The sequence below is a fragment of the Eublepharis macularius genome, chromosome 18 (assembly GCF_028583425.1).
Source record: "Eublepharis macularius isolate TG4126 chromosome 18, MPM_Emac_v1.0, whole genome shotgun sequence".
Taxonomy (NCBI): domain Eukaryota; kingdom Metazoa; phylum Chordata; class Lepidosauria; order Squamata; family Eublepharidae; genus Eublepharis; species Eublepharis macularius.
The window spans coordinates 1,590,311-1,707,214 of NC_072807.1; the positions used below are offsets into that span (position 1 = coordinate 1,590,311).

General features: G+C 49.7%; 2 protein-coding genes and 1 long non-coding RNA gene across 4 annotated transcripts; 1 reads left to right on the top strand and 2 right to left on the bottom strand.

Moving 5' to 3' along the window:
- Positions 1-17,346: 17,346 nt before the first annotated feature.
- SCNN1A (sodium channel epithelial 1 subunit alpha) lies at positions 17,347-82,935 on the top strand. The gene is made up of 13 exons (XM_055002974.1): positions 17,347-17,500; positions 27,946-28,354; positions 59,847-60,102; positions 61,864-62,051; positions 68,425-68,525; positions 70,256-70,419; positions 72,412-72,510; positions 72,625-72,742; positions 72,901-72,979; positions 73,467-73,524; positions 78,043-78,098; positions 80,319-80,394; positions 82,403-82,935. The coding sequence occupies exons 2-13, from the start codon at positions 27,960-27,962 to the stop codon at positions 82,712-82,714; spliced, it is 1,902 nt and encodes a 633-aa protein (XP_054858949.1). The 5' UTR covers positions 17,347-17,500; positions 27,946-27,959; the 3' UTR covers positions 82,715-82,935.
- Positions 56,155-57,254, bottom strand: LOC129345743 (uncharacterized). Its single transcript, XR_008598604.1, has 3 exons — positions 56,994-57,254; positions 56,622-56,673; positions 56,155-56,262 (listed from the first exon to the last, which is right to left on the bottom strand). It is a non-coding gene; the product is annotated as an uncharacterized LOC129345743 (long non-coding RNA).
- Positions 82,936-90,122: 7,187 nt separating the features above from the next.
- LOC129345465 (vesicle-associated membrane protein 1-like) lies at positions 90,123-93,619 on the bottom strand. Of its 2 annotated transcripts, XM_055002636.1 has the most exons (5): positions 93,514-93,619; positions 91,780-91,909; positions 91,299-91,457; positions 90,686-90,737; positions 90,123-90,349 (listed from the first exon to the last, which is right to left on the bottom strand). In XM_055002636.1, coding segments are annotated over exons 1-5 (360 nt in total). In that variant the 5' UTR covers positions 93,516-93,619; the 3' UTR covers positions 90,123-90,332. The 2 variants fall into 2 exon arrangements, with proteins under 2 accessions (XP_054858611.1, XP_054858610.1); XM_055002635.1 differs by having other exon boundaries at positions 90,123-90,737.
- Between the last annotated feature and the right edge of the window lie 23,285 nt (positions 93,620-116,904).

A 116,904-nucleotide genomic window follows, 5' to 3' on the forward strand; every position in this document is an offset into this window, starting at 1 on the left:
CTGCTGGGCCAGTCCCTCTAGAGCCACCTTTTCCCGCCTCGTATTGCTGGTGCGCGTGCCAGAGGGCAGCGGCATTCCACAGCCTGCCTCTCTTTGAACTCATGCTGAGAGGCACATGGGGCCAGATGTCTCTGTGGTAGAAAGGACGCCCCCTTGGCTTGTTCTTCCCTATGGTACACCTCCCAGAGCTCAGTTTCAGTTTCCTGCCCCTGACTCTCTGAGCCTGGGACCCACCGTCCTGGACTTAAAACCACTGAGGTCATCATTCTGGCTCCTCCTCCTCCTGTCATGTAACTTTTATGCCACATGACTTCCTGTCATGTGCCTGCAGCTAAGTGGCTGCCCTGTTTGGGGAAGACTGAAGACCACGGAGCTACATTTTTAGCTGCAGTCAGCCAAACATCTCCCAGAACTGACAAGCCAGGCATGTAGCCAGTGACCTCACTCAGACTGCTGTTTGTCCCCCAGCGTTTGGGGCTTCCTTCCCCCTCTGGTCCAGCTTCTCCCACTGCCCCCCTTCTCCATTTTAGCACTGATCAGCACTACTGATTTTGTTGTGGGCTGGTTTGACTAACTCTTTTAGACTGTAGATCCAGAGGAATTAGCTGTGTTAGTCTGCAGTAGCAAAAGAGAAAAGAGTCCAGTAGCACCTTTAAGACTAACCAACTTTACTGTAGCATAAGCAGGCCTGGCGCGCCCATTGAGGCCAGGTAGGCGGTGGCCTCGGGTGCAAGGGCACTGGAGAAGCACCGGAGGGGGTGTCGGGGGCGGAGGCGTGCACAGCGGAGCTGGTGTGACTGGGCTGCAGCTGCTGCTGCAGCCAGCCAGCCCCGTGCCTCCGCCGCCACCACACGCCCCAGCTGGGCGCAGAAGCCGCGAGCTGCTGTTGGGGCGGTGTGCGGAGCACAGAGCAGCCTCCATGCGCCGTCCCAGCAGCAGCTCGCGGCTTCTGCGCCAGGCTGGGGCATGTGGCGGCAGCGGCGGCACGGGGCTGGCTGGCTGCAGCAGCAGCTGCAGCCAGCCACGCCAGCTCTGCTGCGCACTCCTCTGCCCCCACACACCCCAGCCGGGCGCAGAAGCCGTCAGGCTGCTGCTGGGGCGGCGTGCGGAGCACAGAGCAGCTTCCGAGCGCTGCCCCAGCTATCCTGCACTGCGTGATGACGTCGTCGCACGATGACATCATCACGCAGTCTGTGGCGTCACGAGCATCATGAGGGGCCACAGGCGCCAGAAGCTCTGGCGCCGGCCCTGAGCATAAGCTTTCGAGATCCACAGCTCTCTTCGTCAGATGCATCTGGAGGCTGTGCTCTGCATGAAGGGGGTTCATTTTTCTAATTTGGGTTCTTATTTGTTCCTGTTGCCTTTAAGTACTTCTTACTTATTTAGATGTCTCTTTCATTTTATTTTGTCTTTTCATTTCATTTTTACCGCTTCTGAGTGGGGAATATTATTGGCAGAGACCCTGTGCCTTTCCTCACTCCTTATTAGGTATAACTAGGGGCGGGGGGGGGGAGAGATGTTTTAAGCAGCACTGTTCTTTCTTTCTTTCTCTCTCTAATTTTCAGAGGACCTAGAGAATTAATTAATTTACACTTTGACAACTTTTCTTTGTTTTCTCCCCTGTTATTCCCAGTCATGGGAGTGCTGGGCGGGGTGAGGCTGCAGCTGCATGTACGTTTGATTTTAATTCCTTTAGTTTAATTTCTTTAGTTTAGTTGTTGTAGATTTTCCAGGCTCAGTGACAATGTCACTGAGAGATCTCTGTCTTTTGGAGCTACACCTCTGAAGATGCCAGCCACAGCTGCTGGCGAAATGTCAGGAACTACAATGCCAAGACCACGGCAATACAGCCCGGAAAACCCACAACAACCATCGTTCTCTGGCTGTGAAAGCCTTCGACGATATATCCTTTAGTTTACTTAAGTTCTGTTCATATTAGTGCAGGCTGTTATTAGTTGGTGTTTTATTGTATTAGACTGTTATTAAGTTTATTTAGTATTTTATTACTCCTAGTAGCTTGAAGTTTGTTATCAGTCTGCCACTTAGCTGGAGGGCAGTTGACCTTGACTTCTCCGTGTAACTCCTTATCCCCCCCCCCAAAGATGTTGAGCTTTGCTGGGTTATTATCTGGGTTGGGGGGGGGTTGCTCTTTTTACTATGCTTTGTCAAAATGAGTAAAAAACGGGCATGACAGACTGAAGAAGGATCTTTTATAAAAGCTAAGCAAAGTAGATTCAATAATTTTTTAACAAGTAAACTGCCTTTTGTGCCCCTAAAAATCAGTTTGAGGTCTTAGAGAATGATTCAGACACAAATGAGGGATTTACAGCCCCATCCAGGGGGGGGGGGGCTGAAAGCACTCGGGAAGCCAACTGAGAGTCACCCCGGTGTATCCTGGACTTATACAGGCACAACACACACACCCCTGATAGTGCCTGGCTGCGGTGCCGCTTCAGCACGGCCCCCTGCCCATGGCCAGGCATAAGGGCATATAAGCCCCTGTACTGGCGCCCAAGGGGACAGGTCAGGAGGTGGGGTGCAAGTTAGTTGGTTCTCTAAGTCGTTTTGGGCGCAGGCACCCTGCATTCTCCTCACATCTTTGCATTGCTGTGATGTGTTTCAATAGAGCTGCTGCATGTCGATGGCCATTTGTTGTTCCCAACACATCCCGTGGACATTCCCGCCTCTCCTGCGCTTCCAGTGGGCGGCCCCATGGTTTGTTTCAGAATCTGCCCTCATTCACCTCTAAGGAGCTGCCTCTCCGAAACTTGGGGGGGGGGGCTGATCCTGAGTGGCAGGGGCTATGGGTGCGACACTTGCTGGGTCCTGCCACCTTCCTGGTCTTACTTTTCAAGGAGGGGGGGCACGTTTCTCAGAACGGTGGGGGTGGCAGAGTTTGCAAGTGAGTGGAGCTCCAGCTGCCAGCTTGGCCCCTGTCAGAAACGGGGGTTCAGCGAGCGGGTGGGTAGGTGCCCTGTCTGCCCCTTCAGTATCTCCCCTCATGGGGCAGGGCTCCTGTCAGGGCAGGGCATCTCCCTACCCTGGGCATTCGCTCTCTGCAGGGCAGGGGAGTGGCACTGGAAGCCGGCAACAGGGAAAACGTGGCCCGGCCTGTGGACTGGCTACGCCTTTCCCTGCCACTCATGGTGCTGTCAACTGCATCCACTCTGCAGTTGGTGGATTCTGCCAGCGTTGCCTGGGCAACTATGGACCATTGTTTCCTGGCCGCACCATCCCAGGCTTGGCCAGCCAGTGCAGTTGTCCCATGACAGCCTTTTGGGAGTGAACGAGTGGCGCCGCAATTACGCCTGTGCACAGCCGCTGGTGCTGAGATGGGCCTCAGAATTGGGCCGTTAGTATAAATAAAGGTCTAGAAGATGGACCTTCACTATTAAGTGTAGGTATGGAATCCCAAATTAAAAAGAAAACAGATGAACTTGACATGTTAGCTTCTCAGATTATCCTTATTGCCAACACTTTAAAACATATATAGAAAATCAGAATTTATAACTAGCTGTCTATTGAACATAAAGAATGTTCCATAAAGAATTGGGGTGATCCATTTCATAATGTGGGGAAATGCCCACATTATGACTCTGAGGCAGTGAAAGGAAAACGTCCTGTAAGAGTAAGGGCCAAGCAAGACGTGACAAATTACACTTGAATGGCAAGTGAACAGACTCACATGGATTCCTTCCTGTTCACTTGCGCTCCACTTGAGTAATTCATCACTTCTAGCTTGGCCCTAAGCTCTTGCCTGGTAATAGTTTCTCCATGTCTGCTCTTGAGGGAAAGAAGGCAGGTGGGTAAAATTGGTAGGGGGGAAAGAAATGGCTTGTGTCATCTCTATTTGTTCTGTATGCCCTCCCCCCACATAGATCTGAGATACATAGAAAGAATTCAGGGCCCAATCAACTGAGAACGCTATATTTTGACATTTTTTTGCCTAAAGTCCTGAGTAGACTATGATGTTTTTAATATAGGGCATCTTAGAAAATTTGGAATTCCTCTGACAAGAACCTTTGAGAATTGAATAAGAAAGCTCTTGATTAAATCAAACTACATCAACCACCCTTACAGAAGTGGACAAGGATGGTAGAGCCCCTATTAACTGATTTAGAAATTCCTTTAGATCAGAAGATAGATTATATCCATAATTTAAACCACTCCCCCCTGCAGCAGATAAATAAAACATTGAGAGGCATTTAAAATGAAATAGAGAAGGATGTAAAAAAAATTAAACCTCTTGATCGAAGCCTTCAGCCATCTTTTGATGGAGGTACATATTGAACAAAGATTAGGAAAACTACATCAGACTCTTGTAGGAATTAAGAAAGGTGAAAATAAGATTATTATTAACGGAGAATATAAAAACAGCATCAATCAGTTTATACATACAGCCCAAATAATTAGGTCAAAGGAAAATAATGGCCCTGGTTTTGAGAAAGCGGGCGATCTAAATTTATCTTTGGGAAACCAGCATGGAAAATCCAGAATGGTCTCTAACGTTTGTGTTTTTCTTGATCAGAACATTGTCTCCTTAGATGTGGCTAATAATGTATGAGTTAGAAACCAATCTAAATCCAACTGAATCTGTGCTCATGGAATATCGCAGGGTGGATTACGAAGAACAATTCCCTTGTCCATAAATATGGGCGACCCAGGAGATCTTTCTCCCAGGTTATGTCTCTCTTTGCATACGGGCAAAAAAGAATGACCGAAAAGGAACAGCTAGTGCTGGCTCGGCATGTCTGGTTGCCCCCTCGCCAACAGTAACCGTATCAACCATTAAAACCCCGTTCCTTTCTAGCTATGGCAGTGAAAATTCAGGTGGCAAAGAATAATTTTATAATAATTATAGTTTTATTTCCCCATCCCTAAGTGTAATACAACTTAACCAAAACTGGAATGCAATGGAAAATTACATCGAAAACATCTGCAATATTTTCCTAAGTGTAATTTAATCATCTTTGGTGACTTTAATGCAAGATTGGGTAATATTACCCAAAAACATTTGATAGACGTTAATAGCGGGGGGGGGGGACTGATTAGAGAAATAATATGGCCATGGAAAGATTCACAAAAGAAAAGAAAACAAAGTTTGCAGGGAAGAGGTTGTTAAAATTAGGGTTGAGAAATAAACAAATGAAGGATCATAAACAGCCAGCTATTATTGACAATTTCAGAGATTTTACATATATAAATTCAAGAGGGTCTAGCATTATTGATTATATACTGACTAATGAAAACGCATCACAATTAGTGAGAGCTTTCTCCCTGGGTGATTTTATGGGAAGTGACCATCTTCCTGTTTTGCTGGAAATCCAGTTCTTAGATCCGTGTATTCTTTCTAAATCATTTCATGATCTTTTAATATAGGGAGATGTTAAAATAAACGTGAAATCTTGGATAGAAGCTCTGGAAACAGCGGAAAGTGAGCTCTCCTCCTCCAAGCTCAAACAGAGCCCCTGAGACCTGTTGAGAGAGCATAACTGCAATTTTAAGCAAATATTACCTTTCTTCTGCCAGGGGTCCTGGTTTCTCTGGGCTGGCCACTTTAGACCAAATCCACAGAGGACAGCCATTCACAAATACCAAGCTTGCATCGTCTGTAAAAATATCATAAGGCAGGAGCGGACAGTAGGCTCTTTGTGATCTACTGGGTGGGGGTCACAGCCCAGTTGCTGGAGAGCCGTCTCTGGATTTCTGGTTGCTTGCAAAGAACGTTGCTCTGACCCCGCACGGTTTAAGTCCTTTAACAAGAACTCATACAGCACAGATCAGTCCTGCTGTAACTATTCTGGAACTGAAGAAAGCAGCTGGGAGGTTTTCATCTGGGAGGTTCCAGGAATTTGCTTGTTCGACACAAGATTTTGCATAGGAATCTACAATAGACTCTGTTTGTGTTTATGCCCGATTGTTGGATGTACAATTGTGAAGGTGTTCCCTGTACAGTTTGTTATGGATATGGAATGAGATAGTGTGAATGAAACTGATATATGTATGAATTACCACTATTTATAGCACTTGCACTTTGAATACAATTTTGTAAATTCTTTGATTAGTTTTGTGTGTGCTTCCCGTGGGCTTGTTCCCTCTCTGTCCACTTGTAACTATTCTGGAAGCAGCTGGGAAAAGATGCTGGCTTCCAGGTAGTTTTACACGCTGCCTCTTTTGACCCAGATTGTAAAGGAATCCTTACTTACAGCTGGAGCCAGTAAACAAGACATGGTTCAATCAGAAGCAAGATACATCTTTATTGGTCCAGATTTATTGGTAGACAAGCGGTAAATTCATGATGGATGTTGCATCCTTGCTTGAGGGGTTAAGATGCCGAACAAAGGGAGGAAGAGGACCATCAACTTTTAACACCTTCACAGGAAGCCTACAATAAACTTCTATATTGGAGGGGGGGACTACAATTCCCATGAGTACCAATTGTTAAAGGGACAGCACGTAGTTCTGACTTCCCAGATACTGAGGCTTTCTAAGCTGCGGTTACAGTACAGTAACTGTTCAGAGAACCTGAGGACACGCTCTTGCTTTATCAATTTAAACAATTGAATTGTCATTGAAAACAGCAACAGGGCAGCTCGCACAAGACTCCAGTCAGCCCACCCTGTTCTAAGTATTATTTTACTTTAATCTGCTGTGTGGATCACCCTCTGGCAAGGGCCAAAATGTATGTGAGGCTGAGAGATTTCAATAGATGTTCCAAGTATGTTTAAAGGCAACAGCAGCCATACCAGGCCCCAACTTAGACTGGGACAGCAGCGCAGAAGACTGAGAATCCGCCCCTACACAGGTTTGCCAGGTGGGAATTTGTATGTACATACCAGTCCATACAACATGTGTTGGGGCAATACACAGGCACCATGTATGTTGCAGGTCTGTTTGCCCCATGGGACCATCTCCAGTTGGGAAAATAGCCCCGGGGGGGGTTAGCCCCCTCCACTTGTGCCATGAGTCATATCCAAAATGGAGCCCTGCGCACCTGTTATTTAGGGAGGGAGAGAGAAGATACTGGGAAGCTCTACACCTGGAACTCCAGGCATCATGCGCCGTTTTAATCTTTCTTTCTTTCTTTCTTTCTTTCTTTCTTTCTTTCTTTCTTTCTTTCTTTCTTTCTTTCTTTCTTTCTTTCTTTCTTTCTTTCTTTCTTTCTTTCTTTCTTTCTTTCTTTCTTTCTTTCTTTCTTTCTTTCTTTCTTTCTTTCTTTCTTAGCAGGGATATTGTTTACTTGCCTGTCTTCTCCCTCTCCCCAGTGTCGGAACACAATGTTCTTTCAGTCGTTTCATTTATAGCCTGAAGCAGAAAGTGTAATCCCGTCTCCTTGCCCTTTCAGGTAGCGGTGAAGGACAGAGAGGGGGCAATCAAGCCGAGCCAGACGCGCCTGGCGCATGGCCCCCAACTGCTTTACTGGCCTTGCTGCTCTGCCTTTAGCTAGATCCTAGCATACAAAAATTAAGCAGGCAATGCTTTGCCCTTTACTTTCTCTTCCTCCTAGGAAAAGTGTTGCCCACTACATACTGGGTGTCCGGCTGATCCAAAAGGCAGTAAAGCAGATAGCAGCCCCATCACCAGCAGGAAGCCTGTAGATCTCCATTCTCAAAGGAAGACCGGTAGTGTTTTTTTTATTGCCCCTCTATGAATCATGAGTTAAACAGCCACTAGGAATGCAGTTTTATTTATGCGCAATGACTTTTAAAGTATGTATTTGTTTGCTTGTTTGTTTCTTTACCTCATTTATACCCTGCCTTTCTTCCAAATCAGGACCTAAACTGAATGACATCATTCTCCTCTCCTCCATTTTATCTTCACAGCAGCCCTGTGAGGTAGGTTAGGCTGAGAGTGTGAATGGCCTTTACCTGGCACCTCAAAGGTAGAAGCACAGTGGCCCTCTGGTGTGAGCATTCCCAAGTTTTTCCAGCCTTCTCAAATGAAGTGTGACTCCAGTAATTTGCTCGTGAAGTTATAATGGAGATTCCTGACAACATTGTTTTCACCCCATTGTCTCCCATTCTTTCCTCATTATGATCCCGTTTTGTTTTTCCCTAGGAGCTGACCTCCCTCCCTCCCTTCCTTCCGAATAGATGCACAATCTCTGTGCTGTACGGTTGGTTTTTGCACAACTATTTCATCATGTTCTCAAGATGTTTGTTTTAATGGGGATGGTTCCAATTGTCAACTTTCAGCTGCTTGTGACAGTCACCTCCCCCCACCCCAGTTTGAATCTTTAAAAAAAATCTTTAAACTATTGTCAATAAGCACCATTTATGTTTCTACCATTAGGTGATATTCCTTGTATAATGATGTAACCACATTAATCAGCTGAAATGCGGGGGGTGGGGGTGGATTACAGCGTTATACTTCCTGCAATGTAAGTAAACAGAAGAAGCAGATTCATGTGTCAGGGCTTGCCGCGGCTGCCGCTGGGCGTGGCACTGGGCAGTCTGCTCCTGACGTCACAGGGGGGCCAGGGACTCTGCAGGACCCTGCTCTTTGGAAGGAGGGGCGGTATACCTCACCCAGACTCCCTCTCAGTCCACTCGCTGGCCTGCTCAACCTGGCCTGCTTACCCTCTGCGTCCTCCTTCATCTCCTCCTTCCAGAACTCTCCTCCAAGCCTCCACCCTTGCATTCTACTGCTCTCACTCCACATCATCACTCCTCACTCACACCCACCACCCCAGAGCTCTTCCCAGCCACCCTTTATATGGTTTCCTCTCTCTGCCCCGCCCTCCTTGTTCCTTCTCCTGACCGGGCCCAGCTGTGCGTCCCTCCAGGTGTTTCCCTCCAACCACTAATCCCTCCTGGGCTCCTTTGCTTTGCTGGTAGGGTGGGGTTGAGTGCAAGCCATCCCCAGCTGAGGGCTCCTTGGCCTTGCTCACGAGGAGCTGCCCCAGCCAGCCTCTGTGCTATTGGGCTTGCCTGGCCTTGCTCATGAGGTGCTGCCTTAGCCAGCTTCTGCGCTGCCAGCTCAGCAATGCTGGGCGGGGCTACCCATCTCCTCCCCCAGAATGCCTGTGGCAGCCCCCCCTGGAGAGGCTTGGCTTCTAGCAACTCCTGAGCCAGGCTGCTGTCTTCTAGCCATGGTGTGGCTCTGGGCTGTAGAGGCTGCTTCCTCTCCCTGCCAGGTAAGGGCTCTGCTTGGGTTGCTGCTGCTGCTGCTGCTGGTCCCACATTCCCCCTGCTGTGGCCCTTTCCCTCTGGCCTGCTTAGCCCCCTTTCTTCCCCCTGGAAGGTGGGACTGGCTGGTCTCTCCTTGCCCCCTCCACCCCTCTGAGGTTCTGGCCTTTTACCCCTTCCCCCTGGAGTAGGTAGGTTCTGGCCCTGGTTGCCGGCTTGGGGGGTGGGGTTGCTGCCACCCTTTTGTCCCCTGCTGTTCCCTCTTGTCAAGTCTGGGGGCTGGGGCTCAGACCCCGGACACACACCCCCTCTTAGCCTGGACGTTGGCTCGGAGGGGCCCGGCTCGAAGAGGCGGGACATGAAATCCGCATCCAGGTGGTTGGCCCCCCGGCGGTACACTACGGAGAATTGGAATGGCAGAAGGGAAAGGTACCACCGCAGGATGCGGGGGTTGTGCTCCTTCATCCTGTGCATCCACTGGAGTGGCGCATGATCCGTCATTAGCGTGAACGGGTTGTTGGCTAGGTAATACCGTAGTGCTCCTATGGCCCATTTGATGGCGAGGGCTTCCCGTTCTACGGTGGCATACTTCTGCTCCGCGGGCTGGAGCTTGCGGCTTATGAACAGGATGGGTACCTTTATTCCTTCTTGCTCCTGCATTAGGACTGCCCCAAGGCCTGAGGCCGACGCATCGGTTGCCAATATGAAAGGCCGCTCAAAGTCCGGGTTCCACAGCTTTGTTGTGTCGGACAGGGCGGTGCGCAGGTCAGTGAAGGCAGCCACCTGTTCCGGGGTCCAGCTGAGACGATTGGGGCTGCCCTTCTTCAGACAGTCAGTCTGGGGGGCTGAGCGGGCCGCAAAATGTGGGATGAAGCGCCCATAATACCCCATGAGCCCCAGAAACCGCCTGAGCTGCCGCTTGGTTTGTGGTTGGGGCACGTCTGCGATGGAGGCCACCTTTTCAGGTGGTGGCCGGACCTGCCCTCCCCCTATCACAAAGCCCAGGTACCTGAGTTCCTGGAACCCCAAGTGGCTTTTCTTGGGATTGGCCTTCAGACCCGCTTTCTGTAGTGCCTTGAGGACCCTTTCCAGGTGCCGTAGGTGGGTGGGCCAGTCAGGGCTGAAGATGACGATGTCATCGATATAGGCCATCGCGAAGTCCCGACAGTCCCCCAGGACTTGGTCCACCAACCGCTGGAAGGTAGCTGCCGCCCCGTGGAGGCCGAAGGGCATGCGGCGGAACTGGAAGAGGCCCCGGGGGGTGGCAAAGGCGGTTTTCTCCCTATCCTCAGGGTGCACTGGTACCTGCCAATACCCCTTCGTCAGGTCGAGGGCCGACAGGTACCGGGCTGGCCCCAGCTGCCCGACCAGGACGTCCGCCCTGGGCATGGGGTAGGCATCGAACTTGGCCACTTTGTTCAGTTCCCGGTAGTCGATGCAGAAGCGGGTCGTCCCATCCGGCTTCGGCACCAACACTATAGGGCTGCGCCACTCACTCTGGGAGGGTTCAATGACCCCCATGCGCAGCATCTCCTCCGTCTCCTGGTTCACTGCCTCCCACTGCTTCCGGGGAATGGGGCGCCAGGTCGACCGGGCAGACTGCCCCGGCTGGGTTGGGATGGCATGGTGCACTAATTTTGTAACCCCGGGGCGTCTTGAAAAGACCCCGGGCACTCGCTTCCACAGGTCCTGCAGCTGGGCCTTTTGGGCAGGGTCGAGCTGAGGGTCCACCTGTGGTTCCTCGAACTCTGGGGTCTCGGCAGTCCATGGCAGCTCACTGTCAGGAAGCTCCAGGGGGTCCTCAGCCAGCCGGCACTCCTGGCTGTCCCGCTCATACCACCTCTTCAGCAGGTTCACGTGGAGCGTCTTCCTCTGACGTCGACGAGGCCCACAGTGGACCTCATAGGTTGTGGGCCCTAATACTTTTGTCACCACATAGGGGCCTCGCCAGGGGTCCCCCTCCTCCCTGGGGAAAACTGTGCGGTGGACGAGGACCTTCTCCCCTAGCTGGAAGGTTCTCAGTCGCATACCCCGGTCGTACGCAGCCTTCTGTTGTGTCTGGGCGTGGGCCAGCTGTCGGCCTGCTTCCGCTTGAAACTGCTGCACCCGCTCGCGGAGTTGGCTCACATACTCCTGGACTGGAGGAGCTGGGGGGCTGGCTTGGGGACCCCATTGCTCCACCAGGCGGGAGAGCATTCCCCGTGGCTTCCGCCCGTACAGCAGTTCAAATGGGCTAAAGCCAGTGGAGGCCTGGGGGGTCTCTCGGAGGGCAAACATCAGGGGATCGATATACAGGTCCCACTGGTGAGGTTTGTCATGCGTCATCTTTTTCAGGGCCTCCTTAACCGTCTGATTCAGGCGCTCTGCCAATCCATCTGTTTGGGGGTGGTAGGCAGAGGTGAACACCTGCCGGATCCCCAAGTTCTGACAGAGCTGACGCATGGCCTTTGCTCGGAAGGGCCCTCCCCGGTCCGTCAAGATTTCGCTGGGCAGCCCCACCATCGCGAACAGCTTGGACAGCGCCCGGACCACCCCCGGGGTCTGCATAGTTTTTAAAGGAATGACCTCTGGGAAACGTGTGGCATAGTCCACGATCACCAGGGCAAAACGGTATCCCCGGGGTGTGCGTGGCAGTGGGCCGATGAAGTCCATCGCTATCCGCTGGAAGGGCACCCCCATCACTGGCAGCGGGGAAAGAGGGGCCTTTGGCGGGCGTCTCGCTGCCACCCTCTGGCGGGTGGGGCAGGAGCGGCAGTGTGCCTTCACGTCTGCGTTCACTGAGGGCCAGAAGAAACGCTCGAGGATCTTCCTCAGGGTCTTGTGGTGCCCCAGATGCCCGGCCCATGCATGCTCATGGGCCGTGCGGAGGACTTCGGCCCGGTAGGCTGCTGGCACCAATAGCTGGCGGACCTCCCCCTGGCCATTTGGGGCGCGAGCTATGCGAACCCAAACCCCTCCTTGCTTCTCGATGCGAGGGAGCCGTTGGGCCCTCCGCTCATCCCGCACCTGCTCCTCCTCCCGAGCTGCTGTCTCTCGTAAGTGCTGCAAGGACTCATCTGCCCCTTGGGCATCGCGGAATGGGCGGTCTGCCGGGGGTCCAGCTGGGTCTTCAGCCCGTGGTTCTGCCCCTGGTCTGACAGAGGGACCCTCGTCTGGGTCGGCGGCCTCCTCCACTTGCAGAACTGGGGCGACTCGTGGGCCTGCCAACCCCCCTGCTGCCTCTCTGAGCAGCCTGTAGAACTCCGGGGCATCTCTTCCCAGCAGCATTGGGTGGGGTAAGTGGGCTACCTTGACGACCTCTATGCGACGGATCACCCCCAGGTATTCCACCATCACCCAGACCGCAGGATACGGCAGGGTGCGGCCCATCACATCCGTCACCGGGATCCAGCGGTGCACTGGGGTGGCAGCTGGGACGAGTTGGATGTGGATCGCCGAGACTGCACTCCCTGAGTCCAACAGGGCCTGCAGGCTCTGCCGGCCTATCCTCACGGTGGCGCACAGACTCTGTACCCTCTTGCCAGCTGGCGGGTTAATTTCCCAAGCCAACGCACATACCACGGGCGAGGAGGCTGTGGGGGCGCAGGCTTGCATCCGCTGTTCTATGGCTTGCATTAGCTCTGCCTGAGCTGTTTGGAAGGCCGCCTCCAGCTTCCCCCGTATCCTGTCCAAGCGTTCCTCCAGCCACAGTCTGAGGTCTGCTGGGGCTGTGGCGTCGGGATACATCCCTTCGACTGGCGCCTGCGTCGGAACGACTTTCCCCGTACGGGCCACCAACTTGTCAGGGCTTGCCGCGGCTGCCGCTGGGCGTGGCACTGGGCAGTCTGCTCCTGACGTCACAGGGGGGCCAGGGACTCTGCAGGACCCTGCTCTGTGGAAGGAGGGGCGGTATACCTCACCCAGACTCCCTCTCAGTCCACTCGCTGGCCTGCTCAACCTGGCCTGCTTACCCTCTGCGTCCTCCTTCATCTCCTCCTTCCAGAACTCTCCTCCAAGCCTCCACCCTTGCATTCTACTGCTCTCACTCCACATCATCACTCCTCACTCACACCCACCACCCCAGAGCTCTTCCCAGCCACCCTTTATATGGTTTCCTCTCTCTGCCCCGCCCTCCTTCTAGGCTTGTTCCTTCTCCTGACCGGGCCCAGCTGTGCGTCCCTCCAGGTGTTTCCCTCCAACCACTAATCCCTCCTGGGCTCCTTTGCTTTGCTGGTAGGGTGGGGTTGAGTGCAAGCCATCCCCAGCTGAGGGCTCCTTGGCCTTGCTCACGAGGAGCTGCCCCAGCCAGCCTCTGTGCTATTGGGCTTGCCTGGCCTTGCTCATGAGGTGCTGCCTTAGCCAGCTTCTGCGCTGCCAGCTCAGCAATGCTGGGCGGGGCTACCCATCTCCTCCCCCAGAATGCCTGTGGCAGCCCCCCCTGGAGAGGCTTGGCTTCTAGCAACTCCTGAGCCAGGCTGCTGTCTTCTAGCCATGGTGTGGCTCTGGGCTGTAGAGGCTGCTTCCTCTCCCTGCCAGGTAAGGGCTCTGCTTGGGTTGCTGCTGCTGCTGCTGCTGGTCCCACATTCCCCCTGCTGTGGCCCTTTCCCTCTGGCCTGCTTAGCCCCCTTTCTTCCCCCTGGAAGGTGGGACTGGCTGGTCTCTCCTTGCCCCCTCCACCCCTCTGAGGTTCTGGCCTTTTACCCCTTCCCCCTGGAGTAGGTAGGTTCTGGCCCTGGTTGCCGGCTTGGGGGGTGGGGTTGCTGCCACCCTTTTGTCCCCTGCTGTTCCCTCTTGTCAAGTCTGGGGGCTGGGGCTCAGACCCCGGACATCATGATCATAACGGAACAGAACTTCTTGTATCAATGGGAAAATTATGTTGTTTTAGTAGGAATCTTTGCTGTTGGATTCAAATGTTAACATTTAAATTTCATCCTATTCTGTAATCAGCTGTGGGCTGATTGATTTAGTAGTTCGATTGTAATCTGCCTCGAGTCCCAGCGAAAAAGATGAACTATAAATGAAAATAAATCCAGGAGATAAATTATTTCAAAACCAATGTATAGATCCTGTATTGTAATTCCATGTGCTGCTAATTCCAGAATGACCTGATTGCAAAGAACAGCCCCAACGTGGAATGGACCCCAGACCCAATGAGGACCTCCAGTGAGGACATAGGGTTGCCAGGTACCCCAGGGTTGAAAGATGACAATGGGGGGGGGTCCTGAGGGGGGTACTCTGCACATACGCATGACTCAGCAGTTTCAGAAGAATTTAGTATTTGGGGCCGATTTTTACTGAATCGGCCCCTGGTGCTACCTGTCACTTCCACATCACACTGGGAATGACATCGTTCCCATTGTGACACCAGAGCATCTGGGCACTCTGGAGTTTCCAGTCTCATTCCCACGCCCGCCCTCCCCCCACCCCCCACTGGCCAACCCTACTGGCCAGGTGAGAGGGGGCAGGGGCAGAGGCTGTGAGCAGGGGACCCTCTGCTCTCCTGGGGGCTGGCAACCATAGATGGGAATGAATGAGGAGGTTTGTACAGCAGCAGGAGTCCTCAGGTATCTAAATTGCTACACTGTTATGGGGTAATTAGTTCAGTGCCCACTGTCAAAGTGTAAGCAATGTCAACGTTTAGAATTTAGGGCCCAAGGAGCAAAAGCTCACCCAGCATGGGCAGTTCGTAAAGGTGCTCCAGTTATTACCAACAGCCAGGGCCCTGCCTGTGGGGAAAAATGCATATTAGAATATCTCCTTTAGGAGATACTAGAAAGGAAAGGTTTGTCCATTTGAGTAGTTAAAATATTGTGTAAAACTCTTTCCCATGAGTGAGTCTGGCCTGGAGGAGAGAGAAGGTCTCTAGACTTCAGTTGAGGGAACTGCTAATTTCTTTGCAGAGAAACAAAGCATCAGCGCCTCTGCAGGAGCGGCGGCAGGAGGATGAGCCATTGAAGAGCGTATGGAGGGGAAGCAGCCCGGCAGATCTGGACCTGCTGTATTCTTTGCTGGGCACCACTTGTTAGGATCTGCCTTTGCCGTTCAGATTGGATCATGCCTCTACAAATGTTGCTACGTTCATAGCAGTTACGATTCATTTGTGCAAGTGTTTGTAAAGTTGTTGGGTTTATGATAAATCTATGTTACCTTGAAAACTATAATACCTTGAACGTTTCCTCTTTTTTGAAGCCATTTCATAATAACGTGACAAGCCACACGGGTGCTGTCATTTCTTGACTCGAATCACCCCCAACTCTTCTAGTGGGAAAGATAATGTTTGCATTAGATTGGCCTTGCCTTATCATTTCACACAAGACCCATTTAAGCCTTGAGACTTCTCTTTGAGCAGTCAGCAGAACTTAACAGAGCTGAGAGCCAAAAGTGAAGATTTCCTAGCTTCATTCATTTGAGGAGGACACATTACTTCGGCATCCTTCCATTGTCCCTGTTCATCCGTATGGCTCCTGGAAATGGAGCTGAAGGCCAGCGTCCTCGCACCTGGTTTGTAGACTGATGATCAAATGGTCATGAGCTAAATATGGGCTAGCAGGCACAGGAGTGCAGCCTACTTCAAAAGCAGAGAGAAGTGTAGTTCATCTCTTCTCCCTCCTCAATGTGTTGGAAGCTCCAAACACCCCAAAATTCACTAAGCACCAATAGAATCCACGCCAACAGCTTTCTCTGCTTTAAAACGGCTTCAAGTTGTTGTGCTTCGGTAGGGCTGCCTACCTCCAGGTGGGGCCTGGAGATCTCCTGGAATTGCAACGGCTAAGTTGTCGTTACAGCAGAGATCAGTTCCCCTGGGGAAAATGGCTGCTTTAGAAGGTGGGCTCTGTGGCATTGTACCCTGCTGAGACGCCTTCTGTCCCCAGACCTCGCTGTCCCCGGGCTCCACACACACACCCCCAGCTCTCCAGAAACGTCCCATGGTGGAGTCGGCAACCCTAACAGTTAGTTCCCTGCTACAGCCTCCGAACTTCTCCACACGTCTAGCTTTAAAAAAAGTGGAGAGCGAGCAAAAACAAAAGACATAGGAATGGCCTTAAAAAGAAAAAACGTGGTGCCATCACTTTGGGCCACGTCAGATTCCCAGCTGGGTGTCACGGTCCTGCCTCCAGTCTCTGGGCTGAATATCCTATTGGCTTTGCAACCATCAACAGAGGGAGGAGGGGGTCCCTTGTACCACCGAAGAGGCTATGCCAAGGATCATGATGAGACCCATGTGGGCACGAGACCCACATGGGATGGTGGCTACAGTGAGGAGGGCAATTGCCAACCTCCTGGGGGGGGGGCTGGGGGTCCCCTGGAATTGCAACTGACCTCCATGCTATAGAAATCAGAACTCCCGGAGAAAACAGCTCCTGTGGGGTGTGGACTGTTCGGCATTCTCCTCTGCGGAGGTTCCTTCCATCCCTGAATGCCACCTTCCCAAGGCTCCATCCCCAAATCTCCAGGAATTTTGCAACCTGGAGCTGGCAACCCTAGAATTGAAAGACATCTATGAAAAAAAAATTACAGGGATCCCATGTTTAAAATTTTAGGTCTAATTGAAAGTGTGGAGGAGGCACCATTTTGACCTTTTGCTTTGTTTGGTGCTGAAGAGCCACACGCAGCATTGACTGAGGCCGTTTAGGTGAAAAGCGGGTGGGGGTGAGCAACCTTGGCTGAGCAGCAGAAGTGGGGGGGGGACATTGGCTCAAAGAACAGCACAGGTTTCAGGGGCATCACTGGGCCCCGGTCGCTCAGCTGACGCCGTTCGAACTAGAGGCAGCCTGGGCTCGAGCCACACTTACTCCTCGAAGCCCAGATTAATTTTGCAGGCATTCTGTGGTCACCCAGTTTATTAACACAGGTTTTTAAATATCTGGTTGGTGTGGAAAAAGAGGGAGCAGCAACTCTTTCCAGTGCTACCACATGAAACTCTGCACAACATTGAAAAGGAGGGCTCTTCTTTCCCATTTCTCATACATACATCCCTTTCCAAACTGCAGGGCCGAGATGAAGCTTAGTCCTCTCTATTGCCCCCCCCTTCTTCTCCTTCTCCTCCCAGTTTTTTTCTCCTCAATTAGTGTCCAGTGATTTGAGTCTTGCTGCTGCTGCTGCCGCTAAAGAGAGCCTTCCCTTTCATCCCAGCCTCTCGCATGGGCGGGGAGTGGCAGGCAGGGCCAGAGCAAGACAAGTTGCTAGATTGATCTGGAAAGGAACCAGTTTAATCCTCACACTCAGGGAAAGGGAGCCAGCTGCCAGCAAGGCAGAGAGCCTTCTGAGATCAGGTCAAAGCAGAGGAGCTGCGATCTGCAGGGCAGATCCCCTGGGGCTGGGGGACAGCCAGGGACCCTCCTGAGCGCGAAGGCAGCAGGGGCACAGACTCACTGGAGGGCAAGATGTACAAGGTTGGTCCCTGCTGGTTCTCATTCCAATTTAAATTACCATCTGTGGTTGAGTGTGGGGATGTGGCAACTGTGCCACGGGGACAGAGGATGGGAGACATGTGAGTGGACCTGTAGGTGCAGGAAGCTCAGGTAGGAGGGCAGGCAGTGGGCTGGAACACATTTGAACGGGGTTCCAAGTCTATAGCTGTTTTGTTGTTTTACAAGCGCTGCTCCGGTCCCTTTGAAATCAGCCAGCATCTTCCACTAAGCCTAGGAGGGGGACGGGCTGTCTTGAGCAAGGCATTTGAGTCCTCCTGGCATCCTGTATCGTGATGCTGAAGCCACAGACTAACCACCTGCAGCCATCCCTCTCCTTCCAAGACTCCTGTTGAAGAAATAGCGCCATGTAGCTTACTGTAGCACAGAATGTCTTGCTGCCTCCAGCCCCCCCCCCCATATCACATTGTTTGCCCGGCCACTCCTGTTGTGGCTTGTGCTGTAACTTGTGCCTCCTGGAAGTTTTTGCCTCTAATAGAGATCACTGGCTTTTAAATATACATAAATATCTTGCCAGGTTTTGCTGCTGTGACACCGTCGGTCAGTCCAATGGTTTTGTATGAGGAAAACAGATTTGATTGGTGCCGATGTCATAGATTTCTTCTTAGAGCAAAGGGGGCTTTGCTCTAGTCCAGGTGCTCCTGGACCACAATCCTGCTACTCTGTCGCAGACCAACTACCCACCTAAATGATTCTTAGAGCTAAGTGACACGTCGCCCGAGGTGGACTAGTCCCTGGACTTCCCAGAGAGTTTCCTGGTGGGCTGCTGTCTGTACAGCACCGCTGGTGTCCCGGGGCAGGCTGAGCCAAGCCCCATTGGAGCGGGCAGCACCACAGGCAGTACTCAGCCCAGATCCAGCCAATGGGATCGACGACGAGCACGAGCGTGCTTATGACCTTCTACTGCAGCGCAGAACGGGGCAAATCCACCCTCACTGCGGATGCTTCTGGCTGAGTCAGAGCCAGGCAGTCTTGCTCTCAGTGAAAGCCTGGCTGCAATGGCCGGGGGGGGGGCAACCTGAGGCGCTGAATAGACGGGGAAGGTCCATGGCTCAGTGGCAGGGCATCTGCTCGGCATGCAGAAGGTCCTGGGTTCAAACCCTGGCCTCTCAAGTTAAAAAGACGAGGTAGGAGATTATGTGGAAGACTCTACTGAGACCCTGGAGAGCTGCTGCCAGCCCGAGAAGACAAGACTGACCGTGATGGACCAAAGGTCTGATTCAGTGGAAGGCAGCTCCATGGGAAGCCCGTCGCTCTTCCCTCACGCCAGTTCTCTCCCTTCTCAGGACTGCCAGCTCCGGCTTGAGAAGTTCCTGGGGATTTGAGGAGGAGGTGGTTGAGGGGGCAGCGTTTGGGGAGGGCGCTCAGCGGGACGTGGTGCCAAAGAGTCCACCTTCAAAGCTGCCGTTTCCTCCAGAGTCTGAAGATCACTTGTAATTCCAGGATATCTCCATGCCCCTGGATGCTGGCCGGGGTAGTGGAAGAAAAGCTGTGCTAGGGTGACAGGGAGGACCCAGGAACTGTAAACAGGACTGGGCAAAAGAAGGGAGCACTGGGGCAGGAGGGCCGGGGAACTGTTGGTTTATTTGCAACACAATCCAACCTTTTCAAGTCCCATTCGGTTCAAAGACAGGGTTAGCCACATGTTTAAATTTCTCGTTTTGAAAGTACCTAGATCTGGCTGGATTGCACCCTTTTCGTTCCTTCCCCACCCCCCACCCCCATCACATTCCTAAAGAGTCTAAAAGTGAACCTAGAGTTGCAGACTTTCAGGTGACACCGAGCGATCTTCTGGAATTACAGCAGATCACCAGTCTACAGAGATCACCTCACCTGGAGGAAATGTGGACTCTGAAGCACTCTGAGGCCCCTCCCTTTCCAGGCTCCCCCTTCCCATTTCCAGGAACCTCCCAGCCCAGAGTCAAGAACTCTGTGTGAAGTACAAGTTTTGAATAAACGAATAACTGAATCAGTTTACAGTCATCTCTGCAGGTTGCTGGATCAGGCCATATATTTTCTGGATGCTTTGAAGGGTGATGTTGCTGGGCAGCCTGTGGGCTTCTAGCCACGGAATTTGCCATGCTTGTATTGTCGAAGGCTTTCACGGCCGGAGAACGATGGTTGTTGTGGGTTTTCCGGGCTGTATTGCCGTGGTCTTGGCATTGTAGTTCCTGACGTTTCGCCAGCAGCTGTGGCTGGCATCTTCAGAGGTGTAGCACCAAAAGACAGAGATCTCTCAGTGTCACAGTGTGGAAAAGATGTAGGTCATTTATATCTACTCAGGAGGGGTGGGGTTGAGCTGAGTCATCCTGTAAGAGTTTCCCAGGGTGTGGAATGCTAATGGCGGGAGGCTTCACTGTATCCTGAGGAGGTTCTTTTGCATATGGATTGGTACTTGATGTGCTAATCTTCTCTGTAGGGCTATTGTCGGGGATAGAATGTTTTGTTTGCCATGCTTGTTCAAAGGGCCCGGTGTCCGGAGGTAGGTTTAGGTTGCCGCAGCACAGTCAGCTTTGCTCTTTCTGATTCAAACGGGACTGTGCTGCCGTTGCACTAGAGCAGTCATCCCGGCTGGATTATCTTGTTCACACAGGAAAATCCAGTTCCAAATGACAGGTGACTCTAAAGGCCCAAACATTTCTGGTCCTTATACTTCGTTAGGCAACGGTTAAGTATATTTCCAGATAATCTGAAGTGGCACTCTTTTTCTTGTAACACTTCATGGCAATTGCCTGGTATCTGCATTCAAAGTGGATGAGGGATAGTTTGGCCTTTTTTTATTTTAGTATTTTTTTTTATTTGCTGCCTTTTTTCCAAGTAAATATTTACCATAATCACTAGAACAAAAATAATTTGAAATATTTACCACAAAAATCACCAGGTCTACTAAAACAACAGACAGCACCCCTCAATCCATCAGTTTAGTGTAAAGGCCTTCCAGAACAGACATTCTGTCAACTTAGTCTGGGGTCTGTAGGGATGGTGTCAATATCACCTCCAGGGGCAGCAGGTTCCGAAGTTTAGGGGCAGCTCCCAGCCAGGGGTCCCGATTAGAAGTTCAGGGGAGGTTTGTCCCTGCAGGAAGGGCCCCATCTCTGGATCTCAGATTGATCAGGTGGCAGCAGTCCTGCAGGCACTTTGGGAATAAGCCATTCAGGGCTCTCTAAGAGAAAACCAGCACTCGAACTGAGCCCAGAAACAAATTTCAAGCCAAGGCATCTGGTACAGAACTGGCAAGACGGACACCTTGCAGAGCTCACCTGTTAATGTCCTTGTTGCCTTGTTTTATAGCAACCAAAGTTTCTGAACTGTCTTTGGGGCAGTCCCACATGAAGCATGTTACAGTAATCTATCTTGGATGTTACCAAAGCCTGTGTAACAGTGGTAGGGCTGCCAAATTCCTGGTGGGGGCTGAAGTTCTGCTGGAACTTCTGCAGTCACACAGCAGTTGTGGGGAATGGCTGTTAAAAAATAAAGGAGATCCTAAATGGCCTCAGAATGCCACCGCAGGGGAAGGAAGAGCTCCTGCCTCCCCCGCCCCCCTCCAAGTCATTTCCCCATGTCAAAATAGAGGGAAATAGGGGTTGTTCCCTATTTTTACTGCTCGATGTGCACAGAATACCCCACGTGGAACAGCTTAAACAGAGACCCTCCACCTGCTCGCCATTTTGGAAAACAGCTTCAGTGGGGAGGCGGGAGCCCTTCCTCCTCCACCCGGCCCCTCCAGTGGCATTCTGAGACCATCTGCACTCTCCTTTATTCTTTAATAGCCATTCCCAAGGCTGCTGTGTGGCTGCAGGAACCCAAGTTGGGTCTGGGGAACCCTCGCTGAGCTTCAGTGCTATCAACTGGAGTCTCCTCCTAGACTGTGAAGCAAAGTTGGGCTGGAGGGGTGCGTCTCACAGTGTTGCACTGTTCTTGATTCTTCCTTAAAGGTTGCTTCCAGAAGGTGTTATGGGGGAGTTTCTGCTGTACCTCCTGGACACTGGCTGGAACCCAGACCCAACTCTTTAACGCCTGCCTGTCTTGTTTGACCCCGTATTTCAGGGGTAGCATCCACTGGCTGTCAACCAGTGAAAATCATCTAATAGGGCAAAAGTGGTGGTTCTGTATCATAATCAGGATGGAAACCAGGTGGGAAAGGATCTAGATAACCAGTGTCATTCAAGAATACCTCGAGTTGTTTTGTCACGAGTCTCTTTCAAGGACCTTTCCCCAGATATGGCTTGATGCCAGCTTTTAACTGCTCAGGTCCATGGCATTCAAAAATGGCTTATTTAAAAAGGGACTGGCAACGGCCTCCTTTAAAGCCAGCAGCAGCACAACTAAAGCTAAAGTGCCGTCAGATCGCAACCAGTTCCACCTAATGGCGTTTTCAAGGCAAAGCGATGAGCAGAGATGGCTGTCTTCCGCTGAACGGCAACTCCAGTCTTGCTTAGTGGCCTCCCATCCAATACTGACATTATTTAGCTTCCGAGCTCTGACAAGGTCGGACTAATCTCAGCTGCTGCAAAGTACATGTACATGTTTTAAAGCACATTTTAGAAAGCATATGGATACTATTGTGCTATTTAAGCATCTTCTGTCATTATCTTCTGTAACACAGGGTAGCCACTTAATCAGACCACCTCTGGCTGCCTTCATTAGCCATGAAAGGCACAGCTCTAAAGAGGAGGTAGTTGGCTTCACTTCCCCAGGTATCTTGTCCACATGCTCAAGACCATATAAATCAGAATGTATCCATACCAACATGATAAATGGATGCTTGAGGTCCATTCAGTATGGCAGCAATTAATTTGGTGTCCACGTCAAAACCGATGCAAGTTTTTTTATCTGCAAAGTGGGAAGCAAACCCGGCTCTCCAGATTAGGATCCAGAGGGTTACTAATTCTTTCACATGCCCGCCACCCACATCAGCAGGAAATTCCCTAGGGCTGTGATCCAGATTTCTGGGGATGAGCGTGGACCAGTTCTGGATTACTAATCAAACAAAAAAAGATGCATAGACAACAAAGGCCTTTATTTGACAAATACATTGCAGCACACATCATTTGTTTAGTGTTTCGTTCTCATGTTCCTGTAATTATCTTGGGTTTGTGTTTCTTGCTTGCGTTGTTCTCAGATCATGGTTGTGGCTATGCAGCAGTTAGTAGGGAAATGCTAGGAAAAAGTACCAGATGGTGTTAATGCAGCGTATGATTTGGTGAACTACGTATGAAGGTTTGTTGTTGTTATTCACTAGGAGAAGAAAGAGAAGAATATTCAAAAACATGTTCAGCCTGTCCATACTTTGAATAATATAAATGCAAAAGACACATTTCTGCCCCCAAGAAGCTTCAAATTTACATTTCAATAGTGGACAAAATGCACCAACTATAAACACAAAATACAGCACAACAAATACAAAAAGAACATAGCAGCCTACCATTGTGGCCTTGTGAACCACTATGACGTACGAAGCAAGAACCCTGTGACAGACATGCTCTAGAGATCACCTGCCAAAAAGGGTTTGGATCCTTTCCCCACACACCCAGAGTCTGCAAACAGCTTCTCGTTTGACAGGGTACTTTCAGAAGGACGTATTACCCATAGAGTTGCCATATGCCTGCTGGCAGCAGCAGATCCTGAGAGCCAAGCTACAGGTGACGAATGACACTTGCCTGGCAAGTGAACAGAACTCATTCCTCCCTGTCGATCAAGCGGCGTGCAAGTGAATGGCAAGTGAACAGGGAGAAATACACGCGAGTCTGTTCACTTGCCAGGCAAGTGTCATTCGTCACTTGTAGCTTGGCTCTGAGCTTCCCCAGGCTCTGCCCTCCCTTCGGCACTGTCCCCAATACTCACTTGGACAGTGTTACATGTGTGTATGTTGTACCAGAACTGTCCCTGGGTTTGTTATTGTTTGTGCCTGCTAGTTTTGAAAAAAAAGAGAAAGATGGCAAGGGGCAACGAAATATCTGCTGGTGGGTATAGCTATAGAAGAAAAATGCACTGAGCCCCTGGGAGGAAGGAACAGATTCAGCGCCAGGGACAGAGAGTGAGATGAACGGAGGGCTGAGTAAGACCCTGGAAGGGGCAGGAAGATGGGCGCGTGGAAGGGAACGAGAGGCTGCCCACACTGCCAAAAGCAGAGACGATATTTTCAGAAGGAGCAGCCCACACACAAGCAAGGGCCCAATTGCAAGTATGGAGCTTGAGATCCTCCCATCAAAGTCATAAGGAAGGAGAAACAGGAGGAGAGGGGGAAACCTGAAGCCAGAAAAAGCGTGGAGATAAGGAATCAAAAGTATGCGGGGGATAACCAACCAGCTCTGCCACTTCTCAGGCCTTGGGCATTCATTTGGAAAAGTCAGCAGGAAACATGTGACATTTCCATCCAGGAGTCTGTGAGAACACACACACACCCCGCCACCCAACGGATTTATTCTATACACTTCTATTGGCTAATGGCTTTAGATCGGGCTGCTATCATGGTTCTCCCTCAAAGAATTTGGGGAGCTGTAGTTTAGTGAGAGTGCAGAGAAAGCTCAACTCACCCAGTGTTTAGGAGGGCTTTTATGTTAGCGAGGTTCAATCTCTTTCCCTCAGCAGTGGTCACAGGCAGATACGGGGGTATCCCGTATAGGGATAGGCTGTGTGACTGTACTCTGAGGGAACCCGATTCAATCTCACATATTCTTTTTCGCTGCCCCAAATACTCTGTTATGCGTAGTTTATTGATTCATCCCCTTTTTCCTGTGCAGAGGGATTTTTTGGGCAAGGATCTAAAATTTCTCTTAGCAGACAAGAGTCCAGCAATAACTCTATCCGTTGCTGAATTCCTGGCTTATGTGTGGAAGTCGAGGGTAATATTTCATAAAGCCTCCTACGACTGTGCTGTATCTCGAGATAATTTTGCTGTCTGGGGACACGATTGTGCTGCCCTATGAACTTATTCTACAACATTTCTTTTGTTCCATCTGTATTATTTATGCCAATAAAGGTTGTTGCTGTTGCTGTGGGTTGCTCAACTCACACAACTCCGTTTCACCAGTTTAAGTTTGTGGTTTAGATATCATTAGAGAGAGAGAGAGAGAGAGAGAGAGAGATGAAACATGGGTCTGAGTCTCGTGTCGGACAACAGGGTTGGCTGCAGATCCCTGATTTGAAAAAGTCTAGTTCCCTACAGAAGCACAGTTTCATACAGGCTCTCCTCTGTAGTCAGTCTGTCCGTCCCTCCCTTCCTCCCTCCCTCCCTCCCTCCCTCCACTCTCTCATTCTTCAGACACTCTTCTTGATGCCTTCTTTTGAATGACTGGTCTCTTCTCATTCTACAGCAACTTTTTCATTGACCTGATTATGCTAGAGATCTGGGGAAATCAAACGAAAAGTATCAGCCTGGAAATGGCTAGATATTCTGTTTCCCTTCTAGAACCTGCTTTCTGCTGCTGACTTAAGACTGCCAACTTCCCAGGTGGGGCCTAGAGATCTCCTGGAATTACAGCTGATCTCCAGACTATGGAGAGCAGTTCCCCCAGAGAAAATGGCTGCTTTGGAAGGTGGACTATGCCTCACTGGGGTCTCTCCCCTCCTCAAATCCCACCCCCACACCTAAATCTCTCAACTGAGAACCTATGTTGATTTTGCTTGATCAACCATTGGGATTTTTCTTGTCTGCCGGTACAAAAAAATCTAACCATCTACACCAGTGTCCCTCCAACAGGGTGATCCAAGACATTTTGATATCCAAGAAGAGCATGCCAGAAAAAACATCTGCACACACTCATATGGGCCAAGAAGTTCTCCTGCTCCTGCTTGTGTGGAGGGGCTACAGGTTCCCACGGGGTTGTGTTAATTACCCTTAGCAACACTCCTAATTTATGATGGCTGCTGTTAACAATCACACTTACCGCTTATGACTGTGGTGATCAGATGTGAGTCAGTCACTGGTTCTGTTTGGTTCATCACAAAACAACTTCAACACCTGCTGAATAGGACTGCATCAGGGATTTTACAATATTGTGCAAGCACAAAAACACTGTAAACTGAAACAGATTGTAGCCCATTAACATTGCTTAGAACGAGTTACAGGAACCTTGAATGGTAGGATTTTTGTTTATGACTGATTTCTATGATATTTCTAGATATTTCAATCTAAATATCAATTAAAAAACTGCCTTTGAGCAGAGCAGCAGTGCAGCAATGAAAGAGGGGAGTAGAACACCATTGGGCTGTGTGAGAACACACATGCACAAAAAGCCAACCATGTTGTTTTGTTAGGAAGGAATTTGAAGCAACTTCTCAAACAGCCAGAAACGGGTTTACAAGGGGGGGGAGTCAATTGAAAAATCAACAAACAGAATGTCACCTGAACTGATGGATGTTCAAACAGGGATATTACCCTGCCTTGTGTGTTTGTGTTATATGCCGTCAAGTCCAATGGCGACCCTATAAATGAAAGACCTCCAAGACGTCCTGTCATTAATAGACCTGCTCAGATCCTGCAAATTGGAGGATGTGGCTTCTTTTATTGAGTCAAGCCATCTCATTTTGGGCCTTCCTCTTTTCCTACTGTTTCTAGCATTATTGACTTTTCCAGGGAATCTTCTTTTTTTGTGCCTTAGAAAGATATAATTCTATTTTAACAAGCCAGATTCTGAACTTTTTCTGAAGAAGACTGTGAATCCTGATGAAAATTATTGTCAGGTGAGCACAACTTTCTAAGCCGTTGCAACCCTAAATGCCCATCAAGAGGATGCTCCTGGGAATTGGGAACTCCCAGGAAGTGCGGAGGGGAGAGCTGGAGGCCCTCGGTAGGAAAGGGGGATCTGTGTATGTCGCTTCCCTTGTCTCCAGGGTCTCCAACCTATTCGCTGCATCTGAAACAAATCTGCTCCCCAGAATTCTTCTCTGTCAGTTATGACGTCCAGCAACCACTAGATATTCTCCAAATATTTCCCAAATATTCAACAAATATTTGATATCTGCATTTGCCCTCTGATGATATTTGAAACCAGGTTTCAAATATTTATATCCTGATTTGGTATTTAAAAGCTGGTAGTTAGTGCCTGAGGGATGTGGAATGGTATGGCGTAGCCTGATTTTGTCAGATCTCGGAAGCTAAGCAGAGTTGGTACTTGGACAGGAGACCACCAAGGAAGACTCTGCCAAGGAAGGCAACGGTAAGCGACCCCTCCTCCTCGATTGCCTTGCAAGCCCCTTGCTGGGGTCACCATAGGTTGATATTTCATGCTGCATAGCTGATATACAGCTGTTTTCCTGTCAAAAGTATTTGATAATGGGCATGTGTTGTACAATTTTTAAGCACTATAGAAATAAATGAATGAATTTGATATACGACATGCAGCAGTATTTAGTTTGCAACAGTATTTGATCAATGTTAGAATTCCTCTGCCAACACAGAATTCTCTTTAGTGTTTCAAGGTATTTGACAGTTTACTATATCGTTTTTACTGCCTGCCTAAACTACAACTGAGTTGTTACCATACCATTACAGGGAATAAATCCCATAGAACTCAGTGCAATTTATTTCTGTGTAATCGTATTATATGGGATTGATGATGAAGAAGACTGCCTTCTGGTTGGTCCTTTTTTTTTTTTACTAACCTTGGGCCTCATCTGTTTCCAGGAGCAATTTGACATGTTAGAGGTCTTACCTCTAAACAGCTTGTGGCCAGGGTACCTGACAGACCGTTTCCTCCCAGTTGAGCTCTACCTCCTAAACCCAGCTGTCTGTGCCCTCTTCTTCAGAGATCAGGTGGTGACTAGAGACAGGGCATTTTCAGTGGTGGCACCTTGCCTTTGGAATGCCATCTCCCTTGAGGCTCCCCAGGCACCTATCATAATGTGTTTTAGTTGTCAGGCCATTTCCTTTTACTCAGGCTTTTAATGAAGGGTTTTTTTAAAAAAAATCTTTTATGATCTGCTTTTGGTCTGTTTTAAGGATATTTTAGGCTGTTTTTATGTCTTGTTTTATAATTGATGATAAATTGATGATTTGTTTAAATTGCTGTTTATTCGTAGTGAGCAGGAGCCTCAAGAGGCAGCATAAACATTTCCCAAATGAGGTGCGTGAGCCTAAGGAGCCGCCTTCTCAGCCCAGTGGACCAGCAAGGCCCCCGTGTGGCCTGACCAGACTGCCAGTGGCTCTCCAGGGTCTCAGGCAGAAGTCTTTCCTAACACCCTCCGCCCGGTTGTTTTAGCTGGAGATGCCGGGGATTGAACCTGGGGCCTTCTGCATACGCAGCAGACATTCTCCCACTGAGTCATGGCACTCCAATTTCAAATAGTGAGGTACTATGTCACGCTTGACATGGAAATTCACTTTTTGAATGGAATTTCACACCAAGAACCTGTATGATGGCATTGGAAACATTTGTGAACTTCACATTTGTGAATATTCATTTCAGCTCTAACTGCAACTATGAAGTCTGAAAAACAGCCCGAAGGCAAGGGGATGGAGCAGTCCAAGCAGGAGACAAAGGAGCCAAAAGTATCAGAGGAAGCAGAGATGGAAGAAGAGGGAGTGGATCACAGTGAAGGTCTCGTTGAATTCTTTCATTCCTACCAGGAGCTCTTCCAGTTCTTCTGCAACAACACAACCATCCATGGGGCCATCCGGCTGGTTTGCTCTAAGAGGAACAAGATGAAGACTGCCTTCTGGTCAGTCCTCTTCTTCCTCACCTTCGGCCTCATGTACTGGCAGTTTGGAATTATCTATGGCGATTACTTCAGCTTTCCAGTTAACCTGAATTTGAACCTCAACTCTGATAGACTTACCTTTCCAGCTGTCACACTGTGTACCCTCAACCCCTACCGGTAAGTCCAGAGACGTGGTGTACCGCAGGGGTGATTTAAGTCTTGCTTGGTCTTCATTTTTTTTTACAACAATCCATGTCGTTTGCTGATGTGTTGTCCATTTACCAAACCCAGGTACATAAAACAGAGTTTCTTTTAAAAGTGACGGGACAACAGTTAGTGAGAGGAGTTCCTGAGTCTGGATCCTTGCTCGAGAACGTAATAAATTGCTTGTGCAGACCAATCTCCACCTCGTTCAGCAGTCTGCAAGAACCCCAATACTGGGGCGTTTATCACTGCTTGACCTTAAAGCGTTTGTAGGTGAAGTAGTCAATTACCCGACGAGAGGCTCAGCCTTTATAAACCACAGTTTATATCTTCTTGGTTTTGGCTGTCAACCACACTGGTTAACAAAGCAGTAAGAGGACACAAGGCTGTTTTAGATCACTTTAGATACTATTAAGCATTGAGATTTCAGCTCATAGAAACTTCTTTCTATGAGAGGCAGTTTGGTGCAGTGGTTAAGAGTGCGGGTGTGTAGAATTATAAGCATTTATAAATGGATAGTAGTTTAGATAGTAGTTAGGAATAATGTTAAGATATAAGTTATTACCTGTCTTAGAGACACCAAATTATAGTACTTTACTTATAATCCATGAAGATATATTTGTATATAAAAATATTTTTGAGTTAGCAATATCTAAGTTACTCTAAATGTATGTAGTGGAAAACTTATTTTGTACCACTGGCTATTTTTCTTGACTTTGTAACTGTTTATAAAACATATTTAAATTTTAAAAAATTGGGGGGGGGAGAAAGGTGGGATACAGAGATTGTACATAAACACCAAAGAAACCCACCAAGAAAAGAAGCGAAGTGGCGAGCAGCCTCAACACCGAGGGAAGCTCAGAGGGATCGAGCGAAGACCCATCAGAAGAGAAGGAGCGCCCTATCCAGCCGGTGGGAAATGTCACCAACCTGCCGTAAAGAGGTCCCATTGGCAGGTCCACAAGGGACTAACACCTGAAGAGGTGAAACCTAAAGGGACCCTACTTTAAATACCAATGACTTTAGTAAATCCCAAAAGGGTTTTACTGAGTGCGGGCGTTGCTAGACTCGGGATGCACTTGGGATTTAATTACCCCCACATTAGTCACAAGGCTGGGGTTGGAAGTGTGCAAATGGGACCACCCCATAGTATTTGAACAGATGAAAGGGGCCCTCACTACTTATGCAATGGAATCGGTCCCCCTGGGGATGGGGAACCATTGGGAAACCAGGACTTAGCATAGCCACTAACTTCCCTTTAGTGTTGGGATCATGATGGCTCTGGGACCACGACCCATATGTGAGGTGGAAAACAGGTGTACTACAGTTTAATATAGAAAATTGCCCTGACTGTGTGTGAAGAGCAGAGTGGGGCGAGAAGGCACCCCCCCTTTGAGGTGGTTCTGCTTACAAAAGAGGAATTAGAGCAGATCCCACCCGAATGTCAGGACTTAAGTCAGGTGTTTGATTTAAAGGAAGCAGAAAAACTTTTTTCCCCCATCCCCAGGCCTATGGACTGTGCCATTGAACTGATCCCCGGACAAAAGCTGCTAAAAGGGAAATTGTATTCCATGAACTGGGGGGAGAGGGAGGAACTGAGACAGTTCATTGACAAAAACCTGGTGCGAGGATTCATCAGACCCACCAGCTCCCCCCACGCCGCACCAGTGTTGTTTCGCAAGAAGAAAGATGGGGGTTTAAGACTGTGCGCTGGCTATCGAGGCATTAACAGAGTGTCAATGTCAAACACCTATCCCCTCCCTCTCATCAGAGACTTATTGAGCGTGGTGGCTCAGGGGAAGACCTTTTCAAAATTGGACTTGAAAAATGCTTACTTCTGGGTATGAATAAGGGAGGGGGATGAATGGAAGACAGCATTTAACACCCCTTTGGGACAATTTGAGTACACTGTGATGCCTTTCAGATTACAAGGGGCCCCTGGGGTGTTTATGAATTTAATCAACAAAACCTGTACAAAGGTATGGTCATTTATTTGGATGACATTTTAATTTATTTAAAAGTTGATGAGTCACATGTTCAGTTGGTCCAGCAGGTACTCGAAGCCCTGCACAATAACCATCTGCCCATAAAACTGTCCAAATGTGAATTCCACAGGAGGAGCTGGATTTTCTGGGCTATAGAGTGTTGGGGCAGGGACTAAAAATGGACCCTGAGAGAATACAAGCAATTGTGGGGTGGGAACCCCCCACAACCCGGAGGCCCCTCACTGATCTCCTAAAAACCACAGGAAAGGGAGCGCAAGGAACTAAACCAAGTGCAAAATTAGCCTGGTCTCAAGAATGCCAAGAGGCATTTGAGCAATTAAAAGAACTGTTCACCTCAGAGCCAGTGCTACAGCACCCAGAGGGGAACCGAAAGTTTATTGTACAGGTGGATGCTAGTGACGTTGCGATGGGAGGGGTCCTGTTGCTGATGATGAGGGGGAAATGCACCCTTGCACATATGTGTCCAAAACATTCTCTGAAACTGAACGCCACTGGGCGATCTGGGATAAAGAACCCAGCGCGATTAAGTTGTCACTGTCTACCTGGAGACACATTTGAATTGGGCGTGGAACTGTTTTTCATCTATTCTGCTTTTCGCTGCTAACAAGGAGAACAAAAAGACAAAAGAAGATACAATATTGTTTACATACCCATGGAGAAAGACTCTATTTTGGGACTCTGTTCTTTCCTGGTTTGGTCATTCATACATATGTAGAATTGTTGATTTGCACTGTTGTATAATTGTCACAAACTAGTAGCACATTGCACTTTGAAAATACTTTTTGATAATTTGTAAGAGTGTGCCTTTTTTTCTCCCGGGAGTTCTACTCTATTTGCACTACAGAGCTGTTACGGGAGAAGCCATTGCACTCATCCCTACCTGGAGACACTGGCTAGCGGGGTCAAAGTACCTTTTGAAGTATGGACAGATCATAAAAACCTGGAAGCATTAAAAATGCCGTGCAAGCTCGTCACTAAACATATGTGGGTGAAGTTTTTTTCCAAATTCAATTTCACACCGAAGCACCTCCCCAGCAAATCGAACTTCCTGGCAGATGCTTTATCATGCATTCCCCAACTCGAAAGCTAAAGGGAGGAAGTAATAAACACTATGTTTTCGCAAACCCAGTTGGGAGGGGCTGTAATCACCAGAAGCCAATCACAGCAAATGAAACAAGATACCATTCCCACAGGCTGGGAGGAGAGAGTCTCCAAGGATACCGAAAGGGAGGGGGACGCTCTGCCCAAGGATGTATTGCAAAGAGGCAAATCGGGAATCTGGTACAAACAGGGAAGATTGTACATTCCATCCACTTTAAGGGGGGAAGTGTTAAAGCAATGTCACGACTCCAAACTAGCCGGGCATTTTGGATATTTGAAAACACTGCATCTAGTACAAAGACAATTTTGGTGGCCTGGCATGAGAAAAGACATTTCCCAATACGTTTCTGCATGCCAAGTATGCCTAATAGGAAAGACTAGAGGAGGCAAGCCACCTGGACTGCTACGGCCCCTAAAGACCCCCTCTCGACCATGGGCAGTGGTCTTCATGGATTTTATCACTGACGTCCCCCCCCCTCGAAGGAAAAAACAATAATTTTGGTGGTGATGGATTTATTTTCGAAACAAGCTCATTTCATCCTTTGTTCTAAACTCCCCACCGCAAAGAGACTGGCCAATCTATTCATGCAGCATGTAGTAAGGCTGCACTCATTTCCTGATAAGGTAATTTCAGATCGCAGAGTACTTCTGGCGGAAGTTATTGAAAGTAGTGGGGATTGAACAGGGGCTCAGCTCTGTTCATCATCCCGAGACCGATGGTCAAACCAAAAGGGTTAATCAAGTACTGGAAGAGTTCTTAAGATGTTATATCAATTACCAACAGGATAATTGGACCGAATTCTTAGTTTTTGACGAATATTGTTATAACTACATGGTCCATGCATCCACCGGTGCCTCCCCATTCATGGTGGCTCAAGGATATGAAGGCACAGTGATGCCCTTCACCCAGATGCCAGTAAATAACCAAACAGGTGATTTGAGGGAGTGGTGGTCTAAACTGACAAAACAATGGGACATAATTAAAAAGACTCTTGAAAAAGCCAAAGAGGATAACAAAAAATATGCTGATAGAAAGAGATCAACCCCTTGGGAATTACAAATGGGAGACTATGTATACATCTCTACTAAGCACTTAAGGGGAGAGCAGCCAAGCAAGAAAGTAGACTGGAAATTCTTGGGTCTCTTTCGAGTTGCAAGGATTATAAATGAACAGTGGAGGTAAAACTACCCACGAACTTAAAGAATATCCATCCGGTTTTCCATTTCAGCCTCCTGAAAAAAGCTCACCCTCCTGACAAATGGCATCCAGACCGCGGGATTCCCCCCCTACCCCTACTCGTGGATGGACAGCAACAATATGAAGTCAAAGAAATCCTGGACTCAAAACTGGAACGAGGAGTGTTGTCTTAATTAATATGTTGGATGGATTTTGATGAGGGACAGAGGGAGTGGGTAAAAGCCTCTGAAGTCAACGCCCCAGTTGACATCAGGGACTCTAATCTAGAGAGCTGGGTTTGATTCCCCACTCCTCCACTTGAAACCAGCTGTGCCCTTGGGCTAGTCACAGTTCTCTGGAGCTCTCTCAGCCGCACCCACCTCACAGGGTGATTGTTGTGGGGATGATAATAGCATACCTTGTAAACCGCTCTGAGTGAGCATTAAGTTGTCCTGAAGGGCGGTATATAAATCATAATCATGATCATGATCATGATCATTTATTGAGAACTGGTAGCAGACAACAGACACTCAACATGTGCCAAAATATATACACACAAACCACGCCCCCATGTCAACCAACAACCAATAGACACCTGAAGATAGAATCCTTAGTTTGCATTAACTATATACAAAATAACTTATTTACAGAGCTGTGATTGGACTTTATTGTACAGTGTGGATTGGATGCAGCCAGCAGGAAAACAGCCAATAGCAATGAGGCCGTCAGGAGCCTAGGCTTAGACAGAAGCTAGGCCAATACATAACACACACACACCCCTAAGCTTGGGACACCCCACTCCAATAATAATATCCAAGGTAAGTTGGGGGATGGCGCATCCTCTGGGACCTGCGCAACTCCCTTGAATTCACAGGCCCACTGACTGGAGTCTTCGTGTTCATGGCGGGCTCTGTCCCCTCAGCAGAGGAGGCACCGTCACTTTTGGCAGCTTCTTCCCTGCTCAATGGTGACAGCTGGCCCTCGGTCAGATAGTCCCCGTGGTTCTCAAGTGCCACGGCTGGCTCAGTCATTGTATCAGTGGTACAAGGGGGGAAATCACTGTTCGACCCCTGCTTTCACTCCAGCCACTGCTGTCATAGCTGGTCAATATGCCTCCTGAAGATACTGCCAGCAGCATTGGCCACTTTGTATAACACCAGTCCGGTGGCCTTGATCTTGGATTCCAGGAACCAGACCGGCCTGTCCCCATAGTTCTTGGCGTAGATGAGGTCCTGGCTGGAAATTTCTGGGCGACTCCGATACTTCCGGTCCCTTCTGGGCATCCTGAGCAAAATCGGGGTGCAGCCAATCAAGCAGAGTTGTTAGTTGGCTAACCGTCAAAAGTTCCACAGGGCTGCGGCTTGTAGTGGCATGCAGAGTTATGTGCTGCCAAAGCAAGAGCTCGATTAGCCGCAAGTTCAAGTCCCCATGACTCAATTTGTGCAGTGAGTCCTTCATGAATCTCACCATCCATTCCACTTGTCTATTAGTAGATGGGTGGAATGGAGCTCATGTGACGTGGCAGATGGCTTTGTCATCAAGGAACCTCCGGAACTCTTGCGATGTGAACTGGGTGCCATTGTCGGATACGATGGTGTCTGGTATCCAGTGGGTTGCAAATAGGACGACGACTGTGGATGTCATGGCCAACACCAGAATGACTTCCAGCCATTTAGAAAACGAGTCCACTACGATCAGGAAGGTGAACCTCTGAAAAGGCCCAGCAAAGCCTATATGGAGCTGCAACTACGGTGTGCATGTTGTCTCCTAGAAATGCACGGTTGCCTGTGGTGTGTTGGGGCAAGACTCCTGGCAGGGCTGGCAAGTCCAGACTCATCTTTCAATTGCTAAATCCATCCCTGGCCACCACTCATAGCTGCAGTCCAGGGCCTTCATCTTCACAATCCCAGGGTACCCTACATGAAGTGCCTCAAGCACCCACTGCCATAGCCTGGGTGGAACAACGACTCTGCTCCCCCAGAGAAGGCATCCGTTGTGAACTGAAAGTTCCTTGGCGGAATGGGAGGCAATGTCCAGCTCCAGAAGGGCTGCTGAGACAACTCTTCCAGTTGCATGACCCCGTATGCAGGAGAGGGGTCGGGGGCAGGGCCTGGTAGCGTCAGGTGGCTGAGGGTGTCAGCATACCCAATGGCTTTGCCTGGCCTGTAGAAAAGCTGGTAGCTGTAGGCCGACAGAAACACTGACCAGTGTAGCATCTGGGGGGACATGACTTGTGGGGTCTGCCGGACTGAAGTAGCCTAGAAAAGACTTACAGTCAGTTGTGATTTCGAAGTGACGCCTGTAAACATAATCATGAAATTTCTTAACCCCTGCAACCAGGGCAAGATCTTCCTTGTTGATTTGCATGTAGTTCCTTTCTGCTTGCGACAATGTCCATGAAAAGTACACAATAGGGGCCTCCCGCCTGTCTGGCATCCAGTGGCTCAGGACCGCGCCAGCTCCATAAGGCGAGGCGTCACAGGGGAGGATAAGCGGCTTGCGTTCATCCAAGTGTGTCAATACTGTGTTGGATGACAGGAGCTCCTTAACAGCGGTGAACACGAGAGAGTGCTTCTGGCCCGAGGTCCAAGGAGCGTTCTTCTCCAGCAACCGATGTAGGGGCTCTGCTAGTGATGCCTTGTGTGGCAGGAATGCATGATAAAAGTTCAGGAGCCCTAAGAATGCTTGTAGCTCCTTTTTTGAGTGAGGTGTCAGTGCAGTGGTTATAACTCGCACCTTGCTATCTGTTAGGTGGATGCCGTCGGCATTGATTAGGAACCCCAGGAACTCCACTCATGGAACACCGAACTAGCACTTCTCTTTCTTTACTTTCAGCCCAGCATCCTGGAGACGGAGGAGGACTTCTCAAAGGCAGCTGGCGAGCTCGATGGAGGATGTTCCTATGATCAGGACATCATCAAAGTAGGGGGTGATTCCTGGGATTCCCCTTAGCAGTCCCTCCATAAGTCCCTGGAAAATACTGGGGGCCACACTGACCCTGAACTGTAGCCACTTAACTTTGAACACTCCACAGTGGGTCATGATGGTCTGCACTTCTGTGGTGGCATCATCCACAGGGAACTGCTGGTAGGCTTGTGCCAGGTCAATCTTGGCGAAGGTCTTTCCTCCTGCTACAGATGCCAGGAGGTGGCTGACTACCGGCACTGGGTATGTGTGCTGTTGTAGAGCGTTGTTTATTGTACACTTGTAGTCTGCACAAATACGAATGGCCCCATTGGCCTTGATGGGCGTGATGATTGGTCTTCCAACAGGTGTGCGATACAGACTCGAGGACTCCCTGGGCAATCAGGCACTCTAGCTCCTTGTCAATGTGTGGTTTGAGTGTGAATGGAACTCAATGCGCCTTCAGACGGGTTGGCAGCACTGTTGGATTGAGGTTGAAGGAGACTGGTGGCCCTGTGTAGCACCCTAACGAGCCATCGAACATGGTAGGAAACTGCACATACTGCTTCAATGTCAGATTGGTTGACTTGTCAGACTCCGGTGATGTGGATGCCCAATGCCTCAAACCAATCAAGTCCCAGTAAACTAGTGAGGCGCCCCTTGACTATGACAGACGGAGGGGGCCATGACAGTCTGTAGCTGACCACAACTCGACCAACTCCTGCCACTGGAACCCGACGACCCTGGGAGTCCATCAGGATTAAATTGCGTGACTCAAGCTGTCACTTCTTCCCCTTGGGGCACACTTGGTTGAAGATGTCCATGGAGACTATGGAGAGCGCTGACCCAGAGTGGACTTCCATCTCATACAGCGTCCGTTCAATGCTCACTGTGATGCAGATCTTTTCTTTGGTGCTCGTTCTGGTGTTCAGGACGATGGTTCTGCCAGAACACTTGGTCATGGAGTGACATTCTTCAGGCCAGGGAAAACCCTTCCCTGCCGGCCATTGTTGGCATGGAGTGAGGTGCGGAGACTGCAGTGGACAGCCTCCCTTCTTGGTAGCTCTGCAGACCCATGTGATGTGACCCTTCTTTCTGCATGCCCAGCACTCAGTGTCACAGAATCTGCAAGTTCTTCTTTCGTGGTTTCCCCCCCCCCCAGCTGGCACATAGAGATCCACTATATAGAGGCTGTTTGGAACGCTTGGCCTGCACTGCTTGAGTTCGGTGAACCTCACCATCTTCTTCAGAGTTGCTCTCAAGGCTGTCATGGTGGACTAGTTCGGCATTCTTGGGTAGTGCTGGACTGGGCGACTGTCACACTTCTTTGGTGGACTGGTCAGCTGCTTCTGCTGCGATGGCCTCCTCATAAGCCATTTTGAAATTGAGGTTCTTCTTCATGAAGAGTCATCTCTGCAGTTTTTTGTCCCATAGTCCACACATTAGCCTGTCAGAGGGCTTCTTCTAGGTCGTCGAATTCACAGAGCTGTGCTAACTTCCGCAATGCCATGATGAATGTGGCGATTGTCTCTCCCGGCACCTGGTCATGCTTTTAGAAGGCATAGCAGCATGCGATTTTTGATGGCTGCAGCGAGAAATGGTTTTTCAGCTTCACCTTGATGGTTGTGAGTGACACTTCTTCCAGTACTTCTGGTGCCACGAGAGTGCGGGCAATTTCAAATGTTGAGCAGCCACAGGCACTGAAGAAGACAGCTTTCTCCTGCTCAGCGCCAGTGAGATAATGATAATGTTAATGACGAGATGGACAAATTGACAAGGAAAATGAGAGAACAAGATTCAGAAGAATTTGTTATGGACTGGGGGAAATTTATAAGTTATTTGGAAAAGAAATGGGAAAAGAAATGGGAAAGTAAGGGGGAAAGTGTGGTCATTGGACAACTATTAAAGGGGGAGGTAGAATGTCTTTACCGATGGAAATAATATATGGAAAGTTAAAATAAGTTAATAGTGTGAACTAATATTCTTTTTTTTTAGACAATGTGTTGGATAGAATAATAGATACAATTAGATAATGGGTTGGAAAGCTGTTGGAAGTCTAACAAGAAAAGGGGGAGGGAGTGGGTGGGGGAAACAGGAATAGGTGGGGTAATAGAATGTATATTAATTAATTTGTATGTTAACTCACCCAATAAAAATTATTTTTTTAAAAAATGATAATGTTAATGATAATGGCAACATTTGATTTAATGCCCTTCAGGACAACTTAATGCCTACTCAGAGCGGTTTACAAAGTATGTCATTATTATCCCCACAACAAAACACCCTGTGAGGTGGGTGAGGCTGAGAGAGCTCCAGAGAGCCGTGACTAGCCCAAGGTCACCCAGCAGGCTTCAAGGGGAGGAGAGGGAATCAAACCCGGCTCTCCAGATTAGAATCCCACGCTCTTAACCACTACACCAAACTGTAGTGGTGTAACCACTATACCAAACTGGCTCCAGTTTGGAGCCAAACTGGTCTCATTTGCCTTAAGGTGAAATTGGAACTGTGAGATGTATGAGCCCCAGTCCTCAGTGGCAGCATCAAATGTCTTGAACTGGCCCTTGGCAACCATACCGAATGGTGCTCTAGAGTGAGGAGGGAATGAGTGCCGGTCTGGCTGAGGCAAAAATTCCTCACCGGCAAGTGATTCAGCTTGAGTGTTGTGGGGCTGCCTACCCACCTTATATCCCATCCTCATCGTCAATATTAAGTATTGAGATTTCAGCTCATAGAAACATCTTTATTGAGAACCGGAAGCAGACAGACAACAGACACTCAACAGGAGCCAAAATATATACACACAAACCATGCCCCCATGTCAACCAACAACCAATAGGCACCTGAAGATAGAATCCTTAGTTTGCATTAACTATATACAAAATAACTTATTTACAGAGCTGTGATTGGACTTTATTGTACAGTTTGGATTGAATGAAGCCAGCGAAAACAGCCAATAGCAATGAGGCCGTCAGGAGCCTAGGCTTAGATAGAAGCTGGGCCAATACATAACACCCCTCCCTCCTAGCTGGGGACACCCCACTCCAATAATAATATCCAAGGTAAGTCGGGGGATGACGCATCCTCTGGGACCTGCGCAACTCCCTTGAATTCACAGGCCCACTGACTGGAGTCTTCGTGTTCATGGCGGGCTCTGTCCCCTCAGCAGAGGAGGCCCCGTCACTTTTGGCAGCTTCTTCCCTGCTCAATGGTGACAGCTGGCCCTCGGTCAGAGAGTCCCCATGGTTCTCAAGTGCCACGGCTGGCTCAGTCATTGTATCAGTGGTACAAGGGGGGAAATCACTGTTCGACCCCTGCTTTCACTCCAGCCACTGCTGTCATAGCTGGTCAATATGCCTCCTGAAGATACTGCCAGCAGCATTGGCCACTTTGTATAACACCAGTCCGGTGGCCTTGATCACAGATTCCAGGAACCAGACCGGCCTGTCCCCATAGTTCTTGGCGTAGATGAGGTCCTGGCTGGAAATTTCTGGGCAACTCCGATACTTCCGGTCCCTTCTGGGCATCCTGAGCAAAATCGGGGTGCAGCCAATCAAGCAGAGTTGTTAGTTGGCAACGCATCAAAAGTTCCACAGGGCTGTGGCTTGTAGTGGCATGCAGAGTTATGTGCTGCTAAAGCAAGAGCTCGATTAGCCACAAGTTCAAGTCCCCATGACTCAACTTGTGCAGTGAGTCCTTCATGAATCTCACCATCCATTCCACTTGTCTATTAGTAGATGGGTGGAATGGAGCTCATGTGACGTGGCAGATGGCTTTGTCGTCAAGGAACCTCCGGAACTCTTGCGATGTGAACTGGGTGCCATTGTCGGATACGATGGTGTCTGGTATCCTGTGGGTTGCAAATAGGACGACAACTGTGGATGTCATGGCCAACACCAGAATGACTTCCAGCCATTTAGAAAACGAGTCCACTACGATCAGGAAGGTGAACCACTGAAAAGGCCCAGCAAAGCCTATATGGAGCTGCAACCACGGTGTGCGCGTTGTCTCCTAGAAATGCACGGTTGCCTGTGGTGTGTCGGGGCAAGACTCCTGGCAGGGCTGGAGTGGTGGTGCGCTACCATGGACTGGGTTCACAATGCGGTGATGAGGGGGAAAGCGGTCGGGAGGGTGAGTCTTGGGAGCGAGGCTGGGGCTGGCAGGGGGTGACTGTGTGGCCAGCTCGCAGGGCATGTCAAAACCTCCGCCTTTCTCTGAGTGGGCAGCCATGGAGCATGCTGCACCCCACAAGGGGATGCCCACACCGGGGGGCAGCCCATGCAGTGGGGATCCCTGAAGTGGCCCCTCCCTTCTCCTCCCTGTCCCTTCCCCACATCCACACATGGCTCCCCTGGGAAGACCCCACCTGAACCTGGCAACCCCTTGGGCTCCACCGGACCGCCACTCACTGACTGGTCCATGCTGCCTCCACAGCCATGCCTGCTTCACAGCCGACCATAGGATTGCGCAGTCAGCTACCTAGTGTGGGTCACAGCCGTAGGTATTTTAAGGCAGTGTATAAATTCTTTTTTTATATAATTTTTTTAAATATAAATAGAACAGAAAAAAAGAAAATAGAAATGATAGCACAATTATAATTACATCAAAAGAAATGAAAGAGTAAACATATAATATAATAAATAATATAAATCCAGAGGATCTGGCCTCTTATAGACCCATAAGCTTGATAAACCAAGATTATAAAAGTTTTGCAAAGATATTAGCTAATAGATTGGAAAAATACCTCCTGAGATTAGTGGGAGAGGACCAATATGGATTTGTAAAAGGAAGATATAATGGTCACCCCATAAGAAATGTGATCAATGCCTTATACCATGCAAATAATAAGAGAAAGATTGCACTACTGAAATTAGATGTTTATAAGGCATTTGATTCATTAAATCATGGATATCTTTTTCAGGTATTAAACAAAATTGGGTTTGAAGGACCTTTTATGATCACATTAAAAGAAATTTACACAGAAGGGAAAGCTCTGATTAAAATTAACGACGGACATCCCAGGGAAATATTAATTCAAAGAGGAGTAAAACAGGGATGCCCACTATCTCCAATGTTGTTTGTATTAGCTATGGAAACTTTGGCAGACAGGATATGAAGAGTGTTAGAATCAAAGGCTATAAAGTAGGAAAGGAAGAAATTAATTAATTTAATTTAATTTAATTTATTATATTTATATTCCGCCCTCCCTGCTTTCGCAGGCTCAGGGCGGATAACAAATACAAACATGTTTAAAAACATTTAAAAACATTAAATAATACATTTAAAAACATTTAAAAACATTAAATATAACAATTCATGCTGCCCAGTGGTTCATACATGCCTCTGTGTTTGCATAGGGGTGATGGTTTAACCCCCCCCTTCACGGGGGGGGGGCGGGCACTGCCCGGTGTTAGCCATATGCCTGGCGGAATAGCTCTGTCTTACAGGCCCGGCGAAATGCAAGCAAATCTTGCCGGGCCCTTGTCTCGCAAGACAGAGCATTCCACCAGGTCGGGGCCAGGACTGAAAAGGCCCTGGCCCTGGTCGACGCCAGGCGGGCCTCCCTAGGGCCAGGGACACTTAAAAGATGTTTTCCGCCAGAGCGGAGAGTCCTCCGGGGCTCATATGGTGAGAGACGGTCCCTCAGATACGTCGGTCCCAGTCCGCGTAGGGCTTTGTAGGTTAACACCAAAACCTTGAACCTGATTCTGTACTCCACTGGCAGCCAATGCAGCTGGCGTAGCACCGGTGTAATATGCTCCCACACCGGTGCTCCAGCAATGACCCGCGCTGCTGCATTCTGTACCAGCTGTAACCGCCGGATCAGGCCCATGGGAAGCCCAGCGTAGAGCGCGTTACAGTAATCCAACCTAGAGGTGACCATTGCTTGGACCACTGTAGTCATGTCACGGGGAGACAAATAAGGGGCAAGCTGCCTGGCCTGCCGAAGATAATAAAAGGAAGACCTGGCAACTGCAGTGATCTGGTCCTCCATCTTCAAGGAGGAATCCAGAATCACCCCCAGGCTCCTAACCCTCGGGGCCAGTGTAAGTGCTGCCCCATCAAGTGTAGGAAGCCGGGGTCCCAAAGCCATCTCCCCACGACCCACATACAGGACCTCCGTCTTCGTGGGATTCAATTTCAGCCGACTTTGTCTCAACCAACCAGCCACAGCCTCAAAAGCACGCTCCAGGGCATCAGGGGCTGATCCAGGCTGCCCGTCCAACAACAGATAAAGCTGGGTGTCATCCGCGTATTGGTGACACCCAAGCCCGAAACTCCGCACCAGCTGGGCGAGGGGGCGCATATAGATATTAAATAATAATGGAGAGAGTATCGCTCCCTGTGGCACACCACAAACCAGTGGCCTACGAGATGACACCCTCACCCCGAGCGCCACCCTCTCCCCGAGCGCCATTAAACTAAATTTATTTGCTGATGATGTACTATTAGTATTAGAAAACCCTTTGGAAGCATTGAGAGAGCTTATGATAATTTTAGAAGACTTTAAATCATATTCAGGATTAGGAGTAAATATTAAAAAGTCTGAAGTAATGCTTAGCAGGATCGACCAAAAGGAACAAAAGGAAATAGGTAAATTAACAGGTATGAAATTAGGAGCAAAAAGGTTGAAATATTTGGGAGTGATAATTACAAAAAATATTAAAAATATGGTAGGGGTAAATTTCAAATTAACATGGAAAAAATAGTAAAAAGATTAAAACAATGGGAGAAAAAACATTTAAGTATATTGGGGAAGATAAGGGCAGTTAAAATGTTTATAATACCCCAGATGTTATATTTATTTCAGGTACTCCCGGAAGAGATATCTAGGAAGCAATTAACTATGTGGGGCCAAACCATTAAAAAGTGGGTATTTGGTGGTAAGGAAGCCAGACTACCAAGAAAAGCGATTTACTCACCAAAGGAAGATCTAGGGTGGGGCATCCCACAATTGGAAAGATATTATGAAGCTTTCCAATTAAGGATGATATTGGAAATTGATGGTAAAATTTTGGATAAATGGGTGAGATGGGAAGATAATGTAAACAAAGGAGTAGGTAAGTTTGGAATATTTACAACAAAGGTGAAAAAAGAAATAGAGAATTCATTAGGCCCACGACAGACAACATTAAAAATTTGGAATAAGAAAAAAGCTACCTTGTTGCAAGTACCTTCAAAATGGAATCCTATTGAATCCTTAAATGAAGCATTTAAAAATTTGGGAACGGATTTTTGGGAGGAATTAAAGCATGTTACCAGAACTGCTTTTTATAATGGGGAAATTAGCTTAGCAGTCTGTAACTAAAATTAGCGCGGATCTAACCAATGTTTACGGAGGTCCCGATTCCAGACACTCTAGTGACAAAGAGGCAGACTACAAATAGGTTCAACAAACACGTGTATTTACTAATAGTGTGGCGTAAGCCTGAACTTGCACATACACACAAGAGAGCATACAAGGACTAGGAAATACAGAGTAAGAAATATAGAGACGGTAGCATCTGCAGGTACCCAACGATGATAAGGGAAATACTCACAATCCTGAAGTGGAGCAGAGACACAACAGCGAGGTGGTCCAATGCCAGCAATGGATCCACGGAAAGACAGCAAGGGGGTCTGGATAGGGATGGCCTGAGCACCATGCGGTCTGAGAGACCAGCTTAAATACCCCAAAACGTACCCTGGGGCTGGTGCTGTACTTGGTGGTTCTCACAGATTAAGACAAAGGCTCTAATGGGTTACTGAATGGCTTAGATGGGCCACTTTAGGAATCTGATTGTGGTAAGTGACACCTCAGGAAGAGGGGACAAAAGAGGGAGGGGGAGATCCGAGTGGGCTGAATGGATGTTCCAGTGGACAGGGCTTGTCCTGATGTCATCAGCTCTGGAATGCGGAGGTTTCTTTGAGATGAATTCTCTAAGTGCTTGGGATGGTCGGCACTTAGCTTCTTCTCCGGGGCGGCTCCTAAGATATGCAGAGCGGGGCGAGGTACTCTCGCTGCGGACGTGGTGTACCCGCTTTGCCGAAATGGCTTCTCAAAGCAGTCTTTTCCTCTTGGTCTTCTGGCTGCCTAAGAACATGGTTGCCGGCTGGGCATGGCGGAGGCTGGTTTGCAGGTTGCCCGGTAGCGAGGGCAAGCTCGGGGACCGGCCCGCGGGAGGCTCCAGGCGGGAACTGACCAGGGAGCGCCTAGCCAGGCTCGCTGGAGGTTTCCACAGCAGGCACCTGGCTGCTAGCAGCGGCTTGGGCCCAGATGAGGCAGGCTTCCATGGAGGCAGGGGAAACAGCACGTAAAACACAGTCCAAAGCAGGGAACAGGCACGGTCCGTGGCAGATGGCAATGCAGGCACGGGGCACACTTGTAATAAAGTCCAAACACACACACTGGGAGGTCCAGATATAGGTCTAGGCAGGGCTGCCCAGGAAAAGAGTCCTTTGTGTAGTTAACCAAACATGGATTCAGGGAACTACACAGTCTATTGCAGCAGCAAGGTAATCAACAAGCAGACAGGAAACTGACACATGTACCAGAACACACACGTGCAGGGCAATCTTTGTGTAGCAGTAAAACAGCAATGCAGGAAACTTTAACACCGTCCATGGCAGGCCTTAAAGCAGGAGAGGGGGCCTACTTGGCAACAAGCAGAAGGGTTTATACAGAATGAAAGATTTTTATGATTCACAAGGAAATTTTATTCCAATGCAAGAAGTATTGGAGAGAGTGGGAAACCAACCTTGGTTAAAGATTATGGGTCTATATAATTTTATGAAACACAGGAGATACAGCAATATAGTAAATATTGAGGACAACCCATTTGAAAAATTATATAGTGTAAAGGATGTCAATAAGAAGGGTATAGCAAGGAAATTATATAATTTAATGAATAAGGATAGAGAATATATGACCAGGTTGATAAAATCTAAATGGGAGAAAGAGCTAAAATTAACAGATCAGAAGATAGATAAATTAATGAAAGATATAATGGTAATAAAAAAGGAAAAAATTAAAGAACTAGAAATGAAAGTAATATTGAAATGGTATAGGACTCCCTCCCAATTATCCTATATGATCAAGGGAATGAAATCGGATTGTTGGCATTATAATAGAATAAAAGGCTATTATGCTCATTTTTGGTAGGAATGCTCTAAAGTAACAGTCTTCTGGCAAATGATATTGGGAAAGGTGAAGGAGCTTTGCGATGTTGAGATAAATTTAAATGGGGAGATCCTATTTATGGGCATCTGGGGGAATAATTTTTTTTTTAATAATCATTAGGTGAGAATATTAATACATACAACTTTCAAATAACATCTCAATATCATTTCCCCCCACCCTTTCCCTCCCCCCTTTTTCAGGACTTCCAACAGCTTTCCAACCCTATATCTTAATCTATTCCTAATCTATCCCCTTTTTCTATAACTCATATCATATTTACATTCTGCTTTGTTAAGCTAAGCTCTATCTGTTAGCTTCATATCTATTATTATTAACTTAAAATCTGTTATCTATTACTATCTGTTAACTTCAGATATATTTAAATTTAAGCTAACAATTAAATAAAATATCTACTTTATTAATTTTACCAATATCTATTAACTCCAAATCCACTTAAATTTAAGATAACAATTGGCTAATACTTCGCCCCATATGGTAAAGATTCCATCTCTTCCAATAAAAAAAAACCCATTCTAATAATTTTCGAATTGCCATAGTTCCCCTTTCACGTCCCACTTCTTTTCTAAATATGTTTTCAGTCTTCCCCAATCAGTAAAGAATTCTGCCAGGTTCTGATCTCTCAGCTTTCTTGTCATTTTGTCCATTTCCGCCATGTACAGCAATTTATACATCCAGTCTTCAATAGTTGGTATTTCTTGCGCCTTCCATTTCTGCGCATATAAAAGTCTTGCTGCCGTCGTCATGTAGAATAGTAATGTTCTGTATTGCATAAGAACATCTTCCATATTAAATTCAGTAGCAATAGCTCTGGGTTCTTCTTTATTTGGGTCTGCAAAATCTCATTTATTACTTCTAAAATCTCTCCCCAGTACTGTCTAGCTACTTCACACGTCCACCACATATGATACAATGATCCTTCATGCTTTTTACATTTCCAGCATTTATCTGACATATTTGCTTTTCCAAGCGCAATTTTCTTAGGCGTTAAATACCATCTATAAATCATCTTATAGACATTCTCTTTAATACTGGTACAAGTTGAAATCTTCAATGTAGTTTTCCATAAATGTTCCCATGACTCCATTGTTATTTCTTTATGACAGTTAATTGCCCACTTCACCATCTGTACTTTGACTGTCTCATCCTCTGTATACCACTTCAAAAGTATTTTATAAATTTTAGATATCTTCTTTTTACTTTCTTGTAGTATAGTCTCTTCCAACTCTGAGTTTTTCCATTTGATTCCTCCTTTTGAACAATCCGAGTTGTAAAGGTCTCTAATCTGTCTATATTGGAACCATCCATAACAGGAGGATAACTCTTCCTCCGTTTTGATTCTTATCATTTTTTGTTCCATAATCAATATCTCTTTATATGGTAAACATTGTTCTTCATTATAGATAGCTCTCGGATCGATCACTTCAAATGGTACCACCCAAGAGGGGATACCTTCACCCAGATATATTTTTTTTATTTTTTCCAGACTGTGAAGAGGCTCCTTCTAATATAATGGTGCAAAAACATAGAGTCAGCTTTTATTTTATCCTGCCACAAATAGGCATGCCATCCAAACAACTTCTTATAACCTTCCAATGTTAAGAGTTTGCGGTCTTTCAGTGACATCCACTCTTTTAGCCAAACCAAACATATTGCTTCATGATATAATCTAATATTCGGCAACTGCAGTCCACCTCTTTCTTTGGCGTCACACAGGACTTTCATTTTTACTCGAGGTTTCTTGCTTGCCCACACACAGTCAGAGATCTTCCTCTGCCATTTTTCAAATTGTTTGGTATCTCTAATAATTGGAATTGTTTGTAATAGGAACATAATCCATGGTAACACATTCATCTTAACTGCCGCTATTCTTCCCAGCCATGGCAGATTTAATTTATTCCATTTAATCAAGTCTCTATCAATCTGTTGCCATAGATTTTCATAGTTGTTCTTAAATAAATCAATATTTTTCGCAGTTATCTCAATTCCAAGATATTTAACTTTATGTGTTACTTCAAAATCAATAAGTTCCATTAACTCTTGTTGCTTTTGTTTGGTCATATTCTTGCATAGTATCTTTGATTTCTTCTTATTAACATAAAATCCAGCCAGATCTCCGAACTCTTTTATCTTATCAAGCAACTTCAGCATGTTTTGTATTGGATCTTCCACTATAACCATCACATCATCCACAAAAGCTCTAACCTTGTAGGTAAATTCTTTAATCTTTATGCCTCTTATAGTATCATCTTCTCGTATTTGAATCAGTAACAGTTCCAAAATCAAAATGAACAACAATGGAGATAATGGGCACCCCTGTCTTGTACCCTTTCTTATTTCCAATTTTTTTGTTAAATCGTCATTTACTACAATTGCCGCACAATTGCCGCACAATTGTATATTGCTTTTACTGCTTGAATAAAACCTTTTCCCATTTGCAGCCTCTCCATTGTGGCAAACATAAAATTCCAGTTCAAATTATCAAAAGCTTTTTCTGCATCCACAAAGAAGAAACCAACTTCCATTTCACAATGTTTATTGTAATATTCTATAGCATTTACTACAGTTCTCAAATTGTCTCTAATTTGCCTGTTTGGAAGGAACCCTGCCTGCTCTTCTGCAATAAACTCGACTAACCAGTCCTTTAATCTCTCCGCCAAAACTTTTGCAAAAATTTTGTAATCATTATTTAACAATGAAATAGGATGATAGTTCTTGACATTGCTTAAATCTTGATTTTCTTTTGGTATCAATGATATGTTGGCCTCATTCCAAGACTGTGGTATCTTTTGTCCTTTTAAAATTTCATTCATTACCACTTTCAAGAAAGGTACCAGTTCATTTTCCAATAATTTATAGAACCTAGCCGTAATTCCATCTGGGCCTGGTGCCTTCCCTAACTTAGTCGTCCGAATAGCCTCTTTTATTTCCATCTCTGTTATTTCTGCATTCAGCTTTTCCTTCCATTTTCCTGATAATGTTGGTAAATTGATCTTGTTCAGATATTGATCAATAGTGTCCAGATTCACTTCTTTTCTTTGATACAGTTTTGCATAATACTTAAAAAAAGCTCTACTAATAGCCAATTGATCTGTTAACATCTTGCCATCTTCTTGAATCTTGGTTATTGCTTTTTTCTCCCTTTTCTTTTTCAGCTGCCACGCTAAATATTTCCCAGGTTTATTCGCACCTTCAAATGACTTTTGATTCAATTTTTTCAGTTCCCACTCTGATTCTTTATTATTCATTACTCTCAGCTGTTCTTGCAAAATTTTTATTTCTTGATACATCTTCTTCTTCCCTGGTCTTTTCTTTAATTGTAACTCCTTGGCCTTTATCTTTTCCATAATTTCTTGCCTTTTTTCTTCTTTTCTCCTCTTGTCTCTTACATTTAAATCCATTAAAGTTCCTCTGATCACTGCTTTGTAGGTGTCCCAAACTTTATCAATTGAAACATCTTTATTTAGATTATATTGTATAAAGAATTTGGTCTCTCTTTGTAGTAGCACTATATTATCTTCTAGTTGCAGCAAATCTTCATTTATCCTCCATCCTCGTCTTTTGGTGCCTTTCCCAAATTTCCACATTACTGGATTATGATCTGAGCCTACTTTAGGCATTATTTCCACATCTTTGGTCCATACTGCCAAATCTTTGGAGGCCCAGATCATATCAATTCTTGATAATGTCGAGTGTCTCGCAGAATAGAACGTGTATTGTTTTGTTTTAGAATTACTTCTTCTCCATACATCTTCCAGATTTTCCTGATCTTTAATTTCAAAAAAGGATTTTGGCAAAAGTCCTCTTTTTTTGTGAGCACCCTTCGTTTTTTTATCATCATCCAAATTTGTTACTCCATTAAAGTCACCTGCCAGAATTATTTGAGCATATGTTAGTCCATCCAGTTGGTTTTGTAAATCTTTTAAAAAGTTCTCTTTAGCACCATTAGGTGCATAAATCCCAATCAAAAGTATTTTCTTTGTATTCCAAATTATTTCCACTGCTATATATCTGGCTTCCGCATCATTTAAAATCATTTTCAGTTGCAGCTCCTCTTTAATATATAAAACAACTCCTCTTTTTTTCTGATTTGACGCAGCTGCAAATTCTTTCCCCAGTTTAGCAAATTTTAAATATTTCACATCTTGTTTCCTAATATGTGTCTCCTGCAGACAAATTATATTACAATGTTATTTAGATAGCCAGTGGAAAGTGGTTTTACATTTAGAAGGTGAGTTTAGTCCATTTACATTCCAAGATATGATTTTACACCCCATAGTCAAATTTTAGATCTTTTGGGTAAGTCTTTTTCATAATCTTTTATGAACATTTCCATCTCATGTCCAGATCTGAGTGTTCTTTTAATCTCACGAAATTCAAAGCTCAATCCTTCTGGTATTTCCCATCTATATCTAATGTTCAATTCTTTCAACATTTGTACTAGTTCTCTGTATTTCTTCCTCTCCAACAAAACCCCCCTAGGCAGTTCCTTTATTATTCTCACTCTTTCCCCATCAATTTCCAGAGGGTTTTGAAATTGCTTACTCACAATCTCTTCTCTTACTCAAATGTTTACATTCCACCACGGCCATTCTTCCTTTCAAACCCTTGGTTTTTATCTTGTGTGATACAGCCAAGTTGTCAGTTTCATCTACTGTTTTAACTTTCTGCTGTGTCGATTGTAATTCTTCCTTGACCTCATCAATATTTTTAACCAGCTCCACCATCTCTGATTTAAAAGTCTCTTTGAGCTCCTTACAGCGCAATCCTATGGCCGGCCCCAACGCCGACGCGGCTGCACTGGTGGTGTGGCGGCGGCGCCGGGCCGGATCCTGTGCCAGCAAAGTGTGGCCGCAGCGGCGCCTGCAGCGGCGCAGAGATGCAATTTTGGACAACCAGAAAGTGTTGTGGGCGGGTCTGATCCACGGCCGCCGCCAGGCGCAGCCAAAGGGCGCTGTTCCTGACAAGCGTCAGGGGGAGGGGCCAGGAAAGGCGCAGCCTATGGGCAGCACGCGATCCCGGCCAGGCCCCAGAGCAGCAGGCAAACCGCGCCCATGCTGGCAGACTGCCTCGGCTCGTGTGTCGGGCGGGGCTCGCAGTCGGGAAGGAGAGGGGTGGGCGTAGTCTGAGAAGCCTTTCCCCCGTTTGCCCAATGTAGCACCAAGTCCCTGGCGGCCGCGTCCAGAGAGGTTGGCATGGGACTGGCAGGCGCCCTGCCATGAGGAATCCAGGGCAGCAGCCAGTCTCTGGCAGCAGGGGACAGCCCCCCAGTGGCGCCGAAGGGGAGGGCTGGCCTGAGGCCGCCACCAAGAGGCAGACACAGCGGGCCTGCCCCCTCGTCCCCATCCCAAGGCAAAGAACACAGACACCCATTGCACAGAAATCAGCCTTTATTATTATATCATCCCACCTCCCCCAGCAGACGTGAGGAAGGGGAGGCGTGTAGGAGAGCCGTCTGTGCAGCAAAACACCCCACCCCACCCCCAAGGCGGCAGCGGCGGTCACCGGCGAGGCCGGCGGCCGGACCCCCTTGGCCGTCCACGGGCCCGGCCTCTCGCACGCAACTGGGCCCGAGGGAGGGGTGCCTCTGGGGCGGGTGGAGCTGCTGCAGCGGGTGGGGCCGGAGGATCGAGGATGGCGACGAGCCGCCCGAGCAGGGCTTCGGCACGGACTTGAGAGGCACGGACCCCTTCCCCCACTTCCAGTACCGCAGCCATGAACTCCCGGCCGCGGTTGTTCGCCTCCTCCCATGCAGCGTGCACCTCTAGCCGCTCCCTCTCGATCGCCGCCCACATTGCGGCTAGTGTCGGGGGAAGCCGCTGGGCAGGGCGGGGGCCGCGAGCCCGTGCGCCTGGAAGGATCCCCTCCATGGGCCCCTCCCCCTCAGAGGCGGAGCCAGGTCCTTCCCGCACACGGCCCATGGCACCCGGGGGCGGGGGGGCTGGAGGGGATGGTGCTGCAGGCTGGGACAGCTCCTCGAGCGGCTCTGTCGATGAGGTGTCCTGAACCGGCGGAGTCCCAGGGCCACCTTCACCCTCCACCGACACAGGGAAGCCGAGCGACTGCAGGAGAGCCGCTCCGGCAGCAGAGGTCCTCCGGGAGGGTGGCAGCTCGCGCAGCTGGGCAATCACCTCCCCGCCTATCTCCAGGCGCATGGTCCCTGCTGGAGCGAGACATGGGTGGGAAGAGGCCCCAGGGAGGGAAGAGCAGCGGCCCAACATGGGCTGCCACAGGCCACCGAGCCGGGCCAAGCACACCCATTCCAACTGCGGCCGCAACCCCTCGTCTTGAGACCGGTCGGCGCCATGAGTGGCCTTGGATGTGTGGCCGAGGCCGGCGGCCGAGCCGGTCCCTGGCCCCACCAGCAGCAGGGCCACAGATACATACCGTGCTCCGGATCCATGCCCCCCGACGGGCCCGGTTGAGGCTCCTCGTCGCTGGCAGCAGGGGCTTGCTGTGGCGGTGGAAGGGCTGCCTGTTCCTGGGCCCCGCTCTCTGCCAGGGGGGGCACAGACTCCGCTGCCTCTGCCTCCGCCTGGCTTGGGTCTGGACCCTCAGGGGCCGTGCCTACTCACGGGAGAGGCCCTGTCACACATGTGCCACGATCCATACGTCCCCCCCCTCGCCTCCCTGAATCCACAAATACTAACCGGGCAGGACCTCAACGCCCAGGCCGCCCACCACCGCCTCCGGGATGACCGCTCGCATGACCGCCTCTGGGCCTGGGAGCCCCTCGTCAAGGGCCCGCTCATAAGGAACCCCCTGAGACATGAGGAGGCGCACTCGTTTGCGCGCGGGCCCGAAAGAATCATTCCAGCGCTTCATTGCCGAGTGAGCAGTGCGGGGCGCGTTGCCCACAGCCGAGACCCTGTCAGCTGCCATCTGCCAGAATGCCCGTCGTCGAGACCGGGACGAGGCGCCCCTGTGCGTGCTCAGGGCGACCTCCGCATTCTCCACCACGAGCCCAAAAAGCAGCACTCTCTCGGCCTCTGTCCAGTTTGCCTGGCGCTGGCTTCCGCCGCCACTAGTGCTCTCAGCAGACATGGGGGTAGTGCCCGCTGGAATGTCCGGTCCCCGAGATAAGTGGTGGGAACCAGCCACCTAGTCATGTGCTCACCCATCCCCTCGGCAAGATGGAGGAGGGCACAGGGGGTGCAGGACCGGGAAGGGTGGCTGGGACGGCCCATGCAGCGGACAGAGGACCTGCTCCTGAGCACCACTTGCAACGGGCCGCTGAGACCGGTAGGCCTGCTGCTGTGCGTGGGGGGGGGGGGGTTCAGGGTGCTGAAACTCAACCTGCGTTCCTTCCAGGCAGGACCTTGATCATCCCCGCCTGGTGCCCGCCACTGCCGCCGCGGCTCCCAGCCATCCGGACCAGCCACCTCCTGCCAGCCGTGTTTGTCCGAGCGGCCCTCAGGCGGCGCCGCCTCAGACGCCGCCGCCGGTTCCAGGCCAGGGTGCCATCCCTGCTCCTGGGCGACATGACTTGCCTGGACCGCTTCCGCCTGGACAGGGCAGCCATACAGGCTCTGTGCGAGGAGCTCGCGCCCGCCCTTCAGGGGCAAGCTGCGGCTCCCCGGGGCATCCCCGTCCTCCAGAGGGTCCTGCTGTCCCTCCGCTACCTTGCGACCGGCTCCTTCCAGGGAGTCATGGCTGAGGCCTTGGAGGTCTCCCAGTCATCCGCCAGCCGCTGCCTGCATGCCTTCCTGGACGCCCTAGTTGGTCGGATCCGCGAGCACATCCACTTTCCCACCTCGGAGGCAGAGTTGGCACCCATCCGGGCTGGCTTCTCCTCCTTTGCAGGCTTCCCCAATGTGATTGGAGCAGTCGACTGCACGCATGTGGCCATATGCGCTCCCAGAGAGGAGCCGCAGGTCTACAGGAATCGGCACCGGTTCTACAGTATCAATGTCCAGGCAGCCTGTGACCACCAGGGGATCTTCACGGACCTCGTTGCCAAGTTCCCGGGAAGCGTCCACGACGCACAGATCTTCACCACCTCCGGCCTGAACAGGCTCCTGTCATCATGGCCTGAGGGGAGAGGCTGGCTCCTAGGTCAGGAGTTGGTGGGGGAGCTGTGAGGGGACGGGGATGGGAAGGGAGATCCTAACTCCGCCTCCCCTTGCAGGTGACCGTGGCTATCCATTGCTGCCTTACCTCCTGACGCCATACCCTGCGGATGAGCCCGCCGACAGAGCCAACTACAACCAGGCCCACCGGCGCACGAGGATGGTGATCGAACGTGCTTTCGGTCAGCTGAAAATGCGCTTCAGATGCCTCCATCACACGGGCGGCCGCCTGGCCATGCAGCCGTTCACCGTCGCCAAGCTCGTGGCTGCCTGTGTCATGCTGCACAATATTGCCGTGCGCCAGCAGCTCCCCTTGCCAGCCACAGAGGGCCCAGGCGAGGACCCCTGGCTGCCGCCCGCCGGTCGCCTTTCTCCTGACGCCCCGGCAGAGCCCCAGGAGCATGACCGAGCTGTGCGAGACAGGGTCGCGGAGCACCTGTGGCATGCTGCGCGCTGAGGGCCATGCCTGGCCATGGGGGGCTCGGCCGGCCAAACACTCGCCCTTTACGCCCCTATGGTGTCCCAGGCGGCCCCTCCGAGTCATCGCTCCCTCAACCCCTGCATGTAGAGAGCATGGGAAAGCCGCCCCGGCCAGCAGCCACCGCCCCCCATGGACGGGCTGCACGGGAAAAGCGGTTAATGAACTTGGCTTTATTCCCAATCGATTCCAGGGCCGCATCAGGCGCCCAGAGAGCAGCTTGCCAACCCAGAACCCCGGCCTCAGCAGCCAGGAGGGTGAGGGCTAGGTAGCGCGTCGGAGCAGGGGGAGGCCAGCGACCCCGCCACGGCATCCCCGTTACAGAGCAGGGGCCCGGCTGGGGTCCAAGATGCCTGTGCCTGGGATGGCATATCGGCAGCTGCCCGGCCGTCTGCGGGGACGGGCTCCAGCTTCGGCCGCTTCCTGCCAGGCCCCTCCACTGGGTCACCCTCTGGGTCTTCAGCGGGTGGCGGGTAGCGGGGTGGAGACCAGGCGGTGAAGCCCCTCCCAAGTTCCTCCTCATCTGGCGAGGGGCTCCGGGCGGGCGCCGCTGTGGGGGCAAGAGGTGGGGGATGGGAGCGTCAGGGCCCCTGTGGGCTCTGGGGTTGTTGTCGCGGCCGCAGGCCGCCCCACCCCACATGCCCGTGCCCCTCCTGTTGGCGAGACTCACATGGTGCCGCTGCCCGCGCCTGCTGGAATGCCCCGTGAACCCGGTCCATGGCAGCCATCCACCTGTCATTGATGGTCCCTGCAGAGGGGGGAGAGAGGGGGGGGCACCCGTTGGTGGCAGCCCGGCATCTGCTGCAAGCACCTGCAACCTGCGCCTCGACGGAAGTGGCTGGGACGCCTCCGGGCCCTTATGGCCTGCCCTCTGTGGCAGCGGAGGAGGCTCCCTGGATGGCGCCGAGGACCCTGACTTACTGCGCGTAGGGCCCGCAGCCACCTCCTCTTCCAGGAGGTCATGCTCCACCTCGCACAGCGCCGTGTCTAGCCACGCTCGTATGAGGTGGGCCTCCTCCGCACGGCCAGGGAAGAGCTCCTCCAGGTAAACTGGCCGCGCAGTCATCGCACCCTCATCTGCCAGGAGGTCATTCCCGGCAGCCTTGGCAATGAGCTGGGCCCCGAGCCTGGCCGCCCACTGCTCCCGCCACCCGTCGCCCTCCATGCAGCCGGGACCGCTGTGGGTATAGTGTTTCTGTGCTGCCCACCGAACTACACCGCCCGCCGGCATGACCTTGGAGGGTCTGAGATGTAACAATTCCCTATCTTCTGTCTGGCAGCTGCATAGTTCATGGATAGGTTCAGCACAGGCCCCCCCCCCGTCTCAGACCTGTGGGTTGGAGGGGAGGGGGCCGTGGTGGTTGGCTTCCTATGGCCCCAGGGCCCTCTTCCCTTGCGGGGATGCTGTGCTGCTCAAGTGCATCCTTGCGGGACGTGAACCCTTGGGCCTGGCTGTACGTTGCGCCGTGGGACTGGGAATAAAGCTCATCTACACATGGACCCGTGTCTGCCTGCGATACTTTGGTGAACTGCCAGCCATATCCTGCCCTGGCACCATGAGCGCATGACCAGGCCCGCGGTGACAGCGCATCCCTTCCAAGGGGGGGGGGCTTAGGATGCACAAGGACTGGCCAGGGGCCGCTCTGGCATGTCTTCCATATTGCCCTAACGCACCTGCCCTGCCTGGCATGCCGCCCTGAGCTGGGGCAGTCACGCAACCTGCCATCGGGGGGCCCTCCCGGGCCTGGGGTGGCCACCCAGCCTGCATGGCCCGGCCGGGGAAGGGGCACGCTGTGGCAGCCAGCCGGGAGGCCTCGGGCTCCCGCATTTTAGCCACTTTGCGCAGCTGATGCGCTCTTCCACTGCCCCTGTGGGCGGGGCCAGCGGCCTTCCCTGCAGGATTGGCGGGGCTGGCAGCCTCGGAGTGGTTCCCCCCCCCCGGCAGGGCAACGCGAGTGGCCACAATTGCTGAACGCAGGAGACGGCGCCGAGCCAGGGCGGAGCCACGCGCAGCCTCGGACACACCCCACCCCTCCCAACAACCATGGCCTGTTGGCGTGGGAGGCTGGCAACTGCTCCACGGGATTGGATGCGAGGCAGGACGCCCTGGGGTGGAATGACCAATGGGGCTGCTGCAGACGCCCGAGGGGCTGGACCCACTCTGGGAGGCGGCCGCTCATGGGACTGTGTTGCTGGGGCTGCGGCTGCGATGGGGGCGACCCTCCCCAGGCGCGCGAGACCTCCTGCCCGGGATATGGCATCCGCCTGCCACCACCCTGGATTCTCCATTGGTGGGGGCTAGGATTCCCGCGAGTGGACCGTTTCCCCTGCCATCTCCCGCTCCCTTGCAGCTGCAGCTCGCACCACCCTCTCCCTGGCTTATCGTGTGCCAGCTACTCTCCCCACCGGGGATCCCCGCTCACATGCCCCGCCCCAACCCTCTACCTGGCCATAGATACAGGGGGGTTAGCCGTGTTAGCCTGTGGTAGCGAATTCAAAAAGGGTCCCGTAGCACCTTTACAACTATCCAATTTTATTGTGGCACAGGCTTCTGAGAATCAAGTTCTCTTCAGCAGATGGGTGGTACAGACACTGGTCAAATACAGAGGAGGAGGGGGGAGGAGGAGGGAGGGGGTGGGGAGGCAAGACGGGGTGTGTCGGATACATTTGTGGCAATGTGCAGGTGGGGAGATGTGACGGGAGTGTTGGGGGAGGGGCGGAGGACGAAGTCAGACTCGCAGACACAGAAAACAGTTGTTGTACATCTCGTTTTATTGCACTGGAAAGAGCGGGCTTGCGTTTAGGCTGGCGAGGGAGCCGGAGCATTCCACACAGCCCTCCTTCCCGCTCGGAGGGGCGGGGCTGGGATGCAGGCCGCGGCGCGACGGTGCTTCCTGGGCTGCAGCCAACCGTCCGTCAGAGATGTTTGGGGAGGGCGGGGCGCGGGGGAGCAGCCATGCCCTGGACGTGCCTGTGGGGGAAAAAGACACGTGTGGGCTTTGCCTCGTTCCACTGGCAAGGCAAGCCCCACACTCCGCCATCCGGGGGGGGGGTTGCACATGGTCGAGGGCAGCAGCTGATGCATGACGGTCTGGTGAGGATGCACTCGGCCTTGGCAAGCCTTTACCTTTAAGGGAGAGAATGAGCTGGTCACAACAAACACCTGGCCACATGTGGTTTTCGAGGCGCCTGCCTCTGAGGCAGCCAGGGGCGGGCATGGTTGCCCCCCACCCCTGCTGGGCCTCACCCAAAGCAGCAAGTGAGCGGGTGGGTTCAGGTGAATGGGCGGTTTGCACTAATCTGCGGAATGCCCCCCCACCTCCTCCTTACCTGTCAGCGCTCTGTCGGTCATCACCAGGTGGGAGCGCAAGAGTCAGGGCACCTGCAAGGAAACGGGAGAGCATGCGGTTAATTTGCAAAGTGTCATTCCCTTCTGCCACGGAAGGGTTAGTTTGTTTGTGCTTAGTTAGAAGCAACTAGCATGCATCAGTTAGCTGTGGAGTCATTCTTTCTATCACGGTAGAAAGAGAGTTAGGCAGTTAGGCACCTCTTCCCCTTTATGCGAAGTTCCCCCAGTTTTTCGCAAAGTCCCCTGAGTGCATTCTGCGCCTGCCAATGTGAATGCCCTCAGCCCGTTTCGGTTTTCAAAGGGGCAATGCCACTCAGCAGACGGGCAGAGCCTCCGGCCGAGTGCTCACTTACCTGGGGGTTTGGGCGGTGCTGGCCGGATGTTTTGTAGGACGCGGTCGCAGGTGATTGGGTGCAGAGAGGGGGGCTCGTCCATGCCGGGCGCGCACGCTGATTGGTCCCCGGGATAGTTCTCATCCTATGCTCCTTCGGGCCATAGGGGCGGGGCGAGGCGCTCAGAGAGGGGGCTGATTTTTCGCCGTTCCATGGACGCCTATGGGCTACGCCTTCTTTTTCCGTGGCGTAGCTTTTTTGCGCCGCTGTGGGCGTTCCCGCTTCTGGAGGAGCTTAGGGAGCGGACTAACTCCGACCCCGCCTTGCTCCCCGCCCCCCCCTGCGTCGGCGTAGGGCTCTACGCCACTTCTGCGCCGCCGCCCGGGCGCCTGTGGCTTGCACCGGTGCTGGCCCGCCGGCGGGCCAGCGCCGCGTCCCAGCGCGGGCGGAAGGCCACTTACGCGGGCGTACGGGCTAGATGCGCCCTCGCAAGCCTTAGTTCGGTTCCTGTTCACTTTCCGTGCCCTTCTTAGGATTGGGCTGCCCATGTCCTTCACAATCGCTTGCATCATATCTTTGATCTCCCTATTCCCCTCTGCAACTTTTTTATCAAGACTGTCCAGCGCCGTTTGCCATTCCTTCTTCGACATCGTGGGGCTTGCTTTGCCTCACTCCCACGAGTCTGCTCTTTTCCTTAGCTCCGTGGCGTGGCTGATTTACTTTTCTCAGTATAAATGTCAAGTTTTAACGAAATCTTTTAAAAATTAGCGATCCTAGTTTCCAAAATGTCAGGCGTCTTTTCTCTATGGTTTTTACTTGAAGTTTATGCCCTTTCCCTTATCCAAAATGTCCTACCGCCCAATTTGAGGTCAAGCCCTTTCCCTTCTCCAAAATGGCGTTCTTCCTCTTCCGGTTCTTCAAAGGCCGCTTCTAGCCAGTCTCTCTTTTGCACTGACGCACTTCCGGTTCCTCTTCTCGGCTCAGTGCTTCTCGCGATTTTTCAGCTCTCTCACACTTCGCTATCTCTTTCAAGCTGCAGGTATGTAAACAATAATCTATTTTCCGCCTTAGCTCTTCTCTAAAAAGTTATTTTCTCTCAATTACTTTGCCAGAACATTCACAGTAAAGTTTTAAATCTTTTGCAATTTTTATCTTCTACTTTAATTCAGTTCTTTTACCAATTTTCTTCTTAGAAAGAGAGATAGCAATCTTTACCTTATTAGTCCTTCTTTACGGGTTGTAATTGTTGTTTCAGTAATTAAAATAATCCAATCTTCCCAATTTGATGCTGAAGCTTGGGTACGGAGGTCTTAAGCCAAAAGCTTAACTCCAGAGCTGCTGCAGAGATCTTTGCCACCCGTCTATGAGCGGGACCTCAAGGCTGGGTGGGTTATCATTGCGTAGATCCCCCCCACACACACAGCTGAGATCAACTCACCCTTGGGGTCTTAAGTGTACTTGCCTGTTCTCCACCTGAGAACAGGGGGCTGTGGGTGATCAGTACCCCACTAGCCCTCACAAACAGCAACATGGACAGCTCAGCTCCTCGAGCTGCGTCAGCCCTCCATATTCCCCAAGCTGGAAGTCAGCATCTGGGGGAATAATAAAGTACAGGAAAACGGACAGCACTTGTTAAAAGCCATGATTATAGCTGCCCATGCTGTAATAGCACATGGATGGAAAAAATGCCTCTAAATGGACTTTGGAAAGATGGAATTGGTATTTATATGAATGGGTCCAATCAGATATTTTATCAATACTAAAACAGGATAAGACATGGGAAAATAAGACGTTAATGATAAGGAAGAAATGGTCTAGATATAAAAGATGGGTAAGAGGAGGAGAGACCAACCAAATAATATTAACGAAACTCCAAAGAGTGTGCTCATGGTTAAAGATATAAAGTAGGTGATTCTTATGGTCATTCCTCTTGCGGGGAGGGGTGGGGAGGGGGGAGAAAAGGGGGGAACAAGTCTGTATTGGATGTATGGATAGTTAAATTTATTCTATATGTATATGTACATGAAGTATAGATTGTATGTGGAGGTAATATAATGCATACATCAGTACAATAAAAAATTTTTAAAAAAATAAACAATAGAAATAACTCAGGTTTTTTATATCCAGCACACATCAATCCGTGAATGTGTTTAGTGTCTGTCAGAAAAGAAAGTACAGTCTCCAGTATTCAGATTTTTGATCCTCCAAGCATCTTCCAATTGTAACATTTCCATATAATTAAACACATTTTGGGGGAGTTTACCTTCTTTGCTTTTTTTTACCTATCTTTTTTTAGATCCATTACCTCATTCGTGTCTCTAAAAATCATTATCTTCTTGAAAATCTATAATGGATTGGAAAATATTTTCATTGAAAAAAATTCTCTTGATTTTTTTGGCGCATATATTGTTGCTAGTGTGTAAATCTTGCCTTCCCAGAGCCTGATTTTCAAAATCATATGTCTTCTGGCCGAGTCTCTTAATTCTTCTGTAACATTTATTTGTAAATTGTTTATATAAACTGCAATTCCTTTTTTCAATTATAAATTCTTAATAAACACACAAATATATACAAGCAAAAAACAGGAACAAAGCCCCAAAGAATCATGGAAATTGTAATATCATACAACAGGAAGGGTGGACAGTTCGGTGCTTCACCTGCCATTGTAACTGAGTCCCTCATGTGAGTTTGTCACTGCTTGGTCCCCCCCCCAGCCAAATCCAGAGGGGCTTGAGCCCCTCAGCCCCCCTGTAGTTTACACCAGTGCCCACAGGCTTAATAAGATTTGGTACTCCTGAGGTCTATCCCTGGAGGATTCACCTGTTAGCAATTATAGAAACATGGACCTGACAATCCCATCTGTTCATCTTTTAGGTACAGCGCTCTTCAGAATGATCTGGAAGACCTGGATCGCATCACGCACCGAACACTGATGGATATGTACAAATACAACATGCCTCTGGGGCAAAAAAAACGGATGGGCAAGACTAGTCGGAAACGCAGATCTAGAAGCCTATACAACCATGTCCAGCGTCACCCGTTGTGGAGGCAGAAGAGGGACAGTCAAGGCAGCATGGAGGATAACAATCCTGAAGTGGGCATGAACGACTGGAGGATTGGCTTCATCCTGGTGAGGCTGTTTCCCTTCTCCTTCAACTCCCTCTCCAGATTCTCCTTCCCTTCCTGCCATTGCTGTCTTGTAGTTGATTCTTGCCTATGGCTGCTCCACAGTCTGCTATGCTTGCTGTGCTCGGGAAAATATGAGGGTAGAGACGGTCGTGGAGACTCCGGATTCACCAGATCTTGTGATGGCAAGAAGACACAGAATCCTTCTGGCATGGCAAGAGGACTGCCCAGGCAGCCTGCCTTTTGCCGTTTGATGAGATGGCAGAGCGGGTGCCCATGCAGTCAAATGTGGTGTGGGTTTCCCATCTGTGTTGGTTTCCATCTGTTGACCTACAGCAGGCTGTTGAAGAGTTTCACAAGGCAATTAAAGTCTGAGTTTTTCAGAACTAATGAGGCTTCTCTCATTGGCAAGAAAGGTCCCTACTAAAAACAAAATAGACATATGCACTGACACCGTTCAGCAAAGCTTTCAAATTTGAGTTCTCCTTCCATTTTTTATTATGTCAGGCAGAGTTTTCTAGGAGAAGCTGTTCAACTTTTCCTGTAATGTTGCCATGAAATTCACACTTGTGATTATATTATAGCTGTCCCAAGGCTATACAGAATCACAGTCCTTGTGGCAGCCCAGACGTTAGCAAGCTGCTTCCCTTTGGATCAAAATTGGGTCAGCACAGTAACGTGCTGGCCTCAGTAGCTGCAGCCACCATGTGGGCTCATACTAACTTTTGTTGAGTCCATGCTAAGAGAGCTCAGACCCTGACAGTGGAGGCCCAGAAGGTGAGGCCAATTGCCTTAGCTGTCACACCCTAAGGGCAAGCCAAGTTCCTATGGGGTATCAGCATGCCTTGCTGTGCCACCTTAAGCAGAGAAGCAGCCCAGCCATACAAGCACCCTTGCTGTGATCCCTTGTGTTAGTTCCATCCATAGAGAGGAGCTTTTACATTGTTGGCACCAGTGTCTAGGAGGTCTAACCACCAGTGTGAAGTTGCTTGTTGTGCCTGCGTCTCTTATGCTTGGGCATAATTCCAGAGAAGCAGCAGGCCACAGTAACTTAACTGTGCAATCCTATTACTCCAATCCTATTGCTCCAATTTCACTGTCACCATGACAACTGGCTAGGTGCCGATCTCAGATCACTGAAATCTAAAGTAAAGTGATTTAATTTAACTCAGTTTAAGGTTCACTGATCTCAGACAGGATAAATCCAGTTGTTTGTTATGTTTGAAAGTCACTGTTCATCCGAGAAAACACAACACACACACACACAGAGTTTTTAATAACTTTTAATAACTTTTCAGCAAAGACAACTTTACTTGCTGAAAAGTATATTGAGGCAAATAAACGTATTAATAGTATGCAATGTAGGCATGGTACCCACTCACCCCCCGAAGATTCCTGAGAATAGTAGTTTCAAAGTACTCTTCCTTTCCTTTTATTCCCTTAGAAGCTCTTGAGCAGCAGAGGGGGTACTCTTCTAGATGTTCCTAGTTGCCCCTCACAGAACTTGCCAAAGGCAAGGGAATAACTGTTAATCCCATTTGTTTGCAGTATAAATATGGCCTAAAGCTACATATCTTCTAGCAATCTTCCTCAAGTGACTACCTCCCCCAGTCTTTTAGCATCAGCAAATCCACCAAGCACCTGCCCTCATATCCATTTGATATTTGTGTTCATTGCTTCTCCTCTTGTAAGGAAAGTCTCCGTTTCCGCACTCCATCACTTTTGTTTTGGGATGTCCTGACAAGATTGTTAATTCCCTTTGCAGTGGAATGAAAACAAGACTGACTGTTTCCATCAAATGTACTCGTCCGGTGTGGATGCTGTGCGAGAGTGGTACAGCTTCCATTACATCAACATCCTGGCCCGAATCCCTGCCACCAAAGATCTGGATGAGTCCAACTTTGAGAGCTTCATCTACGCCTGCCGTTTCAACGAGGCATCATGCGACAAAGCGTGAGTCCCCAAAGAACTGTTGTGTTCTAACACGGCCCTCGTTATCTTTGACTCCAGTCTAATTTTCAGAATTTATTTTATTTATTTATTCAAAACATTGATGTTCTGCCTTTCCCACAGTTCCCTCTGTAAACCATTTCAAAAAGCAGATCTGGCTATTAATAATTTATTCACTTAACAGAGCATTCCTGTGCAGAATTACTCCAGTCTTTTAAAAAGGTGATCAGTGGTACGGCCTACATTCCCCTCCTTTGTTGGCAAAGTATCACAAAATCCAGTCAATCAGATAGAGGGAGGGAGAGAGAATTACTCAGGAATCTGATGCCAAATACCCCAAATCCTGCTATGACTCTCACTGGTTTCTAAAGGCCAAGCTAGAAGTGTCTGCTGACTGCATTTTTAATTGATCTGTAGTTTTTTTAACACAGAGACATGAGCCCCCCCCCCCAAACAGGAGTGTGGTGGGACACCCCTAATTGCACAGGCTTGCTGGTCAGCCAGCTTGCCCGGAGACATGGCCTTGCCCCCTGCCCCAGCATGTTGGGTGTGCATGTTACCCAACTGGGGGGTCTCCTTGTGAGTTGAGGGAATTAGCAATCAAGGAGAAGCAGTGAGAGGGGGTAGCTAGCAGGATCTCCACCAACGTATACCAAGGTTGTTCCCTTAGAGAACTCTCTGAAAGAACCAAGTGGGTGTTCAACAGGAATGGCTTTATTAAAGGGGCAGCAAAAGCAAACATACAGGAAATCACACACAACACAGAGCTAACTAGAAAATAGGGAGGAAAAGAAAGCGGAGTACAGGGTCAGGTGATATTTACCAGTCTAGGAGATAGAGGATGTCCATAGAGAGAGTAGTGGCCAACAACCAGCTCTTCGTGGCAAGGAGAAGGAGAAAGCTCAGACATGTATCTGAAGGTGTGCATAGGATCCTGGGACACATGCTGAGACCATGGCAGGGCAGTCCAATTATACTGTGGAATGTGCCCAGGGGCAGGATCATGTCTTCTGCCCATAAACAATAGCTTAATGACTGTCTCCGGAGGTGAGACAATAAAATGGGAAAGGCTTGATTGCACCTTCCTGGGTGTAACTAAAGGTAAGAAAATTGATTGATGACCCGCAATTGATGGATAGGAAGGGCTATCAGACCCCTAAGTAGCCTTGCTTAGGGAGGAGGAAAGGGGAAGATTGGAAAGGTGTGGATGAGATTAACTCAGGAACTCCTGGAAGATCTCTTTTGTCTTTAAATCTTTGCACATCTCTGGAGTGTGGGGCAGCTAGTCATCCTTGCCTATGACTCACATTCCAGTGATTTTCCTGCAGCGAGTCTTGCGCAGCGTGTCTTGCGCTCAGGGCACATGAGAAGACGGGTTTATGATAGAGGCATATTCACAATCTTCCCTATTGTCATGAGGGTGGGGTTTGACTGCTAACCAGAGGAGGAGAGGGATTGCCCCTCAGTCCTCCATGGGTCACTGCCACAGCTTTCCTCCTGCTCCTTTTAAAGGAGGCAGATACTACCTAGCCGGGAGCTCTACTCTCTTCCTACACCAACCAAATGTGCAAGAAACAGCAATCCTCACTCTGTCGAAAAATGGACAGATTTTGTATTGTGAGCTGCCTTGTATTTCTTACTTTTGAAAAGCAGGATCGACGTGTTCCTCAGGAATAGTGCAGAGTGACTCATAAGCGTGTAACTATCCTGGAAGCAGGGGCGGGGGGGGCGGGGGTTGCATTGTGAAAGCACCCAAACGAAAGCATCAATTCTGCCCAGCTTAGAGACCCTGCACAGCCATGAATTCAAGGAATTTTCCAAACTGGAAGGAGCCAGGATGGGAGGTGGGGCTGGATGCCTGATGAAGCCCAGCGCACCTGCCCTGCCCACCCTCCCCCTGGCCCCTTTGCAAAGAAGTACTTGCAAAGCTGAGTCCGAGCTTTCCCTTCCCCACATGCAGATTCAGTGCTAGGGGGCAAAGGAGGCAGGGCAGGCAGCATGAGTCCACCTTATGATCCAGGTAGCATGATGAGGAGCGGCTAGGTGGCCATCTTCCTCCTGCATCTTCCTTGGGCGAACTGGCCAATCAGCAAGCCCGCTCGATTGGGGTTGCCCCGCTGAGCATCCGTTCTGGAGGGGGACCTCGCAGCTCTGTGTCAAAAAAACTATAAAGCAATTAAAATGGTGTCAGCAGCCACAGGTCTAACGCAAGGGAAGCCACTGCTTGCCGCTTGGCCTGAGCCTAAGTGCTGCCAATGCATCTCCAAGCCATTCCCCACTTGGGTTGCCAGCTCTGCTTCATCAACTGCCAGGAAAATCTGAAGGTGGCACCTAGGGAGGGTGATGTTTGGGGAGGGTGTGAAGTCCCTTCTGGGTAAAGCTGCAGAAATTTCCCCTGGTCTCTACATTAAAGACGACAGAGACATGGGGAAATTCCTAGAGTGTCATTATGGAAGCTGTTTTTTTCTCCCGCTCCTCAATTTCTTGAGGGGGGATTGGGGCCAAGGGCAGGGGTTTAACCACCATGGCTGAACAAATAGCAAACCTGTCCCCACCCCTCCCCTGGGAATGTCAAGTATTTGGAAAATGTTCTAGAGGGAGACCACAAAAACTCTTGGCCAATGTACCTGAATTCAGATTCTTGGAGAAAGTGATGGTAAACATTATCCAAAGTTGATGTGCTGTTTTTTAAAAAGTCGATGTGAATTTTACAGAGAAAAATCATGCATTACTGCTCTGTTTGAATTATATTTGTACTGAGAAAGAGTGCTTTAGCAAAATAATTATTCTGCTACCACTCAAGCACAACCTGGTCATGACTTTAAAAATGGATCAGAAGCCTGTTAAACACACCAACTTTGATACCGGCACATTTTCCCAAAACATGTCAAGCATACACTTCTATCCCTTCGATTGCGACATAGATGTCTTTCCAGCATCTTTAACTCTACTCCGTAAAAATTAGAGTTAACACTCTGTGGTTATTATGAAAAGAACAGCGGGACATACATGTGGGGGTGTTGGCAATAACTCCAAACAAAATTTAGATACAGAGGGGAAAATACCACCACAGGGGGAAGCATTCACAAAGGAGAAGCAGCAGATAAAGGGATGGGACTCCACTGTAAGTGTCCCCCCCCTTGTATTCCAATTGTCCTGACCAGCATGCATTTTCTGAAATCACATCTAGTTCCATTTTACGAGATATTAAACCAGAAATCCCAGCTGCTTCCTATGCAGAATAGGAAACTAGCCCAGTTCAGCCCATGCAAAGATGTTTGTGTGTGAAGCAGCTTCTCTTGTGACTTTTGGCAACTGCAACCATGTTCTTATGGAGGAGTGGAGATTTGAACTCAGGTCTCTCAAGTCCTTGTCTGACCTTCTAACCACTATACCACCCAGGCTCTCACACAATACCACGCCTGTACATATAGTGCTTGAGCACTTCCACCTGCCCCTGTCTTTGCAGCGCCAGTGAGGCAGGAAACCCCAGATGTTATCAACCCCCTGGTGGACTGCAGTTGGCTAGTCACTAGTTCTGCTGATGTAAACTAAATTCACACAGAGACACGTGAAGCTGCCTGCGACTGAGTCCAATTGTTGGCCTATCAAGGTTAATGGCGTACTCAGACTGGCTGCAACTCTCAAGGTTCTCAGGCAGAAGGGGTCCTTCACTTCACTTACTGCATGATGCCTGTGGCGAAACGGGGCCTTTCCTCCCCTCTGCCCACCCCTAACCCTTTCCGCCTCTGGCCAGGCACCTGGAGGGGCTGTCTCCCTTCCCTGTCTCCGGGTAGTTGCTGCCACCACTGTCCCTGTATGGGGTCCTGGTTAGGCGGGACAGCCTCCTAACCCCCCTCCTCTGCTAGTGGGCCCAAGCGGTTGGGGGACCATGTGGAACAGAAGAGCTTTCTGCCTTCATAAATTCCAAAACTCATTTATTGAACTTCTAACTATACACAGGCAAATATACAGTGAACGGAAGGAATAATACAACCTAAAAAGAAACCCCTCCTCTCTCTCCCTCGTGCCCTAATTGGATGTTGTGCAGGGCAGGCCCAATCCTTTGACACCTGGGGTTACACTAGATCTGCCTCTCCCCTCGGAGCCGTCTCTCCCTCCGCTCTCCAGCCACCAACCGTCCACCTCCAACTCCCGCCCCACCAACTGACTCGCTCTCCCTCCAATCACCTTCTACTCCAGGACTGGCCCCTCCCCTCTGCAGCCCATAGCAAGTGAACTCCACAAAGAGAATGGCGTTTCTCCACTATGCCTTTTTATCTTTTGGAGACCAAGTAGATGCTCTGCCCCTGGGTAGATCCCCTGTCTAGGAAGAAATACTGATGCAGCGGAATCATGCTTGTTCTGGGTCAGTTTGGCATCCAGTCAAGCCAGTGACGGTTCCAGCAGCTGTTTGCAGTGCTTTGTCAACTCACCTTGCTCTGACCTTCCTTTCACAACTTATTTACTCCTTTCTTCTCCCAAACCCACCTGTCGCTGTGGCTTGGCTTTATCGGTGCTGTTTTGACTCACCATTTGAATGCTGTCGATCCTTGTTTAAATTTGAATTACCTTTGAGCCATGCAGATCTGCACGTGATGCTCCTGAGACCTTATTTATGGTATCGACACAGCTTGAGGGTGCCACCCCTGTGCGTCTCTAAGACCTCTCTTCTTTGGGAAGCTCTTGAGCTTCTCCAGGAAGAGAAGAAACCCCTGATGGGTTTCCTGGAGAAAACGTTCTCTGGCAGGGCTCGTCTGTCACACGTGTGCTTCAGTTACGTTAATGAAGTTCAAATGGATTGCTCTAAATTGTGAGTAGGAAAATGATATGGTATCAGCTCAGTGATTATTGGGAACTAGGCCAAGAGTGAATATTGCTCCCGTTCTACAGTCACCCTACTCTCACTTCATTGGTCCTTCATTCATGCTGGAATGAAGGACCAACAGACGATGGAATCCAGTCATTCCCGACATGGCACCCTCAGGCACCATGCATGCATTTGCATTTATTGATTCATGTCCAACTTTTCTCCCCAGTTGGGATTTAAAGCAGTTTTAGAACATCATTCATCTTCCTCAGTTTTCTCACAACAACAACCCTGTGAGGTGGGTTAGGCAGAGAGGATGTGACTGGCCCCAGGTCACCCAGAAAGCTTCCATGGTAGAAGTATGGACTTGTGCCAGGGTCTCCCAGGAACTTAGTCCAACATTCTATCCACTACATCATGCCAAGTCTCCCGGATGGGTCTCCTGGGGCCCGTTTGCTTCTTCCTCTTCTCCAAGGCAGGGAGCTGGTCCTGGTTTTCCTCCCCGTCACGGGAGCAGGAGAAATCGGGAGGCATCGCCTTTGGGTCTGCATGCAGCGCCGATCTGAATCCGTTGCTTCCATTTGCTTGGCTCACAACCTCCCAACATTTTGTGGCCACTTTCAGCACCCCATGTCAGCCATTGTGCCGAGGCACCCCCACCCCCCCATTCTCAACATTTCAAAAGCGTCCATCGGCGCTGGAGACGACTTCTTATAACCTAAAAAAATCTGCCAATCGGTTCCTCCTTTCTGTCTCCCAACGGCAGATGTGGGTGTTTCCTCATGCTCTAGAGCAGGGGTGGCCAAACTAGCTTAACGTAAGAGCCTCATAGAATAAACGTCGGATGTTTGAGAGCTGCAAGACATGATGCGTTGAAGTGACTTCAGATGAGGAGGTGGGTTTGGGGGAGAGTCCTGAAAGTGACATCACAGGAAGGGGTGGGGTTTGGGTGCAGTATGCTGGGAGTAACATCATCAGAAGGGGTGGAGCTTGGGAAGAGCCATCACCTGACCTTTGACTTGGAAGTGACATCGCTAAAGTGACATCATATCCTTGCTAGGCTTCACCCTCAAAGTCCCCAGATATTTTTTGAGTCAGACCTGGCAACCCCAACATTTTTATTGAAAACATGAAAGACATGGAAAGGAAGAAGGAAGGAAAAAAAGAAAAGGGAGGGAAAGACATGGAAAGAAAGGAGGAAAGGGAGGGAGGGAAATAAACTAGACTAAAATAAAATGTATGGCCACAGCGATACTCAGAGACCTCCGGGAGCCACACAATATGTCTAGAAGAGCCACATGTGGCTCCCGAGCTGCAGTTTGGCCACCCCTGCTCTAGAGCATCTCCTACCCAACTCACCCCCACATTTCTTTTTTTCTAAACATCCAGTTTGAAGAAGCATCCGACTTTGTGGGTTGTTTGTTTTTTGCTGAAATGTATTCTGCTGTGGTTGCTGTTTTATTTCTTTTAAAGGAGTGACAAAGTGAGCTGGGGTGTGTGTGTGTGTGGAATTGTTCGGGGACCCTTAATTCCGTTTACCAGGATGCTCTGTCTCTCTTCTCCCAGGAACTACACACATTTTCACCACCCCATTTATGGGAACTGCTACACCTTCAACGACAACGACAGCTCCCTCTGGATGTCTTCCCTGCCCGGCATCAATAACGGTGAGCAGGCGCATGCTGGACAGTGGCAGATGTCACAAAAAGCTCCTCCAGCTCACAGCTCCTTCTAAAACGTTTTTAAATCCAACCCACCAAGGAGGTCACTCAGAGAAGAAAACTCCACTTGGGATTCTCGTAAGATGTGCGGGAATCTGCAGCCCCACCCCATCCCAACAAGCGTCCCCTTTGCCTAGGACTAGTTCATACAAAGGAGGTGGGGGAACTGCTGGAGGACTACGCTTTAGACCACAGGGCAGCTTGTTTGCATGGGTGGCTGTTTCCTTGTGGGGAAGAACAAATATCTGTGCATACAAACAAGCATGGCAGGAAGGAAGCTTGGCTACAACTCTTCTATCTGGGCTGGAGCTGAAGGCGCCACTCTTCTGGTGGAAGGGCACTCTTTTGTTAGTGGAGCTTTGCCCGTCCCCACTCCCAGCACGCACCTCCACTTCTATTGCATAGCGGAGCCAACATCTCCCAGTTGCCTTTAACTTGATGGTTTCTTTATTAACAGGAACTGTGACTTGGCTTGGAAGATATCAGAATACTTCACTAAAGGCAGTTCCTTGTTCACCAGGCCCAGGCTTGCCCTGGCCTGATTCTGGAGAGTTCTTGGTAGGCCCCGGACCCTGGCAGGCTTATAGCAGGGAAGGGGAAACTGTGTCCCTCCCACCCTCTGCCCTGCACTGAGGCTGACTGGGTTATCCTCTTTAAAAAGCAGCATGAAACAATTTGGACCTCCCTGTGTTCCCTTGACACCTCCCCCCCAGCACAATCTTAGGGACTTCGTGGGCTGCAGAAGGAGGGGAGACGGCGGGGAATCCTGCTCTGCTAGCTTTGCAGGCAGTGCTCTGGATCCAGCTCCCTGACATCCAGTTTGTGAGGAGCTTTTGGATGGAGGAACATTTGGTCTTGGGACTAGGCTTGCAAGTCCTGTGGGGCTCAAGGCAGGGGACTGGGGGTCTGGGGAGGGCATACCACTGAAGGCACGCCACCTTGCACGCTTTAGAATGCTTCTGCGTCGCACTGGGAACGGCGTCATTCCTGGTGCAACACAGGTTGTGGGAGGTGCTGTTCAGTAAAAATCAGCCCCAAATGTAGTGTTTGGGGCTGATTTTTACTGAATTGGCCACTGGTGCAACCCCTCTCATCCATGTCACGCTGGAAATGATGTCATTCCAGTGCAATGCAGAAGTGTTCTGGAGCATGCAGGAGCATGCTCCAGAATTACCAGCCCCATTCCTCCTCCCCTCCTCACTGCCAGCCTAAGTGAAAAGCAGCTGGGGGCAGAGGCTGGCAGCAGAGGACCCCCCACTTGGGGACTTGTAACCCTACCTGGGACTGCCTGAAGCCTGCATTCCAAACATAGTCGGGCTGCCGTGCCAGCTGTCTGTGTAAGTGAGGCTTCTCAGACATTGCGCCAGAGGCGAGACTTGTCCTCACTGTTTCCACTTTCCAGCTGATCCTGCACCAGATTCTAACCCAGTTTCCAGATTCTACCCAGTTATACCTCCTACCTCCTGTCTCTACTACCTAACCTCAACAGTGCCAGATGACTTTCTGAAGGCCACAGGGCTCAAGGAAGAATCACCCCAGAATTCCCTTTAGACTATGTTGCATACTCTGTCTCTTTGCTGTCCTTAATTGGACCTTCCTTTCATCACCTTTCCCCCATTCTTTCAACGCTCTCTGCACTCTAGCCCATTTTTTTTGTGCTTTACTTGTCTCTTCAGGCCTCTCCCTCGTCGTCCGCACAGAGCAAAATGACTTTATCCCTCTACTCTCCACGGTTACGGGAGCCCGAGTGATGGTACACGGGCAAAATGAGCCGGCGTTCATGGACGAGGGGGGTTTCAATGTGCGTCCCGGTGTGGAGACCTCTATCAGTATGAGAAAGGTAAGGGGGGGGGAGACGGCTTCAGCATGCAAGGGGAAGCAGCTGTTAGCATGGGTACAGGGAAGGGAAAGCAGAAATGTGCAAAAAGATCTGTTTTGTTCTGTGGTTAGTTCAGTCCACAGCCTCTTGTCTAGATTTACAGGTCATAACAGGTCAAAATAAAATAACTTCCATTATTACGCAGTTCCATGAAAGCAGAGTGTCAACAAACTGAGCCAACATCATTAATCTTGTATTGTCGAAGGCTTTCACGGCCGGAGAACGATGGTTGTTGGGGGTTTTCCGGGCTGTCTTGCCGTGGTCTTGGCATTGTAGTTCCTGACGTTTCGCCAGCAGCTGTGGCTGGCATCTTCAGAGGTGTAGCACCAAAAGACAGAGATCTCTCAGTGTCACAGTGTGGAAAAGATGTAGGTCATTTGACACTGTGACACTGAGAGATCTCTGTCTTTTGGTGCTACACCTCTGAAGATGCCAGCCACAGCTGCTGGCGAAACGTCAGGAACTACAATGCCAAGACCACGGCAAGACAGCCCGGAAAACCCCCAACAACCATCATTAATCTTCATTACAACAATCGTGCAAAAAAAAAAGTTCAGCAATTGCAGAAAATAAAATGATCAACCATTTGACCTTTTCATCCCCGCCTCCTATTTTTCTGACCTGAAGCAATCCCGAAGGGGCAGCATTTGATCTGCTAGGGAAAGCCACAAGAGGATCTATGGGTTCCCCCAGTAGGTCAAACAGTGCAGAGTAGGAAAATGGCCCGGGGGAAGAAGGCTGAAGCCCTTTGTCCACGCACACCACAGTCGCAACCGGACTTGGCCGCTGCCGGTGTGGAAAAGGAGGAGAACCTGCAAGGCATGTGTGATGGTTGCCCAGGACACAGGGTGAGCCTGTCTACTCTGGGTAACGTATGCACACTTACGATGGAGCACATGGCTTGAGCCTGACATATTCACCTATCCACCTTGTGGGGAAGTTGCAGGTTCTCAGTTTCCCTCTGTGCAAAGCTCGATTTGTGCTAGCGCTCTTTGGCATGTGTACTGGGTTTCCCCAGTGGGCCAAGTAGCACCCCCGTCAAGACCATTTCAGATCAGGAAAATGGCTCAGGGGGATGGCTAAAGCCCCTTCTCATGCACAGCACAGTCTCGGTCCAAATCCACTACTCTTTACAGGAATGGAAGAGCTCGCATCTGAGTGTTGTGCAAGGTGGGAGCCTCAGATCCAACCTGCCCACTTGGTAATGTCCGAAAGATCCAGTGCTGCTATGCTCGGCACACCACCTTATGCTACAGTGGGCCATTTGCTTTAACCCAAGGCTCCCCCAAGCCTTCCTTTGGAGCCTCTGGCAACCTGCTCCATCCTGACACCCCTGCCATGCAGGCCAGTCTCTGCAAAAGCAGGAGCTGAGCTGTGTGTGTGGACTGATCAAGAGAAGAGGGCTGGGTGCTTGAAGGTGGGGCATGGGTGTGCCCCAGACTTAGCATGGCTTATTGTGGTGCAGCAGTAGCATAATATGCAGAAATATGTGGCAGGAGAGGAAAAGGCATAATGGAGCTCTGTGATGAAGAGGTGGAAGATAGCATGCTAGTGGCCAGGTAAGGGCACTATGTATTGATATCATAATTGACCAACACAGAGGTTTCATATTGCCTGCTGATGATAAGGGCCGGTATGCCCCTATTCCTATTGTGCTAGGCTCTGAGGCAGCCCTCCTACTAGGCAGTCCGAGAGTGCCAGAGGACAGGGGTGTGCAAGGGGCACTAAATGCAGGCAGTACCACGGCACTCAGGGCTCCAGCACTCTGCCAGTGTTGCCAAGCCAGCCAGTGGCTCAGAGCACAACTAGAATGCCAAAAGCCCTTGGGCCAGTTCGTGCTGGGACCAGGTGGGAGAGGAACAAGAGAAAGCACCTTAGCAGGAGAGGCAGGTGGAAAACAGAGGATGGCACGGAAGATGCATTGAGCTGATAAGTTTCAAATTGTTGTGACAGGAAACAACAAACCGCCTTGGAGGCAGCTACAGCGACTGCACAGAAAACGGGAGTGACGTGCCAGTGAAGAACCTCTACCCATCCCGTTATACTGAGCAGGTATCTCTATTCCCCATCAGCACCATGTCCCCCATGCCAGCTGAGCCCTGGCACCATGCCTACCTACCTGGGACATTACCTGTGTAATCAAGGGTTTCCCTTGCCTTCTCCCAGGTCTGCATCCGTTCCTGTTTTCAGAAAATTATGGTAGAACGTTGCGGCTGTGGCCATTACTTCTACCCATTGCCCCCTGGAGCAGTTTATTGCGACTACACTAAACACTCAGGCTGGGGTAAGTTCAGAGGAAAGATTAGGGATTTCGAAATGAAGAGGCCACCCATTTCCTACTTAGGGAATCCCTTTGCCCACTCTCCCTAACTCCTTGCTTGCTCACTCGATGTGCACCGCTTGGACAACTAACTCCTATGTCCATTTCTCTCTCCTGCTGAGGTTATTGTTATTACAAGCTCCAGGCTGAATTCAAGGCAGGCTTTCTGGACTGTTTCAGCAAATGTCGGAAACCATGCAAGTGAGTAGAACTTGTGGAGTTGCATTCCTGGCGCTGGTCAAATTCCACAGGGCTTGCTTAGCAAAAGAAAATATTCAATAAAATGGAGCAGAACAGGGTTGGGATTCAAGATCTGATACGTCAGTTTACCCGAGCCTCCCAAACTCTGGCCATGGGAGAGCATGCCCGTGTCCCAAACATCTTCCAGAAATCCAGCAATACTCAGTTGTTCAACGATGTCTTTCAGACGCCTGTCACTGGATGTACTTTCTCAAACTGATGAGGCATATCAGGAAAACTTAATATATGCCTTGAAGTAAGATGTCGTTGTTGTTGGCCTTACTCCGCGTATCGCCTGCGCAGTGCAACCATATCGGCTGGGCACAATTTAGTCTAAGTGACAACAGAATAACACAGGCAGAAATACTTGGGCAGGAAGTATCTGGATGTTCAGGAGGAGATTACTTCCGCACTGTGGCTGTAAACATCTCATGTCTTGACTCCTTAGGGTGACCGAGTACCAGCTTTCGGCTGGATATTCACACTGGCCTTCCGCCGCCTCTGAGGTAGGGAGAGACTTTCTGGTCGTATATGCGTACACAAATCACTTCTGGTGGGACTGCCAACTACAGCTTGGGAAATTCCTGTTGATTTGGGGGTTAGTGCCTGTGGAGGGCAGAGTCTGAGGAGGGGAAGGGGCTTGGCGGGGATCTGCTGTCCACATCTGCCATCCAAGGCTGTTTCCTCTGGGGAAACTGATCTCTCTCGCACAGAGACCAGCTGTCACCCAGGGACAACTCTGGGCCTCACCTGAAATTTGCTATAATACCTACAATGGACCACGGTGTGGTATTACCAACAATACAACAGAGCCACCGTGTGGTAATAATTCATAATTACTCAAGGAACACCAATATCTTTTAAAATTAAGTGTTATAATGTGGTGTCAGCAACAGTTCAACAAATTATATTACAGCATATTCACAATAGTCTATTGCAAGCCATTAATTCCACAAACTGATGAAAAATACAACCGGCTTCCAATATTTATCCCATTTCTGTTAAATATAAAGACATCTTCAGCAGGGCACATTCACTTTTTCTCATAAAATCATCTTCAGTCATTAATTGTTGGCGAAAACAGAAGGCAGTTCTACAACAAAATACAATGTGCAAACACTCAATACCAATGTCCGGTAGTATCATATCAAAATGTAAACATTAAATAAATCCAAAAACTTCTTACCAAGCCTATACATGTTAATACAAGTTGAAAAAGTTCTCGGTTACAATGTAGCTTCTGGAACACAAAAAATATCACAGAGTCAAATGGTAATCAGGGCTTTTTTTCAGCTGGAACGCACCAGAACGCCGTTCCAGCAGCCCCCCAAAGTAACCATGTGATTGGGTGGCCCTGCCCACCTGGTTCTGCTTCCGTGCAGGCCATGGCTCTGGCTCTTAGCACACTGGGCCTCCACGGGGCAAAACAGAGCAGCCAACCAGCCAGCCAGCGAGTTCTCCCCCTGGCTGCGGTGTCCTGCCTGCTTTTGCGCCTCCCTCGAGCGGCCCGGAAGGCGGTTTAAACTTATTTTTTTCCCCTTCAGCTGGCCAGCGGGGACTTCCCCGGTGGCCAGATGGGGGTTACAGGGCTTGGGAGCAGCACGGAAGGCAAATTAAACTTGAATCCCTCATTCATCTGGCCTTCCAGGTACTTCTGCACAGTAGCATGGAAAGCGGCATTTCAACCCAACCCGCTTGTCTCTGCTGCCTGGCCAGGCACTGGAAGCCGGGGCTTAAATGCCCCTTTCTGTGCCGCTGCACTGCAGCACGGTATGGGGCATTTCAACCCAGCCCACTTGCTTCTGCTGTCTGGCCAGCAGAAGAGAGAAGGGGAGGGGGCATAATGGGGAAAAGAGACTGAATGGGCTGGGAGCGGGGAGGAAAAGACGAAAAATGAGTGTGTGGGTTAAGAGGGAAAGAGTATGATGTGGAGGAAAGGGAGAAAGAGAGAAGGGGTTGAGGAAAGAGACAAGGGGGAAGGAGACAGAATGGATTGAGTAGAGGGAGGGAAAGAGGTGGAGAATGAGTGAGGGGGGTGAAGAGGTAGGGAGTGAGAGGAGGTGAAGGAAAGGGAGAAAGAATGAAGGGATGGAGGAAAGAGACAAGGGGGAAGGAAACAGAATGGATTGAGTAGAGGGAGGGAAAGAGGTGGAGAAGGAGTGAGAGGAGGTGAAGGAAAGAGAGAAAGAATGAAAGGGTGGAGGGAAGAGACAAGGGGGAAGGAGACAGAATGAATTGAGGAGAGGGAGGAAAAGAGATGAAGAATGAGTGTGTGGATTAAAAACAGGAGGAGTGATTGGAGGTGGCAGGAGAGGGTGAAAGAGACAATGGATTTGGAGCTTAATGGGAGAAAGATAAAGAATGGTCTGGGAGCAGGGAGGAAACCCGGGATATAGAATGGGTGGATGGGTTAATAGGGAAATAGGGTTAATAGGAGGTGCCTATGAGAGAGAAAGAGTGAAGTAAGACAGGGAAGAGACAAGAGGGTTTAAAGGAAGGAGAGAGAATAGGTTGGGAGCAGGGTGGTAAAGAAATGGAGAATGGGTGGATGGCTTAAGCAGGGAAGAGTGACAGAAGACGTGGCAGAGAGGGGGAAAGAGTGCAGAGGTGGAGGGAACAGACAAGGGGAAAGAGTGAAGTCGAGCAAGGAAGAGTGAAGAGGGATTGAAGGGGGAACGAGAGAGAATGGACCAGGAGCAAGGAGATAAAAAGATGGAGAATAGGTTAAGAGGGGAAGAGTGAAGGCGGGAAACGGGGGAAAGAGACAGAATGGATTTGGGGCAAGGAGACAAAAAGTGGGTAAGGAATCAGAAAGGGTAGGTGGATTGATCAAGAAGGAAAGCGTGACAGGAGAGCTGGAGAGGGGGAAAGAGTGGAGGGATGGAGGAAAGAGAGAAGGGGTGTTAAAGGAGGAAAGAGACAGAACCCTCCCAACCCATTCTCTTTCCTCCTTTAACACCCCTTCTCTCTTTCCTCCATCCCTCCACTCTTTCCCCCTCTCCAGCTCTTCTGTCACGCTTTCCTTCTTAACCCACCCACTCATTCTCCATCTCTGTACCTCCCTGCCCTGAACCCATTCTGTCTCTTCCTTTAAACCCTTTCACCTCTTTACTTCTTCACTCTTTACCCGTCCACCACCACCTGTCACTCTTACCTTCTTAACCCGCACACCCATTCTCCATCTTTCCCCCATTAACCCTCCTTAGCCCCTTCCCCTCTTCTCTCCATCCCTTCACTGTTCCCCTCCACCATATCCTCTCACTTTTCCCCTCTTAATCCACCCACCCATTCTCTATCACTTTTCCTCCCTCTCCTCAACCCACTCTGTCTCCTTCTCCCTTGTCTCTTCCCTTCACCCCTTCACTTTCTCCCTTTCCTCCACCTCCTGTCACACTTCCCCTCTTAATCCACCCACCCATTCTCCATTTTACCTCCCTGCTCCCAGCCCATTCAGTCTTTCCTCCATTGCGCCCCCTCCCATTGTCTCTTCCTTCCCCCCTTCACTCTTTCTCCCTCTCTGCCACCACCTCTCACTCTCTCCCTCTTAACCTCCCACCCATTCTCCATCCCTGTTCCCACTCCATTCTGTCTCCCTCCCCCATTACCCCTTCCTTGTCCCCTTCCCCTCTTCTCTCCGCCCCCTTTACTCGTTCCCCCTCTCCACCACCTCCTCTCACTCTTTCCCTATTAACCCCCCCTCACTCATTCTCCATCTCTTTACCTCCCTGCTCCCAGCCCATTCAGCCTCTTTCCCCCATTATGCCCCCTCCCCTTGTTTCTTCCCTCCACCCCTTCAGTCTTTCTCCCTCTCTACTACCTTTTAAACTCAGCCGGTCTCTTCAGGTGTCTGGCGGGGAAGTCCCTGCCAGGCAGCTGAAGCCGGGGTTTAAATGCCCCTTTCTGTGCTGCTGTGCAACGGCACAGAAAGGGGCATTTAAACCCCGCTGGCTTGCTTCTAATTGTTTAGAGCTAAGCCTGGCCTCCTTATCTTTTGTTTTTATATCCTCTGTGGGGTGTCTCCACCCTGTACAATGACACCATTTCCCAGAAGTGATATCATTGCACGGTCCCGGGAGCACGCACATGCTTTGTATGGCACCAATGAGTTCCACCACCTCTTTTCCCAGAAAAAAGCCCTTATGGTAATTATCTAAATCCAATAATCCCAACAAAAGCCAACAAAATTATCTGAACCTAGCATAAAATAACAAAATTGCTGTGCAAAATCTCTCTCTATACCATCTTGCCAAAATAGCCACTCCCAATAAATCAGCAAAAGCTTCATCAATCTTTCTAAAGTGAGCGACTGACTGCAAACTGCTGCAGTCTACAAATACTATAAGGAGTTCACACTACAATTACACGAATGATCTCAGGTGGAGTCCTCCTTACCTAACATTACTTAAAGGGGCAGATGTCAAAAGTGCTAAGCCTCTGTATCGGATCAGCTAGTTAATATTTGGAGGGTATTAGAGGGTATTACAAAAGGATGTGTAGTCTGTTGTTTGATTCAACCCATTTGGTCTTTTTAGACTACTGTGAAAATTCTATAATTTAACTTGTTGAACTGTTGCTGACACCACATTATAATGTTTAATTTAAAAGGACTTTGGTGTTCCTTGAGTAATTACGAATTATTACCACACGGTGGCTCACCTGAAATTTGGCAGCCATAACTTCTGGGATTAAGTGAGGGGCAAGCGAGGCCTGGCTGTTTTGTAAATTAAACGGCTACTGGGACAGGGAGAATTTAGAGTGACAAAGTAGCAGGGGGTTCTTCTTTCCAGGGAAATCTGATGGAGCGGACCCAGGAAAATAAGAATGCAAGAGAGGATTATGTGCTCACCCCCCCCCGCCCCCCGGTTTATTCCACACTCCCTGCTTCCAGAGCAGTTTTCAGTTTTAAAAAATGGCATCACATCTCTGTTAAAGGTATTTGAATGTAACACACAGCTAACTCCTGCACTGTGTTTGTTTGTTTGTTTCCCTGTCTGTCTGTTGGCATACGTCTCCTGTCCTCCCAGGCCTGGGTGTTTCACATGCTGTCTCGGCAGAATAAGTACAACATCACGTCCAAGAGGTAAGAGCTCCACCTACAGTCAAAATGAGGATTTAGGGAGAGATTCCATTGGTGGGCAGAATTGAAACCAGCCATAGGATTCTAGGGAGCAAATGCAAACTTGCAAGGAATCAGGCAGAAGTTGGAGCCTTGCCCTGTGGCCAGCTCTTCGGAAGGCAGCTGTGGTGAATTCTGGGGTCAGAGAAAAGATTGCTTGGCTTAGTTTTAGCTGGATTGCTGGAAACAAAGCTGGGCTTCCAGGAACAATATAAGAAGTGATACAAGAAATCCTTTCCCCTTCTCAGAACAGTACAAATTGTTCTCAGAAACCACAGATTGGTGAGTGGCCCTAGATTAGACCTGAGGCTTCATCCAGTGGTCCAAATTAGCATCTTTAGATAGTTCAGACTACAGCAGGAAGATACAAGGAATTTTTCTTTAAAATGCCTTTACTCCCATGTTTTTCTCCATCTAAAGTAGCTCACAACAAATAGAAAGAAGCCTGGAGGCCAAATATCCCCAGCTAGTAAAACCATATATAGGTGCAGGAATTCATACTTGTAGCTGGTGAACCTGTACAATTAAATGCTCGTTTGGCACACACAATGAATTGGCTGGATGTGTTTGTGCAGTGACTGAGAGGTTCATCCCCTTATGTGCTGCTAGAACAGGATTAGACTGGATTGCCTGAGGGCTACAAGACCAGGAGGCAGAGGAGGAGAATTTGAAAAAGGGTGGGGTCTCCCATGTCAGAGCGTTTGCTCTGCAAGCAGAACGTCCCTGGTTCAATCCCTGGGCTCTCCAACTAGTCACAGGCAGCAGATACCGCGGGCAGCTTTGCCTGAGCTCTGGTAGGCCAATCAGAACGGACCGTACAGTGATATGGATCGAAGTTCTCACGTGACCTAAAGCAGTGTCAGGTGTTCAACTTGGGAGAGTTCGACGTTTTGTCCTAATCGTGATGAAATAGGACAGGAGATCATAGCCCCTTGTGGACTGCACAATTCTTAGCCAGGTCACTTAAAACTCACAGTGATTCACCACAGGATACTTTCTTCCTAAGAGCTGTGCTTAGCAGTGGTGAGAAAGCATGCGTGCAGTGAAGGCTTCACTCCGTAGTGGAAGACAAGCAACACCACCACCGAATGTCCGTGGAAGATTACTTATTTGAAAGTAACTCCCCCCTGTGTAAAGCGCTCTGCGTAGAGAGCCAGCGTGGTGGGAAGCTGTACAGGATACCGACATGGAACCCTCCCTGCGCATTCTAGAACTGGTTGTCCCTTGGAAAACGGGGCTGCGGTGGAGGAGGTGTCGGGATCCAGGACTGGGCTGTTGGACCCCCCGCCTTGTTGATTCTGTGGATACTTTTAGAATTTGAGAACAGATAGTGGGCACCGTAACAAAATGGCGTACTGTGGTTGGGAACAAAATAGAGAGGTCAAGTTACAACCTAAAATAAGATATATTTAGAAAGTATTTATTATAAATGTGCACATATATAAATTGAAAACAAGTTTAAAACATAAGGCCTGACTGGCAGGCTACATACATATGCTAAAACTTGCTAGAACATTCCCAATGTACAGATGATGGTACAGTGCAATGACCAATACAAACAGACCATGGTACAGTACCATGTTTTTAATCTATATTAAATCTTGTTTTTAATCTATAGATGTGCACATTTATAATAAATACTTTCTAAATATACTTTATTTTAGGTTGTAACTCGACCCCTCTATTTTGTTCCCTTGCTAGTTTGGGCTGAGTCTGTGGGGACCTTTCCCCACACCCCTTTCCCCCCTTGTTGTTACTGTGGTTGGGGCCAATCACAAAATGTGAGGACATTCCAAGCCAGGCATCCAAATGGCGGCTCCCTGCAAACCCAAAAGCGCTGCCTCCTGGGCTTTCCTGAAGAATGTCCTGCTCCAGGACCCAATTCCTTGCCTTGTGAGGAACAGCCATTTTAGGGAAGAAGCAGGCAGGCACCAGGAAACATAGTCCAGGCATGGCGTGAGGGGTCCTTGGGCCACGCAATTTCAGCTTCATGCCAAGGAACATTAAATGGTTTATGAATGGTGGAAGTAGCCTGTAGGACTGATGTAATTAACTGGGAAAGAATCACATTTGCAGATTTAGAAATGGGCAAATGTAGAAAGGAGGGAAGTAGTACGTGGGGGAGGGGGCACCACGGGCCAGTGTTGCCAAGCTAGGTTCACTCAATCCCTCTTTCATTACTAGGAATGGAATTGCCAAAGTGAATATATTCTTTCAGGAGTGGAATTATAAAAGCAACGGAGAGTCTCCTGCTTTCACAGTACGTACTCTGTTCAGCATCACCCTGCCCCATGCTGGCTCCACGCTGCTCGCCCGCCCTAGTGAGATGACGGCGGTCTTCTTCACCCCACTTTGGTCTAGCTCGGGTGCGAATGTGAAGTAGGATGTATTCTCTGCTTCCACGCAGAGCCATGCTCCACTCACACCTAGCATTGTTCTGATTTTCCCTTCACAACATGTTTGGAAAAGGTTGCAGTAAAGCCGGGTTGGATTCCACAGGGACTGAAAACCCAGTTCTTTCCTGGCCCCACCCACTTTGGTGTCATTTTTCCCTCCCGCTATCTCCAATAGCAGAGCCATTCCGCCGCCTTGCACTCCTTGCTATGTCACTGTTGTGTGGGCTGATCAGTATATACCACTATAACATTATAACGCTATAGCCGTAGGTCAAAAACTTTAAGGAAAATTCTCTGGTAGTGCAAGGGAGGGAATGGCTGGGAAGGCAGAAGAAGTGTGGGGAGACCCAGCCTGGGGAAACCTCATCCTTGCTGCACTTTTATGGGCAGCCTCAGCAGTAAGAAAACCCACATCATGGTGGAAGACGCCTGACACCGTGCACTGCCGGTCGTTTGACTTTCATATCTGCAGACTTCCGTGACATTGCAGTGGGATTTAGAGGCCTTCCTTCAGACAGGTGCTTTTCTGTCCCAAATACTGCACTTCCCCAGCACACGAACAACAGTCCTTTGTTCAAAAAAAAAATTGCAGCTTGAAATCTTGCTACCAACGCAGTGGCTACCGTGTCATCAACATCTGTTGGACAATGTTTGAAACATTACTCACAACAAAGCAATTCTGTCCCTTTCATGCCACCCTTTCAGAACAGAGCAGACAACAACACTCATATTAGGGGCCTCATAAAATAGTTATGCAATTAAAGCAAAATCAACAAACAGCAAGGCAACGCAGGGCTTTGCAAGTATTTAACGTGGCCAGCGTTTGCCATTCAAAAATTCTGCAAGAGCCATTGACACTGAGCAGTATTTGAGATGATGTAGTATTAAACATTTGATGCCGACTGACGACTTGCATTATAATACAGTACACTTTTTCCTAGCCTTTCAACAAATGAAAAGAGGCGGCTTTCAAATTTTTGATGCCGACATTTGAGAATCAAATTTTAGGTCAAATTTTGACAAAATCCAAATTTCAAAATATTGCAGACTGTCTGGGCCCAACAAGAGCACACAAGCTGTCCAAAGCAAACTCTTCTTGATGATGAGACACCCATGGTCAGCATTCCCAAGTATTCCCGCCCCCCCTTTGGAAGCCACAGTTATATGGTGCCTAGGAGGAAGAGAGGCTTAACCCTTTCCTCTCCAGCACGCAGTGTTTCCCCAACCTAAATGGTCCTAGAGTGATGCTATTTGCCCCAGTGGGCACTCCACCTCTTACTTATACACTTGCCCCCCAGGACAAATACAGCTCCAGAGCACACATTGCAGATGCATAAGAGATGGGTTAAGCCCCATCGTAGAATCCTAAGGTTAGAAGGGACCTCTAGCGTCACCTAGTCGAACCCCCTGCACAATCATATGGCACCAGGGGCCCCACAGGGTTGCAACTAAGGCTGAAAAGCTCCATTAGGCACCTGGAGATCTCCCAGAATTACAACTGATCTCTGGAGTACCAAAAATCAGTTTCCCTGAAGAAAACGCCTGCTGTAGAGGGTGGTTCCTGTGGCATTATATCCTGCTAAGGTTCCACCATTCCCGAAACCCCTACACTTCCAAGTCTCCAGGAATTTCCCAACCTGGAGTTGGCAACCTTAGCTGCAACATATATAGAAAAACCATTTGGGGCAACAGAATATTATTTAGGTCTTCTTTATTTACAGTACATTATTTATAGTCCACCTTCCTCAAGGTGGATTACTCAGAACGAGTCAATACATCAACAGGATGGGGCATCCAATAAACAGTGCAGTGGGACTTTCTGGAACACTGCAGTTCTTCTGCTCTCCTTATTTTGTGCTCTCCGCTTGACAGGTGGTGACGTTGCTGTCCCAGCTGGGCAACCAGTGGAGTCTCTGGTTCGGCTCCTCTGTCCTCTCTGTTGTCGAGCTGGCTGAACTGATTCTGGACTTCCTCGCTGTCACTTGCATACTGGCCTTCCAGTGGGCCTATCTGCATCGATCCTCTGACCTTCCCGCCCCCCCCAGTGGCCATGACAACACCGTTTGTGGTGCACCTTCTCTGCCTGGCGCCCCACAGCATCTGCCTGTTGCATCTATGCTGCCTTCTTACAACAGCTTGGAAGCACTAGCTGTGCACAGCTTTCCCTGCAGAGGAACAGAGTGAAGCCTAACCCCATTTGGCCCAGAAGGGGTCTGAGTGTGTGTGTGGGGAGGGCGGTGCTTAGCTCCTGCAACCATAAGCCCAACACCTCCTACAGGGCAGGGGAAATGGAAATGCCTAAAGAACGCTACAAGGATGTTCTGTTGGGACTAAGGGCCAACCAAGCTTTTCCCCAGTTTTCCGTTGCTGTGTTCACTTCAGGTAGATAAAAAACTACATTAAAAGAGATGGGTTGTATCTATCCCCAAAGAGCTTATTTTATCCCACCTCTGCTGCATAACCAGAGAAACCTTCAAATGAGCAGGAAAAGGGAAGAGGCCACAAAAGGGAGAGGCTAACACCTGCACACCCTTCTGCCTGCATTAGGCTCCCCATTTTTTATCTTTCGCCCCAGATTTGCTGTTGTGGACTCCCATCTCTTAGAGGGTGGTCTCTCTCTCTCTAAACACACAGCCTTTACGAACAGTGCTTTAAAAAGCCTTCTTAGGCAATATAAGCAAAGACGCAAAAAAGGATTTGTCCCGGCATGGGATTATGCAGGTTATTTTCCCGCCTCCCCACAGCATCATGGCGGTTCTGTGCACCTCCCTGCTTGTCCCCATTTTTCCTGCATTTTCCTAAATCAGCTTTGTTGCGCTAGTGGGGACAGGAAGATCTAGACCCCCCCCCCAAGTCCCACTCATATCAGGACCATTTTCACAGCCCCACCCCACCTTCACTAGACAGCATAAAATACAAAACCCTCGGGAGAGGGGGGGATTGTTGAGGCTGCAAAATTTGTTTTTAAAATCAGCGCTTGATGTATTATAATGTTACAACCAGGTTGCCATATTATGACGTTATAAGAATCTGTCAGAATTCTCTGAATTCTAAGCCTTCGGGGTTTTTTTTAAAAGGAAAAGGCCCACCTCTATTCCCTTTCGTTGCAAGGGGAAGGACTGCCATGTAGGGGCTGGGAAAATGGGAAACCTGCCATGCGGAAGACGCGTTGCTGCTGTGCCAAATGTTGCTGGGCAGCAGCGAAAAGAAAACGACACAAGGCCCTCTTCCTGTGTGTGGGGGGGGGACATTCATGCCCTTCACAGCCCCTTACTTTGTTCCACTGGCCGCTTGGAGATCCTTTTCATATTGCTGGCAAAAATAAAAAAGTGTATTAAGGACAGGCAGTGGGTCAGAATTCTGGCCGTGTCCTTAAAACACCAGTTCCCAAACTGTGCCATGAAAGGAACTGCAATCTGCTTGGAAATGAGCTGAAATCTGTTTCTCTGAGGGAGTGTACATTAACACTCCCTCGGGAAAGAAATATGCAGCCATTCAAGGCCAGTGTCATCTTCTGAAGGGAAGCAATACAAGAAAGACCGTTCTCCCCTGATACCATCCCCACTGAAGCAGCAGGTCCACCATGTGACTTCTGGAGCAGATCCCAGGCTTCCCCCTAAAGCTCCCACTAGCTGGGCCACCGGGAAACAATGCAGACAAAGTCAGGGCACACCTGGGGCAAGGAGGAGGTCTACGCCGGCCTCTAGGGGTGATCCAGACAATACCTGAGGATAACCACCAAGGGGGGGGGGGGTTTCTACTATCATTTATGAAAGGGGAAAGTATCTCAACTGGAAAGTTTGGGGCACGCTGGCGTTGGGAACACCAGGGAGGATTTCCTTCCTTCATCTTCCCCCTTTCCCCATGGGGATTGGGAGGTATTCCTCTCGTCTGCTGCTTCATGTTCTCACATAGGTCGTTTTCTCTTCTGTTATGGCCCTACAGCCCAGGCTGCTCGGTGATCTCGGGTCCCAGCCACACACTCAGCTTAACATACACCACACGAGTGTTGTGAGGATACAATGAAGGGAGAACTATGTAACTACCGCTTTGGGTCCCCACTCAAAAGAAATTTCTAGAAGTTGGATGCAAGGGCCCGCTGGCAGGGCTGCACGGCAAAGATGGGAGAAGGTAGGCAACATGAGTAAGATCACGATGGGTCCCCGTGTTAGTCTGTCTGTAGCAGTGGAAAAGAGCAAGAGTTCAGTGGCACCTGTAAGACTCACAAAATTAGTGGTAGGTTATGAGCTTTTGTGAGCCACAGCTCGCTTCTTTCAGATACCTGTGACTCACGAAAGCTCATACCCTACCACTAATTTTGTTAATCTTATAGGTGCTACTGGACTCTTGCTCTTTTCCACAACATGAGTAAGGTACATTGAAGCACTTCAAAGAACTACTTAAGCTACAATATTGCCTGTCCTTGTTCTGAAGTGAGAGGAAGGTAAATTTATACATCCAGTTTGAAGGCTGGTGTTCCCCCACCCCACCCCACAGCAAGGAAATCAAGGCAAAAATCTTCCTCTATTCTACCCCCACCCACCCACCCATAAAAATTTGACTCTCCGTCCATCGCCCTCAAAAGCAGTGCTGCCGCAGCACTGGGGTTACAAAGAGAATGCCCCCCGGGGTCAAGGAGGAATTTTCAAATGGGCCAGGAAGAGAGAGCCAGTAGCCTTCTTGTGCGGCTGCCCTCCCAGCGCTCCCTCTCACACTCTTGAGCACATGCCACCTCAGCCTCTTCTTTCCCAGGACTACTGAGTAATGCATCCCATAAACATATCAGCAAAACAACCAAAAAAACCCGTCACCAACTAACTAATACGACTTCAAGAAATATACAAAACTCTTATATGAAAAGTTTACAAAAATTTACTCGTACAAAATTGAATTATAGGTATAAATATGTATTCCACAGAGGCTCTGTGGAATACATATTTATACCTATAATTCAATTTTGTACGAGTAAATTTTTGTAAACTTTTCATATAAGAGTTTTGTATATTTCTTGAAGTCGTATTAGTTAGTTGGTGACGGTTTATTTTGGTTGTTTTGCTGTTTTACACCGTCACTCTCTCTTTGTGTGTTTGTATTCCCATAAACATATCAGCTTGCTTCCCAGGAACTGGGACCTATCATTATGCTATCACTAACCGCCTCTGACGGAAACCCAACGAAGCCCAGCTTGCGCCTTCCTCCACGCCTGTCACCCAGTCTATCGGGGTCCTGTTTTTACCACACATTTCTTGCTTTAGGTCTGTGAACTGAAAATCATTCAGAGTTCTCTCCTCTTCTCTACGAAGCATGTGGCATTTGAGAGAACCGTAAGAGCCTTGCCGGGCCAGACCGATGGTCCACTCAGTCCAGCCATCTTCTCTCACAGTGGCCAACCAACAGGGGAGGCAGGCCGAGGCCTCCCCCTGCGGTTGCTTCCTGGCACTGGGATCCAGCGGTTCACTGGAAGTTCCCTTTAGTTACTATGGCTAGTGGCCACTAACAGACTTCCTGTTCACGAATCGGTCTAATTTTAAAACCATCTGTGCTTGCGGCCATCACTACATCCTCCGGCAGTCAATTCCACATTTTAATCGCTCTTTGTGTAAAGAAGTGTTTCCTTTCGTCCAGCCTGCATCTACTACCCATCAATCTCATCAAGTGCCCCTGGACTCTAACATTTCAGGGACAAGAGAAAGTTCTGCTCCTACTCCCTTGTAGCTGTTATGATAAGCCACTGAGTGAAACTGGCCATTTCTGCAGTGTCACCTTTCCCATGGCAGGCCCCCACCCTGCCCGGTCATTTCTCAGGGTCTCCCACCTCTTAGAAACACTCTTTTACCACAAAGGGATAGATATTGGGAGCGGGGAGACAAGAAAGGTGCATTATGTCATTGGGAAACTGAGTCTGGATCCATGCCAATGACCCTTTGTTAGCAAGAGCAGCTGTTAGTGCAGCACCAACCCCTACACAGAAATCCCTACATTTGCTACATGGAAGAGGAAAGAAAAGAACAAGCGCCTCCATGTGAAGAGAGAGCTACCTTCTCAAACTCTGCAGCTAAGGAGACCCAGGACGGCTTTTCCAGTGTATTTGTAACCAGACTGTGTGCTTGCTTTTAAACTCAGTGCAAGTCAGGTTATGGCAGACAACTGGACTGGGAGACCCCTTCAAACACACCCGGGGCAGTTGCTGGCTGTGGGTGAAACGTGAATACCCTCCATACACACAGCCCCTCTCCTTTCTAACATGGACCCCACAGTAAGTCTCCCAAAACAGAAGGCCGTGCTGGAAGCAGGAGGGGATCTACCCTGCTACAATCCAGAAGGCACCCCAAATGCTGCGAGGGGGGAACAGGGGCTCCTCGGAAACAGGAGGAGGATGAATTTGGCTCTACAGCCGGGGGTAAGCTAGCTGAAATTTACAGCGGGATCAAGGCAAGGACAGGCACTGCTCTAGATTAGGATGGGACCTTCCCACCATCCATCGGTGCTGATGTCAGTTCTGTGCACCATGTGAGTGTCACTTGCATGTCACACGCACACACACGATGGAGCTCTCCACTCCTAATGATAGCTGAACCGCTTTTCTCATTTACGGATACAAGCCACTGCTCTGGGCGAGAACGGAACAAATACATCGTAACAGCACACGGAGTTTGCCTCTATAAATGGATGAAAGTTCTCACTTGGGTTCTTCTGCCCACGGGGCATGCCTGAAGGGCGGCCATCTGGGAGCAGAGCGCATTGCTGCAGTGGCAGAGTTTGCCAATTGCAGGTGGGGGGGACTACAGCAGTACCACTCTTGCTTTAGATTATCATGTATATTAAATGCAAAGCTGCAGTCTGCTTTTAGTAGAAGCCATGCTGAGTCTATGAAGTAGACTCACATTTCTGCCCCAGAACCAATGCCAGTATTCAGCTAAGGGAATGGTATTCCGATCGGGTCAATACGAGGCTACCCCTGGCCTGTTACACGACATTTTAACAGCACAGCAGAAGAGCACCTTCTCTGCACTCCCGTCCGCACTATTACTTCCGAGGTGCCGGCTCTTACACCGATCGCTTCCAAAGCTCCAGTACCCCCACTCAATTATGAAACTTCAGTTACCGCGTGGCTTGTTATATGGACATAGTTTTATTTTGCTCACAATCAGAGTTTCAGAGAATCTGGGTGGCGGTGGAAAAAAGAAGACAAACCAACCGAAGATTGCAATGTACCAGAAAGGTAAGTGAAGGCAGGAAACTGGACACACGGGAGCTGAGCATGAGACAGAAGGTCAGAGGCTGCCCTGGACACAACCACCTGAGACCCCCCCCCCCCATCGTTCGTCATACTTGGCTATTCAAAAACATCAACCCCCTTTATGGGGAAGGGTCCACACCAATGACTGGCAGCCTTTGACATGTTAAGTCCGAACTGTAACAGAACAACCCTGGGGGTAAGCACTTAAGTGCAGTCATGGGGCAGCTCTGCCTACAACCTATCGAGCCAACCAGCTGCCCAGCTCCAGCGATGCAAACAAGAACACAAGCCCAGCGCCAGGCCTAGAGGCTCCTCCTCCAGCGGTGGCAGAAGCATCTCTGCTGCAGGCAGTCTACGTCATCACGGAGGATGCAGCAGGCAGTTAGGGGGACCCCCTCTTGCACCAGTTACTCCTATCTGGCTTCTTTAGCTTTGCCACCAGCCAGAAGAATCACCCTTCCCTCCAGTGCTTGGACAGATGAGCCGGATTTGTTTAAGGTGACACAGAAGTGTTTGTTAGCAGAGGTCAGTAGGAGCACACGAGGCAGTTGCTATACATGCTGGAGGAAGAGTTACAGCTGCCTTCCTCACAAAGACAGAAACCACACACGCGCAGGTGAGAAAGCGGCTGAAGTCCTGTGCATAGAGAAAAACAGTCCCTTGCTTTTCGGGGCAGAGGGGCCTGGCTGGGTGTACATTTTTTGCCCATGCATAAAGAGATGGAAGAGGTAGATGGGGGTGGGGGAGAGGCTACATACAGCACCCATGAGAACAAACTAGAAGAAAGGGAACAGGGAGGCCCTTCTTTCTCTCTGGAGAGGAAAGAGACCTCAGCAGCAAAGTGGGCCCAAACCTTGCCCGAGAGAGATCGAGAGGGGCCTGTATACTTCACTGCGCTTCCTCACGATCCGGACCCAGCTCCCGATTGGCCGTTGTACTTCCGCCAGCACAGTTCCACTAAGAGTTGTCCAAAGGTGTTGAGAGCTTCAATCCTGTTCTTCTCCATCATCCCCCCCAAGGTGGAGAAAGAGATGGGGAAGTGCAGGGCAATGGACTCAGCAAGTGAAATGCTGGTGCATGAGTGAGCATGCAAAAGGAAAAAAAACAGCACCTTCACAGCATGCTAGAGGGGCAAGTTCAAGTACCCTGGCGGGGCAAGCGGAGGCCAGATAAAACTGCTGTGAGGACCAGGTTTGCCCACCTCTTCTTCCCTGGGAACCCCATTCCTCCATTTCCTCTGACAGTATTCTCTACCTCGCTGCCTGCACTGAATTTTATCTTTGGCATCCTCTCCAAACTCCATTTGGCAATACCCTGCAATATCCGTGCACTGAGTCGACCACCCAAACTAGACTTCAAAGTTGTACCATGAGCCATACCTCTACTCAAGAACATGGAGAAGCTCACCCCTCCCTGTCAATCAGCATTCCTTGTAATGCTTCTCCGTAACATGTTAAGAACTAACACATCAACCATATCTGAGTGCAGATGTTTTTTAAAAACACAGGTTATGAGGACTACTGCTTTTTAAAAATCTGCACAACTCTGTTTGAGGGGCTTGGCTTGCTCTTCAGTTAAGTTGCGAGCTGTGCAGATCTTGCTGTTTTGAGTGAGGGGCTCCACTCAAAGGAGCCAAGCAAGGAACAAGCACCCACAGAGAGGCAGGAAGCACATAATTTTATCCCACCTCGAGGTTTCTGTAAGGAGCAGAGGGCTTGCCTCAGGTACCCCAGCTGCGGGCCCCAAGACAGACCAGGTAGAAGAACGGGCCAGGAAGAGGCCCCTGCCTCAAGGGTGGAAGGAGAAGAGCCTGCCTAGCTAAGTCTGCAGTGTGTGGCTTGGAGGGGCTCCTCCTTTGTTGGGGGAGGGGGAGGAGGCAAGAGTACTGGCAGGCAGATCAGCCCTACCCCAAGGGGTAAGAGGTACTCCTCACTTCAGGCCAGGAGTACCCCCGGCCATTTTCCCAGCTGCATTAAACCACCCGAGCGTGGGCCTGGCATCAAGCGTCTTCCTTGCTCCAGTCACGAAGTCCACACCAGAGGTGGTTTTCATAGAACCAGATATTGCATAGTCATCAGAAGCCTAAACCTCCTATGGCTGAAAGAACCACAAATATTGGGATCTCTGCTGCCCCCCCCCCCTCATGCCTACATTGTTCTTCAAGCAGCGGCATCAAGGTCAGGCTGAGCAGAACGCCTTGAAGCCCTGGAGAAGCCGAGAGTGGAGACTTGCCTGCCCCGGATGGAAACAGAAACCTGCACCCCCTTAGCAGAGGGCATCTGCCAGCCCGCCCGCCCACCCCATCCCTGCTCTACGAGGCCCCACCACCACCTTCCCCAAAAGAGAGGAGGTGGGCCCTCTTGGGAGCTGCAGCTGCTGTGAAGGGGGGGTTCAACTGAAATCCAGAAACAGGGCACCGATGTCTCTATGGAAGGCAAGCAAAAGTAAAGGGGTGGGGGGACCAATGCTAAAGCTGGAAAGGGGGGAGAAAGGAAGAGAAGGGCGGAGGAAAGGGAGAGGGGAAAGGAGGCTGCGGACTGGGGGAGAGGGGGAACCACGTTATCAGGTGAAAAAATAAACTAGGGACAGAAGCAACAGGAGGTGGAAGAGAAAGGAGAGAACAAGAGGGCACGTTACACCAGGCATCCCACACTTCAGGCAGCTGAACATCCAAGAAAAGAAGTCACCCCCCAACAGACCTCTGCGCCTCCCCCCAGCAGAGAAAACGCGCCCCGTTACCCTAAAGGGCAACATTATCCTTCCCAGATCTGCTGATCTTTGCTATCAACCACGAGGAGAAAGTCAGCAGATACTGTTTTGTCCTGCCCCATAACTGGCAGGCCGGCAGGCAGGCGGCTCTGGCTGTCCCCTGCTTGCAGCTCAGTGACAGGATCCCCCCCCCCCGCGGTACTTACGTGCAATGGCAATCACCACAATAGCACAGATCACTCCCAGCATGATCATCATCTGGAGGAAAGAGTTGCCAGGTTAGAGGCGGCCGTTCCTCCGCAGCACCTCCCTAGACTCACGAGCATCCGTCCTCCGCAGGCACCCACCCCCACCTCCACCCCCCAGAAGCACGGCCACCCAGAGCTGCTTTGTCCTACGCTGGCTCACTGGTCTCTCCGGGTCACTGCCAGCCTCCAAGGCCTCTGGGGGCATGCGATTCCTCTGCCCACCTATCCCAACACTTCTAACTGAGGAACAGGTGTTGGCGAGAGAGCTGGGCTCGCCTGTGCAGAAAGCCTGTCCAACTCAGGCCCAACGCTGCAGGTACACACACACACACACGACGCTGACGTAACTCAGTCAGACTATCAGTCCATCAAGGCCAGCATTACCTACTTGGACCAGCTCTGCAGGGCCTCAGGTACAAGTTTGTCTCATCACCAGTAGGAGCCCCGGGTCTTCTGAACTGGAGATGCTGGGGACTGAATCCGGGACCTTCTGCGTGCCCAGCAGGGGCTCTACGAGTGAGCCCCAGCCCCCCTTGCAGCCAGGCCCTGACCTTTCCCATCAACAGCTCACCTTACAATTCTTCCACCAGTACTTCCGCTTGAGAGCTGCCGCACTACTTTCAAACACTTGGGCCCCAGCTTGGAGGGCATCCGCTCGCTCGTCAAGTTCTGATAGCTTCTGATCTCGCTCTAAGACTTTGTCCACGTTCACCCGCAAGATATCCACCACCTGGAGAGAGAAAGAGAAAGGACCAGAGCTCTGGCCGTCTCTTGCCCCCAAGGACCAAGGCAGGTCCAGTGTGGAGCAGCCCAAGACCAGACGATCACGTGAAACTGCTTGGACTGACTCAGACCACCAGTCCAGCAAGGCCAGTATGGTCTCCTCCTCGGACTGCAGTGGCTCTCCAGCATCTCACACGGAGGTCTCTCCCATCACCTCCGACCTGGTCCTTTTAGCTGGAGATGTCAAGATTGAACTTGGGACCACCAGCATGCCACGCAGACGCTCTGCCCACTGATCCACAGCCTCTCCCCTCCCTCTACCAACTTACTTCCTCTACTTGGGCTTGAGTCTGTTGCAGACGGCGATTGCTTGTCAAGTTTGGAGGCTGCCCTGGGGCACCTCCTGCCCCTTCCCCACCTTCTCCTGCCCCAGGGGCAGGTTGCTGAGCTGGATCAGACCTGTGGAAACACGTTTTTTTTTAAGTAGCATGTGTCCATACTCAGTATTCATTCATCAAGATAAACAGCTAAAAAGGGCAATATGGGTTGAGTTTAGAAGATGACACATTGTGTGGTGTAAGAGGAGAGGTCAGCCACACAATGCAACGGGCTGACAGCAGATCTAATCTGAATTTCACAGTAGCCAATTAATTTAAGAAATCCCGACAATTAGGGCAGTGGCAATCTTTAGGCCGAGTATCTGTAGGCCTAATGCATGACCAAGATGTCCCATTGATCAAAGTCAGCCGGGCCCTTTGAGGCCCCAAAAGAGAAGCAGCAGAGATCGCGAGAGGGCAAAGGCAGGCAGAGCCCGGAATACAGAAATCCAAGGGAAGCGGCAACATCACTCTCTCTCCCCCGTCCAGGGCCGTGTCCCGCACCAGTCTCGGCCTGGCACGGGCAATGCAGCGCAGAGCGCCAGGGCAGAAGAACAGGCTGCGGAGCCCCCTTCAACCCGCCGCTGAGCCCCGAAGTCTCAAGGAGGGGGACGAGCCTGCCGGGTCCGCTCCGCATTACAGGCACAGCAGCCTGGGCAGCAGGCCGGGCCGGGGCAGCGGAAGCCCTCCGGGCTGCAGCTCCCCGGCCGGCACCAAGGCTGCCGCACGCAAGGTCACGGCCAGGGGGGCGCGCCTGCCGCCGCCGCCGCCTCGTCCCAGGAAGCCAGGCGCGCGCTCCGGGCGGCTCCCTTTGGACGGGAAGGAACCGCGCGAAGGAACTGCTGTGTCACCGGGCGGGCGGGCGGGCGGCAGAACTCCGCGGTGCGGCTTCCCCTCGGGGCGGGCGAAGAGGCCCCAGAAGCCGGCGCCGAAGTGCGGCAGCCTGGCAGGTCTCCGCAAAATGGCCCCCGGGGCGCCAGAGGCTGCTTGGCAGACCGGACCAGGCCGCCGGCCCGGGCAGGGCCTGACCCAGAAGCAAAGCGGGGCGAGCCCCGCCGGAAGGGCCAGTGCGGCTCCGCTGGGCAAAGCGGCGCATCGCCCGCGCCCGCCCTCGGCCTCCCCGCGCAGCCTTCCTGCGGGCAGCGACTGCCCCACTTCCAGCCCCTCCACGTACACGCGCCGCTGGCCTTCCGCGCAGGGGAGGCTTCCTCAGGGCAGCGCCCGCCTCGCCTCGCCTCGCCCCGCACTCCCAGTTCCCTCGAGGCATTGGCGACCCTTCCTCGGCAGCAGCCTTGATTGCTGGCCGCAGCGCCGCCGCCTCGCCGCGGCCGTTCACACAGCGAGCGCTTCTCCCCGGCGTGTCTGCGCGCTGCGTGCGGATGCAAGCCTGCCCCAGCTTCGCAACGCCGTTCCATGTCGCTCCCCTCCTGCGTCCGTCCATCCCTCCCGACAGGACAGCCAGCGCTGGAAGCGTCCCGGGGGGAAGCAGCCCGGCGCCCTGAAGGGAGCAAGCCCCGCCAGAGGCTGGGGAGGCTCGGCATGACCCGTCCCCAGCCGGACCCGACGGGGCGGAGGATGGCGAGCGAGGGGGGCGGCGGTGGTGCAATGCGCCACTCGGCAGGTGCCGCAACGGCGCCAGGCGAGCGGCAGAGCCCGGGCGGGGGCCCGGCGGCCCGGTCTACTCACATGGCTGGCCTCCCTTCCAGGCAACTCCTCGATCGCGCCGCAGCAGAGCAGGACTGGCGGCGGCCGGGGGCTCCGGAGTCCACGCCAAGCGAAAGCCCCCCGCGCACGACGGCAACTGCGGCAGCGAGAGCCCCGCCGCCACCCCCTGCCTTTTATAGACGGGGAGGGACGGGGCGGCCCTGCCGGTCACGCCTCCTCTCGAGGAGAGCCAATAGAGAGGCGGCGCCTCCTCACGCCCCCTCCCCAAGCCTTGCCGGCAAAAGGAAGCGAGCCAATGAGCGCCCGTTCCCTCCCCTCCGCAGCTCTTTCATCTTTGGAGACGGGGCGCGGGTTCCCTCCAATCCCAGCCGCGGCCACTTTCAACGGCCTCCCCGACCACCGAACTTCGAAGGGAGACGCGGAGCGAAAGTGCTGAATCGGAATGCCAGAAAAGGTTCGACCTGGTATTTGAACGCCGTGCACACGTTACGGGGAACGCTCGCACAGCCTGCACAGAGGCCTGCACATCTGTTTGCCCATCACTTTAAAAATCAAGCCAAGGCCTGGATAAATGCGGTGGTTAAACCGCTCGTTCAGCCATGGAATGTGACCCTTAGTTAAGACCTTGTCAGACATCAGGCAGGCGGAGCCCACCAACCGTGACAACCTACACACGCGGACACGTGTATTTGGGCTCGCACCTACAGCGCTGGTGCGCACAAGCTGATCACTGGATCTTCAAGGTTCTCGTTCGCACATCCCAAAGTTGTGTGCCTATGCAAAATACGCGCAATGCCCATCTCCACACAACATGATGACAGCAGGAGCAGGAGCATAGCAAGTAGCCTGCGCTTCTGACATGAGCACTTGGCAGGTGTGTGTGAACGCAATCACTGTACAAAGAATACGCACACATTCACTGTAACTTGCCTACAGGGCTATGACCCTCCCCTCACCCCTGCAAGGACCTGGGATTTCGAGGGCGGGGCCATGTTTCTCTGCTGCAGCAACTGGAATCTCGCGGCACTTCGAAGGTGGTTTTGTTTCCAGCATACATTTTTCAGACACTGAAATCAAATCCTGGGTTTAAAATATTAAATTAATTAGTGCGTTTTTTAAAAAAAAAATCCACCCTTCCTCCAAAATGTTTGGGGCAACATTGGTGGTTCTCTCCTCTTCACAACAACCCTGTGAGGTAGGCTTGGCTGAGAGCAGATCACAAGTCTGAGGTCGCAAAGTAAGTTTTATAGCAGGCAGGATCTTGTCAGCCCTAGACCAACATGATGACCTCTACAGCACACGGCCTTTCTGTTGCGCTTCGATGGCGCCATAAGACTCCTGCTTATGCCTTCTGCTCATGAGCTTCGCAGGAGGAGGGAACATGCCTGTGGCTGGTGCTGCCTGAATGGTCTCTAGTTTTCTGGATCACGTTTGAACGGGACATCATTGCCCATCACCCTGTCCTTCCTGTATGCCATGCTCACTTGACCCTGCTGTCTCAGATGTCTTCTCTCCGGAGCCTCATATGAAGGCGCCAACCCCGTGTGTAGTGGACTAACAGTTTGATCTGAGCCGGGAGGGAGGGGGTGAAAAACTGTGTAGGAAGCGAACGAGCTCCCACAACGGCACAGCTGCCCTCTACACCATCGTAAACCCTGCTTACATTGGTGCGCCCCTTCAAACCTACTGCGCCTGTGTTCCCTCTGGCAGCCAGGCATGGGTGGTTTGGTGGTGTTAATCCTTGTGCCTGGGGGGCAAGGTGGGGCAGGAGTCAATTGGCTCCATAAGCCATTTTGGGCACAGAAAGGCCACCGCCACCAAGTTACACTTCGAAAAAAGTGGCCTCGCTAGGAGGCTCTCGCTGTACAGGAAAACTCGCTCCCCCCCTGCCCCCATCCCCACCCAAGCGGCCTGGTGGAATATGGGATGCCGGCTACCCCAGCAACCTATCCACTTGCACCCCCTCCCCAGCGCCCAATCCTGCCCCAACCATCCTACATAGCCTCTGTCTGGGACACCCATGACCCCAGGTAAGTAGAGATGTGGCCAGAAGTTTTGCCCAAGAGCCCTCTGCCACAGGGACTTAGAGTGCAAGGCAGGAGGGCGTGCACACAGTGGTGGGGCAAATTTGGAGAGTATCTTGCACTCACACACAGGAGAAGAGCTAACAACTCCCACTCAAGGTCCCTTACAGGTTACCAAACGTGGGGCTCTGTGGTTGAAGCTGGTTGGATGTGGGGGGACAGCCCCTGCCCTCAAGGCCCCACGGCCCATGCTTGCCAAAGAAGCACTCTCCCAGTAAGCAGCCCTGGATGGGGTGGTGGGGGTGCCAGCAGCCCATGTCAGGGCTGCACACAGGCTCTCTCAGCTGCACCCCCCACCCAGACAAACAGAGTGCACAGTTGTGGGTTGGGGTGAACGGGCGCTTGCTCCCGTAACTCCACCGTGAGGACTGCCATGCAACCACTCAACTGTTTCCCTCACAGGATCAGAGCGTCAAGCAGCTGCGGCTTCATGCAATCAAGGAGCACTTCCTCACCAGATGGGTAAGTAAGTAAGTAATTTATTATTACAGCACTTGGCCAGTACGTTAACCATAAAATTTAAGTGCACATTTTACAACCATTTGAAACATGAAGCATATAAGTATATACAATTTAAAAACATAATTTCCTAATATCTATCAAAATTTGTAAAAACCAGGAAGTCAGCATAGTTCTAAGCAAGCAACTGAAATGGAGGCCTAGGCTCTAATGGGCTTTAACGACCAGAGCACAAAATTTCGCTATCTGGTGTAATACAGTAAAATCGGAGTTTGACAGCAGTTTCTCTAATTTTTTCTTATCCGAATGTTCAGAGATACCATCCAGAAAGGGAATAATAAATCTCATACGTGCTTCCTTATAGAAAGGGCATCTCAGGAAAACGTTCCTGGGTTTCGACCTCCCCAAGTATGCAAGGACATAGTCTCTCATTCCAAGGAATCTTGTTAAATCTGCCATCCAGAACAGCAGAGGGTAAGGCAGAACATCTGGCCAAAGTAAGCGCTCTCCTGAGATTATTTACCTCCAGAATGGATAAATAAGAAGCAGGTGCAGAAATATATCTGTTACTAGGAGGAGCTATAAAAGCAGGAGTGCCTAGTAAGTCGGATTGTCGTTCAATATCATCTATCCTTTGCCTAACCATTTGCCTTGCTTGATCGCTTCCCATCATGAGAAGTACTTGAGGGGAAAATCCTATTGCCCTGATTTTCTGTCTAGTGGCAATCATCCACTTGGACTGAAAATCATCAGTTAAGATTAGGGGTAATAAACCACAAGGATTTAAATTTATCCTTATCCATAGGAAGATGGAATGCAGGGTGATCTTTGCTTCAACTTTCTGCATGCCAGTCTCAAGGCGAACCATTGCATTAGAAACACACTTTGGAACTTGAAGGACCGCTCTCAAAAATTTCGATTGAACTAACTCTAAAGGTGCAAAACAAGAAGTTGGTGGTCCAAGAAGTGACCCGTATAACATCTGAGTTAGTGATTTGGCCCTAAACAATTTTAAGGCTGCCGGCACAAAATATCCCCCTGAAGTGCGGAAGAACTTCAGTATACTTTGAGCAGATCTATCTCCCACACATGCTGATGCATGACTATGCGCGACCTTGGATCCTGAAGCTTGGATAATCATTCCGAGATAACGATAATGAGTAACCTGCTCAAGAATATGGCCATTTATACTCCAATTTCTACTTCGAGGTCTCTTACCGAAGGCCATCACCTTCGTCTTTTGATAATTAATGTCCAGTTTGTAGGTATTACAATAACTGGCAAATCTCTTGAGTGTTCTCCTTAAACCAATAGGAGTTCTAGAGAAAATGACCGCATCATCCGCGTACAGGAGAATGGAAATGGGACGCTGTGCCAATTTAGGCGAGTGGAGATCAGCCCCATTTAGATGGTCCACCACATCATTGAGATAAAAGTTAAAAAGAACTGGGGCTAACATACACCCCTGCCTAACTCCTTTAAAAGTGGGGATTTTATCTGTTAAATGTCCCTGACCAGTACATCTCACCCTCAATGAGGTTTGTTCATGAAGAACACGTATAAGAGCTAAGAGCCTCCTGTCTATAGTAGAGGCTTCTAATTTGTTCCAAAGAATAGATCTGGAGATGGAATCAAAGGCCGCTTTAAGATCAATAAAAGCTGCATACAGGGAGGATGGTCCCTTACCAGAATATTTTTCAATGAGGTGCTGGAGTATGAGACAATGGTCCATTGTAGATCTACCCTGCCTAAACCCAGCTTGTTCCTGGACCATTATATCATCCTGCTCCAACCACGATGTAAATTTTTCCAGGAGATGTTTGGCATAAAGCTTGCTGATGACACTTAGTAAACTTATAGGCCTATAATTTGCGGGGTCTTTTCTACTGCCTTTTTTATAAAATGGAACTACCACAGCCATTCCCCAATCATTTGGGATCCTTCCCGTTGCATCAATATAAGTAAACAAGTGTGCTAAAAAAGGGGCCCACCAATCGATATTTTCTTTCAAAAATTCAGGAGAAATACCATCAAAACCCGGCGCCTTGCCCCTTTTAAGCTGGCTAATAAGCGATGACACCTCTTTTGGCGAAACCGCAGGCCACAGAGGTAAATCATTGAATACTGTGGACACGAGAAGGGGAGGGGGAGTATCATTATACATATTTTGAAAGAAAGAGACCCAACTATCCGGTGAGATGAATGATTCCATGAAGGAGCTCTTATTCCACCCTTGACCTGAGACCATACTCCAAAATAAAGCTGAATTTTTTTCTTTGGCCGCTAGAATTAAAGCCTTCCAAGATTCCCTAACATATTCCTTCTTTTTTAGATTGATTAAGTACTTATAAGTTCTTTTCTTTTCTATTAGAGTTAGGTAAGAATTTGAATCCTTCCCATCATATTGGCTAACATAGTTGACAAATGCTTGGGAAAGCACCTTTTTTGCCTCCAAGCAATCTCTATCAAACCAAGGTTTTGACTTGAAGGGCTTTTTGCCACTCTGGTCTCGCTCCTTTAGCAAAAGGGGTATAAACTTCCTAACAAGGTCTGCATATAAGGTAAGTGGGTCCTCATTTGAGCTTAGATTTGTAAAAGCAACTACATAACTTTGAAGATCCTCTGCTGCCAGAATTTCTTTTAACTGACTATCCAAACAGCTTGACCACCTAACACGGCATCTCTGTTGTTCTAAACCGGTCACCTGAATTGGATAGTGGGTGTCAAGATATAACTCCTGAGAGAAAGCCGATATATGCAGACATAAAGGAAGATGGTCTCCATCCAAATGGGGTAAAATTTTAAAACTCTTAACCCTAGGTAAAAGGGACGTACATACTAACATATAGTCTAGAATACTGGCTGAACCCCCCGACATATAAGTAAATCTACCGGGGTAATCATCTATAGTAGAGCCGTTTAGAACTTGTAGGTTCGTTTTAAATATTAATTTGGCCAAACAAGACCCTGCATAGTTTGATCGTCTATCTTTGAAAGATCTGGGTAACAGTAAATTATCAGACCTCTCCTCTTGATCTCTATAAGATAGTTTAAATTTAGCATTTAAGGAGGGATCATCAGGTCCCATACGAGCATTTAGATCACCCAACAATAAAATCATTGCTTGAGGGTGAGCTTCAACTACCGATAAAACATACTCCTCCAATGCAGCCCAATTTCTATCAATATCCACTTTCTTTTTTGAAGGTGGTAAATAGCTGTTTATTAAGATCAGGCAACTTCCCTCCCAACGGAGGGCTATTGTCATAGCGAGGTGTTCAAGGGGCTGCAACTCCATACACGAAACCTTTAGGGCTGTTGAAATCAGAATGCCCAGGCCTCCCTTCATCCTCCCTCGTCCCTTTCCCATAACAGCCTTCATACTGAATGAAAGAAAACCATCCAAATCCAGGGATGAATCTGTCCAGGTTTCTTAAACAGCCAAAACATCTACTGATTGATGATGACAAAGGATCTTAGGGCATCTAGATAGCCATTGAGACCAACCCGCTATGTTCCAGGAGATCATTTCCAGAACCTTGGATGGCTTCCGATAGTGGCTGTCTAAGGCCAGTCATGCTGGGGCCACGTTGGTATATGAAACAGGGGACATGATGTTATTAGACCCCTGTGCCAAGGCCTGTGTATCTGACCTCAAGACTGGATTGGTTTCTGATAATGCCAAATGATCCCCATTCAATGTCGCTTCGCCAGCCCTCTCTGATGACTTCTCTGGAGTAAGGAGGATAGCAGTTTCCTTTTCGGGAGATCCCTGGCACTCTTCCACACAGGTGGTCTCCCATTCTTGTACTCCTATCTCTAGCAACTCCTGAGCCAGAGATTTGTTGGTACTTTGCTCTTGAGACTCCTGATAGGAAAGAGCGCGAAGAAGAACTTGTGAGTCCCAGTCATAATCATTTCTATTGCTAAATTTAGGGGATGACACCAAAACTTGCTCTGATGCTTTTACTTGCTCTTCTCCTGGTTGACCATCTTGAGGTATTTCCGATTCATGCTCCGTCAGCTCTATGAGTGCATCGGCTGAGGCCTTTGGCTCCAAACTCACATCCATTGAGGAGTTGTGAGAAGATTCTAGATCTGGCATGGAACCATACGTGGTTGAGTTCACTACCTGTGGCTCCGATGATGAATCAAGTACTATCAGTTCCACTTCTCCGTTGTCACCATGTGGATCTGGAGACTGAGTGTGAGTTGGGTTTGATGGCTTAAAGGAATTTCTGGAGTTTTGCTTCGGCCTCTGCCTTGTGATGTATTGACTTAAGGTTCCATGGCAGTGATGAGTGCCTTTAGACTGAACTAAGGAGTTTCTTCCCTTATCCCCAGCTTCGCCGACCACCCGAGGTTCACTTCTAGAGTGTGTAGGGTTAGAGTTTCTCCTGCATAGAGGGTGACATTCTGTGTCAGCAAACATTCTCATTGGGAAGATCAAAAATTTTTCTAGATGACCACGTCTTTTTAAGAGCAGTGAGGGAAATTTATCTGACCCAAAGGAGATGACAATTCTTTTCAAAAAACTCATGCTTGGCAGCCAATAGAGATCTTCAATATCGAGGTCAGTACATTTGCAATTCAAGATCTGGCTAAGAGAGAGTTTAACTGCCCTTTTATTACTCCATCTGCCAAAATTTGCTTTCTGATTTCCTATCAGTATAGCCACTTTCCTTGGTTGAAGACATCGAGAAGGTTTGCAAAAGGATTCCTGAGGGATTAAAGGCTTCTTTTGAAACTTTTGTGCTGTGAGAGAGCTCTTCATGACTTCAGAGTAGAGCTTCCTTGCTATTATACAGGGCGCTTTAGCATCACCTGTATCTTTCTTCTGGGTCTTAACTTGCATTTCCTTACTATCATGCCTTGGGGAATTAATAAGCAGCTTCTTTGAGAGACGATTTAATGTTGTTTTAAAAGAGTCAAGTTTTCCATTTATTTGCTCCAGTTTACTGAAGAAGTTTGCAACCGTCTCAGTAATTAATGAGGTCTGCTTAGCTAAAAGTTCCAACACGTTTACTTTATCTTTTGAGCCTAAAACCTCCTTCCTTGAGGAGGGCTCAACACTTGTTGGAGATAATTCCACAGCAGACAACTGCCGAGCTATTTCTTCCTTGTCTGGCCGGGAGAGTTCTTGTTCGCAAAGATATTCTTGGTCTGTATCTAAAACGGAAAACCTGTTCGAATTGGGAAAGGTATTTAAAATAGACTCTGAGTTTTCTGTCAAGAACAAATCCATCTTCAGTTGTTTACCAGCAGTTTTCTCAGACTCCTCAGAAAGGGGGCGGCGGCGTTTTTTGGCTCCCATCCGTTATGCTTATCTGAGAAACCTTCACTCCCTTTTCACTCCCACTCCAGCCAGAGACCAAATTTGTTAAATGAAAGAGAGACAGCTAAGCACAGACCAAAAAAACTGTGGCGTAGGTAAAAATTTAAAATGTCCTAGTAAAAAGGTAATTTAAAACTGCTTATCTGGAGCCTCTTGCAGATGAATCATGCTGCCGCCATCTTATCTCCCGCCGACCTCCTCTCCCACTTGTCTAGGTACTGGCCCTTTTCAGGGTAGAAGGCCTGAACCACCCCATGAAAACTGTGTATCCTTCCATCCAGTTGGCGAATATCACCAGATGGGCAATCATCATCTGGTTGCTGGCAGCACCTCTGACGATGGAGTTGCCGCCACCGCCACCGCCGCCACACACACACACCATGGACACTCTCCCAGGGCGTGGCAGACCTGGTTGTGGCCTGTGCAAAGCCAAGCCCATTGCCACACGTCTGTTTCCCTTTCAGGCAGGTCGCGACCCATGCGGGGGGGGCGGGGGAGCTGAGGAGTATGACTGCCTTCCCAGCCCAGCCCCAGGAGCAGATTCTCCAGTCAGCCCACAACTCAACCTCATGCCTGAGAAAGCAACACAAGGAATAACGGTGGCAAGAGGGCAGGCAGCGCTGTGAATGGAGCTGGAAGCAAGCACTGGGGGGCTGGGGGGAGGAGCCAGCAAGCATCGTGTGGGGCAGGGCTTTTTTTCAGCCAGAATGGCATTCCAGCTCCTCTTCTGCGCCTGGTGGCCCTGCCCACCTGATTCTTTCCCCTCCTATGCAGCCCCAGACTTCCCCTCCAGCAAGCTGAAGCCATGCAGTTTAAAAGTTAAAGAGCCCCTTCCCCCTGGGCTTGCAAGCCGTGGGGAAAGGGGCCCTTTGCAACACTGTGCTGGCTTGCTTCCCCGCAGGCTAACTGAAGCTGGGGAAGCCCCAAACAGCTTTAAACTTCAGCTGAGAGGAGGGGGACTTCCCCCCCTCTCAGCTGAAGCCCGGGGAAGCTCCAGCCGCTTATTTCTCCGGATGGGAGGGGGAGGAGGGAACCCCCTCCTCCCCCCTCCCATTGGAGGGGGCACAGCTTTGAGCTTTCAAAGCTTCTTGCCAGCTTTTTCACCTTCAGCTTTTCTCCCCTTCAGCATTCCAGGCTGCCCGGGGAGACAGCTGGCCAAGCCCATGGCAAGGGACCCTGCTTCCCAGTAAGGGGTGCACACGTGCATGGGTCCAAATCGCAGGATCACTCCTGAGACATCATCACATGGTTCTGGGAGCACACGCATGCTTTGCACACGTGTGTGTAGTGACAGGGATGCCACGTCCTGCCGGGAGCTACCCTGAGTGAGAATTCTCCCACCTTTTTCCACAGAAAAAAAGCCCTACGGGTCCCAGGCAGAGCAGCACTGGCCACATTCCCAGAGCATGAAGGGCTCAGGCAAGAGGCTAGTTCCAGGAGTGTAGCCAAGGTCCAGTCCAAGGTCCAAAGCACAGAGTCCAAAAGCCAGTGGTAGCCTGGTCCACGGGGCAGTTCCAAAAGCAGAGTCAGGAGGCCAGACGAAGGCAGAGTCAGGGCACCATTCAAAGGCCCAAGGCCGGCTCCAGTGCACAGCATCCAGGGGTGGCCACTTGTTGCTTCCACACCCGATGGGCTCGCTTGGCTGGGTTTTATAGCCAGGCACCAGAGGGCTGGGCTTGCAGCCAGCTGCTTGGGAGTGATCCTGGGGCTGCTCCTCATCGCAATCAGCAAGTGGCCGGTGTCTGGCTTTGCCGCCTCTCCTTCAGGCTTGCTCTTTGCCTGCTCCAAGGGTGTGAGCGATGCTGGAGGGCTAGGAGCGACCAACTGGGCTTCACCTGTTGCCTCAGGGCTGGAGGGCATGCGTGGCTCTGCCCCAGCTGCTGGCTGGTGGTCCTGAGCAGCCTGCAGCCCCTCAGCTTGCTTGCTGGTGCCTGGCTCAGGACTAGCTACCCAGGGCTCCTCTGCTCCTGAAGGGCCTCTTCTCTCTCAAGGAGCCCTCAACACCGCTGTGCCCTGAGTGGTGTAAGGACCCTGCCAGGATATTTTGCAAAAAACTCCACTGGGTGATTTAATGAAGATTTATTATAAAAATCCAGTTCAAGGTATAGCGAAGATGGTTGTTGTGGGTTTTCCGGGCTGTATGGCCGTGGTCTTGGCATTGTAGTTCCTGACGTTTCGCCAGCAGCTGTGGCTGGCATCTTCAGAGGTGCTCCAGTAAGGTTTCAGTGTCACTGTGACACTGGGAGATCTCTGACTTTTGGTGCTACACCTCTGAAGATGCCAGCCACAGCTGCTGGGGAAACGTCAGGAACTACAATGCCAAGACCACGGCCATACAGCCCGGAAAACCCACAACAGCCATCGTTCTCCGGCCATGAAAGCCTTTGACAGTACAACGTATAACGAAGACTTTGTTAGGAATGACACATTATCACCAAACAGTACTACATGTAGTTCAAAGCACTGGCCCCCCTTTCTGGGGGTTGGGCATTCAGCCTGTGAGAACCCGGGCACTCAAGGTCGACTTGTCAGTGCTCCCAGCGCTCCTGGCTAAACATCCTCCGAAGGGGAAAAGAAACTGCAGCTGTCTCATCCCCTGGAGGGAGGGGTGGGGAGGAGGGTAGATGCCAACCTCCTGGCAACTGATCCATCGACGCACAACTCCCTTTCTGGGTGAGGGATAGTTGGCAACTGGCATCCAGACATCCTCTTCACTTGCAGGATTGAGACTTTTGAAAAGGTGATCACCAGAGATCTAGAAAAGATATAATGAGATCACCGCACTCATTGGTTCAGTCTAACTAGGGACAAACGGGTGGCCCTGGAGGAGCTGTCCAAGGATCACTATTAAACCGGCGGATAAAGGTAGGTTGGTTGTGATTCTCGACACCCCTAATTGTGTTAATGAGGTCCCTCGCCAGTTGAGCCACCGTAATATCTATATGCCCCCAATGCAAGACCCTACTAAGAATATAAGTAGACTTATAAAGATGGTATTGGATGAAGCTCTGATTGCAGGAGAGATTTTGCAGCCAACTCATGGAGCGCTCATCAGCACCCACCCGAGAATGCCCACCTTCTACACCTTGCCTAAAATCCATAAGGAGCAGTTTCTGCCTAAAGGTAGACCCATAGCGACTGGTTCCAATTCAATCCTGGAACTTCTGTCTTGGTACCTAGACCCCTTCCTACAGCCCCTGGCATGTGAGTCCGAAACTTACCTTAAAGACACTCGGGATTTCATTCAAAAAAGAGGGGGCGTGCCAATCCCAGAGCAATCTGTCTTTTTAACAATGGATGTCGCTTCGTTGTATGCATCCATTCCCCATGAAGAGGCAGGAGATGCACGGCTTACTCGAGCCACCAGACCACCTTCGTTACTGGACCTCATCCTTGAAAAAACTATTTTAAATTCAACAATGAATTTTATTTCCAAAGCAAGAGAGTGGTGATGGGGTGCTCAGCAGCCCTCAGTATTGCAAATCTGTTCATGTCCAGATTGCAGAGGGAGAACTTTTTGAAGGCAGATCAGAACCCAGTTTTGACCAAATATTATGTTTTAAATGCTATGTTGATGTTTATGTAATCTTTAAGAGCGAGGAGACAGTAGACCACTTCTGTGAGGGGATGAATTCTGTTAATTCTAATATTAGATTCACATGGCAATACGACAGTCACACTATCTCATTTCTGGATGTCATCTCATATAGATTAGAGAAGAACACCATGGGGCGAAGACATTTTAAGAAAATCAAAGATAAAAATTCCTATCTACATTTCACTTTGTTCCATCCTGCCCATCTGAGGCGCAATATCACATATGGGCAATTTTTAAGAAACGAAAAGAATTCCACTTCCCACTGGGACGACCTGAGAGACAGCCAGGTTTTAAGTCAAGATTTTCAGCCCGGTCCTAAAGCCTGGCCCAGCACCCGCACCCGCACATCGACATAAAAGTGGCACCGCTCTGCCACTCCCTATGGACTTTTGCAGGCGAGCCACGCTGGCACCTGAGCTCAGCAAGGCAAGGCGTGGCTGCCGCCAAGAGCACCCGCCTGCCGTTCTCCTGACAGTCCTGCCCACACCAGACAATGACCGCACCACTCCCCGGGATAGGTGGGCCAAACTAATGGGAAGGCTGCAATCCCAGCTACTCGCCAGCACCCCCGTCAGGGAGTAGGCATTCCTGCCCGAGGGGGGGGGGCAGAGGTAACACTGAAGGTGCAGACAGGGCATCCACCCTCTCCTCCGTCCAACCCCCTTTTCCAACGAGGGCCAGGCTGGTGGCTGCAGCTCCATGTGCCTGCAAATCTGCCCCCCACGAGAAACAGGTTCCCTCTCCCTGAAAAGTGGAACTAGAAATGCGGCAGGACCCAGCGAGGGTCGCACTTGCAGCCTGCAGCACTTGGAATCAGCCCCCAGGTCCTGGAGGGGAGGGTGGTTCTTCAATGAATGCCAGGAATGCCCACTGGAAACCACGCAAGAGACCCCAATGCCCATTGAAGGCGGTGAGAGTGTGAAGCACCCACAGACTTGTGGCGGTGCCATTTGAACACATCACTGCATCACGAAGATGTGAGGGGAACGCAGGTTGGACCTTGAGAACCACGCCCCCATCCTGGGGTGACACCCCTCAGAGTGGACTGACAGCCTGCAGGACCAGAGAAACTGCTCTGGGGGTCGTCGTCCACCCCTCCCCATGCCAGATCTCCCAACTCCATTCCTGCCTACGCAAACAGCAAAAAGGAAGGTGGTCCATCCTCTTGGAGGGGGAGCCCCAGAGATCCCAAGATGTCGTTCCACATCCCTCACCTCTCCGCAGCAACCCCCCTTTCCCCCCGCATGCAGTGGTCATCTGCCTGGCTTATCAGAAGCCAGCAGCTCTGTCGGTCAGGGAATGAGAGTCCTCAGTGGTGCCCCCCCACCCCCCCGCCCCGCCAGACATACACGGGCCACAGTACAATTCCCATCCCACTTCCTGAAGTTACATTAAGGGGGGGCAGGGAAGTTGGGCGGGGCTCCAAGTTGCCACTGGACACCTGCTGCTTCTGGCAGCAGAGCCCACCACGTCCATCTCAGCCCAGAGCCGGGAATCATTTGCCGGGATGTGTGACATGGAATCCCTATGGAGAGGGGGTGGGAAATTGTCACCTGAGAGCAATCAACTAGATAGGCAGTTTGTTGTTTTTCAACACATTCTATTAAACTGGAAAAGGTGAAGAGATTGTCAGGGCAAAATCCAGTTCTTGTCCTGCCCTCGCAAGGGTGGGGTTGAGATGTGGGCTGCCTTGGGGAACTGCTTCGTGGGCTGGACCTGAATGGCACTCACGGGGGATCACCAGGGGCTAGAACAGCCACGCTCCTTGGTCCCCCTGATGCGTTGTGACCTGCCTGCAAGGGAAACTGGCACATGTATGGCAAGGGATCCTGCCCGGTCCAAAGCCAAGACCAGTCTGCCACGTTCTGGGAGGGTGTCCGTGGTTGGGAGTGGCGATGGCAGCTCCAGTGTCACAGGTGCCGCCCACAACCAGACGATGTATTACCCTCTGGCAAGAAAGCGCTCTGCATTATCCTGTGAGGCAGAAAGTTAAGGGGCTGAGCACCCTCCATCAACGGGGAGTTACGAACACAGCCTGGCCTGTGGCTGCACTTCCTCCTTTTCTGGGCAACTGCCTCCATGGCAGGCAGGTGCTGCCGCAGCCCTCTCGCTGGCGAGCCTCACCTGCAGAGGCTGGCGTTCGGGAGGGCTCCAGTGAAGGGGCAGCTGGCATAAATCAGCAAGCCGGGGCAGCCGCTGCTGTCATGTATGTCTGTACATATGTCCCTCCAGGGATACAAACAGGACCCCTGCAAGGAGGGGGTCCCCTAGTGAATATCCCGCAGGGAGCCCAAGGAATCTGGGCACAAGTTTCTCAGCCACAGTACGGAGGGGTTCCGCAAATTGCCCCAATGGACTTGGGAGCAAATGAAGCCCACCAGATACCTTACGTGGCACAGGAACATTTGCAACCATCCCCCTTTGGGGCGTCCCCGATTCAACAGGCGGTGGGATACCAAGAAGCAGGAGCTCTTGCACCGGGACTGCCGCAAGGATGGTTCAGATTGGAAGCCGTGTTTGATGGGAACCCCAGAAACCTTGGATTTTTCTTAGTACAAGCCATGGAGTTTTTCCATGATTGGGGACATTTATTTCCTTCAGAGCAAAGCCGGGTGAGTCACCTGGGATCTCAAATGGTAGGGGCAGCAGCCGAGTGGTACGTAACCCTGAACAACATGGGAGCACCTGAGCTATTTGACTTAAACACTTTTGCTAACGCGCTCAAAGCTCAATTTGATGACCCTTTAGAAGGGGAAAGGGCCAGAACAAAGCTCAGAACCATCAAGCAGGGATCCAGAGCTGTCAGAGAATATGCTGCCGAATTTAGGCAACTGGCCACAAAAGTACCAGGCTACCACGAGGAAGTAAAAATTGAACTTTTCCATAATGGATTATAGAGCGTTAATGCAAGATGACGCACAAACCCTACTAGGTTAGATTCAGTTGGCAAGTGAGGTCGAAAATAGAACTCAAGTTGTGAAACTTGTTAGAATGCAGCTGCATGCTGGGGCAGGGAGACCGACTACGGCACACGGGGGCCGTACTGCCCTGGGTCCAAGAGCCTCTATCTCTGCCATTGGGGGCAAGGACTATGCCTAAACTGTGGGGGCAGGGGGCATTTCGCTGCGCAATGCCCCGTCAGGCCGGTGCAAGGGGGGGAAAGCCAGAGAGTACCCAAACCTACAGCTCCCCCCCAAACTGCTGAGTCGGAAAGTAGGGCCTAAAAGGGGGAAACCGGAGACTGGAACTTCAGAAAACCCCAAAGTTACTGAAATGCCCACACCAGGCCCTCAAAACAAGAAGACAATTGCAGTCATTTCTAGGGTTTGCTAACTTTTACAGACCTTTCATAAAAAACTTTGCTCAAATTGCCCCACCCTTAATGGACTTATTAAAAACGAAGGGGAAGGGGCTGCAAGGGGAAAAGCCTAGTGCCCGATTGAACTGGACGGCAGAGTGCCAGGAGGCTTTTGAAAATCTAATGGATCTGTTTATTTCTGAACCGGTGCTACAGCACCCTGATGAGAACAGAAAGTTCGTAGTGCAAGTCAGTGCGAGCGACACAGCAGGGGGGGGTGCTCTTACAGCCCAATGATGAGGGGAAACTGCACCCTTGAGCTTACATTTCTAAGAATGAACGCAATTGGAGCGTATGGGAGAAAGAATCTTTTGCAGTAAAACTAGCCCTTGAAACCTGGCAGCATTGGCTGGAGGGGGCTAAAGTGCCTTTTGAAGTATGGACTGATCACAAAAATTTAGAGGTACTATGCACCCCCTGGAAACTGAATGCCAAACAATTACGGTGGGGGGTATTTCATGTTGAAATACCTCCCTGGACAATCGAATTTCTTAGCGGATGCCCTTTCACGAATGCCCCAAAATGACAGCCAGAGAGAGGAGATAATTGATACAGTTTTTTCACCAGCTCAGTTGGGAGGAGTGGTGACAACGCGGAGCCAAGCTGCAAAAATGCAAAACAGCATGAAACCTGATCTCTCAGGGTAGGGAGAGAAAGTACAAACCGAAACTGCAAAGGAGGGGAGAAATGTGCCCAAAGGCAAACTAGAACAGGCGTGGGATGGCCACTGGTACAAGGGAAGCAAACTTTATATCTCACTCAGGTTAAGAAAAGAAATCTTGCACCAATGTCATCATGCAAAAACCGCTGGACATTTTGGATATCTCAAAATGTTACCCTTAGTACAAAGACAATTTTGGTGGCCAGCAATGAGAAAGGATATATCTCAATATATATCCTCCTGCCCAGTGTGTACAATGGGAAAATCAAGGAAGGGGAAACTCCCTGGACTATTATAACCATTGGAAACTCCCCCTAGACCATGGGCTGTGATTTCAATGGACTTTATTACTGATCTTCCCCCCTCAAAAGGACACACAGCATTTTAGTAGTGGTGGATCTCTTTTCAAAACAGGCTCATTTCATTCCGTGTACTGCAATACCTACAGCTAAGAAGCTAGCCAGCCTGTTCTTAAAGCATTTAGTGAAACTACATTCGTTTCCTAATAAGGTGATATATGACAGAGGTCCACAGTTCGTTGCCAACTTCTGACGGGAGCTTCTTCAACTCATGGGAATTGAACAAGGACTTAGCTCCGCCTACCATCCACAATCCGATGGACAATCCAAATGCACAAACCAAGTGCTTGAACCATTTCTAAGATGCTACATTAACTACCAACAAGATGATTGGTTGGATTTTATTGATTTTGCCGAATATGCGTACAACAACTCAATACATTCTTCAACAGGGGTCACACCCTTTACAATAGTACATGGATATGAAGGAAACAGTCTTCCTTTCACTACAACCCCTGAATCCTCACAGGCAGGATACCTGGAGGAATGGTGGACTAAATTAACTTCCCAATGGGGAATCATTCAAAAGACTTTGGACAAAGCCAAAGAGGATTACAAAAAGTTTGCTGATAAAAAACGCTCAGAGCAATGGGAGCTGAAGCCAGGAGATTTTGCATACATCTCTACCAAAAACACAAAAGGGGAACAACCTAGTAAAAAGCTTGGATGGAGATACCTAGGTCCTTCCCCTTTAAAGAAAGTAATAAATAATGTGACTGTAGAAATTGAACTTCCAAAGAATTTAAAACAAATCCATCCTGTGTTCCACTTCAGCCTTTTAAAGAGGGCTCCCCCACGAGATCGGAAGTACCCTGAAAAGGGACCCCCTCACCCCATGTTAGTGGATGGACATATTCACTATGAAGTGGAAGAAATCTTAGACTCTAAGATTAAACACAACAAAGTTGTGAGGGTAACATGGAGGAAGGAAGATCCATGTATGTTGATCCTTGGATCTTGAGTGAAGGGCAATCTTGGTAAAATGACATCCATTTAGCCTACTCCAGGTGAAAGTATGTTGCCCCAGATTTTTTCCAATCCTCCCCAAGCAGCCAAACATTAGACATGGGCATGAACCAAAAAAACCCCGAACCATGAAGTTCGTGGTTCGTGGATTATGACGAACCAAAGAACACGAACTGGCACAGAACTGGGGCCAGTTATAAACCAGTTCGTGTTACGTGGTTCGTGGGGTTTAAATACCCCTTGCCAGTTGCTTAGCAGTGGCAGAGAAAGGGGCATTTAACAGTTTAAAGGGCCCTTTCCTGCCTTGCAAGCAGCAGGTCCCTTTAAACTATAAGCTGGCAGGCGGCGGGGAGGATCCCCCCTCGCTGCCTGCCAGCTGATAGTTTAAAGGGACTTGCCAGTGGCCCCACACTTACCTTCCCCAGCAGCACAGCATCCTCTCCTCTAGCGAGGGGCAGGACGGCCATTTTCGGCCTCCTCTGCCCCTGTGCAGACCTGCAGAGGGATGGCCAAAAACGGCCATGCTGCCCCTCAAATAGCTGCCTGATGGCCATTTGAAGGGTGGTAAGGCCATTTTTGGCCTCTTCCGTCCCTCTGCAGGTCTGCACAGGGGCAGAGGAGGCCGAAAACAGCCTTGCCACCCCTCGCAGGAGGAGGGGGAGGACACTGCAGGCCGCAGGAGTCCTCAAGGTACGTTTGGGGCTGGGGCTGGAGGGGCTGGGGTGTGGGGCTGGGGTGGGGTTTGTGGGCTGTTTAAAGGGCCCTGCTGCTTGCAAGCGGCAGGTCCCTTTGAACTATCAGCTGGCAGGCGGCAAGGGGGGAATCCCCCCGTGCCACCTGCTAGTTTAAAGGGACCTGCCGCTTGCAAGCGGCAGGAAAAGTTTAAATGGCCATTTCCTCAGGGAAATGGCCATTTAAACTGTCCCTTTCCCGATACAACTCAAACGAACCTGAACCAGTAACCAGTTCATAGAAGTTTGTAGAAAGGAGCTTCCAGGATCCATGGTTCGTGAACCATGAACTGGCTTGGTTCGTGCGTTTTTTTTGGGTCGTAATTGGATTCGTGCCCACCTCTACCAAACATAACATTTGCCAAGTATCTGACTATCATAGCACAGTGGTTAAGTGTTCGGCTGCAAATCAACATTCCACTGGTTCGAATCCCACTCCTACCATGGCCCAGCAGGTGGCCTTGGGGAAGCCACTCCTCTCAGCTCAGGTCCCCAGCTGTGTTGTGAGGATAACAATAACACTAAATTGTTCATCCCTCTGGGTGGGGCACTAATCTGTCTAGAAGAGCAGTATATAAGTGCAGTTATTATTATAATGCAGGGATCATTTCCTAGAAAAAGAACTGCAGGAACTCATTAGCATAGCTCATTAGCATATGCCACACACCCTGACATCACCGGAAGTGTGTCAGAAGGCACCATCCACCCCTCAGGCCCCTTTTCCCAAAAATCTCCAGGTATTTCCTTAAAGCAGAATGAACTCAAAGCAGCTTATCCTCCTCTGGAGAGCCAGCCCTGCTTGCACCCATGCACTCTCTCTCTCTCACAAGTCACAAATGAAAATAAAGCAGCATGAATTCCAAGCAGCTTGCGTTCCTTTGGAGCCCAGCCCCACTCGGCTTGCACTTACTCACTCACTCACTCTCTCCCTCTCTCTCTCTCTCTCTCTCTCCCCCTCATGAGTCACAAATGAAAGTAAAGCAGCAGAGCAGAATGAATTCCAAGCAGCTTACGTTCCTTTGGAGCCCAGCCCCACTCGGCTTGCACTTACTCATTTTCTCTCTCTCTCTCTCCCCCCCCCCCCTCTCAGGAGTCACAAATGAAAGTAAAGCAGCAGAGCAGAATGAATTCCAAGCAGCTTACGTTCCTCTGGAGCCCAGCCCCACTCGGCTTGCACTCATTCACTCATTTTCTCTCTCTCTCTCTCCCCCCCTCATGAGTCACAAATGAAAGTAAAGCAGCAGAGCAGAAGGAATTCCAAGCAGCTTACGTTCCTTTGGAGCCCAGCCCCACTCGGCTTGCACTTACTCACTCACTCTCTCTCTCTCTCCCCCCCTCATGAGTCACAAATGAAAGTAAAGGAGCAGAGCAGAAGGAATCCAAGCAGCTTGCGTTCCTTTGGAGCTCAGCACCACTCACCTTGCACTCATTCACTCATTTTCTCTCTCTCTCTCTCCCCCCCTCATGAGTCACAAATGAAAGTAAAGCAGCAGAGCAGAAGGAATTCCAAGCAGCTTACGTTCCTTTGGAGCCCAGCCCCACTCGGCTTGCACTTACTCACTCTCTCTCTCTCTCTCTCCCCCCCCTCATGAGTCACAAATGAAAGTAAAGGAGCAGAGCAGAAGGAATCCAAGCAGCTTGCGTTCCTTTGGAGCCCAGCCCCACGCGGCTTGCACTTACTCACTCACTCACTCTCTCCCTCTCTCTCTCTCTCTCTCTCTCCCCCTCATGAGTCACAAATGAAAGTAAAGCAGCAGAGCAGAATGAATTCCAAGCAGCTTACGTTCCTTTGGAGCCCAGCCCCACTCGGCTTGCACTTACTCATTTTCTCTCTCTCTCTCTCTCCCCCCCCCTCTCAGGAGTCACAAATGAAAGTAAAGGAGCAGAGCAGAATGAATTCCAAGCAGCTTACGTTCCTCTGGAGCCCAGCCCCACTCGGCTTGCACTCATTCACTCATTTTCTCTCTCTCTCTCTCCCCCCCTCATGAGTCACAAATGAAAGTAAAGCAGCAGAGCAGAAGGAATTCCAAGCAGCTTACGTTCCTTTGGAGCCCAGCCCCACTCGGCTTGCACTTACTCACTCACTCTCTCTCTCTCTCCCCCCCTCATGAGTCACAAATGAAAGTAAAGCAGCAGAGCAGAATGAATTCCAAGCAGCTTACGTTCCTCTGGAGCCCAGCCCCACTCGGCTTGCACTCATTCACTCATTTTCTCTCTCTCTCTCTCCCCCCCTCTCAGGAGTCACAAATGAAAGTAAAGCAGCAGAGCAGAATGAATTCCAAGCAGCTTACGTTCCTTTGGAGCCCAGCCCCACTCGGCTTGCACTTACTCACTCACTCTCTCTCTCTCTCCCCCCCTCATGAGTCACAAATGAAAGTAAAGGAGCAGAGCAGAAGGAATCCAAGCAGCTTGCGTTCCTTTGGAGCTCAGCACCACTCACCTTGCACTCATTCACTCATTTTCTCTCTCCCCCACCCCTCACGAGTCACAAATGAAAGTAAAGCAGCAGAGCAGAAGGAATCCAAGCAGCCTACTGTTCCTTTGAAGCCCAGCCCCACTCGGCTTGCACTCAGAGGAAAAGGAATCACGTGGGTGGGGCCAAAACCCACGTGACCTCTTTTCAGATCTACCAGATCGCTGTTCCTGTGCGTTCCAGCTCCAAATGAGCCCTGTTATAATGAATTTGCAGAATTTTGCCAGCCTAAAATGTTTAGAATGAATATGCTGGTAAACACAAGGATGAGTCTCACCAGACAGGACTTCTAAAACAATAAAAGGTCAACATCTTTCTAACTTGCCTACCCTGCCTCAGCAGTGATAGAAGTTCCTGGAGTCAGCAGCACAAGCACGAAGCGTCCAACTAATTAAGCGGGACTCTGAGAAGCCCTCCTCCTGTGTCTCTTTCCTCCGTCTTCCACAAAACCTCTAGTTAGACACAATGATATGGCAGGGGAGGAGCCACAGCTCAGTGGCAGAGCGTGCGCTTGGCGTGCAAGAGGTCACTGGTTCAATCTCTATCGCCTGCTCTTAAAGCAGTCCAGCGGTGGGTGATGTGAAGAAGGAGTGGTGGCAACTTCACATCTCTCCCAGTACGAGGTGTTGGCTTGCTCCCTCATTTCGAAACACTTTGTCAAGAATGTGCTGTTTGAATTTAAATTTCTCCCCAAAATTAAACAACATAGTAACATTTGCTACACCCCAGACTTAATCAAAGTATAATAAAGGGTGAACATCTCGCAAACTCACAAACTAGAAAAGCTTTCTCTTCAAGACCACCTGGGTGATGAGAGTCTAATTAGCACACATTATATAGCTATTGCCTAGTAATTACCACTTTAAAGTCCCTTATAGGGATGCACCCATTTTCAAGTCCTATTCATACGCAGCAAGTCATTGATTCAAACCCCAAGTTCCTGACAGGACTACAACCATTTCCAAGTCCTAGTCATAGACAGCAAGCTAAATTGATTTGTTCATTCAAGCCCAAATGAGCGAAAGTTTACAGGTAAAAAATCCAAAAAGCCTCTTTCTGTAGTAGATGCAGAGGAGTTAGCCGTGTTAGTCTGTAGTAGCAACAGACCCAGATGCCAGCTCTGCCCCTATATCTACCCAGGGAATACAATTACAGGACCCAATGGTGTCAACTACACTGTCTCTGGTTCTTACAACTGCTCATCCTCCAATGTGATATATGCCCTCATGTGCCAACAATGTCCATCTGCTCTGTACATTGGACAAACCAGCCAACCTCTATGCAAAAGAATAAATGGACACAAATCTGACATTAGAAATGGCAACATCCAGAAACCAGTGGGAGAACACTTCAATCTACCGGGACATTCCATCAAGGACTTAAAGGTCACTGTAGTTCAACAGAAACCTTTCAAAAACAAAATCCAATGGGAAGCTGCTGAATTGGAATTCATATGTAAATTTGACTCAGTCAACCTGGGATTGAATAGAGACTATGAACGGTTATCTCATTATCAGAAGTAACTGACTTCCTTAACAGAAGCAAACTGATCTCCATATCAGAAGCTACTGTTTGCATCTACTCCTCCCTCCCCTCTCCACCTATATATCTAACCAGTTTCTTCTTGCCCTCCATGCATCTGACGAAGAGAACTGTGATTCTCGAAAGCTTATGCTACAATAAAGTTGGTTAGTCTTAAAGGTGCTACTGGACTCTTTTTGATTTTTCTGTAGTAGTTCCTTCTGGACCTGATTGAGCTACATATAGGATAGTAAACCTAAATTCCTTCTCATCTCTGTGATGTTTGGAGAAATGGGGCACCATTGGCGCCTACATAACTTTATTCCTTATTCTCAATAGGTGCTGCTCGCGTATCACAAACGGCAAGGGCACTCTATTACGTAAACCACTCCGTCCTGAGGAGCTGCATGTGGAAAATGGTTTTAATGAAATCTCTCCTCTGGTCTCTGGCCCACTCAAAGGAACTTCCCTCTAAAACTAGTGGGCAGACCTTACGGTGACCACAGTGATGATGCCCCTCCAGGCCAGTGGTCACTTCCACGGAACACTTAAATTCTGAGTGAACCGAAAGATCTTTAATACTTCTGGTCCTCTTAAATCCCACCAATGGTGAAATGGAGTAGCCAGGAATGTCTGAAACTAAATGTCAGTGTTTCCAGATTCTTTTTCTGATACCATTAGACAAAGAGTAACATTCTAAAGCCCATCTTACACATTCATCCTCTTGGGAACTTTTGGGAGCAAACAGGTCTTGTCTATTTATTTGTGTGGCCCGATGCCCAGTCTGCTCTACCAAACATCTGGGGTAACCTCTTCTCACAAACTGTGCAATCCTAACTGGGGGTGTGGAAAGTGCACAGGGAGAGAACTAAGGCTTACGCGGGCATAAATGGCACTTACATGGGTGTAACTCCCTGTTCACCAGTGGCCACCCTAGGCATGCTATCGCTGCCAGGGTGCTGCCAATGGGCATGCTTGGTGGCCAGACAGAGGCAAACATGCGGTGCAAGTCCCCACACTGACACCAGAGGGGGCAGGGTGGAGGGGCGGGCCATCATTTAGTCAGCTTCCAAAGTCACCCCAGGCTCAGGAACACTCCCTGCAGAGGCAGAAAGTTATGTCACACAAAAAGGTGGTGTAGCCCATAGGCGTCCATTGAACGGGACAACTTGGGCCCCCTCCTAACGTTTAGCCCCACTCACACAGCCTGAACAGGGCATAGGATGGCAACTACTGTAGCGACCAATTAGCATGTGCCCCCATGGTGGATGAGCCCCCCTCTGTGACTCAATCACATCCCCAAGCACCCTACATAATCTCTGGTTGCACCGCCCATGAACCCAGGTAAGTAGGGAGGTGGCCGGAGGCTCTGCCTGACAGCCCCCTGCTGCGGGGACTTTAGAGCGTGAGGCGGGAGAGTGGGTGCTCATGGTGGGGCGGCCACAGGTTAGGCTGAGACTGTGTGGCTGTCCTATGGTCACTCAGTGAGCTTCTGTGACATAGGGGGGATTTGAACCTGGGTCTTGCCCATCCTAGCCCCCCATTCTGACTCCTGCACTGTTGGCAGTGAGACCACTCTTCCTGCTGAGGGACACTTTATAGATGGGAAATCATAACCCCCTGCCTCAGATATCCTAATTTCACGACATTGCCTGGCCTGAAATGAAACAAAATGGATGCCATCCAGGCAAGAGCTTGGGAAATATTTTAGAAGAAGAGTTAGAGTGGCTGACTGACTAATGGCTTCTTCCACGCCCCGGAGAGATGCATAATTTAGGACAATGGGTCTCCCATGAAACTCCTGACTCATCTCATCCACACCCAGCCTCGCTTCCCCGCACCCGTTTTACCCTGATTCAGCACCACC

Bases quoted from the DNA above. Each gene is read 5' to 3' on its own strand.
- SCNN1A (XM_055002974.1), top strand. From the start codon at position 27,960: ATGAAGTCTGAAAAACAGCCCGAAGGCAAGGGGATGGAGCAGTCCAAG. The intron at 28,355-59,846 runs GTAAGTCCAGAG...TTCATCTTTTAG, and splicing joins TGTACCCTCAACCCCTACCG to GTACAGCGCTCTTCAGAATG. The intron at 72,743-72,900 runs GTAAGTTCAGAG...TCTCCTGCTGAG, and splicing joins CACTAAACACTCAGGCTGGG to GTTATTGTTATTACAAGCTC.
- LOC129345465 (XM_055002635.1), bottom strand. The intron at 91,458-91,779 runs GTAAGTTGGTAG...TTCTCTCTCCAG, and splicing joins CTCAAGCCCAAGTAGAGGAA to GTGGTGGATATCTTGCGGGT. The intron at 90,738-91,298 runs GTGAGCTGTTGA...TCTTTCCTCCAG, and splicing joins ACTGGTGGAAGAATTGTAAG to ATGATGATCATGCTGGGAGT.